Source organism: Simochromis diagramma, unplaced genomic scaffold (genome assembly GCF_900408965.1).
Source record: "Simochromis diagramma unplaced genomic scaffold, fSimDia1.1 OVJJ01000753.1, whole genome shotgun sequence".
Lineage (NCBI taxonomy): Eukaryota > Metazoa > Chordata > Actinopteri > Cichliformes > Cichlidae > Simochromis > Simochromis diagramma.
In genome coordinates this window covers 8236180-8380358 of record NW_024387523.1, presented here as the reverse complement: position 1 = coordinate 8380358, position 144179 = coordinate 8236180, and the positions used below count along the sequence as shown (strand labels likewise).

General features: G+C 40.5%; 4 protein-coding genes and 9 non-coding genes across 23 annotated transcripts; 9 read left to right on the top strand and 4 right to left on the bottom strand.

Annotated features, from left to right (window-relative positions):
- Positions 1–28497: 28497 nt before the first annotated feature.
- Positions 28498–28569, top strand: trnah-gug. Its single transcript has one exon. It is a non-coding gene; the product is annotated as a tRNA-His (tRNA).
- An 819-nt stretch (positions 28570–29388) lies between these two features.
- On the top strand, positions 29389–29460 carry trnah-gug. The gene has a single exon. It is a non-coding gene; the product is annotated as a tRNA-His (tRNA).
- Positions 29461–31286: 1826 nt separating this feature from the next.
- clptm1l (CLPTM1 like) lies at positions 31287–41069 on the top strand. Its single transcript, XM_040021452.1, has 18 exons — positions 31287–31567; positions 32530–32750; positions 32845–32939; positions 33153–33342; positions 33504–33694; positions 34115–34193; positions 34435–34552; positions 34801–34895; positions 35088–35172; positions 35749–35852; positions 35984–36049; positions 37605–37655; positions 37741–37823; positions 37922–37956; positions 38048–38103; positions 38285–38329; positions 39270–39385; positions 39470–41069. The coding sequence occupies exons 2-18, from the start codon at positions 32586–32588 to the stop codon at positions 39546–39548; spliced, it is 1653 nt and encodes a 550-aa protein (XP_039877386.1). The 5' UTR covers positions 31287–31567; positions 32530–32585; the 3' UTR covers positions 39549–41069.
- A 4347-nt stretch (positions 41070–45416) lies between these two features.
- Positions 45417–47508, top strand: rplp1 (ribosomal protein, large, P1). The gene is made up of 4 exons (XM_040021453.1): positions 45417–45634; positions 46461–46535; positions 47055–47169; positions 47376–47508. The coding sequence occupies exons 1-4, from the start codon at positions 45563–45565 to the stop codon at positions 47456–47458; spliced, it is 345 nt and encodes a 114-aa protein (XP_039877387.1). The 5' UTR covers positions 45417–45562; the 3' UTR covers positions 47459–47508.
- A 1098-nt stretch (positions 47509–48606) lies between these two features.
- Positions 48607–48679, top strand: trnav-cac. The gene has a single exon. It is a non-coding gene; the product is annotated as a tRNA-Val (tRNA).
- Positions 48680–49546: 867 nt separating this feature from the next.
- Positions 49547–112816, bottom strand: ptk2aa (protein tyrosine kinase 2aa). 11 transcript variants are annotated; one of them, XM_040021440.1, is made up of 36 exons: positions 112603–112816; positions 94676–94702; positions 87234–87478; positions 86178–86347; positions 84566–84653; positions 84244–84323; positions 83833–83895; positions 81002–81056; positions 76502–76642; positions 76091–76168; positions 75851–75958; positions 75225–75342; positions 74927–74957; positions 73449–73513; positions 69538–69555; positions 66583–66639; positions 65611–65631; positions 64102–64199; positions 63876–63960; positions 63683–63783; positions 63411–63526; positions 62805–62905; positions 62381–62470; positions 62082–62286; positions 61636–61738; positions 61429–61491; positions 59824–59934; positions 58566–58670; positions 54981–55043; positions 54316–54355; positions 53904–54007; positions 53404–53412; positions 52199–52354; positions 51962–52042; positions 51306–51391; positions 49547–51219 (listed from the first exon to the last, which is right to left on the bottom strand). In XM_040021440.1, the coding sequence occupies exons 1-36, from the start codon at positions 112808–112810 to the stop codon at positions 51093–51095; spliced, it is 3417 nt and encodes a 1138-aa protein (XP_039877374.1). In that variant the 5' UTR covers positions 112811–112816; the 3' UTR covers positions 49547–51092. The 11 variants fall into 11 exon arrangements, with proteins under 11 accessions (XP_039877374.1, XP_039877382.1, XP_039877378.1 ...); XM_040021448.1 differs by lacking the exon at positions 112603–112816 and adding an exon at positions 102001–112584; XM_040021444.1 differs by lacking the exon at positions 65611–65631.
- A 1704-nt stretch (positions 112817–114520) lies between these two features.
- Positions 114521–114592, bottom strand: trnah-gug. Its single transcript has one exon. It is a non-coding gene; the product is annotated as a tRNA-His (tRNA).
- A 318-nt stretch (positions 114593–114910) lies between these two features.
- trnah-gug lies at positions 114911–114982 on the bottom strand. The gene has a single exon. It is a non-coding gene; the product is annotated as a tRNA-His (tRNA).
- A 3920-nt stretch (positions 114983–118902) lies between these two features.
- trnah-gug lies at positions 118903–118974 on the top strand. Its single transcript has one exon. It is a non-coding gene; the product is annotated as a tRNA-His (tRNA).
- Positions 118975–119613: 639 nt separating this feature from the next.
- On the top strand, positions 119614–119685 carry trnah-gug. Its single transcript has one exon. It is a non-coding gene; the product is annotated as a tRNA-His (tRNA).
- Positions 119686–120157: 472 nt separating this feature from the next.
- trnah-gug lies at positions 120158–120229 on the top strand. The gene has a single exon. It is a non-coding gene; the product is annotated as a tRNA-His (tRNA).
- A 1239-nt stretch (positions 120230–121468) lies between these two features.
- trnah-gug lies at positions 121469–121540 on the top strand. Its single transcript has one exon. It is a non-coding gene; the product is annotated as a tRNA-His (tRNA).
- Positions 121541–132760: 11220 nt separating this feature from the next.
- Positions 132761–140622, bottom strand: LOC120726465. The gene is made up of 6 exons (XM_040020064.1): positions 139717–140622; positions 137811–139284; positions 135702–135857; positions 135362–135457; positions 134829–135110; positions 132761–132817 (listed from the first exon to the last, which is right to left on the bottom strand). Exons 2-6 carry the CDS (start codon positions 138837–138839, stop codon positions 132761–132763), a joined length of 1620 nt encoding a protein of 539 aa, XP_039875998.1. The 5' UTR covers positions 138840–139284; positions 139717–140622.
- Between the last annotated feature and the right edge of the window lie 3557 nt (positions 140623–144179).

Here is a 144179-nt window from a genome sequence, read left to right as displayed (position 1 = left end):
GGCATGTTTCTTGCTTTGCTCTCTTGACAAGGCAGACACCTGCTACAACTGTGTGTGGGCATATGCTCAAGTGTGTGTGTGTGTGTGTGTGTGTGTGTGTGTGTGTGTGTGTGTGTGTGTGTGTGTGTGTGTGTGTGTGTGTGCGTGTGTGTGTGCGTGTGTGTGTGTGTGCAAGTGTGTGTTAGCGTGAAAACCGTATAAATGATATTAGTGGGCCCGAGGTGACAACAATACACTCCTGGCTTGAGTACACGACACACATCATTGCACATTCACAAACACAAAATCGCAAACACTTAAGAAACACACAAAAGCATGAACACACAAATATGGGGAGCACACCTAAAAATAAGAACCCACATGGAGCGAACTCGAATAACATTTACACGCCTCTTTAGAGCTTGTCATTATCACTGCTTTTCCAGAGTGCAAATATGAATTTGTGTGACTGCCTCTGTGTGCGTCTCTGTCTGACTGTTCTTCATGCTGTGTGCCTACACGCGTGTGCGTGTGTGCATGTGAGTCTGTTTGCACGTGGGCTGTGACATATTAGACCTCTGTACATCTCTTAGGTTAGCTTTGATCAGCTATTTCCTGATCTAACACAAATGTTCTACCTTTAAAGGGGACCTATTTTGGGGGTTTTTTCTCATTTTTCATCAAATGTATTCTGACAATTATGGATGGTCATAATTAACTTTTTAAAAAGAATTATATATGAGCAGGTAATCCCTGTAAGAAGAATTCTTAGGCGTGAGATTGCCGTTCAATTTGTGGCTCGGACCGCGGGCACAAATAAACAGCCCAAAGCAATCACAGTAAACACTTTGCTTAAATGTTAAAATATACTGAAGTGCAAATGAAAAACCAAACTGCATAAAATAAATCATGTAATTAAGGTACTTGCACAAAAATCCCTGGGCCAAGTTATACATATGAGGCAAAACCAACATAAAAACCTACTAGCAAGTCAAGCTGAACAGCTAATGCTCCATCTTCCACTACTTTGCATGAATGAGTGCTCTGCTAACACACGGGAACTTACGTGGCAGATATTTCCAAATGAAGCAGGAAAAAACTCCTCACACTCTCATCAGACAGTACATTAACTCATAATCTCAATAAATTCGTTATCTACATAGTTTGACTGGACAATCGCCATTTTACAAAGTATAATACCTACTTTAAAAAAAACATGCAGCGGTGGTGCTCACCTTGCAAAGTAATCACAGTAAACACTAAGCCAGAGCTTCCCAAAGTGTGGGGCCCGCCGGTGGTGTGAAAAGGGAAAGAAAAAAAAAACGCTTGGACACTGCTAGCACGGGGCTCCCACACAAACGCAAAGCATGAGATGAAGCATCGCTGAATATGTTTCCAAACCAACTTCATTCTAAGCCAAAGACTAGAAAATATGGTGAAGCATAAATTCCCTTTGGCTTCACCTGCACAAGTGCCAAGGTAGGTCTCCCCTGCAGAATTGGTTTTCCCTGCATCAGGAGCAGCACTGGGCTGTTTAAATCACAGACAAACAGTGTCCCACATTCTTGATTTTTAGTTTACAAACACTTGTTGTAAAGACTAACTACTCCTGACATGTTGGAGATGTTAGCTCTTTATACAGTAAAGTTACAGTGGGATACAAATAACATCAGGCTGATCCTGCCACAGTTTGTTCCCTCGGTTCAAATCCCGGACAAACAGTATCCCACAGCTGTTTATGTTTTTGAACCCATTTTGCACAGAGAGGCATTTTTGAAGAATGTATTGATAGCAATGTTGACTATTATTACGCAGGAAAAAAACAACTACATGTAAAATAATCAAACCGTGACGCCTCTGCCTTTGTAAATGGAGGGACAGTAACTGCGTGTATATGTAAGCATGTAAAACCTGCAGATAGTCCGATTAACAGTATTTTGTCTCTGCAATTCTGCAATTCATCTCATGTAAACAATAACGTGCGCACAGCGTGACGTGAAAAAAGGCGCATACCTTTGACCTTGCGTGACGAACTCTGTATTCCTCGTCCACACATAAACGCAAAAAAGGAGTTTTTAAAAATCTCCGTTTTCGGTGATTCGAAACGCCGCTTACGTGTGAACGAAACAGCTGCGTTTTCAAAAATACCCGTGTAGGTGCAGACGTTGCATAAAAGAGTTAGTAGTTTACTTTCTTACTACCTGTAATTTATTGCAGATTACTTGTATTTACTTAATTGTTTACTAAATGTTTGAGGTGTGAAATAAACCGCAATGGAGCAAAATATGGGTGTGTGTGGTTGGAGGATGTTTGTGCGTGCGCCCAGGGGGGGGCGCGAACATTTTTCTTGTAAATCAAAGGGGGGCCTAGCAAAAAAAGTTTGGGAATCGCTGCACTAAGCCAAGATGGCGCCCGCGCAAACAAGAAACTGCTCCTTTTTTCCATGAATATATTAACAATGAAAGACTGAAACATCCAATTTGCATACCTATTCAGACCCCTCACTAACCTTTGGCAGAAATGAGAGCCTTGTGTTTTCTTGGGAATGATCCTACAAGCTTGGCACACCTTTCTTTTGGAAGTTTCCCCGTTCTTTTTGGCAGAATCATTCAAGCTCGACCTGGTTGTGTGTGGATTATTGGCGCAGAGCCTTTTTTGGGTATTTCCAGAGATATTGTTTGGGGTTCAGTTCGGACTGGGCTCCTCCAGAACCTTTCCTAAAGCCACTGTGTTTTCTCAACTCTTTGCTTCATACAGCGCACGGTGACCTTTGGCTTGCATAAATCCTCTCTACCATAAAGGCCTCATTGGTGGAGTGCTCCACTAATAATTGTCCCTCTGTAGGACTCTCTTGTTATGGTCTCCCCCTGTCCTCCAGCTGCAGACCTGCCATCTTTTTTTCCTGCCCATCGTACTCTATCTTTCTCTACCTGTCGTGAATGTTTGTGTGCATGGGTGTGCATGGACATTAACTCTGCTTTCCTTCTCCCAGATTAGGTGTGGCTTCCTCAGGCTCCAGCTGGTGCACCTGTGCCACATTAACACTTACCGGCAACATCACCAGATTGCTGCCATAGTCAGCGCTGTAGATTTGCTCAGGAAACTTTGAAACCACTTACTTTTAAACTTCTTCTCAACCTTTACTTACCTTGCCTGTCCTCCTCTGTAATAAGAATCTCACATTTCCTTGAAAATCCTTGCCCACATTCTGCAGAAAAAAAGACAAACTAGCCTGTATCAGCAACAGAGGGGTTCTGGGAAACTTTCCTGCCTGCAGGCCTGTGAAAAACCTGAATAAACTTAAGATATTAACGTAATTCTTTGGAAGTCTTGTCAAGTTGTACTCACCTGAAGTTGCTGAAGTTCTCAGTGCATCCTGCCAATGAGTCATTTCGGCCTAACCAGCCCTAATCTCCACAAAGAGACTCATCTCATACACAATAACCATTGGGTTCTTGACCAATGCCCTCAGCACCCAATTTGGCCTGGCAACCAGATCCATCATGGATGGATGATGGATGGATACCTGCTCACTTTCCATGGTGTATCCTTCCCCAGATCTGTCCCTTGAGACAATGACGTCTCAAAGTTCAACAGTCATTTTCCTCAACCTCCAGGCTTGGTTTCCTGGTGCTTTTGTGATCTTAAATAGGCAGATGGGTTCGTTTCTTAATAATATCAGATGAAATGGATTAGTCACTGTAATGAAATTGCTGGAGCATCTCAAGAAGCACTGACAAATGAGTCAAAAATCTGAATACTTTTGTAGGGAGAAATTGGATGTCTCAGTCCAGTTTGAATCAATGATGACTTTAACCTATTTTTGTCAGTGTTGAGTTTCGTGTGCAGATTGACGGGGAACAAAATGAACTAATTCACACTTTAACATGAGCCTAAACGTGTGGAAAACTTAAAGGGGTCTTAAAACTCTACTGATGTACCATACATACAATGTGCTATCTGCATCTCCATGACTCAAAGGCGCCCGACTCTGCCGGATGATCCATCTGTCAACCTACCACTGTGTGCGAACGCAGGAGGAAGTCTGAACGTGCGGGTTTGAAAATAGCTCAAAGTTTGAACAGAAATATCTTTAGGACTATATTCTATTAATATTTTGTATTCAAAAGAAGGAGTTGTTGTTTTTTGCTACAACATAATAAAGCGGTGCATTTATATCTTTTAATGTTCTAAAAGTTTGTTTTAGTTTAGCAGTAACAGAGGAGGCGATGAGGAGACAAGGTGAAGTGTTTTGTGCTTTCTGACTCACTCATGAAGATTGTTGATTTCAAATACGTCAAGGGACATTCTTTCCTATGGCGCGACTAAGAAAAATGACAAATTGTTTTTTCCGTAATTGTAAGTGGAACAAATTATGTTTAAAAGAAAATTATCCACTGATTCCTACCACCTCTTTTGTCACTCAGAAACGTTGCCAGTCACTCGGCGTTTGTCACTCTGTCAACCCCTCTGTCAGTCACTCTGTCAATGTCAACTAGCCAGCTAGCTCTGCATGAAGGGAAAACCGACATCAATCAGGCTCTGTCAGCAGTGGGACCCATTACTTTAGAGGGATTATGATATGGGAGATCGTGGGTCTGTGGGCTAACAGAGCAAGTGACAAATAAATGTTGAACTTCTGAAAAGTGCCTCCATTAACAGCTCATGCAGCTCATCTAACTGTGCAAATATTTGCAGTCATAAAGCCTGTTGTTTCTGAATCTAAAGTACTCGCACGCAACGAGAATATTAGAGACCTTGAAGGGTTTTTTTTTTCTCTCCACACACATACACAATCACGCACAGAGACAGGGCTGTGGCCTTCAGGAAGGCATTAAAGCAGTGTGAGTGTGCATTATGGATTCAAAGGTAAAAGAATTTTAAAATCAGGAAGGGCTTACCAACAGAACGCCACTTATTCAGCGTGGATGGGTTATTTAAAATCATGTCAGGGGCCAACATAATACAGGTTATGCAGCATAGCACAGGCACACTGGTACATATGTACGCACAAATACACATACATATGCATGCAATAACCTTGCTTCACACACAAATACATGAACACATATACCTCTACCTCTTCTTGCTCTTCACGGTGCCACAGTGACCCTGACTGGTGGAAAAGTAGAACTGCAGCGGCAAGCGGCATCACTGGCATAAACTCTGTGTGTGTGTGTGTGTGTGTGTGTGTGTGTGTACTGTAATTACTAGAGAAGATAAATCTTGTTAATGAAACAGACGGAAAGAAGAGCACTCTGGAGAGGAGAGAGCAAGAAGAGGAGAGATGAGGAGAGTAAGAGGAAACGGTGGGGGAACACGCAACATGAAAGCAAAAAGGAAAGAAAGAGAAAAAAAGAGGATGAAAGAGGAAGATATACGAAATGAAGGAAGGAAGGGAGACAGGTCTGAGGGGGAATAAAGTTAGAGGAAAAAGTTGACGCTCACGTTTTGTTTCATTGCATCATACATCAGTATTGAAGGAGTGACGCAGAGGAACGGAGTAGGAAGACAAGAATGGCAGGTAGGGAGAAAGATTGAGAGAGAATGAGCGCAGACACAGAGATGAGGAGGAGGAGGAGACAGATGAAGGAAGAAAAATACAACCCGGAGAACTCGCATTTTCTTTTCTTTTCTTTCTTTTTTTTTCAAAATGCGTGCGTGTGTGCCTGCCAAGTTTAAAGTGCTGAAGTGTAACTGGTCATGCATATTAACAGAAAGTGTTAGGCATCTATGGAGAGGACACTGAGCGAGTGTACAAAGCCTTTCCAGATGTATGAGGTATAACAACCTGTGAGGAGCAGACACGTGGATGTGCAAGTCTTTCGGGGTTTGGAGGATAAAGGGGTGTGAGGAGGCAAAAAATGTAAGATATAAAAGTCTAAAATAAGAAAAAAAATTGACTTCTTGATGTGAAAAACTTGAGGGAAACTAACAGGTCAGGCCAGGACAGTCTAAGACATAAAAGCAGCTTTGGAGTTTGAGAAAGAGGACCTTAATTCCACTGGCTTGCACATCCTTGCATCTTAGTGGTTGCAGTGGGTGCAATGCAATGTAAAGCATCACAGTTTTAAATTCAGCGATCACATTAGTAATAATACTAATAATCATTTCGTTACATGTGTTTTGTGACGTGTCAGGTTCATGGTTTCTCTGTGCTTGTCTTTTCTCTCTTGTCATTCCCTTCATGGCTAACTTTCATGGCACTTGGCTTCCCTTGCCTGAACCTGGTTCTGTTGGAGGGGCTTTTCCTGTTATAAGGGAGTTTTTCCTTCCCACTGTCACCATGTGCTCCTCAGAGAGTTTGTCTGACTGTTGGTGTTTTCTTCCCAGTGTTTACCTTATGATATAAATCACCTGAATTTGTGAATTAAAATGAAATGACCTGAAGTTTGTAGTATAGCATTAATATGCACGATTTCCAGGAAAAAATATCCTTTTTCTTGTGCACTTCTACTATATTCAGCTGATTTCAGTTGGTGTTGAGTGAGGAGAAAAACAACAGAGCATTCGGCAAGTTTTGAGGGCTAGAGACAGGAACAGTGCTTGCAGTTTAGTGCACAAAAGCACAAGAATGTGATGGCAAAGCATGAACTGCACTCCAAAAACAACCACTGCTACTGTAACATGTCATCAACTACTGCAAACTTCTGCAAAGACAACAAAAAGTTAGCAGAGTGATGGTAAAGTGGAGTGTATGCTATCCCCAGTCAAGCAGCCAAAGTTTGACTTTCACCAGGTGACAAAATCAGTGACAAGCAGTTGGGGCTGTAGCATTGGAGCCTCCATTTTTACCTACACCTGTTTCTCCAGCAGAATCCCCGTGGCCACAACAGTTTTCTGTGAAGTGCTGTTTGGTCACCTTCCAGCTTTGGTGTCAGTTTTGTGCTCACAGTTAAGCACTAACAGAAAGACTGTGCATGTGTCAGTGTGTTTATATTGGTAACTAGCAATTATGTGGCACTGCAAGTAAAGCAGCAAGTAATTAACTGTATACGTTCCTGAGTGAGTAAATAAGTTCTACATTTATGTTATAATGTAAACACTTTTCTACATTTCATTTTGTTTTTTTAAGAGTAACGAGTAATGTGCAGCTTTTTTTGAGTAACAAGCCTAACACTGCTAAGTTTCAGCAATACTTTAATTTTGCCCCACTACCTGTAAGTTGGCTCAGTGGTATAGTCCTTAGCACTGTCACCTCACAGTGAGAGGTTCCTGGGTTTAAATAAATTAGCTTGCTGGAGTTTCCATGTTTTTCCTCTCCCTGTTTGGATTCTGTTGCTCCCACAATCCAGAGACATGGATGTTAGACTAACTAGTGATTCTATTCCTATGAGTGTACATTACCTCATCCTTTGACGGCAGGGATAGGCTCTGGCGGTTAAGACACTGGAAGAGATGGATGGCACATATGCATGTAATTCACATTAAACATGCAAAAAAACATTCATAAAACAGAATCCTACCCAAAACTGTAACAACTGATGTGTACACAAGAGAGTGAGGAGAGGGACCTCTTATTACCTATTAGTGGGATGAATCTGTAGAGAATCCAGGGCAGACAGATCCACTAAGAAACAAAAGCCTGATCGGCAGCCAACTGTGACATTAATTCCTGTTGGTACTGCCTCACAAGCAAAGTTCACCTTTTAAGATTGAAAGCACTCTGTAACTCACACACACATACAGGTGACAGCATGACCATGTACTTCCATACCCAAGAATACTGATGAGATAGAAGTAAATATACTTATGTTTTATTAACTGTTCAGATGCATTGGCACTTTTATTTTTTTTATTATTTTTTTATCTGTGGTCTTAAGTGTAGCATTCTGCAAGAAAAAATTGAAATCGCCCCATTTCTGCACCTTCAGATAAGGTGATAAAATACAGAACATGACTAAGTGCAAATGCATCTCCTATCTACCATCGCAAGATAAGAACATTTTGTCTTTTACTGCTAATCTTCTCTATTAGTGGGTTTACAATACAGACCAGTAGTGAACAAAGAACACAAAACACTCAACAACTAATTAAGATTCACATCAAATCAGTGCATGTATTCCCTTATTTTGGGGACACAGCAGAGTGAGCAGGGAGAGGAAAAAAAGAGCTACAGCACTAGACCTGGGCACGCAACAAATCCCTGCTGGTCTGCTGCATGTGGCTAAGCGTGTGCAGGCGCAGCATGGCGTGCAGAAAAGCATCCAGATAAAAATGTCCATTACATTTTGCCATCAAGTAAGTTTAGCCATGGAGACAGCAGAGGTAGAAAAGGGGGTGTTTGGACTTTGGTAACATTATTTGAAAATGTGGATGTGCTAGTCTTCCTGGAAGAGTGTTCTACAGTCACGTTAAGTGATTTCCCACTGGACTCATTCTTCCAGTTCAGAGGACTCCACTGATATTTCAAATTGTCATTTCAATTTTCTTATGTCCATGTAATTGTATCAGAACTGAGACCTAGTTTCAGTGTGCTTACAGCCCTCCAAAGTGTTGACTTTCATTTAAAGAAGAACTAGGTGAAGTAAAAATCAAGCCTAGAAATCCACCATAGCTGATATTTATAATTGCTGTAATGTCATAATATTTCTTCTAAATCTAGAAGACTTGGTACTGAAGAGATTCACAAAAGTCACACACATTTTGTTTATACAACCTGTCAAATGTATTTATAGTTATATCCCAGGGATACTGGACATACGTGGTTTGGGGGACATAAGACAATACAAGGTTTCACCAATGTTGCATTGTTTTTCATGATTTTTCAGTTTTCCATTGTAAACCTTTGTGTGTATTATCAATTTAAAAGCTGCTTTAACTCCTCAGTGATTTATGTAACTGCCATAAATGTGGCTCAGGCAAACAGACTTAACCATAAATAAGGTTAAGTCTAGGTTTTATGCAAATTTGTGGATGAATCTTGGCTCACTCTTTACAACATTGCTTCAGTCCATTGAGGTTTGTAGGCATATACTTATGCACAGCTCTTTTGAGGTCCCACCACAGCATTTCAGTCAGGTTGAGATCTGGACTCTGACTGGGCCATTGCAACACCTTGATTTTCTTCTTTTTCGGGCATGCTGTTGTACATTTGCTGCCGTGCATGGGTCTAGAAATAATTAACCCCCCTCTACCATTATGCTTGAAGTTGCTACGAGGAGTTTGTGATGATGTGCTTTCCATCAAAATATGATGCTATGCATTATGCGTATTCAAAGGACATTTTTCAAGAAGTCTTGTAATTTATTCAGATGCATTTTTAGCTGTACTTTTCAGAGAGAAGAAGCTTACGCCTGGCAGCCTCAAACAAGCTGCACTTCAGTCTTTTTCTAATATTATTTTTACTGTACTGTTAACTGAGATTTGCAGAGCCCGAGATGTAACTCTTTGGGGGGGGGGTTGCAGTTATTCTGAGCTTGGGGTGAATTTGCTGAGACATCCATTCCTGGGAAGATTATGGTATTGTGTTAAGATACCTGTTCGATGCAGACCAGCAAACTGCCGAAACTTGCGCTCCAACAGAGATGATTGTACTTGCTGATGATCAGTTAATCACATCTATTTGATTATGAGCATCTGGCTGCTAATTATACTGCTTATGGGAGCTGTAAGGATATATGTATTTTTACAGTGGACATCATAGATCCCATAGTGAAAACATCCGGTTTCAGCTAATTCATAATCAATAATGTCTCACAAAAGGCTTCAGAATTGAAACTTAGCAGACAGCTGGCCCATGCTAAAATGTTTCTCACAACCATAATAGCATCATCATGGGGCTGGTTACAATGCCAAGTGAAAACATTTAAATTCTGTGAGGCTTTTATGCTCTGTCCCATGCTTTCAGACACAAACACACACTTTTCAATTGCTCTGCAGGTGATGATGGCCACATTCATTGTCCCAGTCAGTATTGACAGTCCGCCAGCAGGCACAAAAGCAAGACCTCCCCTAAGTGTGATGCAACCATCATGAATACACTTGTGTTTTCCCTCTTTGCAAACTTTATTTATACATCACCTTTCATGCAGGTTAGTGCAAGTGCTTTACAGATGGCGGACAAAATGATAAACAGACAGAATTCATGTAAAAATTTAAAAACACATAAAAACAAATCTAAAATAAATGTAAAAACTTCATATGAAAAATCAAGAAGACAGTAATACAAAACAAAATTAAAATGTAAAAAAGGATAATGAAACATTGTAAGCATACTCAATAAAAACCCAGGCTGAAAAGGTATCAGCAAGTCACACAGTTTCTATTTATTGCTGTCTAATGACTTTGTAAGTGGTGCCAACCTGGCTTCACAAAGGATGATCTAACTAGGATCAGATTTTTCACCAGCCTGACACTGACAGCAACAAATATGACACTAAATTGTATATAACAAAGAAGTCGGTGTCCATTAGCTGACTTTGTCAGCAAGGTTTTCATTTACTTTGGGGCTTAAAGGTAAATGGATTAGCTTGCTGATAAGCAGTAATTGCTAAAAGGCACAGAATGAAGTGTTATTCTGGTTTAATGCAACTTGTTTGATGCACCTTGAAGTGGATTACATGATTCAAGACAACCAATTAGGCTATAAAAGTTATGAAACTGGTTGTCATTAAACACTGCTTCACCAGCTATGCTGTTTCTACATTTTCTTGGCTGTCTGGGTTTTGCTGATTACCTGAGATTTGCTCCAGGTGAATAGTTTTTGACTCTAAGAATCCATTCATTGGTCAAAGTGTCAGGCCCATGCAAGCTACAGTAGCTTCTGAAAAAAGAGGATTAAGGCACCAACTTCGTGGTCATTTTATAAAGTTTTTACCGACATTTTGACTATGCAATTTTTTTTGAGGTAACAAAAGGTCAGAGTCAAAGTCTGCCTTTTATAGGAACAATCATAAGGGAAGGATTTGTAACTTGACTTATCCAACTTGTTCAAGCAGAAGCATACAAAATTGGCAAGTCTGTCATTTAGGCATGTATAGGTTGGCTAACCGCATGTACACCCTAAGAAAAGCGCTTCCAGGTGTGTGTGTGTGTGTGTGTGTGTGTGTGTGTGTGTGTGTGTGTGTGTGTGTGTGTGTGTGTGTGCGAGCGCGCACACATACCCTGGTAAAATTGAACTGTCATGGCCAGAATGGGCACTTTGATCATTTTATGTTCACAGAAGAGGAGAGCAGAAGAATGTAGACAAGGTGAGTTGGAAAGAAAAGGAAAGGAGATAAGAGAGGAGAGGAAATAGGAAATGAAGGGCAGAGACAGATAAACAAAAGAAAAAAGCAAAGATGAGACAAGATGAGACAAAATGACAAGACTTTTCAGGAAAAGAAAAAATTCAAAAGAGGGGAAAATGCGATCATTCAATGATAGATAACCAAAAGGGAAAGGAAAGGAAACAAGAGGCAGAAGAGCAATGAACTTTAAGGAAAGCAAAAGAGAAGGACTAAGGGAAAGGAAGAAAGGAAGATCAGAGCAAACCAAAAAAAGCAAAAGGAGCCAAAGTGGACAGAAACAAATCAAATAGGCATTCAAATAAGAGAAAATGGGGGGGGGGGGGGGGGGGGGGGGGAGAGAAGAGAAAAGAAAAGAAAAGAAAAAACACCAGAAGAAAAAAGAGCCAACTGAAGATGTGGGAGGGAAGAATTAAATGGGGACGAGCACGAGGAGGGTCGACAGAAAAAGGGGATACTGATAGAGAGAACTGATAAGGGATGAAAGCCTTCTCTCACTGGGTGATGAGGATGTACTCACATCACACACTAGTTACCCAGGATTCATAGCGTGAGATGAGTTCCCAGCATCCCTTTCATCTCTTCAACACCCAGTAGTGGTCTATCAGAAAGGAGCCTGGGGAAACAGCCACAGACAGCTACATGCGGACACACCAAAAACACCAACGTGTGCACACTCACACACTAACAGAAGATGGAATAAAGACACACTTGAGCACATGTCCTTTGCTCCTTCTTTCTACGCGCACACAAGGAAACACTTTAGTCACACACACTTAAACATTTTCCCCAGATTCCTCCTGCTAAATAAAACTGTGGACTATGATCATACTGACACATACATAAAGTACATGCAAGCGGGCACTACAAAGTGGTCAGCTGTCTAACCGTATCCGTGGTGATCACAGAAGCCACTCATTGGCATGGTGTTTGATCTCTCGGTTGGCATGGAAGTCTGAAAAGTCTGTCAGAGTTAGACAAGAGTGAGACAGAAAAGCTCATTTTTAAAAGTTCGAGAACTTGCAATTCCCCAAATGACCACTTGAGGCTGGTTCCAAAAAGTCAGTCAGTCTCCAATGACTCTCATATGAAAATGTCCAACATCTACTGCATATTCACTAATACATGCCGATGATACTGTATTGCTTGGTCTTTACTCCATCATTATGCAACATGATGATGTCATAATATATCATGCATAATGAAAGTCTGGAAATAAATAACATCTTATTGTCATGAAATAAAAATGATACAGTGTTTTTATATCGTGTTGTAGTTGCATAAATATTATTTTAGCCTGTTTATAGGTGGTTGCCAAGCATTTGAGATTAGGTGAGGGCATTTTAGGGGACTGTTAGAACAACCTGATAACAATGTATCAGAGCATCACTCCAAGATGTGTTTCTCATTTCAGAGATATTGTGCAGATGAAGGAGAGCGGTCCCACAGATATATTTTTTTAAACTAAAGGAAGTATCCTAATCAAAAATGACTCAGTTCCATCTGTCCTGGCCAAGTTAAAACATCCAAAGTAAGTATCTGGTTATACACCATATCTCTAAGATTTGAAGGCCAAATAAAGACAAAACCTCTGTTCTGTCTATATTTAGAAGAAGAAACTTACAGGACACCCAGATCTTCATGTCCTTAAGACATGTCTACAATTTAACTAATTGATGTGTGCCATCTAGGTTCACGGATAGATACAGCTGGGTGTCATCTGCATAATGAAAATGTATGCCATGTTTTCTAACAATATTGCCTAAGGGAAGCATGTATTTCTGATAATACTGCCTAAGAGAAGCATCTATTTCTAATAACACTGCCTAAGGGAAGCACACTGCTGGGATCTTGCGCCTAACTTTTGATCGTGAAAAAGATTCCACATTTAAATTGGAATCTATCAGAAAGATATGATTAAACTCTCCACGCTGTCCTAAAATGTTGTGACTATCAGTAACAAATGTTGCACTGAGGTCAAACAGAGATGAGCCCACTGCCACAGCACATATGAAGGTCATTTATAATCTTCACTGTTTCTGTGGTGAATTCTGAATCCTGACTGAAACTCTTCAAATAGAGCATTCGTCGCCAAATGACCAATTCGATTTTTACAACAACTATTTCAAGGACTTTTGAAAAAGGAAGAAACAGTGTCTTCCGGTCTTTGTTCTAAGCAAAGCTGCTGAAGACTAGAAAGCAAATAGGAGCACTTCCCAAACTGTGGGGATATTACTGTAAAAATTAAAGTTTCTCCGCTTGTTTCTCATTCTTTCATGTCTTGTTTATTCTCTATCTTAACCACCATCCCTTCATCTTTCTTTGTAGCTAACTATATTGCACATATCATTTATATAACATTTGTCATGGGATGATACACTGTCACATTTGCACGGAAAGCAGAAACCAATTTCCTGTTGTGTTAATTTTCTCTGTCTGAGAGGGTACAGATTTCCCCTGTGTTCATGTCCCAAGTGTGTGTGTGTGTGTGTGTGTGTGTGTGTGTGTTTTTACAGACTGTAACGACACTCATGGCTGCCCCAGCGAGAGAACATCAGATGTCGCTCCATCTCTTCTCTTCTATCTCTCTCTCCGTGCATCTGTCCCTTCAGCTCGCCATCGTGCCTCCTCTCCGTCATCCACCCTTGGTGGTATTGCCATGGCGACCAGTGCCATCGCCTCTAAAGTGCCACACTTGTTGAGATTAACAGTAGACGGAGAAGTAGGGTGAGGTGAGACGAAGACAAACAAGGTGATGAGAATAAGAGTAAAAATACGAAAGAAGGAGCTAGAGGATGAAAGAGGTGGAAATGAAGGTGGAAAAGAGGACGAGAAAAATAATCAAACAGCAGGCCAGCGTTCTGTGGTGTCACATCTGAGTGATTGATTAGTTGAGCTGAGCTTCTGAATCACTTAGAGCAGCATCACTGAAAAACAAAAAAAGAGACAGAGAGCTCAACAGAAAGAAAAAGAAGGAATCTGTTAGTTTATATCCACCTGTTTGTTGCCAGTGCACTTTTGCACTGTGCCATACACATGTATATTTTAAAACAGCTGCTTTTTGATGTAAAAGTGAACAGAAAGGATGACGTGTGTGATGGAAAGCTTTTCTGTGGAACCTGCCTGTGTTTCTTTTTCTTTTATTTCTGACAGGTGCACCATTGATGCTTCGCTGCCATATACTGTTTCATGCCCTCGCTCTACATTAAAGGAGACCTTTTATGCTTATTATAGAGATGAGCCACGGTGCTCATCGTATCAGCTCCATTAGGAACTAGAAAGAACTCGCACATCTTAAAGGAAACATATTATGCTCACTTCCAAAACCATACTTATGTATTCTTGGACTCCACAAGGTTAGCTTTGCATGAGTCACATTTCAAAATAATTCCTAATTTCTTTATACCCCTCTCTTCATCCACTGCACAAAGCAAAAAAAAATTGTTTCTCTTCCGCTGAAAGCATGCTCTCTTTTCTGATTGGGTGACTCTCACAAACAGAGGGTTTGATCTACATATTAGGTATGTCTAATAATGAGATTTATATATTCAAAAGCTTAAACATAATCAACATGGTTTAGGAAACATATTGCAGTAACAATGATAGATGTTCAAATTTCATCTGAAGATGCACAATAGAAAAATGAGCATGCAATTTACTGTTTTCTGTAATAATAGAGATACCAAATACAATCATAGTTTCTCTGATGACACTGCAGTAGTCGGCCAAATCACTGATGGGAACGACAAGGAGTACAGAGAACTAACCCGAGACTTTGTGGACTAGTGCCAGCAGAACTACCTCCAGATCAACACTAGTAAAACCAAGGAGCTAGTGGTAGACTTCTGCAGGCACAGACATCCTCCACTGCAACCACTAAACATCCAAGGCATGGACATTTAGGTAGATAGCTACAGGTACCTTGGTGTTCATCTGAACAATAAACTGCACTGGACTCACAATTCAAATGCTCTCTACAGAAGAGGGCAGAGCAGGCTGTACCTGCTGCAGAGGCTCAGGTCTTTTGGACTGAAGGGCCCACTCCTGAAAACCTTCTATGACTCTGTTGTGGCCTCAGCCATCTTTTACGGCAGCGGTCCCCAACCCCCGGGCCTCGGACCGGTACCGGTCCGTGAGTCGTTTGGTACCGGGCCGCAAGAGTAGAGGCTCAGGTGTGAAATGTTTGGTTTTCAGGGTTTTTATCGGTTTTCAGCGTTATTTTGTTATAGTTTTGATCGTTAACTCGGTTTTCCTGGGTCTTTTCACGTGTGTTATGAATAAATCTTCTTTTTTTCAGTACCGGTACTAGTTTTATTTTGTTGTATTTATCCGCGACACCTTAAAGGCTGGTCCGTGAAAATATTGTCGGGCATAAACCGCTCCGTGGTGCAAAAAAGGTTGGGGACTGCTGTTTTACGGTGTGGTCTGCTGGGACAGCAGCATCTCTCCTGGGGAAAGGAAGAGACTGAACAGGCTGATCCGGAGGGCCAGTGCTGTTCTAGGATGCCCTGTGGACCCAGTGGAGGTGGTGAGTGACAGGAGAATGGTGGCTAAGCTGTCATCCCTGTTGGACAACATTTCCCACCCCATGCAGGAGACTGAGCAGCTCCTTCAGTGGCATGCTGTGGCGCCCACATCGTGGGACAGAGAGATTTCGGAGGTCTTTCCTTCCAACTGCTGTCAGACTCCGCAACAAAGACTTTGCAGATGACCACACACGTGCGAAAAGACACACACGCGCACAACTAATACACCATGGTAGCCTTCGCCTAGTCTCCGTGATGTTCAATATTACCAAGTGCAATTCTGATGTAACATAGTATTTTATTCTATTGTGTAAAGTATGTTATTCTGTTTTATCTTATTCTATTCTATTGTTTTTTCTTAATTTTTGCTGCTTTTAACTTTGTACTGTCCACTTTCTGCCGTGACCAAACAAATTTCCCACGTATGGGACTAATAAAGGTTTATCTTATCTCTCTCTTATCTTACTTGGTCTACATTCTTGTGTATACAGTCATGTAAAAAGTACATCCTTATTACACAATTACATTTGGGGAAAACCACACAGCATATGCACACAAACCCCTCACACCAACTGCCAACCACAGTGGTGGAGGTAGGAGGTGATGGTTTGGGCTTGTTTTGCAGTCACGGGACCTGAGCACCTTGCAATCATTGAATTGACCATTTACTCCTCTAGAGTCAAATGTAAGGCCATCTGTCTGACAGATAAAGCTTGGCACAATTTAGGTCATGCAACAGGACAATGATCCCAAACACAGCAACAGATCTATTGCAGAATGGCTGAAAAAGAAAAGAATCAAGGTGCTGCACTAGCCTTAATTGCAAAGAAGGGTGAACCAAAATTGTGATGCAACAGTGAAGCAACAATGCTTGACAATGATTACTTCAAGTTACTGCTGCTAAAGGTGATTCTACAAGCTACTGAGTCATGACATGTAAATGGTCCCATGAAAACAGTTTCAGTCAACACCACTAGGTTTTGACTGCATATACAGGGAGTGCAGAATTATTAGGCAAATGAGTATTTTGTCCACATCATCCTCTTCATGCATGTTGTCTTACTCCAAGCTGTATAGGCTCGAAAGCCTAATTAAGCATATTAGGTGATGTGCATCTCTGTAATGAGAAGGGGTGTGGTCTAATGACGTCAACACCCTATATCAGGTGTGCATAATTATTAGGCAACGTCCTTTCCTTTGGCAAAATGGGTCAAAAGAAGGACTTGACAGGCTCAGAAAAGTCAAAAATAGTGAGATATCTTGCAGAGGGATGCAGCAGTCTCAAAATTGCAAAGCTTCTGAAGCGTGATCATCGAACAATCAAGTGTTTCATTCAAAATAGTCAACAGGGTCGCAAGAAGCGTGTGGAAAAACCAAGGCGCAAAATAACTGCCCATGAACTGAGAAAAGTCAAGCGTGCAGCTGCCAAGATGCCACTTGCCACCAGTTTGGCCATATTTCAGAGCTGCAACATCACTGGAGTGCCCAAAAGCACAAGGTGTGCAATACTCAGAGACATGGCCAAGGTAAGAAAGGCTGAAAGACGACCACCACTGAACAAGACACACAAGCTGAAACGTCAAGACTGGGCCAAGAAACATCTCAAGACTGGTTTTTCTAAGGTTTTATGGACTGATGAAATGAGAGTGAGTCTTGATGGGCCAGATGGATGGGCCCGTGGCTGGATTGGTAAAGGCAGAGAGTTCCAGTCCGACTCAGACGCCAGCAAGGTGGAGGTGGGGTACTGGTTTGGGCTGGTATCATCAAAGATGAGCTTGTGGGGCCTTTTCAGGTTGAGGATGGAGTCAAGCTCAACTCCCAGTCCTACTGCCAGTTTCTGGAAGACACCTTCTTCAAGCAGTGGTACAGGAAGAAGTCTGCATCCTTCAAGAAAAACATGATTGTCATGCAGGGCAATGCTCCATCACACGCGTCCAAGTACTCCACAGCGTGACTGGCAAGAAAGGGTATAAAAGAAGAAAAACTAATGACATGGCCTCCTTGTTCACCTGATCTGAACCCCATTGAGAACCTGTGGTCCATCATCAAATGTGAGATTTACAAGGAGGGAAAACAGTACACCTCTCTGAACAGTGTCTGGGAGGCTGTGGTTGCTGCTGCACGCAATGTTGATGGTGAACAGATCAAAACACTGACAGAATCCATGGATGGCAGGCTTTTGAGTGTCCTTGCAAAGAAAGGTGGCTATATTGGTCGCTGATTTGTTTTTGTTTTGTTTTTGAATGTCAGAAATGTATATTTGTGAATGTGGAGATGTTATATTGATGTCACTGGTAAAAATAAATAATTGAAATGGGTATATATTTGTTTTTTGTTAAGTTGCCTAATAATTATGCACAGTAATAGTCACCTGCACACACAGATATCCCCCTAAAATAGCTAAAACTAAAAACAAACTAAAAACTACTTCCAAAAACATTCAGCTTTGATATTAATGAGTTTTTTGGGTTCATTGAGAACATGGTTGTTGTTCAATAATAAAATTATTCCTCAAAAATACAACTTGCCTAATAATTCTGCACTCCCTGTACATGTTTAAGACAGAAACTAAAAGTACTGGATCAAGGCTTGCATATATTAATCTCATGTCAAGTGAATTGATTAGTTTAAAATATATTTATAAAACTTAACAGCCATATCTCTCTGCACTTCCAGAGAATATAAAACACTCTTCTTAACCTGGGACAACTTGTTGACAAAATAGAAGAAGAGTGTTAGAAAGACAGTTGACTGAGGCTCTGAAGAGCTCCTGCTGTTGCGCCTGAAGGTGACTTTGCTCCGTGTGTGTGTGTGTGTGTAGTTTATCTGCTTGGATCACTACTGGGATAGAAAGCTGACAAGTCAAATGAGGCTATGTCCATCTCTTCACTGGTCCTCTCTCTCTCTCTCTCTCTCTCTCTCTCTCTTTCACCCTCTCTCTCTCTCACTCGCTCGCTTGTTCTCTCAGCTGTGTGACAGTTAATTGACATATTATCAGCCAATGACCTTGTGTCGCATGCGAATCCCCACCAATTAAAAACTAGGCCATTTCCTTGTCAACTCTGCGTAATGGAAATTCATACGGTCTACAATCTAATTGAGCAGGCACACACACACACCCTTGTGTACATACATACACACACACACCACAAACTCATGCAAACATGCAAACACAGACCAGCACTCCCGCACACAAAAGGCAATTGTGTGAAAGTAGATGTTCACCATATATTAAGCCGAGCATGGCAAGCATGTATACATCATTTCATTGCCTCAAAGAGCCAAAGAAATCATATAGAGGTCAGTGCATGTGTGTGTGTGTGTGTGTGTGTGTGTGTGTGTGTGTGTGTGTGTGTGTGTGTGTGTGTGTGTGTGTGTGTGTGTGTATGTGTGATTAACCTTGGAGGACAGTAGAAGGGCATCCAACTAACTTTTCAAGTCACTCAATCACAAAGAGGTGGCTGCAGACCGACAAAAAGAATGAGAAGAATGGAGCGGGAGAGACTGGGAGTGACAGAGATAAAGGCTGATACAGAGAGACAGATTGAAAGAGGTTAAAGATTCAGACAGACGGCGAGGGAGCGGGGCAAAGAGGCAGAGATGGCAGAAATTAAAGAGAAAAAGTATGGGGGACTGTGGGTGAGTGGCAGGGTTAGAGAACAAAAGAGAAATTTTCGAAGAGCATCTGTGTGTTGCTTGGTTACTGGGACACAATACAGTAGCAAAAGAGAGAAGCAATGAAAAAGGGAGGAATAATAAAAGACAGGAAACTGGTCCAGAAAGAGAAGGATGGGATAAAAAGAAATGACTGAAATCAGGAGAAAATCAAACAAAAAAGAAGGTAGTATTTAAAGAGCGGAATTATCTGTCTTTGTTGTTTGTGTGTGTGCGTGTGTGTGGGGGGGGGGGTTCTAAAGTATCCATTTCTATCACTTTTTGAGGTCAAGTTGCAGTGGTGAGGTAGCTCTGATATCTCTGTCCACAGCAAGGTTTTCTTGCTCTTCCTGGGGGATCGGGAAGCAATCAAAGGCCAGATGAGATACATAATCTCTCCCGCGTGTTCCGGGTCAAGCTTGAGGTCTCCTGCCGGTTGCATGGGCCAAAAAAAACCACCTCAAATGCACAGTGCCCAGGAGACATCCCGATCAGATGACTGAGCCACCTCAACTGACAGTCTTATTTTTTCAGTCACTGCCCAAAGTACACGGGCATAGCTGAGGGCTGGAACGGAGATCGAGTGGTAAATTGAAAGCTTTCCCTTCCAGCTCAGCTCCTGCTTCGCCGTCACGGTTTGGTACAACGTCCGCATCACTGCTTACACGGTGCCAATCTGCCTGTCCATCTCGTGCTTCGTTTTACCGTCACCTATGAACAAGACCCCAAGATACTAAAACTTGTTTACCTGGGGCAGCAGCTCACTCTTAAACTGCAGGGAGCAATCTACCATTTCAGACGCACTAGGAGAGGTTCCTCAAGCTTAAAGGTGCTGACTCTCATCCCAGATGCCTTAAGACCTGACCACAAAACACCCCCAGGTATTCTCAAAGTTCAAGTCTGCAAAGAGCAAAAAAGGCAATCCACAAATCTTCCAATTGTTCATGAAGATGAGCTTACAAATCAAATTTGTGACAAGGGAGACTGGCACCAGCTAAAAATGACTTTTGTGCAAAGAATAAAGGTATTCACTCCATTTTTATAGGGACTGGATGGTGTGAATATAAATAGACAGTTTCTATGAATGAGTAAGAGGAGTGCTTTATTCGTCTGGGCATTTGAACAGGTCACTGTGCAGCTAAGTGGATCAATGTTCTCCCAAAAGCAGTTGCGGGCTTAATTTACTTTTTTTTTTTCAAACTGCTACAACCTGTGGTTTTAAGGCACCAATTGAAATCACAGCCAATGTAAATCTGGGCTTTTGCCAAAAAGTGCTGCTGAGGGTGTTAATGTATCACCATCCACCAGCAATACCACGTACAGAGTGGCAAACTTAGAAGAACAGAGCTGATTTATACTTTACAGACGCAGCTGCTGGTGTGTAGAGAGAGGTGGAACAGTGAACGATTAAGCCTACTGTAATTGGTAAACATCTGAGGATGGATAACAGCTGAATAAGTGAGGACAAAGTCATAGGATTTCCCTGTGTTTATGTTTTTCTTTTTTCTAAGCAAAAAAATAATATATATTTTTTATGTTTATGGCCATGGAGGTAAATTTAGGCCTGGCAGAAACCCTGAAAGTATCATACACAGGAGGCACACAACTTCAATTTCATGTTGGATGTTGGGGGGTCATAGAGGGTCAAATGTCTATAGCAGTGATGTCCTGAGGCAACAAACCACATTTTCATGCCTTACACTGGCCCTTTAAAAAAAAAAACTTTTTTTTTCAAATAATGCTACCAGGCACATCTCTTTCCAATAAAATGATGAGTTGAAGGTGGTGTGACTTTCATTTGGGGGGGGGGGGGGGGGGGGGCAGGACCCGTTTCTGCAAGCTGCACTACATGAGAGACATCTCCATTAGGAGGCAAGATAAAGATCACTATTTTACATGTTTATAGTGAAATAACTGTATATTAAAAAAAATACGTGTATGTGCATGAATATGTTAAGAAGCATATTTGATTGTTTGTTCTACTTTTTTAAATTTATTTATACAGTAAAACTGTTAATCTTCATTCGTTGCCTCAAGGCAACACTGCGCAGTTAGCCCAATTTTTTTCAGGCAATATAATGCATTTGCATATGTGTGTAGAGATGTGTTTGTGTGCATTTATATGATCTTAGTCAATGTTTTTTACTTTACAATCTACTCATAATTACAGGACATGGATGTAAAAACCTTTTATGTAAGGAAACCAAGGGAATGTGCACTTTCTGTCCTCAGAAAGTGAGGACAGTGAGCTTTCAGGGAGTGACATTGAAGTAGAGGAGTGGATCCCTGAATGAGGTTTGAGGGACAATTAGGAGCTCAGGGGTCAGTTGGTAAAGTAACTGTGTCTTTGTGTGTGTTAGTGCCCACATAGCAAGCAGGTCTGGCCAGGATCTGGTATCAAGTCGGCACTTTGAGTAATCTGGGAGAGTAGAAAAGCGCTATATAAAAATCAGTCCATTCACTGTCTGAACAGAGTTTCGGCATGTTACTTTTGCACTGTTTTGCATGTTCCGGCACATGTTGTTATTGCATGGCTTGATCAAGGTACACATTATGCTGACATCTGGGGCCAGAGCTGAAACTGTTCTGGGCCAGCACAGGGCCAGCACTGTGTCTACAACTGGCCCGTGGCTGCACACCACCTACAGATGGCCCACATACCACAATGAATAACGGCCCTTTGGTGGCCCAGATCAGGTTTGCCAGAGGTAATCCACACATGGGCCAGCACAGGACGACCAGGGTGTCTGAAACTGGCCTTGTGCTGGCCCATGTGTGGGCCACCACTGGCAAACCAGGTCTGGGCCACCAAAGGGCCGTCATTCATTGCGGTATGTGGGCCATGTGTAAGCACATTGTGTGGGCGCAATACACACGCAGCTGCTGGTGTGTAGAGAGAGGTGGAGCAGTGAACGATTAAGCCTACTGTAATTGGTAAACATCTGAGGATGGATAACAGCTGAATAAGTGAGGACAAATAGTGTTAAGTCATAGGATTTCCCTGTGTTTATGTTTTTCTTTTTTCATAGATGCTTTTCTAAGCAAAAAAATATTATTTTTTTTTATGTTTATGGCCATGGAGGTAAATTTAGGCCTGGCAGAAACCCTGAAAGTATCATACACAGGAGGCACACAACTTCAATTTCATGTTGGATGTTGGGGGGTCATAGAGGGTCAAATGTATATAGCAGTGATGTCAACTCATTTTACATCGCAGGTCACATACAGCCCATCTTGATCTTATATGTACAGACCAGTAAAACTGAAGTTTAACTACATTTTTACTATATGAGATATCTTAATATAAGCCAACAAAGCACAATTTCAACAGTTTGTCTCGGTTTTTCTGCACAATAAAGAAATACAGCTGTAGTAAATGAATGAAATCTGTCAACATGAGTCCTTAGGCTTAAATTGTAAGAAGAAAATATGTAAAATTACAGAAATCTATCATTTAATTATTTGGTGCATTGTGAATGACCATGAGGGGGATCTTTATTAGCAGGAAAAGCTATAAATCTCAAGAAAATATAGTTAAAAGTCCAAAATTTATATCCTCCTTCACATTTTCCAAAGCCATCCAGTGAGACAGATTGGAGTTTTCACCAGGACGATTCTGGGCCCTGGGGCCTTATGTTTGACACATCTGGTTTATAGGATGTGAGCACCAAACACAGGCTGTCAAACCCCTCACATGGCCAGACACAATCTGAAGTATACTCAAAGTTTTCCGCTTCCCAGAGTTTATGTTAAAGCATGTATGATTTGTTACAGTGCTGCCCACCAGCAGTAGCGAGGGGGAGGGGTGGGTCACTATTTCAAGAAGACTGTCACCACTGGCAGAGAGAATGTGATTGAGAACAGAAGCATCGCTAATGATTTTCAGTCACTGCAGCAGTGCGGATCACTGGTTCATGTGTATTTATGCAGCGCTGCTGAGCCACAAAAGATGCATGAAGAAATAAAAGATTTTAATGGGGGGAACGCGGTTGGAAAACTGTCTTTGTGTCTGATCTATGAGCACTCGCAAAATATTTCCCATATTCTGCCAACCTGTAGCCATTGTGCAGAATCTTCAGCTGAAGACAAATTAGCATTTAAATGAGGCAAGTTATTTTCCTTTTACGCCCGCTCTAAATTACTAACGCAATAGCTTTGATTGAGACGAGAGGAGGGAGACTGGTGGCTTTTTTAGTGTTATTGACCCAGAAAAGGTTGAGTGAGCATACTCGCTCATTTTCAGCAACACCACTGCATCAAAAAAAAACCTCACATGGCCACGCTCGCTCACAGCCGAGAGCTGCAGCTCAACGGCCTACGACCACAGCCACCAGTGTTTGGCACTGAACAGCTTGACTGATGCTCGCTGTCTTGCCTAAAGGAGCACTCCAATGATTTTCAACCTTATCTCTTACAATGTACGTGTCACAGGGAGATACGTTAATGCACCTGCGCACTCGGCAGGACCCACTGTGTCTTGTAGGAAGTGCTCTGTTCACCTCCCCAAATCGTGCACAGGATGATGCAGTTCTGGGCTAATAAGCAGCAAGAATACATCAATCTTCTCAAAGTTCAATGTGGACATGTTGAGAAGAGTGTATTTTTCAAGAAATACTCTATAATTAACTTCTCCTTTCAAAGCTGTTTATTGGGGAATTCTTTGAGGCTATTATTTGAGGTTTCAACACGAACAGAGGTTGTTGTTATTGTGTGTCAATAATGCAGGCTGTATGAGAAGATTCTGCAGCTATGACACGGCGCATACTTGAGAGTCCTATCATGTCTGAATGAAGCCATAGCAAACAAATATACACCGTAAGTCATGGACACCTATGTCAGAATGGCATAAAATCATCACAATAAGAGAGAAGAGTCCAGAAATCCAATACATTCAATTTCTTAGATCACAGATTAAATAAAAATGCATCAGTTTCTGAGCTTTCCTCTTAGCGGTACTCTGAATCCTTTAGAACAGGACATGCATTCAAATGCAGCTACACTTCCTAACATGCTTTGCACAATACAACAAGGCTATCTCTGTCATCATGTTAGACAGCAGTGATATTATCAATGCATACCTTCTTTTGCTTGTGCAGTGTTGCACTGCATATAAAGTCTTTGTTGCGCCGTGACACATACAGGTATGCTTAAAGCAGAGCGATGCTGAATCCCACTTGTCTCTGAAGCACCTAGATTGCTGTTCTCAGAGTCGGTACACACCTGCCTCTTCATGTATTTGGAGACAACGCGAAGTCCCTCTTTTGTGTTGAAATGACCAAATGTTTTGGTAATGCTTGGCTCAAGAAAAGAAAGGAAATTTGCTCTCTTTCTGGAGTTTTGCATTTGTTAAAAGTCAGTTTACTCAAATACCAGGGAGTCGGTCTGGGCAGGGGTGGGGGTGGGAGAGAAGCTCTCCTGACTGGAGAGCAAAAGGGATCTCGTTAATATCCCCCATGCCTGGCAATTGAAAACGTGTGGACAGGGACACATTCTTTCTATCTGGGAGGTCACTTGGAAATAGACTGCTGAGTAACCTTCTCTCTGCCCCTGACTGGAAGGCTGTCTTTTTCTCTCTTTAGATTTCTACTGCTCTGAGCCCCGACTGCGAAACTCCATAAAGAATGATGGATGCTGATGGAGACACATGGAGTGGTGATTATGGATCATAGCAGAGTATCGAGGAAGGACAGAGAGACAGACATAAGTACGGAAAGAAACCAAGAAAGAGGGGGGATTCAGAATGGTTAATGACACAACTGAATCCTTCTATTTTTTATTTATTTATTTATTTTTGTATGTGATGCAGTTGCGCCACTGAGTGGTGGAATATGAAACTACTACCACTGAGGTTGTTACAAACATGTATGACAATGTTCAAAGTAAATCTGAAAATCATACAAAAATTAGGTTCTTACCTTAAAAATAATGTTACAGTGCATTTTTTAAATAAATTGTCCACCCATTTGTCCATTTGTCAGATACTCAGAATGTGGAGTTTTGATACTATTTAAATGGTCTGACTTTAAACGCTTTTGCCTGTTGCTATAATGGAATAAACAATATAAAGTAATGAACAAAGTGCACAATCACTGTATTCAGGAAAATGAATTACACACAAGTGCTGAGGCAACGTGTGGAATTAACACAAGGCTTTATATTCATGAACGAAACTTAGAGGAAAAGTGATTTAAAAGCCTTGAAGCCTGTGGGTTTAAAACTTCCAGATGGAGTACTTCACAGTTTGGAGGCCCTGAGAGCAAAAAGTCTGTGTGACCGTTAGTCTCAAAGTGAGGCGCAGGAACAGTAAGAAGAACCTGCCACTGCCTGCTCTCTGACTTACAGCGGACAAGAAATTTAGCAATTTAGATAATGTAACTCAGACTTCCTGAGGGAAGAGAACAAGTAGATCACTGGTAGGGGATAGGCTGAAGCCTTTTAATCACATCTGACAAGTAAATGGGTGTGGAATGCATCAGGGGAAAAGTTCTGCCCTCGCGGTCATATATTTTAAATGGCGCCTGACATACTGTTCCACCCAGAGGCTCAGAAACACACACTAAGTATTTCATTACTCTGGGAAACTTGTTGTAATACAGATCGCTTCTGTTCAAGCACGCTTTTTTACAGAGCACCAGTCAGAAAATAAAATAGTGAGTCCCCAAAATAAAACTAAATGATGAAACACCAAATATTAGATTCCATCACAGGTGTAAGCATTTAGATACTTTATTTTATATTTTCTCTAAGACTGCAATAATACTCTGTCAAGTAGAAGACTTGTATTAAAGAGAAAAATTAAATAAAAGTGAAATATTATTTTGAGTGCCTCGCAATGAGGTGGCAACCTGTCTTTATGATGGGTATATGCTCCAGGAATGCCGTGATGCAGATAGGCAGTTAAGAAAAGTAGATTAAAGTATTATCAGTTAGATTATTAATAAAGGTGCACTGATGCAACATTTTACTGTTGTATCAGACTGAGGTAGAGTTTTGACCTCAGTCTCAGTTCAATTCTGGGACAATCCATTGCAACAAGCTTTGAAATTAAATGCTTAAATAAATACTTAATTTGCAGAAGGACTAAATTGTGGGCATTGATTTTTTAGACTGTTCATGTCACAGTGAATGTCAAATCTTGTGGAGAAGCATTACACATTTTATTGGGTCTAACAGCCCGTCCAACCACATGAAAGTAACAGATCTTTGGGGTCTAATTCCTGGCCACTAAACTCAAACTTAGCAATTCACCAAGTGCACAGATCATTAAGGGGAGAGCTTCTAGTAAAGGGTTGAACTAGTAACAATACCTGTTACTAATTCAACCAAAGTCTTGTGCAACGGAGTCTGTGATCTAACACGTCATCTTTTATAACTTCAAATGTAACCCAAGAGGCAAGCCGCAAGCAAGAGGCACAGTCATTGGTGTACAGAGAGTTCAGCTGAGGAGAGATGCACCGCAGATGAGGTGAGGGTCACACTGGATACAGGAAGTCTAATTATATCCAGCTGAAGATTTATGAAGTGATGTTCAGCTGGGAAATTTGCCCACAGAGCACTTCCAGAATTCATATATTCCACATACAATATCCTGATGAGGTTAGAGGGCCTCTCAGACAAATTGTAATCCTCTATTTACACAGCAGATACTTCAGGCTAACTGCAAAGGACCAAGGACTGAGACTGTAGTGCATGCAATGAAGGAAATTTCCAAGAGGGCCAAGGACTTCATAAGACCCTGATTTTATGAAGTTACATTCAGGAGAGCTTGATCATAAGGGAGCCTGACCCCATTTATTATTACAGTGTAGGGATCATGAACTCATTTAGAGACAAACAGGGTAGATGTCACAGCGGCCTTTGTAGAATTGGTCAAAGAAAAGGCAAAAAACAAATGGCTACATCAGAGCACTAAGACTATTTCAGAGGTACACCGAAGGCATGAAGGTAAAAAAATAAAATCAGTTATCGCTTTTGTATTTTGCCTGCCTGAGGTTATGTAAGATAAATTGGTGCTAGCTTTCGAATTGTTTCACCCTCAGGCAACCCTCCATGAGCCTGCACTGACAAGGGTACCATTCTCGCTCTGACTGTTTAGCACACAACCTCTGTGAAATTCTCACATGTGGAAAATGTAATTAAAGTAAATGGTGCATGCATGAACTCTGTTTTAATGAGCAGAAATCCAGGAAAAGATTTCCTAGCGTTTAGGGAGTTAATCAGTTAGTTCTGCATGATAATGAGAAGACAGTCTTACAATAAACAGGCCCTAGCTCAGTTTTATATCTGTTTTAATTGGGCCAGTTGGGTCAGGGATGCTTGGGATCCAGGTGGGCAACAACTGTGAGGAAAAATGTATGGTGCGTGTCCCTACATTGTTTGCCGAGATGAGGCAAAGTAGTGGCAGGGATATTTGACTAAAGCTAAATAAATTCTTTGTGTCCTAGCTCTGTTGTTTAAATCAGTCCCTTCATTGTCAGAAATATTACCACGCTCCGCATGCATAGATGTCAGTTTCACCAACACAAGCTGTAAAATAAATTCTATTGCTTTTACACAAAGATGCGAAATTGCTCACAGTTGTTCTTTTGGGGCCTTGAAACCAAAAGAAGCCTGCTCAGAGTGCAAAGGCAACACAGCTGAGTTGAAGTTCAATATCCAAACAATCCGAGTGGCACAGGAGGAAGAGTGCTGGTAAGATGCAGTGGATGAGGAGGAGGACAAGAAGTAATTTCATATGCAATTCAAGCAACTTTGATAAACCCGATCTTTTTTTGTAGAATGGTAACAATGGAAGCGGGAGAATGAGTACAGCCCAGTCACTGCAGACTCTCTATGGAAAAGGAAATTCATATCTTCTCTTAACAGCAAGAGGCTCACACAAAACAATGCCAGCAACTGAGAGATGCTGAAGATTGTGTCAATTTGAAGCCATTTCCCCACTGGACACGTCCTCTAACAGGGTGGACATGAAGCATCAGGTCAAAGACTGCACACAAAAAGTAATACAGGTGCAGAATTAATTTGTGTTTTTTAAAGTCTTATTTGGAGGGAAAAATTGTTTTCGGAGGACAAATATGTCATGCCGTTTTTTCTCCGTGACAGCCAAATAAGCCGTGATCGTATAGTGGTTAGTACTCTGCGTTGTGGCCGCAGCAACCCCGGTTCGAATCCGGGTCACGGCAGTTTTTCTCTCATTTCCCAAGAAAAGATAAAGAGTGCGCACTGCTGAAAGCAGGGGATGTTTGTATACTTTCTACTACTGCAGTGCACAATAAAAAATGTGATCCAAATGTTCGAAATGCACCCGTGAGCAGTGCAAAAGGGCGATCTTTGCTGACAGTAGCATTTCTTAATTGTAAATGCTTTTTTATACCCGCTCGGTTCTGCTTGGGTTAGAGAGATGTAAATTTCATCAGCAGGCAGGCAGTGAGGGCAAGAATCTCACTAGAATCTGATGTAAGAGATTTTATACCGAAATGCACCAACTACGCATGCGCCCCAGGCAGTGGAAAGGACTTCAAAGAACTAAAACAGGAATGACCTCTCTGCAGTGCCTGCGTCCGCAACAGACTATATAAAGGCTTGCGCGGTATCAAAAAAAATCTAGATTGGCCTTTTCTCTAGATTAAAAAAAATAGTGCGAGATTTAGACTTTAACTTACATTTTCTCGCTTATTCTTGTAGATGTAGAAACACTATATGGACACTCAAATAGTTGATAGTGTTTAGCGCTATATAAGGAGCTAAACGAGAGAAAGAGGTTTTATGAAAACAAGTTTTGGTTCAGTTGATTTTATTATTATGGAAATGGAAGGACGAGCAGACTGATGCAGACACAACGGCATCTTTTTTTTTTCTTGTAACTTTAATTATTGATGCACGTTAACATCCGTGAGCATTAATGAAAGATTGAAAGATTCTTATTAGTTTGTTGAAACCCATATATTGATTGCATTGTTAGTGGATGATAAGGTTCCCGAAAGCAGCTCGGACAGTGGCAAGCCGTGATCGTATAGTGGTTAGTACTCTGCGTTGTGGCCGCAGCAACCCCGGTTCGAATCCGGGTCACGGCAATTACTAATGTCTCCAATGTCTGTTTCAAGTTTTAGTTGCGTCCGCTATTACTGCTGCTTTATTGTCTGTGAGAAAGTTTTTTAGTTGTGTTAAAACTTTCATGGGAGTTAACTTTAGTACATCAAAAATAGTGTGAAATATTAATACTAGAAGATTTGGGGGGAAAAATACACCAACTTGGTGTTAAGAGACCTTTAAAACACATTACTAGACAACTTAAAAGAATAAAAGGTCGACACTGAGACAGTGATACCCTTGAGCCAATTTCACAAAAAAGTACACAGCTAGGGATAAATATTTAACTAATTTCAGTGGACTATGTACTCTACATGAACACTACTTGTGTTAAAATGCACATCAGTTAGTGTAACTGTGGCCCTCGAAGCAGATGCTTTTAAAACACATTCTACAGTAATAGTTTGCAAAGAATGATTCAACATAGCCAAGAACTGAGTGAAAAACTTAAATTATCACCAGTTACTTGTGCCACTGTATCATAGAAATGTTGTTCAGTAAATGATAATTTCACACCACTGTTCTCTAACATCCTTAACATCATCAGCAGGAGTATTTTGTCAATGCCACATTTCTTTGCATCTTGGTTATGAAACAAAGAAATGAGATGGATGTTCATCAATAAGGAATTCAGACTAGGTGGTAAATTCTGCAATGTAAAACAAAGACATCCAAACTTGTGAATGTCTTCTTTTTTTGTTTTGTTTACCCTAGTAGATTTGATGTTTGGAAGTCATTATAATAATTTTGAATTTGAAGTGCACTTTTAGATTTTGAGAATAATGGTTAACATTTGTAATATCTGCCTTCAGGAAAAAGCTTTATACACATTTCCGAGAGTAGCTGGTTTATTCATGGGATGTGAAACTTCTGCATCTTAGAGGAAAACTTTTCATTTTCAAATTAACTTTCATAAATGAAAGTGGGTGGGTATAACTCATGAAAAAAAATTAAGATGTTGGATTGATGCACAAGGTATATTGTGCAAGGATCTACAAATGTAACATCTGTACGAGTACGTGTCTTTCAGCTTGCTTTTAAGAATGCAATTCTTTACCATTGGACTCCCTGTTGTGGAACCAAAATTGCTGAGTGCAAGGATTCTTTAGCCATAAATAACTCATAACTGAAGACAAAACTACATAAGGTGCACCATGCAATGACCTCAAAGAACAGTAACACTGCATATTAACTTGGCAATAAGCTGCTGTTCATGGACTTTGCTCTTAGCTCTTTCTATAGCTTTGGGGCCACCAAAACTTAAAACAAAAACACATTGTTCTAACATTTAAACAAAAACAGTGATAACAGAAGTCAAAAAATAAAGGTAGTAGTCAGAAATTTCTCTTTTTGGGCTCCAAGTGAGTACAAGAAAGTGGGGTCGGAGATTCTTCAGATACCCGGATGTTCAAGGTTACTCTCTCAGGCGTTTAATAAAGACTTTAAGAATTTTAACTCTCATGAGTAAAACATATCAGTGCATGGAGCCAAAAATATTTTTCTTCCTTCAAAATATTTCTCAGACACCTGCAGTTTCCTATTTGACCATGGAGTAGTGAACTGTGGTTAGGGTTTTGTAACTAGAAAAGCACAATAAATAAATATCTGTAATAAAATGACAACTTTCCATGAAAGATCAAGATTCACTGAATACAAATTATGGAATTACATCAAATAAAATGATGATTTCTTGATTTTTTTTTTTTTCCCTTTAAATAAGTAGATAAATAATTTCAAACGAAATATTGATATTTATTCCCGCTCCAAGTGCGCCAGTGACGTCAAATCTCGCGGCATCACTTCCCCAAATCTCGCTGGAGAAACTAACAAGGAAGCGAATGGCGGAAATGTAGAGCCACCTCACGCTTTCAGTTAGTCATTTTTGGATATAGCTCTTTCTTTTCTTCTTAAAAGCAGAACCGAGCCCAGAGTCCAGCAGATGTCTTCAGGCGAAAGCACTACGCGGTTCTGAAGAAGCGATGCGGTCGCTTTGAGTCGCCTGACAGGGTTTGTAAAGTGGATGGACGGATGGGCAGTCAGTGAGCCAGCTGAGAGCGTCCTGTCACCGACAGCCTGCCAGTTTAAACACCGGTGATGTGTAACGTTAATATGGGGGGTTTACTTATTTTATGTGACTTAAAAGCAAAGTGAAACAGAATTCGTTCAGGATTAGCGTCACTAAAGCTGTGGGTTCAAGGTAGCACATCATCCCCACACAGAAAAAGCAAATGCAGATCCGACCATATGGGAAAAACTGACAGCAGGTGTATCATAGTTTGAGTTGGTTAAAGAGCTTCAGAGTGCCTGAGCAGCAGACAGTTTAATGCTTTTACCATCAGTAAAAAAAACAGGTGTGCCGGTGTTTACTGCAACTTGACGCAGAAGTAAACCAAACAATCTGTGGGAGACCTGAGTCTCCAGTGTGCTAACAATGATTCTGTTATTTAGATGTGTAGTACTATATATTTTTCCAGACAGTATCAGATCAGTTCACTACATCACCTGCCATTTAATCTCTCTAAATATGAGGGCCTCCTTTCATCCTGCTAATGACTTGTTTGTAGGGTTGCCAACTCCCTGAAAAATAAATAAGGGACACCTCATGGCCAGGGCTGGGCGACCCGATTGTCTGCACCCTTCCCAGTGTGAGGAATTTTTTTAGCTCTTTTTTTTTTTTTTTTTTTGGTGTGTGAAATTATTTTTTTAACCTTTTGACAAAGTGCTTCCCTTTTCAGCTCAATACTTTTGTTTCTAAATACAGAACGATTCTGTTTTTCAAGGGACGGTTGGCAACCCTACTTGTTTGTGTGGTACAACCGGGATAAAACTGGAAGAGCAAGTTTTGGCAACTGTTCCTGACCAGCTGTATCCCATATTCATTAAAACGATTGGCAAATAAACTCTTTATCTTAATTTATTTTTTCTTTCTAAGACTAATCTGAGACAAGTGACAAGTCAGGTGATTGAGACAATTGTCTGATCCCTAATTGGCGTTTAAAATTAGTTGAGTTTTGAGCTTCATACTTAAATCGAATGTAATGCCTCATTTGCAGACATATGGCCCTGCCGCTCAGTTAGCCGAGGGAGACGAGGAAACGACGCGAGCATCATGTTTCTGAAAACATCGTTCACCACCCTGATCGTGGGGGTGTTTGTGGTCTATGTGCTCCACACCTGCTGGGTGATGTACGGGATCGTGTACACCAAACCCTGCAACAACCCCAAAGGTGCCAACTGCATCACACCCTTCCTGGCTGGGAACCCCAAACTGCAGGTCAGTTGTGAGCAAGGATGGTCGCACCGGTCATGCATGAGTCTGGTTTCTCTCTTTGATGTGGATGCCTGACATGTTCGTCTTTGTTCGTTAGCTGAGCATCTACACCACACTGCGGTCGAACGCAGAAGGAGGCCATACTCTGATCCACAAAGAGGAGAACTTTGATGTCAACAGCAAGTTTGAAAGGTTGGTTGTTTGGGGAGGGGTTAAGAGATTCACGTTTATTATCTTAACAGAAGTAAAACCTATGAGATAAAAACAGACACTGAATTGAATGCGCAGCCTCTTGTGGTATGAAACTGTGTTACATGGAGATTTGATTGAAGCATTCTGAAAAACGGATTTCTTTTTTAAGTTCTGTTTTAAATTTCGTTTCTTTCTTTTCCATGTTTCCCACAGGACAATCAATGTCTCCCTACCTAAGAAAACCCGTAATAATGGAACTCTATACGCACTAATATTTGTCCATCAAGCTGCCCACGATCCGTGGCACGATCCACGACAAGTTCACTTGGTTGCTCAGCTCACCACGTACATGGTCCCTAAACCGCCTGAAATCTCTCTGATATCTGGGGAAGATAAAACAAAGGTACCATACTGTCTCTGCTACTGCTGAAAGTCAACACACAGAAAGTTAACAGCTATGTAGTTTTTCTTTAAAAAGATCCTCATATATGCAGAAGAATTGTGCCGTTTTATCAAGCTTTAATCAGATCACTAAACTCCTATCCTGTTTGTGCGCTCGCGCAGGGTCAGAAAGAAGGCCAGCAGAAGAAGCTGCATGATGCAGCGGCAGGGGGCGGAGCCAGAGCTGGAGCCACCTCTGTGTCAGACCATCCAGTTTCACACTGGCGCTCCCGCCTCACTGTCAACATTGTCGGCGACCACTTCCTCTTTGACAGAGAATACCTCCCAAATGATGTCCACAGATACCTCAGAGTGTAAGATGGCGGCTACACAAACACAAATGGCACTATGACAGGAAATAGATATCCAAGTTGTTGTTGTTTTTTTTTGTTGTTGTTGTTTTTAAAGAAGAGGTTTAAAAGAGGTCCACAGTTTGGGAGCTCTAACCTAAGGCCCAGCCACTTTAATTTATTAGCCAAGACCTAGAAATAGCCAAAAGGGGTGTGGCATGTAAAGGGTTAAAAGGTGACTATTCTAATCCAGGCAGTTGCTTTCTGATTCAGCCGCAACCGGTGAAGTGGGCCATGACCGATGCCGACATAAAGAGCATTTCAATAGTGGAGGCGAGAAAAAGAAAGGATGCTTTGAGCTGTACTAGCTGTACTTTTAACGGATTACAGGCTTGTCGTGACGATCAAAGAGTTCATAAAATGTTTTATCTGTATGTGTTCCAGGTTTCAGAATGGGAAGAAGGTGGTGTATCTACCTCTGCTGTTTGTTGATGAGCTCAGCAACCGGGTCAAGGACCTCGTGGTAAGTTTTCAATTTTAAATAAATATTATGCAACAGACTGCAACTCCCTGTCAGGTAGTCCCAGTGGCAGATTTTCAAATGCAATGCTTTTTTTCTATTCATCTTATTTGCTCACGGAACCTGATTAGAGGACAATGAGTTTATGAGGCCACAATAATGATGTGTTAGTGAATGCATGGCTGAGAAGCACGTTATAGGAAACGTTGAAAATATTTTTTTTTTCCCATGTTTTTGTGTGTAGGAGATCAACAGTACCACTACAGAACTTCCTCTGATCATCTCCTACGACTCAATCTCTCTGGGCAGACTTCGATTCTGGATCCACATGCAAGACGCCGTTTACTCTCTGCAGCAGTTCGGTATGCTAATCTTCCTGGTTGCTTAACTTCACACGTTCACTGCAGCCCTGAACTTTTCTAGACATTACCTGATCGAGCATCCTGTGCGAACGCAAAGTTTGAAGTTCACCTCCTACTATAAGTGATGTATGATTGCACAGTGTGGTGCATTTAGTCTATCTGCATCCTTCAGATCGAGCTTCAGCCAGGTTTCCTGATCATGTCTACACACCTAAATGCAGTGCGGTTTTCTGTATCTTTTTTTGCAGGGTTCACAGAGAAGGATGCTGATGAGATTAAAGGGATCTTCGTGGATACCAACCTGTATTTCCTGGCCCTGACTTTCTTTGTAGCGGCTTTCCACGTGAGTGTGGCTGCAGACTTTTAGAGTGTACTTTGAATCCTTAAGTGAGCTGTTCATTTCAGTTCACAGTAGGAAACGTTTTTATCATTACAAGATATCACATATAAGTAAAGCTTGGGGTAATAAGTCACCTAACTGGGTCATTTTAAGGTCAAATAAAGATGCCAGTCTTAACTCTGAATGCTCTTTCAGCTCCTCTTTGACTTCCTGGCCTTCAAAAATGACATCAGCTTCTGGAAGCAGAAGAAAAGTATGGTGGGAATGTCCAGCAAAGCAGGTTTGTTAGCTTCACGGCACTGTTTCACCTTCTCACCAAACCCCTTCAAAATCCAGTTTATACAGTTTATATGGGCATAAAGAATCACCATGAATACATTTGTGGTTAGTGGCTAAATAAACTGCTCCTAGTAGAGTGTGTGAATGTCACCCTGTAATAAGGCTTTGACAAATGTGCAGAACAGGTGAATCTACAATATTTTTTTTCATATTCTGAATCTGCTGGTTGGCCAGCAATTTTTCACCCACAAGGATTATAAGAGAGAGCGCTTGTACCTTAATAGTTTTTGAATCATTTTGGCTTTGCAGTGACAGATCCACAGAACCGGCACTGTGGGACCTCTGATTTATGGGTTTTTAGAGAAGTGGCAGCTGAGAAAAAACAACAAAAAACACAGTGTAACTGTATAACCCTACAAATGTTTCCCAGTGTTGTAAGATTACACAAAAGGCTTTTAAAACATGTGGGATAAAGTGTTATCAAGAGACTCGAGCTGAACCAAATGATCGGTCATCAGTGTCAGTTTGGGAGAGCCATTTACTATCTCACATTTTCTGTTGTTTGCTTCTATTTCAGTGCTGTGGCGCTGTTTCAGCACCATAGTGATTTTCCTCTATTTGCTTGACGAGCAGACCAGTCTGCTTGTCCTCATACCTGCAGGGATCGGCTCTATGATTGAAGTAAACACACACGCGCAATTAAAAATGAATTTAAACACACACAAAATGACCATTTATTCTCACTTCAGATTTGATTAAAAGGTGATTACGTGATCTGTAATAATGTGGGGGCTTTTTTTTTTTTTTTTAAGGTTTGGAAAGTGAAGAAAGCCTTTAAGATTCAAGTTTTCTGGAAAGGAGGCAAACCCACATTCCTGGTATGTGTGCATGTGTCTTTATCTGTAATCTTTTTTTTCTGTTATCAGCCACGTATCTACGTCTTTGTTGGTATAGACTGGGCCTTTGGGAGGTGGCTACACAATTATACACACGAAATTGAGCATGCCTGCTTTAAAATGCTGTGCAGTACACAGTGTTGTATAAAAGTCTTTAGCAACTCTTTAGCTGCACTTGGATTTTTTTTTTAAGGCTTGAGCAACAGTTCTCCAGGCTTTTTGGAGCTCTTTGAAAGTTTGGACATTGGCTACTTTTTCACTAATTTTCAGTCCAGCCCGAACCTGAACATTTCAGAAGGGGGAAAAAAACATTTTCAGATGAATCTTAATTTGTTTTTAACACTGAACTCAACGATCATTCAAGCATGCAAAAGACACCTCAGAGGATGAACCAGTTTTGTGGACGCATAACAGACAACTTGGCAAAGAAGCAATTTAAATTTTAATCTTTAGGCACTTTCTTAGTAGCAGCGTGTTGCAAAAACATGTCATTTGTTGTCATGTCTTTAGCCAAATATACAAAACACCAGAAGCACAGTTTAACATAAACTCAAATAAATTTGTATTTTTGCACCAACAAGGTGATTCCCAAAGTGCTATAAGCCAGAAGCTTGGCATATCTCAGCATGGTGTGCAGTGTGTCCTTTAAAAAACTTGAGGAAACTGACCAAATGAAAGGCAAAAGAAGGTGGAGCAGACCTAAAAATTATGTACCTACAGTTGCTGTCAAGAAGCCAGTTTTAAGGGAACTTGGGAGAAAAGGTCTTGAGGTGTGATGAATCCAAATCGCAAATTTCTGGTTATTTGCTGAGGATGTCAGGAGATGGGCACAACATTGAGTGTCAGTTAAGAGCTTTAAATGTCTTTCCAGAAGCCTGGATCTGAAAACTACTTAAAGAAATTATGAGAAATCTTGCCTAAGAGTTCAGGCTATGTTAAAGAATAAAGGTGGTCATACCTGTACATTCTGTTTTTTGCCTTATACACTGTAATTCCATATGTTTAAATAGATATTTAAATAAAAGTACAACATATACGCATCCAGTTATTTCCTATGCCAGGAAGGCTCTGGGTTAAGGAGTAGAGACCAGTCTTACACAGCCTGTGCTAGAACATCCGACTCGCTCTTAAATTATCTGACATGTTGACTCAAAGTACCATTTTTCTCTAACTGCTGCTTTTTTATCTGCTGGTTTTATTCTCTTATGGTGCTTTCTGCTATAATAATATTTGTATTCAATTAAATTACTGTCCTTTGACAAAGCACAGAGCAGATAATGGAACTTTAGCCATGTTAATAAATTAAAAAGATAAATGTTCATGCAGCATTGTAGGCAGGATAATACATGCTTAATAGAAAACATGACAATCCTTTCTTATAAATGTAAAACGCTACATCGAGGCGCTTGAGTTTATAATCGTCCTTGTCGGCATTTTTCCTTAATTTCTGCAGCACTGACCGCAGCAGTAGAGATTTTTAAAATGTGAGTGAAAACATGTGTCGAGTGTGCTAATGAGTGTTTCTGCTCTGTTACAGTTTGGAAAGTTAGATGAATCTGAGAGGAGAACGGAAGAATATGATACCCTGGTAGGGCACGAGACAATTAATTATCAGTTGTTTCTTTGCGATATGAGCACTTACGCTGATTGCCTCTTTCTTTATTTTTCTGTAGGCCATGAAGTATCTCTCATACCTCCTTTACCCACTGTGTATCGGAGGGGCAGTGTATGCACTAATATTTTTACGATATAAGAGGTAGGAGTCTGCGTATGTGTAAGTAACAATAACGGGATACTGATTGACTCAGTCTGACAGGTCATCACTCATTTTGATTGTGTATCTTTCTGTTGTAGTTGGTACTCGTGGCTGATTAACAGCTTGGTGAACGGTAAGGTGCTCTATACTCTTAGCACACGCACAAAATACTTCTGTCCATAACAGTCATAATCAATTCTCCTGTGTTTTTCTTCACTTTATAGGTGTTTATGCATTCGGGTTCCTCTTCATGCTTCCTCAGCTATTTGTCAACTATAAGGTCAGTTTTACTTTGAAGTTACTGATTCACAAAAATCAGTAACCCACGCAATCTGTGTAATAAATGCATACATTAAAACCTAACAATAAAATGCCACAGTGTGCAAACTGCAGTTTATTTACCATAACAAAACAGCGCAGTAGTCATGACTGATTATTCAGCTCTGTTCTTTATTTAACAGCTGAAGTCTGTTGCCCACTTGCCCTGGAAAGCCTTCATGTATAAGGTAAAAAATAAATTTCCTGTTGTTTTCTGAGTGGTTTAGCAAATGGATGGTAAGGCCTCAGTAACACAGGCTGAGAGACTGATTGGTAACCTAAGGAAAAATGCGTGTTCTGCGAGTGGTTGCTGGCAGTCACTAGATAAAATCGGCCACAAAGAGGGTGCTGCAAAAATCCCGTTTTAATGGTTTTGATCTCAAGGCGGATGGCACGGTCGCCTGTAGTTTGCACGGAAGACGTCCACTTGTCTGCACGCACTTGCCAACTTCTCTCCGAAGGGTAGCGAAACTGTGACGTAAATAGAAACCGAGGCAATTTGCCTAAAATAAATAAGTGAGCATTTGGAATGCTGTTGTTTGCAGCACTTTTATTTTGAAGGAGAATATTCTGCATTTCCAGTTTGCATCATGTTTTTTACTATCGTGCTCACTGAGTAGATTGCAATCAAGCAGTGTTTACAGACGAGTCGGCTTTCTCAATTCAAACTGGATGATCGTAGTATTATACCGGCAATCAGAAGGAGATTTTTTTTCTTTTTCTTTTTTTGGTGCAGCACCCTCTTTCACTTGTCAACCAGTCCGAGAATGCACATATTTCCCTAGCAACCAGAGATTGCCGGGGAGTGACTGACTGGTCTCTAAGCCGGTGTGACTGAGGCCTACATCTTTCATACTGTTTTTACAACTTTTAACTTTCCATATAATAATGTTGGACAGTGATTTAATTACTAAAGAACTCTCACTTCTAAATTTGAAAGAAAGTGTATCTATTATTTTTTAATGTTCAAGAGCCGATGTAATTTGTCAGAATAACTGATCACCCCTACAAACGATGACTACTTTTTTTTTTTTTTTTTTTTTTTTTTTTTTTTTTTTTTTTTTTTTTTTTTTTTTTTTTTTTTATCTATCTTTTGAGAATGTTCATGGGCTTCTTTCATGTTAACAGGCATTCAATACCTTCATCGATGACGTGTTTGCCTTCATCATCACCATGCCAACGTCTCACAGACTGGCCTGTTTCAGAGATGATGTGGTGTTTCTCATCTACCTTTACCAGAGATGGTACATGCGCACTACATTACACGTAGCACATTTGTTAAAAACGTGCACATTTTTTCAGAGTTAAAACTCCGTTTCTTTCACCAGGCTCTACCCTGTGGACAAAACAAGAGTAAACGAATATGGAGTGTCGTACGATGAAAAACCCAAAGGGAAGAGTCACTAGACTCGGAGGAATTTGCTTTTATGATCTGGAATCTGTGGATATTGTCTTGTTTCCACTGGCGTCCACTCATCTTTATCAACTGGAATGAGTTTAATGGTCAGGGGTACATTTTTGTTGTATATGTTCCAGGCACATAAATGTGCTTATGGTTCGGACTTTTTCCACCCTGTTAAAAATTGTTAAAAGGGCAACATCATCTTCTGCTTCGTCTGACAGTCTGACGAGGCCTTCTTGTTTTGTTTTGGGGTTTTTTTTGGTGGGGCGGGGGTTAGTTACAGTGTGTGTGATGGGACACAGTGACAGTGTGTTTTTATTTTTCCAGAGTTTTAAATGCACAAAGGAATCTTTATAATTCTTAACAATGCTACGCTCGTGTTTTGAACAAGTTGGATTCAGCCTGCTCTGACTTACAGCTGGCAGATGTAGTATATCTACGAGCTGCAGAGAAAGAGCTGCTTTGCTCATCTGAGAGCTTTATTCAGTAAGAAGACATAATCCAGTGGCTTGTTGTATACCTACCAGATAAGACGGCCTTCAAGTAAAATCAAGATAGCTGTGTGATGGCAGGGATAGAAAGACTGTGCTGTGACAAAAAAGGAGGTGAAGCATTCTGACTGATGTTTCAGGCAGCTCAATAATATTGTTCCAGACAGTCTCAGAAAAATCAGGCTGTAGTCATAATTGCAGCTTTTGTGCTTAAGTGGCCACTATTTCTAAATTGGTAGCTGGTGTTTATGGTAATTGGAATAAAATATGAAAGCTGCAATAAGCAAAGGTAAGCCATACAGAAACTAAAAATGATATATTGTTAGCTCTGTTGAATATGTAAATTATCAGAAATTATGTTCATTATTTTTAAGCATTTCTCAATAACTTGGCAATCTGGCTCTTAAAAAAAAAAAAAAAAAAAAAACTGTACAAAATTATATCCAAAATGATCACGTGCATACAGTTGGCATTTGTTAGTTCTGTGACAAAGAACGGTCATGTTTAATGCTACAGTCACACTAGGGAAAACAGTAGTTGGAGGCCACGGCACGACCAAAACCATTCTGCCGGTGTTCTGTAAACTTGTAAGTCAAAGTGACTTTAGTGCAAGACGGCGACGAAATGTCAGTAAGGCCAATAAGACAGTCTGCTATCAGTTTGCAACTGAATAGGATCCAGTTGGCAATTACATGCAATCTGCTTATGAAGAGATCTGTTGATATCTGTTGCAAATTCACATTAAACCCTAGCATTCAGAGTCCGGCAAGTGTAAAACGGGAGTTCCTCCATGAATAGTGATGTAGTTGATGTAAAGTATTCACATTTTTGTTGTCTTTTTTTTTTCTTCTCCTAGTTACAAGAAAGTCGCTGTCCTGCTTTTACTCTAGTGTGACTGAGCTGTAAAGAGGACCTGTTATACTCGTTTTCTATTACACACACTGTTATGATGTAAATGTTCATAGTAAGAGATAATTAGATAAACACATTTGAACGTAATCTCTGAATGGGAGAAATGAAACACCAAAAGCATAACAAAACGGTTTACGGGACTTTTTATCTACTTCCTTATTAATATGATGATATCAGCTTATCAAGAAGATATGCAGACCTGTATACATAAATTGACGGTGATTAAGTTTGCTTCCAGTAGCTTACTTTTGCTTCCGCAAAGCAAACAAAGTTGCCAAAATAATAAAATACAACGGTATGCATGACAGAGAGGGCAGCCTTAAAGAGAGAGCAGCTTAAATAGCTTATTTCACACAATGTAAAATTTCAAATCGACATAAGTATGCTTTTAAAATGAGAATAAACTGTAACATTTGAGGGCAAAATCAAAGAAAATGGGATTTAAAACGTAAACGTTTAGAAATCCAAATTGGAAAAGTGATGCATTTGAATGCATCACTTTTCAGTTCTGCTGAAGAAGCGCGGATTGTTACACAATTCTGTTTATTTGCCAGTAGATGGCAGGAGGATTTCACTAGAGGCAGAGGAGAAAGTTGTGATCTGTTGACATGGAGAGAAGATTAATTGCCCAAGACATTCCAGACACTTAAGCTTGAAAGTTCCACAATCTGTGAAGTTGAGTTCTGTATGTTTTGTGTCTCTGTAAATGGTACTGACCGTTTCATGACATTGTACCACTGACAGTCCTACTGTCTTTTCCATCCATCTTCTTTTTTTTTCTTTTTTCTTTTTACATAACTGGGCCAAGAAAATCTGCTAGTGCCAAATGTGAGAATGAATAATGTTACCATTGTACGTTCACAATGGATGGTACATCGGATCTTTTGAATAAACACTGACATTGTGAGAGAGATGATGATGGAAATGTTTAAACAAAGTATTATTACACTGAGTTTATGCAGTCAAAATTTGATTTATTTGCCCTAGTTTGGGTGTTTGTTATTTTTTTTGTTTGTTTTTTTTTTGTTGTTGTTTTTTTTAAGACTTTAATTGAAATAATGTACTTAACATTCAGATATCATGATATATTAGGTCTGTATATAAAGGTTCTGCACAGGATTTATGTTTCTTAAAAATAGAGTTGGCAGAGATTTGCCTTTAAATTGTTTTACTTATTGTAATGTTTGTGTTTTTGATTGAGATGAAATTAAAAAATAACTGACAAAATGTTACGTGTAGTTGGTATGTTACTATTGCTGGGGTAAACTGTTCAGTGGAAATGTTGCTCAGAGATAACCTGAGTAATGCAGAGATAATTTCATTCGTTAAGGGAAAAATCTAGCAAAACCTACCTGGCGTGATGTAAAAAAAGTAATCCCCCACCCTCTCGCTCTCTCGCGCGCACACACACACACACACACACACACACACACACACACACACACACACACACACACACACACACACACACACACAAAATCGTGCAATGACTTTGGTTAGATAATCGAGGCCTAATTACTACCAGATCTGTTGGCTCAAGAAATTACTCTAACAGAATCTGTCTGACAGTGAAGTAGACATCAAATCATGTCACGATCTAAAGAAACTCAAGAGCGGCAGAGAACAAAAGTTGGGCCTCTATCAGTCTTACTAAGCCATTTCTAAAGCTTTGGGACTCCAGTGTACCACACTGAGAGCCTTTATCCACAAATGGAGAAATCTTGGAACAGTGGTGAACCCTCCCAGGAGTGGCCGCCCTACCAAAATGACTTAAAGATCACATCAAGAGAGGAAGAAAGACTAATGAACTGCCAGCCAGGGTTGATCTGATATCCTCGTGTTGGTGTTGTTCCCAGATCATCGTACTAAATGTTGTTCCAGGATCAACATTGCAAGTGACCAATCAGAATGTTGTGACGTCATACGTTTGCGACTTCGGGAAAAACCGGCGTAAAACAAAAAACTGTACTAAAGCTGCGTGAAACCGCCTCTGTCCGCCGATCAACGGACCCTAACCCTAACCGTAACCCTTTAATAAACAGTAAGCAGAATTGATATTGTCCTTGCAACATTGGAATTTCATAAATGCACGAATGGCTTGGCGCGCAAAAGAATAACGTCACAACAATGTGATTGGTCACTTGCAATGTTGAACCTGAAACAACATTTTCATGATGGTCTGGGAACAACACCAACACGAGGATATCAGATCATCCGCCAGCCTCACTTGCACAATTAAGGTCAGAGTTCATAATTTAACAGTAACAAAAGAGACTTGGCAAAAATGGCATCCATGAGGAAGTTCCAAGGTAAAAACCACTGTTGACCAAAAAGAACAGAGTATCAGTCACATTTGGCAAAAAAGAAAACAACTTGATGATTCTAAGACCTTAGGGAAAATATTCTGTAGACTGATGAGGTTTTTTGGAAGCTTTCAGAACCACTACACCTGTCATAAAACTAACACAACTTTTCTGAAAAATGGCATACCAGTAGTAAAACATGGTGGTGGTAGTATGATGTTCTGGAGCTGCTTTGTTGCTTCAGGACCAGGACAACTTGCTGTAATTGATGGAATATGTCCAGCCATCGATTCATGGCCTAAAGCTCAATCACACAACCACCACAATCAAAAAGAGTGCACAAACCTTGCAGGAGAGGAAAAGACAGTACAGCTCTCTGCAATGTGGTACACTGCTGCTGTAAGGTCTCTGAGTGTAGTTAAGTGTTTCTATAAATACAGTACTCCTGCATTCCTCCGCAATTTACACATACACCAAGATGGTCTTGATGCATTCTCAATCATCCAGGAAAGTAAATCTCCAAAAAGTTGATTCTGTTCATCTGGACGTAGCGTTTTGTGGGAGAAACGTTTCGTCACTCATCCAAGTGACTTCTTCAGTCTCAGCTGCCTGCAGGTTTCCCCAATCTTATAAACAGTACATTTGCATAATGACTGAAACCAGCCCACTGAAGGAACAATGGGCCGGGAGGTCAGTTCCTTAATCTTAATTATGCAAATTCTCATGACCACTGATCAAAGACCACTGATCAATGGCCATGAGTACCATTCACAGAGAGTTGGGGAATGGCTGCAATCACAGCATTGTAAGATGGCGAAAGATGTACCCTTAGGCCCCCTCCTCGATTTAGAGATGGTCTTTCCCTTTTCATGTAAATGGCCTCCTTGACTCCACGCTCAAACCAGCATTCCCCCCTATCCAGGATGTGTACATCCTCATCCTTGAAAGAGTGTCCACTGGCCTGTAGGTGTGAATAGACTGCAGAGTCCTAATTTTTCATGTTTTATTGGGGTCCAGGGTGTAATTTGCCACAGGGCAAGGGTAAAAATTCTACTGAAACTAAAATGAGAGAACAATCAGGTGTGGCAATAAGATGCCCCACAAATTATTTGTGCCAGTGTAAAAAATAGTTTTTTCCAGCCACAACACAAGACACTACAGGGATAGACCCTGCAGGCCTGACAGCAGGAGATGTATCACTCCTCCTGTTTTCCACCTGGATAGAGTGTTTACACTGTAGTCTGCCTTTGGTGGCTTTTTGGCAGCTACTGTGATATTCACTAGTACCCTCACTGACACACAAAACAAAACAACGACTACACTCCACACTAACTACACTCCAAACACACTGAACGTCACAAATTCACTATTGATATCGCTCTCTCTGTGTCTTTCTCTCTCTGCCATCACTCCCAAAAACGTTCCTCTCTTCCACTTGATGCCATATAATAATTTTATTAGTAAATGTGGTACATTTCTTTCCTTTTTTGGATGCTGTCCTTAAAAAATGCCCCTTTCTACTGTTTTTTCCACACTAAACATGATGGTAGTATTCAGGAAAGAGCATGTTAAAAAAAACAACTCTGGTTTTAGTGGCCTATCAATCAAATAAAAAACTGGTGTACAGTTTGAAGTCCGAACTTTCAACACAAGTTAAAGCAGAGACTTAGCGTGGCTGCAGCTTGTATCTATGTCATCTTAAGTCAGACATATGATTTGGAGGTGCGGCGACCCCAGAGGCTGAACCATTGGCACATGTCACCCCATGCCTCCCCCCCTCCGTCACCTTCATTCGGTGTTGATTCAAAATGTGCTCTGGCACAACCATAGGGTGGCGTTAGAGGTAGAGAGGTGGTAGGAGATCATTTTAGGGTGGCACATGCCACCCCATGCCACCCATGATCTGAAATATGTACGTGTGACAAATATTCAAAAAAACTAAATAACTCATACACTGATGTTTCATTATATGTAGACTGGTAGGAATATAATACCGGGACTAGATACAAGATATTTTTGAACTGTTTTATGTATAATATTTACCAGCGACGTATTACTATTCTAAAAATAAAATAAAGTCTTCTGAACATAAAGCTATCGTACGTCGTTTTGTGCGTCGTGACGTCAGAATCACGCTCCCTGACGCACAGTACATCTACTGAGCTCCCCCCTTCGGCCCTCCCTTTTCTGCTGTAGGAATTCAACGTGCTTGAGGTGTTCGGTTCTTCACCAGAAGCTAAGGCCCGCAATCCGGCGACTAGCACCGTCAATTTCAGGCATCTGACCCTACGAACATTAAATCTAACATCTACGATGGCCTCCGTATCCGAGCTCGCCTGCATTTACTCCGCTCTGATCCTCCACGACGATGAAGTTACCGTCACCGTAAGTGTCCTAGGTTACCCGGGATATTTCAGCCAATATGTCTGAATTGGTCGTTCTTGAACATTTTTTTCTGGGGATAAATATCCCGAAATACAAAAAATGAGACATTAAAGTTTACAGATAAACCAGTATATTAATATATCGGACAAACGCCAGTTATGTCCGCGAACTGGCTAAAATGGCGTCATGCTAGTTGCTATTCATAGGCCGCGTTTTTCTAGCTGGACAGCTCAGTCTTGTGTTCTTACTCTGAATGCTGATATTTAACCGTCAGTTAAGCCTTAAACATCTCGGCTGACAGGTCTGGATGTGGTGTTCACTGACAAGCTGTGTGGTCAGACTCATCAAGAGTACAACATTTATTTTTATAGTGTTGGCATCACCGTTCAAAGTTGTTATTGTTAGAGCTTGTTGCATGAGCGGGTCACCTAATCCCCGGAAGGTCTGTGGTTCGATCCCAGGCTACATGCCAAATATCCTTGGGCAAGATACTAACCCCATGTGTGCCTACTGGTGGTGGTCGTCAGAGGGCTCGGTGGCGCCAGTGTCAGGCAGCCTGGCTTCTGAAGGCTGTGGCTTGCCACCACCAGTGTATGATTTCACGCACATTATGTTTACCTGAGAAAGTGGAATGAGGACATGTTTCAGTTATGTTTTCTTAAATTATATTTGTAATCACTGAAAGTGTTAGCTTCAACACATTATAGAACACCAGTTTATATGTCATCGCTCATATTTTAGCAAAAGGGGTTCCCAAAAGTGGTTCAACATGTGAAGTAGAGTTTAATAATGATGGCTGTTATGCTATTTATTTGTCTGTCCACAGGAGGACAAGCTGAATGCCCTGATCAAGGCTGCTGGAGTCACTGTGGAGCCTTTCTGGCCAAGTCTGTTCGCCAAGGTGAGAGAACACACTTCTGAAATCATATCACTGAATAGATCTGAAGATCTGCCAGTTTTTATGTATCCCAATACTCTTATAACCAATACAAATTTAAGTGGCTGTAAAGGAGACTTACTGATTGCACGTGCCATAGTGAAACAGACCTGTTCATTGCTTTCTGTGTGTTTTAATGGTCTGTATTTACATTTAAATTTCTTTTTTTTTTAAAGTTATGTCAGGCTGAAAGCATTAATATTGTTCCTGTTGTTGCCAGTATGAGTAAACACATGAATATGGAATAAATGTCTTGATGCAACAGTGCTGCCACTTAAAGAAAGTTCAATGAATGAGTAGGACACAAATTATGAACATGCTAAAATTTTAAAAAATGAAAACATACTACACTTGCTGTAAAGAGTCTTTAGGCATGGTAGGTAGGAGTTATGCTTGATGCCCTGCCTTTTAAATACACTGATCTCTATAACAAGCGCTGGACATGTGAATAAAGTGACGTAACCTGTGAATTTTCTTTGGTAGGCTCTGTCCAGCATCGACATCGGCAGTCTGATCTGCAATGTTGGAGCTGGCGGCGGAGCCCCCGCTGGAGTCGCTGCTGCTGCAGGTGGTACTGCCACTGCTGGTGACGCCCCAGGTAACTAAACAAAGCATTTCCCAGCGCTACATTTGCAGTTACATAACAATAATGTGAATGCAGTCTTGGGCTTGTACCACTTTTGAGTTTCTCCTTCAAGTTCAGATTTCATGTACCTCAGAAATCAAATTGACTTTTTTCTTTTCTTCTGAATTTAGTTTGTGTAGTCATCTTTGACTTAACTACATCTTGTTTTCCCTCTACAGCCAAGGAGGAGGAGAAGAAGGAGGAGAAGAAGGAAGAGTCCGAGGAGTCAGACGACGACATGGGCTTTGGTCTCTTTGACTAAAACAGATGTTTTTTTTTATACAAAAAACACAATAAAAGTATAAAAAATGACTCCTTGTCTCTTGTTTTTGTTTGTTTTTTATGTACAGAAATTCTGCACATACAATTTAAATCTGCAGCATTTGTCAGCACATTAACCTAAAGTGACATTTAAGGCTGTAGATTTGTAGTGACTTCACTTCCCTGGACATGAGAGAAATTATATTTCAGCACATTCAATTTAGGCACTGAACCTAATGCCATGGCAAGCTGTGTGCTGATAATTCACAAAACTGCAACTACTGAACTGTTGGTCAGTTTTGTAAAAGCTGAATACAATGATCATCCAAATTATACTCAAGATTTTACTTTTCATTCTCAGTTACTTTCAATTCTCATTAGTTTGACCAGCCAATTGATAAAATATGTTTCTGCATAGTGCAAAACTGGTAGAAGACTTCATGATCTGGAGTAAACTTAGGAGATCGGCAACAGCTTGTCTTGGAAATACAGTTTGATACGTTGGGTAAATGGATTTATTACTGATCAATGGTCATCTTAAGTTAGACTGTGGAGATGACTTTTAATACAATTTAGAAGATGATGACAGTACCCTGAATAAATAATGACCTCTAAGCTTTCAGATCATTGGCTTTCAGTTCGGCATATACATTTAATTCAAAAGATTTTACTTCAAGTCAAAAGTAGTGATAGCATGAAGCCCAGTGAATGTGTCATCTCCAAATGCTCCCTAAATGCTAATATTTTTCGCCTTTTTGGTGGCTCCATAATCTGCTTACAATTTTGCAAGCTGGTGATACCTCAAAATCACCTCAGATCCAACGCACGCAACAAAAAAACCCCATAATTTCACAGTCTTATGAACTGCTCGAGTCACATAACCAGGCAGTCCACGGCTCTGCTGGCCTGGACAAAGGCTTTAAGCTTTACTTGACACTCGGGGTTTCAGCGTCAGATGTAACATCAGTAGTCAAAATTATTCTCTGTGCCTGTCCTGCTAACAGAGTCACACAACCGGGAGTTAACCAGGTGGTGGGGAAATCCACAAATGTATCGAACTAAACTTGTGTATCAAAATAAAACATCGTATTCCTGATTGCATATATTGCAATATTTGTATACAAGGTAGTGCACGGATTACTAACAGCAGTTTCCGTAGTGTAGTGGTTATCACGTTCGCCTCACACGCGAAAGGTCCCCGGTTCGAAACCGGGCGGAAACAAGTTTTATAAATTTTTCTTTTCCACTCACAGCGACAGCCAAACTAAGAACAACTGAACGTCACAAAACACGTTCAGTTGTTCTTAGTTTAGGTTTTGCAATAAGACTTATGATCCAAGAGCACTGACAACTTTTCTAAGATCATCAAAACCATGCCATCAGCATGAACTTTAGCATTGTCTGCACATTAACTCATTTAATCCCCAAATAACCTCATGCATTTTACTCCTTAGACTTCCCCTACACACAATATGTTTAATTTTGTCAATGTAAGGGGGTTAAAACGGAACCCATTGTTGCTGGTGGGTTAACTATTAACCTGCCAAAGGTTAAGCTCACTTACAGTTATGTTCATTTATGATCCATGCTGAGCTCATTTACTTATTTTACTTACAAAAGTCTTATTTTATTACTAAAGTAAGACTTAATAACTCAAAATTTCAAGTTATATTCTCAAATCTGAGTATGAGTTAGTAAATTGAAATTATGAGATAACTTAAAATTCAACTTTTCCTTTTTGATAAAAATAATACTTATGGTTGGATTAGGGGACCCTGAACTATACCTCAATTATGCTGCAATACCCTTAAACTACTCGGGGTTTCCCATGATGTACTGCTGTTATGACTGAAGTGGACTGAAATTTTGCCTTATGGATGGCAAAAAAAAAAAAAAAAAATCCTAAATAGCCTTAATTCAGGAGCTCTACTTGAATTATTGAGTCTTTCGATGCTTTACAAACCAAAAAGCCCAACATGAGTTTCCCACATAGATCTACAGTATGTAATTAAGCATGCATAAAATATGTATTGCTATCTTACAGACAGTGAAACAAATAACAGACGAAACAACAAGACAACAACCTGAATTGCTTCAATAATAACAGTGTTTTATTTGCTCGGTTTAGCAACTGTACAACTGTCTCCTTCCTGAGAATATTGCTCACCTCAGGGGAGAGGGAACAGCGAGAGGATGAGAGGGAGGAGAGAAGGAACACAAAGGTGAGGGGAAGAATAGATAGACCAGAAGTAGAGAAGGATTAAAAAGGTATAAATAACTGCAGTGGAGGGAGGTAGAAAGGTGGGGGAGGAAAACAGGATAACAATTTCATATTTTAAAATCATGACCAAACCCTTGCGAATGAGGTCGACACCCTTAATTTAAAACAGCTCTTGGTGCGTTACAGATACAACTAGAGTGCAACAAAGACTAAATATTCTACTAATCACCTGAAAGTTTGACAAAGAGGAAACAACCCGACTGATGGCATGGTACAGAGAGCTTTAATATACAAACCAATCAAAATTTTAGAGGATAAGCAGAGAAACAACAGTTAAGCTGTTGCTAAACTTGTTCTTGTATTCCACAGTTAAGCAATGTTTTGAGTGAAATGTTCATTTGGCACAGGGCAAGCAGCTGTATAGTATTATTAGCACCTGCACTATAACTTAAAAACTACCCTCCCTCCATTTGTCCCTTCCACTCCTCCCTCCTGTTCTCCCCTCTCCAATATTTATTATTTACTAACAATTCATGCCTCAGAAATGTGTTAAAAATAGAGCTTCTTTGTATATTTACTTATGCAAGTTAACTTTAAAGTTGCATGTAGCAGTTTTTATATTTAAAAAGACCTATAGCTGTTGCATTTTTTTTAATACTCAAATGTTTATGCTGTATCTTGATGCCTGAGATAAAGAAGTCTAGAGTGGGGTGAAAAGAAGAGAAAAGAGATGAAATTATGAGCAACCGTGGTGTAAATCGATCACTTTTGTTCATACAAAGTTTAAGAAAACAGAGGCATACTGCAGGGATGAACATAGCAACAACAACCACAATAATAATAATAATATAAAAGCATGTTTAAAGAACTTTATGAAATCATCTTCATCATCCTCCTCATGCAGGCTCTTCAGTTCCAGTTGCTTCCTCCTGCGTTTGTGGAGTGTCAGTCATGTGTTCTCGTGGCAAAGATTGGTGGGTCCATTCACCAAAAATACCTGTCCAGTCCTTCAAGTGAGCTTCCCAGACATTTTATTTGAATCTTCAAAGATTTAAATGAGTAATGAGTCATTCTGGAAAAAAAGGGTTTCTTTTTGAGGATATGTGATGAGACAGAAGAGGGTTTCTCTGGATACAAAAAGGCAATAATACAACTGAAGTACAAAACAACACAACATTGGCCAAAACATGACTTTTTTCCAGAGAGAACGAGGGGGGGAGGGGCTGATTGTTTCAGTTTGTCGTGTCTGCTGTTCATCGGTTTTCCACGTCAGACCTTCATCACTCTGTCCACCTGCCGATTCTTCTCAGTCTCTTATTAAATTCCCGAGAACTACCAAACTCCCGGGCCCTCTTTTCCTGTCCTGCATTTGGATTCACTGCATCAAAAACCGCCAAGTTGGTTAGATCCCGGGCTAATGTGGGCGGGTCTGGTTGATCATCTTGAGCCGTGATTGGTCGATGACGTCCAGCAGGTTCTTGGCGTCAACTGCGAGGGCGTGAGCTGCCATTAGCATCTGTTTCTTGTAGTCCTTTTGTAAACTGTCGAAACAGACACAGCTTTTACTACATGAGCCCCGACGTAAAAATAAATCAAGAAAACGCGCCGTTAACGTGTTAATCCTCACCTTGTCATGACATACTGCTGCGCCAACTTCATCTTCGCTATCAACTCGGCCAGATCTGAATTCAGCAGCTTCTGGGCCATTTCAATCTATGAAAAGACAAAGAAAATGTCAGGATCAGATGATAAATGATAACTTCCAAAGGAAGAAGATCAAAGAAATGTATTTACTTCAATACCAAAAGTGGCTTTAAAATGACAACACAGGTGCTTTGCCTGTTAGGGTACATTTCTCACATCTATGTGGACCTCAGTTGCATCGGCTTCAGTGGGACAGGAGACACATCTTTACGGGTTATTTTTTAAGCACTCTGTCTCTATGGACACCTTAGCTACAACGTTACCTTTTACACTACGGTGTCGTTAGCAAATATGCCTTGTAGTAGTACTACATAAGGAAACCCTTACTCAAGCTGTCGTAGCAGACAAAGAACAGACATTCCTTTTGTTGGTTTTTTAAGAAGGAAGATTCAGTGTACAAGACTGGATAAACAATGTTTCGCCAATGAGTAGTTGCTGTGACAAGAAATTAAGAAACTCTCATGAAAAAGATCAAAAATAACTCCAAAAACAAACGAAAGACAGTTTATCTACCGTAGTTTTCAACCTATCACTGAACCCTTTTAGTGGTTTTCTCTTATCACAGGAGTTTCTTTGTACCTCTCTGTGTGTGCTGGCTGGCAGCACAGGAATCGTCTCATCCACTGTGGCCAGCAGAGTCCTCAGAGCCAAACCCACTTCCTATGACAATAAACACATACAATCATAAGTTTGTAGTATTAAACTGGCTCTTCCACACCCTAATATTTTCTCAATTTTCACACTCTGCCAGTGTAACACAAAGTGTAAATAACAGTGAAGGTTGTCTGAAGATCTTAACCGTGACGTTCACCCTACCTTGACCATGGGGACGTACTCCTCCGGGGCAGCGGGCTGGATCCTGTTCGACATCTCGATCACAGCTTTAACCAGTCCCGTCACATTCTCATACACTTTGTCGTTGGAACGATCCAAGTTGGCAGTGGGAGGTGGGCTGATCTCTTGAGGCTGCAACTGTACCAGCAGACCGGAGTAAGACTTACTCATAAAGATTTAAGTTTCCAATTCATTGCTATTTTTTCTTAGTTTATTTCTTTTAAATATACAAATTTAAACAACGACTAACATCACTCAAACTGCCCACAGCTCTTTCTTCTGCCATGGTCAGGCAAGTGATGGTAGTTTCACACATTTAGCTGTAGGTGGCAGTATATGCAAAGATAAACTGGAGACAATCTATTTCTAGCCACAAGCATTTCTAGCTAATGATGAGAAACTGACTTTTCTACAGTGAGCAGCAGGCATGTTAGTACAGAATGGTTGTTAAGTGACAAACTCAAAGCTCAACTCTTTGTTAAGTGACTTTAATACAGATGTTAACACTAAGCAGACACTGCACATCTGCTGTGTGTAAGGTGGGCATTTATACAAAAAAGCCCTTTTAATTTGAACCATTTGAAAACGTTTTATGGCGTTTTCCAATTAAAACTCTGTACCTTGTTTTACAGATTTAAGGTACCAACGTAACTGTGTTTAAGCTACGAGACATTTTTAAATGTCGTGGTGAAGCAATTACTATTGAGACGTTAAAGCAAGGCTTAAGCAATTTGAAAGCCACAGTTTTCATTAACAAAATAAGGCAAAACCAAAACAATAAAAATAATAAAAGTTTTTCCAAATGATGGTGGACAATAACTCAGATTTGGAGGTAGATGTTTTTGATGCATCAAACTTTTGAGAAGTTCGTCATTTTAACTTCGATCATTAGACACAGTGTTAGACTTTTGCTACAAATCTACTGACATGTGCTATAATATCTACATCAATTTTTTCTTCACCAGGAGTATTGCTTGCACATTTTTAAAAAAAGGTTTTATATATGCAATCTATCTCTAACCAGCAGTTCATAACCACGGTTCCATTAATAACAACTGTTTTCTATTTTTTCCCCGTTTTTTTCTCTGGTGAAGAAAATGACTGAACGACTCTGAGAACATGAAAGTGACTGTAACTAGCAGCTGGCTAACTCTATAATGAGGACAGACACACAAAGATTAGCTTACCCTCCACGGCTTGGGGGAGGAAGAGGGCAGGGGAAGGAGTGGTGGTGGTCGGGTGGATGCGGTTTGAAAGGGGAGTGGTTGAAGGGGAACGCAGTACGCAGGTTGTGAAAAAAGGGAATGTGTCGGAGAGATGGATTGGTGGGTGTGTGGATGCGGTGCCGCGGGTCAGAAAATAAGGAATAAGAACAGAATGGAAGCAGGTTAAAGGAGTAGTGGATGGAAGTTAGTAACAGGGGGGAGAGAAGGAGTAAAAAGGGAGGGAGAGAAGAGGGACAGCACATTAGGCCAAAGCCAACCACAGGCAAGGCATGACATGGACCGGCATGCAACCCATCAGCACAATACCAAAGAACCAAATCAAAAGCTATGTGTAGGCAAGAGCGTGCAAATTACCACAGTAAAACACAGACTTCTATGAAACAGAGAAATGAAAGCCCGTTCCTAATCTTAATCATCTTTAAACCTCACGTTCTTGCTGGAATTTGTGTGTTCATATGCACCTTGACCCCGTCATTGTAGCTTTCTACGGGGCAGAGACTGGGCAGGTTGGTTAAGTTAGCTGGAGCTCCTGGGCGGGGTGGCTTTTTGGGAGGTGCCACAGGTTCTGGGGGAAAAAACAAAATTGTGGGTTAGCATCTTTGCCATGAAGCAACATAGCATGTACATTTTTATACAGATAACTAGACTATAATATGAGTTACATTTAAGAAACAGAATACAAAGTAGTTTAAAGTAGTTTACCACTGAAATGCTATAGCGACCGACATGTTCATGCGTCAACAATGCCAACTAATAATGTACCAGTTCTAATATTTTTCTTCCACCACAAATGTTGGGATGAAAATACTTATTATTTTCAATACTTGTCACCGTCTGTTTCTACTAAACATGTCAGTGTGTTTGCTCTCTCACCTGGTTTCCCAACAGGCTGGTAGATATGTTGACTTCCACCCTGTGCAGACAGACAGACACACTTAAATTTGTCCAGTAATCTCAGACTTTTATAAGTCTAGTATCAATAAATTCTCATCCACATTGACCAACCTTTTATTTAGGGGAATAAATCTCACAGAAACAATAAATGTAACATTCACAAATATAAACAAGCTAAATATAAGACAAAGTTGGAAGCTGCCATCGCATACCGAGAAGAATCACCAGCAATGTCCTCATTTTTGCCTAAGCTACAGGCTATTATAACCCTTGTGTACAGTTAACGTCCAGTTCTTCTGCCTTTAAAGTTCTCATGTGTCCTCTGTGGTCAAGTGGTCGGTATGTAGGCAGTGCCCTTCATGGCTCACAGACTGAAATACTTTCTCTTCTCCCGCCGTCTGCATTTCCTCTCCGTTTGTCTGAACGCGTTCCCCTCTGCCTCACTCTGGTTCTCTTTCTTTGAGCTTTTCTCTGCTTTTTCCCCTTTTTTTTTATAATCATCTCTCTGCTACCTCTCTATTACGTTTTTCTTAGCACCACAAGCATTTGTCCAACCATGCTCCACAGCTCAACGAAACCACAAGTGAATCCAATTTTAAAATGTCAAAGCACACACACACATACACACGCACACATAGACTGACCGGTGCTTGTAGTGTGCCGTCCTCCCTGTCGACGCTCCCTCTGCTGTTTCTGGACTCCGCCTTCTGCAGGGAGACACAGACATACAATGGATTAGAAAGGATTAAATATAAAAGCCATAAATATATATATTTTATACAGAAATATATGCACATTGTACCAGGCATTGCAGCAAAAGAATAAAATATGTAACATTTTATTTGTAATTCATAAAAACTGCTGCAAAATCATTTCATTTCCTAACCAAGCATCACAATTTAAAAGCAAAACTGATTTTGCAAAATTAAAATATTAGCAGCGACAATCAAAAAAAAAAAAACAGCCCTGCTCACAAAGAGATCACTACACGACTGAATAGTTCCAGCATCCCCTCGCTTTCTGTTCCAGTACCGTTTTGGTGAAGCACGCCTTGAAGAGATGCATCCTGGGAGAATATAGGTTGATGAAGTCAGGCGGAGGAATGCAGAGAGTGGAGGCCATCGAAAGAAGGGCGGGGATAAGGATCGAAAGTTTAATAGAAGGGGCGATAAAAGATGGAGCAGCTCAAGTCATAGAGAAACTGACGGTAGACGGCACAAAGAAATGCAGAAGTTTGCAAAAGACAGAGAAAACCTGAGTCAGAGGCGACTGGATGAGAAGGAAAAGGCAGGAGAAAAAGTTTTTCCAGAGGAAGAAAAGCTCCGCTGGGCACAGAGACTAAATCCTAAAGAGAAAAAGATCCAACTGCCTCACTGTCCTCTCTTTTTCTCCCTCCCACTCTTTCCATCTCTCTGGATCTCCTCCTGTTTCTCTCGCTCCTTCTTTCTGACGGGCGACTCCTCGTTCATTCCTCCCTCTCCCTCGCTCTTGCCAATCCCACTTCCTTTCTCCCTCCCTCTGTCCTCCTCTCTTTGCTTTTCTCTTTCCCTTCTTCCACTCTCCTGATGAGCCTGAACTCACACATCAAATTTACTTGCCTGTTTTGCCTTAAGCTCTTTTATTACTTCTGTAATTTTCCAGCACATATTCTACATTAACTTAGCCTGCATATCCCGAATCCAGCGCTCGTTTTCCCTCACAGCAAAAATTCCACTTGCTTCTTTCAAACGTACGACAGCAGCTTTCACTTGACTTCTCCAGCTGAACATGGTTCAAGAATGATTTTAGGCAGGAGTAACGGCCACAACAGCTGCCACTGGAGATTAAGGTTCACTCAGACTTTAGACCAGAAGTCAACACACCACTGATCACATGCGCTCTGTGCGGGAATGCGTTGCTAATTAGAGGCAAGCATTTAAACTACACCTGCAAAAGACTAGGTTTAAAAATGGATTTCAATCTGCACCAGCAAATATTATGAAGGTCAGCTGCCAAGAAAGAAAAACAGATAGCACGAGGCACTTCTAAAGAGCTCAAACACACATTTGGTTTTAATGTGACATTTATAACAGTTTCACTACTATTAATCTGCTGAGAATATCATGTGAACGTTTTTTATCGCATTCCTGGCAGGGTCACAGCGGCATACACGTCAGAATATTAATTTAACTAGACTTCAAATAGGCTTTGTAATACTACCTGCTCACTGACTGACCCTGCAGCTGACACAAATCCTGTGGACAGTGGGTTTTAATCTACAGCACTATTGATTTTAAAGCACACTACCTTGCGATTAAATCTATGTCTGTTGTTACATTTTCAGCTGCTGGAACCAAGATACTATCAGATTAGCTTCAGCTCAGCAGAGAATCTGTAGGGAGCAATTTTGGTTTTTACATCCATGCCCTGGGTAGTGAGTGCCAGTCAGTCCCTCTTTATGAGATTTCGAAAACGTGGCTGTTAAAGCTTTTATTGAAAAAATGTTTGAGGTGGCTGTGATTCAGGTGGTACATCCAAACCTGTCCACTAATTACATGAGTGAGAAACAAGTCATAAAGTGCAAAGGTTAAAAGGTGCCCCTCAGGTCCGCCCCCTTTGCCATTAATCTGGGTGTTAATTTCCCCAGGGGTCCAAGGTCCTCAAGGTTTGTGCAGCGAGGTATATAAAGTATCCAGAAAAAAAGAAAAAAAAAACCACCCCTGGTGTCAGCTAACAAACAAGATATCAGTCATTCAGCCCGTCATATCTGCCCTGACAGATTTCCTGGTCTATGAAGCAGTAGAACAGGAAATCATGTTAAACATGACAGGCCGACCCAGCAACTCCCCAGCGCTCATTACTCATGCTTGATTTTTTTCACTGCCTTTCAGCTCTCCAACATTTGGCTTAAAATTGAAAAACAGGCCATCGAGACAAGCAGAGAAACAATCTGACCTGAGCAGAGGAGAAAAACAGACTTGTTTTGCAAAAGCAGTATTTTGGCTCCTTTTTGGGGATTTCTCAGTGTCTGATGAGATAAATCAAGCATGCACGCACAACTGAGCCAGTTCAAAGATCTGAAAAAGACATTCTGCAGCTCGTCTGGCAACAACAGTGGACATGAAGAGGGTTTACCAAGTGGGAAAAAATCTCTCACTAATTTTATATTTACATCTTCATAAAGTATTTATTTGGATTTTTGTTCCATTTCGCAATCAAAATGATTTGCTGTTGTAAAAGATATCTCCTATGCTGGCATCTCTTCATTGGCTCCCTGTTAAATCAGAATTAAATTTAAAATCCTGCTCCTCACATGCTCTTCACAAGGTCTTAAATAATCAGGTGAATACTCAGGTCCCATCTTATCTTAATGACCTTATAGTACCGTATCTGCCCATTAGAGCTCTCCACTCTCTGACTGCAGGCTTACTTGTGATTCCTAGAGGATTTAAAAGTAGAATGGGAGGCAGAGTCTTCAGCTGTCAGGCCCCTCTTCTGTGGAACCAGCTTCCAGTTTGGATTCAGGAGACAGATACTATTGCTACTTTTAAGATAAGGCTTAAAACTTTCCTTTTTGATAAACCATATAGTCAGGGTTGAATCAGGTGACCTTGATTTCTTCCTTAGTTTAGAGATTCCCATGATGCATTGAGTGTTTCTTCTTCAGTTACCTTTTTCACTCTGTGTTTATACACCGCTCTGCATTTAATTATTAGTTATTATTCATCTCTGGCTCTCTTCCACAGCATGTTTTTGTCCTCTCTTCAGTCGCTCACCCCCAACTGGTCATGGGAGCTGGCCGCCCCTCCTTGTCCCTGATGCTGCTGCAGGTTTTTCCTTCCCACTGTCACCAAAGCACTTGCTAATAGCGGCTTGTTGGGGATTTCTCTGTTTTCTTTGTATGATTGTAGGGCTCATACCTTACAATATAAAGCGCCCTGAGGCAACTGTTGTTGTGATTAGGTGCTATATAAATAAAATGGAATTGAATTTATTTGTGTCTTTTGTTTGCTTTTTAAAGTATAAATAAGCCACATGTGTTAATACTGAAAAGAGACAAATAATGCTGGTTTGGTTAGCTGACTTAAGGGGCAACTGAAGCCCTGCTTACCCCAGTTTATTTTGCTTTGGATTCATAATCTTCACTATGGATGTGACAAAGAAAAAAAAAACACTAGTGGCAATGTAGAAAGCTAAAATAGGAGGGAATATTTAAATGCAGCCACTATGAGTCTGTATAATTTAATTACCATGAAGCTCTCCTCCTGCTCCAACCACCGCTGGTCATCCTCCATCTGTTGCTGCTGCATCATCAGCCTTTCCTCCATCAGAGCCTGACCTACACACCCAATGTCCTGTAGAAAGAGAGAGAGAGAGAGAGGGAAAAAAAGGTCCTTAGGTGCGCCTTGTTATCAAGACGTAGCAGTGAAGGAATAAATCTTGCTTATCGTGATTTAATGATTATAATTAGTCAGTCCTGTGGAAAAACTAAGCACACCCCATTATTCAGTAGCTTGTAGAACCTGCTTTAGCTGCAATAACTTATAATAAGCATTTTCTGTACGACTTTCCTCAGTTCATTGGGCTTTACGGGAATTCGTTTATTCACAGCTCTCTTAAGGTCCCACCACAGCATTTCAAATTTCAAAGTCTGGACATTGACTTGGGCATTGGAACTTTTGTTTTTCGTCCTTTCTTACAAAGATTTGCTGTTGTGCTTGGGATTATTGTCCGGTTTAATGACGGACAGGTAGCCTCACAGAATACTTTGTTTTACAGAGGAGTTCGGCAAGTTGCCCAGATCCTGTAACTGCTAAAAAAAAAAAAAAAGAAATGTTCGATGAATTATGGCCCAAACATAACTTTGAAACATAACATCCACTTTAGGCTGTCTAAAGGACATTGTTCCATAAGTATGGACTGTTCAGATGCAAGTCATACTGCTATCTTCTTTTTAAAGAGAATAGGCTTTTTCCTGGAAATCCTTCCAAATAATCCTTTTTTTCCTAATTGTACTGTCATGAACTTTAACATTTTACATCAAGAGTCCTGTCAAAACCTCTTATTTCCCCCATACATGACTGTTCATAGTTTGATAAAAATGCTTGAAAGACAGTAGTTCAACATTTCTTAAATGCCGTTACACGATTCCTTAGCACGAAGCACTTTGTTTGGTCTGCTTGGAAAAGAAACTGCAGAAAAATTCAAGTGCATGTCCCGCACTACTGTGCTGTAACCAGCTCAGGTTGCCTAAAATGAAAAGTAAATTACACACACACAAACACACAGATACAAATCTTGAGATTTAATTTTAGCTTCGCCTGGCAACCAAACAAAACACATATGCAGGTCATAACTGCTTTAACCACTATGTGTTTTCTGTGTTTGATATGAGGCAAAAATTCAACAAACAGTTACGACAGTGGGTTCAGTGAGTGGCTGAGATGTTACACAAATTCATGTTTGACTGGTGAAAGTTCTGTGTCAAATGCATTTGTGGGCGCACACCTCCATATTCGGGCTCCATGGTGCAGTATGTTCAGGTCTGTGCGGATTCCAGGAATCAGTAGGAGGATAGCTGCCTCCAACTCCTCCACCTACACCACCATGTGCTGATTGCTGGAGGAGGACAGATTGAAAGTGGAAAAGAAAATCAGACAAAGAAAACAATCAAAAATATTTATGAACAAACAAGCAGTGTAAAGTTCTTCCTCTTTTGCAACATCTGGCTCTATGTTACTAGAAGATTTAAGAGTTTTATCTCTAAAGCAGTGTTGGTAGGAAAGAGAATGACGTCAATAGAAAGAAATAATGAGAAAATGGGGACTCAAAGACATAAAAGACGAAGGATTCACAGATAATAAAATAGCAGAAGAGAAAACTTTGATTATCATTCAACTTTCCACGTCTACGTTTTCACAAAAAGTCTGCTTTTAAAGACGCTCTAAACCAGTCAGATGATGGCAAAACAAACAGAAATCTACCGACATAAGAAGAACACTAGGAAATCAATGAATACTTATGAAAAACCACTACCAAAGCCAGTACCGGTAACTATTTCACTGACGGGCATGCAAATGGATTCAGAAAGTGTTAAAATCTCTTCAAATGCACTTTAAACCTCAGTCTAGTGTGCAATGCATGCAGAAATATACAGATGCTAATCTAAAGTCCGATGTTATCAAGTTAGGCTTAAATGGCAGTTTGAATTACGCACTCCTTATAAGGACCAAAGAAAAGCTTGCTGCCAGGAGCTGAAGAGTGGCTTTGATTTGTTAGTGTGTGTTTGTGTGTGCGCGCCCGTGTGTGTTTGTCCACGAGTAAGCGGCTTTTAGCACTACAGGAAATGCCTGCTGTCTGCCTGGTTTATGAGGAGAAGAATAACTGCACTCAAACTCTTTCTGTCCTTGCATGTCTCTCTTTGACTCAGACACATGCAGCAGTGTGTGCCTGACAGTCAGAGCTACTCCAGACTTAACACAGACTTTATTGGGTTGGCCTTATTGTGATGACAGCATTCACGCTTAGAGCTGATTTGTACAACCTTACAGATCTTTTTGTTTTGTTTTAGTATTACAGAATATCATTTACAGGTTTGTTTTTGAAACTGCTGACTGAATTGTTTTCCTTTTGCATTTTTTGCTCAGTCGTGACCAAAGATTTGTCTTGGCAGCAACTTTCATTTTTGTTTTGCTTTTTGTAAATATCTAACACAAATTGGGGGGGACAGTTTTGAAACAACAGAATTGTGTAACTGCTTACGGCATGTACAGCTGTGTGCAGATGCTTGGAAAAAGCCATTTTTTCAACCATCTTTTCACAGATGATGTAAAATGTCATGTGGGTCAAAGTGACCTTCGTCAGGTGCAATGAAACTATGCTCACCACAGTTTAAGATAATGGCAGAGTATATCAGACTACATAGATGTCAGTCATTAACAAGGAGTGGTTTATATATTAATGGACTGTCATTGTCCACATTAGGCCTTACAGCATCTAGCTCACTATCTATCTCTGTAGTGCTTCACAGGACAGCTGAATCTGAATAAGGCAGAACAGGAACGCACAGGTTCCTCACTGATGAAGATCTGTGTGCTTCTGTGTGCTGTTTACCGGAAAGTGGTTGTGCGGGGAGTTGCTGACGAAGCCTTCACTGGGGTAACCTGGTCTGCTAGGCTACAAACACAGAGAAAACAATTTGTGTTAATCAGCCACAACAAAGACTCGCACAGACATACAAGAAATAACAAGGACATGGGAGGATGGGAAACAAATGATTTCAAAAAGGCAGATCGAGCACAAACAGTCATTGAGTCTTACTTTAGGTGGTGCTTCATCTGGGTCCCATGAAACGGTGACTTGTCTCCTCATTTCCATTCGGAGTCTCTCTTCTTGCTGGAGCTTCTCTTCCTCCAGTATCGTGCTTCAGAAATTAAAACATTGCCAGAGAGGAAATTGAATCGAGCGGTCATGCACTCTTTTGGTTTAGTGCACTATTTCATCTTGACCAATGTACTGAAAGTCAAAGATTTTTAGAGAAATTAAAACAAACAATGTCATGTTTTTAGTACCAATTAAACTTAATGAAAAGGAAGAAGAAGAAAAACTCAAGGCAAAATTACTCCATGGGGTCAGATTGAGACAGAGGCCATCTCTATTATGGCAACAACATCAAAGTTTTACACCTAAAGCAAATTATTAAAAACTACCTTTAAACTACCTAAATACTAAATATTTTTAATACTTTTTTTATGTTTATTTTTTACCTGAGTTGTGTTTTGAGTTCAGTGAATCGCGGACGCTTGCTGGGGTCATATGACCAACATTTGGTCATCAAACTGTAGAGGGTGGGCGGACACTGGGGAGGCATCGCCAGGCGCTCCCCGTTTTCTATCCTGCCAATCACGTCATTGTTTTTCACCCCCTGGAAGGGCTTGATGCCGTACATCAAGATCTCCCACATGCATACACCTATGGGGGAGACGCAGACACGCAAAAGTCACCTACAGTGATGAATCACATCATCACACAGTGGCGCTGGATTAGAAAAAAAAAAAAAACTCACCGAACATCCAGACGTCACTTGCAGACGTGAATCTCCTAAAATTGATAGATTCAGGAGCCATCCACTTAATGGGAAGTTTACCTTTAGAAGCTGAGACACAAACACAGACACAGAGATAAGCACTAAGGCAGAGAATAGAAAAATTTATCACCAGTTAGTGTTTCAACAAAAAGGCTGCAATGAGTTGGTAACGCAGAGAACAGCTGATATAACGTGATGTCACCAGTAGATGGTGGTAACGCACTGGCAGCTAAATGTTATTTAAACGAAGACTACTGGCTGGTTTCAGGTCAGCATTGCACTTTCTTTGTTTCCCCATTTTATAGAATTCACAGGAGCCTTTTTACACACCTGTTAATGTGGAAATTACACAGAAACTCTAAGGATACTTAAAATCCGACTGAATGTTTTGTTGTTTCATTACCTTTGTAGTAAGAGCTGTCCTCCATGTATCGTGATAGACCAAAGTCTCCAAGCATCACACAGTCCACCGCAGAGACCAACACGTTGCGAGCTGCTATATCCCTATTTTTTATTTTTTTTTAAAAAGCAGGAAAAAAGAAAACCTAAAACCTACTGCTGTGATCCGTGTGTAGTCTCAACTGTAACATTATATTTATGAAACATAATATATTATCCTTACACACGCACACTCACAGACTCACAATGCAATGCTTCATTTGTCACATATGTGCATCCGATTGTGTAACATCCCAACTGTCATTTGTGATGCGAAATGATGATTCATGAGTCTGAAATCTCACTGTTGGGTAAACTGGTAAAATTGTAACAAGGCAGGGTGAATGTGGGAAGATCTTCAGAGAATGTTGTCATTAAAGGAAATATAATTTTGCACTTTTATATGTTTTGAGATTATATAAGAAACTGAAAGTCCTGCAGGTGTTCGTGTAGTTGAAAATGCCTTTTTAATTCAATTTCAGTATAATCTGTGGTGTTGGCACTAATAGTCTGAGCCCTCCACTCCCCCCCACCTCAATCAGGCTACAGAAGCATATGTGTGTGTGTTTACCTGTGTACAAAGCGTTTGCTCTCCAGGTAGGCCAGAGCTGTGCTGAGCTGGTAGGCATACAGGATGAGCGTGGCCAGGTCAAGGCTGTACTTCCTCACCTGAAGGAACGAGCGCAACTGTTGACAGAGAGAGAAAACAAAGGGAGGAAATGACAGAGGCACTGTTAAAAGATGAACCACGCTGACATACCAAGACTGAGCTTTTTATGGCTCTTGCCATCTCAAGAGAACTCGAATACCAAGATTATCCCACACACACAGTATGAGGGTTACCTCTCCAAGAGTACAGAGCTCCATGATGATCCACACCGGGTTCTCTGTGATCACGCCGATCAGCTTAACAATGTGAGGATGGTCAAACTGACGCATTGTCACTGCAAGGAAAAAAGACAGTAATAGCATCATCATGCATTTAATGCTAATGTGATGTGAGACACACTGACAAACACACAAAATTGCATCTTACGTGCTTCTTGCAGGAACTTTTCTCTGACGCTGTCAGAGGTACAGTTCTTACAGGTCTTAATGGCGACAGCTAGAGATGCTTTGTCCTGCAAACAAACAGCACACGAGACAGGAGTTAACAGATGATACACTGTAAAGCTCGCCGAAATAACACAGCAAGACTGTACAAGCCTTTTGGCCCACACGCATTAACAGAGAGGTGCGCATGTTGGTGTGTTTTCACATACTGGACAGTTGTAGACTCCTTGGTGTACATCGCCAAACTGACCCTCTCCAATGCAGCGGCCCAACTCTATCCTGTCCCTCTGGATCTCATAGTCCCGCGCTGAGAGGCAGAGTAAGAAGAGGAAAGGAAAAAGAATAGGGAAGGAAGTAAGGGCATTTTCAGTGGATGAAAAAAAGCAAGAACCTGTCACATTTGGCATTTATTTCAACACCATGGATGAGGTTTAAGCAAGAAAAATATATATATTTAGATAGTTTATTGTGGAAAAGTTTCCACGATATGCTTCTAAGTTAGTTTTAAATTATTTCTATCATTCTGGCAGTCTTACGCTGCCCTTTTAGGCAAACCCCATCCATTGGCACTAGTTTCACTTTACAACAAACCTAAAACAGTAGGACCTGGATCAAGCCTCTTCCTCTCTAACTAGATCAATGGTAAAACATGCACGCTGCAACACAGATCTGCAAACACACCAACAACATACAACATGAACATGCACACGAGTGTCCCAGTATAATGCACTTGTTCCTCTAATGATGTCTGTAGTGATGTTGCAGAGAAACTGCGGGGGGAAATACGATCAAGTAGTTGTGAAAAAGAATTTCAATTTGGGATCCAGAAGGATTGGAGAGAAACTGCTTGTTTTTTTGACATTAAAGCGTTATTAATATTTCCGCCTTGCTGAAAAAGCCCGGAAGCATTTCTGCGGCGGTGTATTAATGTCAGTTGCCAACTAACCGCAGGAAGCTCAAGTTGAAAAGGTTTATTGGGGTCGTTCACCATCGGGAACTTATTCTTTACAAGTTTAATTGTCTGTCAGGCTAAACAGAGCTCTGTTGTTTGGATTCAACCAACCCAAGCAAAACCAGTTCAGCAGTAACCAAACACACATTCCATTATGAAAGATTTACTGTAATTAAAACCACACTGATATTCACTTTCAGGAAATTAATAATTTCTTCAAACATAAAAGAAGTTGTGAAAGAACCATAACCACAAAACACAATTTAAAAAGAAACAAATTTAAAAAAAGTAGTAAAGACACGATAACAGCAGGATGGTGCAAGGAGAGCCAAGCCAAAACACAACAAATGCTGTTAGGTTGTTCCAGAGGTCTGCCTTTACTTCATGTTCCCAAGTTCTGATTGACTTATTAGTGTACTTCAGTACAAAGTGTTATATGTACTGAAGCATAATGATTTGTTTATGGATTGGCTCTCGCTCAGTTCCGACGCCCGAGTTCACCTTTACGAGCTGCGATCTACAAGATAAAAAATACCACTGAGTAAGAAAAGAAAAGAAAAAGCCCAAACAAAACTCAACAACAATTTAAGTCTTTTTTTTTCTTTTCCAGGTGTTAAAGATCAAATAAACAGCTAATGCTTATTCATTACTGGCTTTTCAATGCGCTTACTGGAGGTCATGGTCAAAAACACTACGATGTAAAAAACTACGATTCCTGGAAAAGAAAAATAACGAGAGAGAATGAAAGAGAGAGAGGGAGTTTTACCTTCAACTACTCCATAGCTCACTGTGTTGGCGATGGGGGGGAAAGAGGAAGAGAGAAAGAGATGGAGATGAAGAGACGGGGGGAGAGCCAGGCAGCAGCTTTAAGATTGAAACTAGCTCAGAAAACACAAACACACAAACGTGCGCAGACAACAATAACTGGCCGACTTTGCTCATTATCTGATAATTGTCGATACCGCCACAGAATAATTCAAAGATCTAAGCTTGCTCTCCAGCTGTTACCGTTTTACAGATTTTATTTTATACATTCAGCAGCCGGTATGACATGGACACACATACAAAGTCAGACACAGGATAGGAAAATATGTCTGCAGTGAGTCTGATTAGAGGAAGTCTCCTAAAGGAGACCAAAAAAAGCAAAGCAAAAAAAAAAAAAAAAAAAGGACAAAGAAAGAAAGAAAGAGCCAAGACAGAGACAGATAGAAAAAGACCTTGGGGGGGAAAGAGAACAGTCCATTTTCAAAGTTGGCCGCACAATCAAACACATAAGTACTCTGAACTGGCCAAAACATCCACATTAAAAATAATGGAGCTAAAGCCACGACTACTTACAGAACTACAGCCAAACAAACCAGCACATTCAGGCTTTTGACAAACGCATGAATGAATCCGACAGATGTGATGCGTCTCCATGACCACACGTACATGGCACAAGCTGCGGCCTCTAGCGTCTCTGCTGTTTAGAAAGGATGAAGGAAAACCAGCCAGAATTTGATAGCTGCTGCCTAACCAAACGCGGTTTAATGCAACTCCTCGGGTTCGTTGTGCGAGTGTGTTTCTTGGAAGCGATTCACACCACAACCTCGCTTATTAGGGAGCAGAATGAAATTAACGTTTGTTTGAGTACGAGAAATTTATAGCCGCCGTGTGCCAGTGCAACAGAAGCTGAGTTCTTAAGAGTCCTTAAGTACAAATGAGTTTAGAAAGAGAGCAAACTGAATAAGTGACTTACTTGAGGGCATGGTGTAGGTGTCCTCTTCATCAACTATCTCTGCATAGTCATCGGTTTCTGAAACATGACACACACACACACGCACAATAGCAAGACATTAAAACACACTTGGTACAAATGATGACACAAAAACTGGTTTACCGTTAAGAAGGGTCCATGACACAAACACCCGAGAAGAAACCCACCCTAAACTTAAAGCATGAAGCTAACTCAGAGTTTAAACAACTCCCGAGCAGAGAAACACCCACGTAGCTTCTTGCTCTGCCTTTCTCTCGCCTTCTTTCACACACAGACACACACACACCCACACACACACAAAAACACTTGGCGGATAGCGTCAGCTGAGCATGTGTTGTGAATATCTGTCTGTGTGAGAGCAGCTGGTTTGCAGGGAGGGACTTACTGTGGTGGCGGTAGAGGAGAAGGAGGAGGAGGAGGTAAAGAAAAGTAAAAGAGATGAGATGAAGACACAAAGCAGGGACAAACAGAAAATGAAAGGCAAAACAGTAAGGAGACTAGTTGAAAACTCAGTGAAGAGGAAGAAGCACTGAGGGAGAAATGCACAGAAGAGGAAGGAGCAATGTTGGGTCTAGCTGTCATGGGAGCAGATGGTAGTATTTAGGGTGAAATCTGTGCAGAATCAGACAGATAGCCAGAGAGAGAAGAGAGCCAGGAGGAAGAAGAAGAAGAAGAAGAAAAAAAAAAGACGGGGAAACATGGACCGAGTCGATCCTAACCAGATGGCGGCGTTTAAAATAAAATCAGTGTGCAGACTCAGCTGTTGGAAACAAGAGTCAAACATCTGCTGTCCTGCTCCCCTCGCAGCTCTGCTCGGGATTTATCAGGGACTGTGGGAAATGTGTTCCTAAATTTAATCAAAAATCCTTTTCTAAAGCCTGTGGCTGCTTTTCTCAAGAAAAGTCTCTGAAGCCAGACTTGTAGAGGAACTACGGGCTAGCTGCATAGTCATTTTAAATAAGGCGGGCCAAACAATACACCGGATGGTTGACAACATAAACTGCACTTATTTTGTTCTATTAGTGAGCAAAGTTATATTTGGATATTGTGGAACGTGTATATTTGCTCAGAGTCGCATAATGTGATTGATAAAAACTCTGATATTTGTGTGGTTAGCTGTTAGCTTTACATAAAACACAGAATCTAGGGGGGGAAAAAACACCTATCCTGACTCTGTCCAAGAACTTAAAACGTCCACGACAGATTGGAGAAGGTTTCCAAATGATTGCTGTCTAATTTATAAACACAGATTGCTAGCATACTGCAATCAATCAGAGTCAGTATGTGTTCAATATGTGGAATATGTCCCTTGTCTTTGCAACTGGGGCCTCCACTGGCTCTAGTTATAATCCTATATAAAAACAAGCTTGCTGAGCGCTCGTGTTACTTTACAGTTAAATTGCTCTCCTGCAACAACTAGAACACTCTTTGTGGAGAAATTTCTGTTTCAATCTTGAATCTTGCGGTTCTTGCTGTGCTGTGAATGTAAGTAGCACATTCACAGTCTACATTAATACTGTGGAATGTAAGTGTGAATTAATAACAGTTAAATCTGAATAAATTTCTGTGTGTGTGTGTGTCAACACCAACAGATTTTTAACTTTCACCAGTTTATCACCATGTTGTTACTAATAACCTACCAGCTTCACCACATTCAATCTCAAACTGACAGCAAATGCGCCAAAATCTCTTGGAAAGCAGCAGCCGACTACAAGTGGCTGCAGACTTGATCCGCATCTTTGAAGCACCCATTTCAAAGGCAATGAGATTGCTTGCTCATTGGACACAATTGCAATCATTTTGGGCATGCCGCGGTTTTCAACCACTGTTTTCCCTTGTGTGACTGTAGTACAAATGTCATTGTTACTGCTATTATAGAACACATTTCCCTATTTTTGCAAGATGCTAAAAAAAACCTTTTAATTAAACAGGCATCCATTTATTTAACCATTGCTACGCATGACTTATATTTCACAAGAGGGGAACGAAACAACATTTAGAAGCTTATTAAAAGCATGAACAGAATATCTGTTCATTTTGCATTTTACTTTTTTTCTTCACGTTTTTACATGTACAAAAATCCAATAAAATCCAGCTGGGGATAGAAGCTACACTCTAGCTTTTTGAGTATTTTGTGTAGCTTGCATAAATGCTCTCAGTCTATGAAAGAAATGGTTTTAGTTTTTACTAAGAGGTCACTCTGTATCACTCTGCATATTAAACCCCAGTGTGGTTTGGGATGTGTTCCACAGAAACAACCCTTTCTAAGCTTGAGAGGCCTAACTCTGCATTTCAGCTTTCGGTAGAGAGGGAATTTGTGTGTATGTGTGCGATCTAGCTGGCCCATTATAGCCAGGAATGCACCCGCTCTCGAATCCAGCAAGCCTCTCCCAACTCCTCTCCGTGAGTGTGCAAGTGTGTGCATGAACGCACAAGAGTACACGTGTGCACGATTTTGCATATGTGTAGCCAATTGTGTGTGTGTGTGTGTGTGTGTGTGTGTGTGTGTGTGTGTGTGTGTGTGTGTGTGGAGAACGACAGAGAGAAGCAGCTGCAGACGTTCCCGTAAAGAGAAAACACCACTGAATACACAAATTCTGTTTTTGGTGTCCCTTCCGGATGAAAGCAGACATTCGGCTTTGAAGACAATAATAGGAGATAATCACACAAACACTCAACTTAAACATGCAATAATAAAATCGCATGCTACTCTTGCTTACAGGTTATTTATCCATATATCCAATCATTTTGTATTAAAATTACATTACACAATATTTACACAACAAAGCACATATACCGCACTCACACACACACTTTCTCTCTCACACCACCACAACGCGCACTCCCCTTTCCCAGGAGAGTGCAGTGTTTTGGTGGAGGAGGACTAGGAAGAAGGAACATAAGAACAAAAGATTATAAACAACAGTATAACTTTACCATCCCCACTAAGATCTTCTGCAGGGTCCAGGAGAGCATGCAGGAAACGGGACAGCAGAGAAGGAGGACGACAAACAGCAGCGAGAGAGAGAGAGAAGCAGGAGGCAGAGCAGAGAGGAGAGAGAGAGAGAGAAGAGAGGTTAGAGCATGACATGCCATGAAACAACACGGTGATGTTGCAGGATCTGCAAAGCCAAACCATCAGCGGGCAGTTAGTTAAAATCCAAAATCTAATGAAGGGGGGAAAAATGCAACGTTAACATCTCCTTCAATTAATGCTGTGCAGGCTCATGTACAGTTAAAATACACATGTGTAGAAAACAGTGACAATAAGTCCAATGTGGTGTCAATAAAGTATGTTCTGTGTGTCAAGCTGTAAGCATGTGAGCTGGGGAGTTAATTACAGTGAGCAGACAGGGGATGCAGCTGTGTTTAATATGCGAGTTTCGTTGGAAGAACGGATACAGTGAGCAGGCAGTTACAACTGATCAAGGTTTCTCACATACCTCATTTTCTCACTCAATTCTTAGAACAAGAGAACGCCCCCAGTGACAACTTTTCGCTTTATTATTTTTGGCTTTTTTCACATTTTTTCCTTCTTAAATGGGAAATGTGGAAAAGTTTTGAATGCATATAAGAGAGTAAAAGTTTACAAGCTGTTTTTGCGAGTTTTACTAAAACACGCCGAGCTTGAAATTCCAAGCGTTGCATTTATCAGGTCTGTTTATCACATTTGGAAAAGTTTGGATGATTTTTAAAGGTTTCGGCTATGAAGCAGCTGCTGTCCAGACTCTCACACTCGTTTCTCCGAGCCGTCTTTTTAGTTACTGATGACAGCTGCCAACGCGACACTTGGAGACATGAGGTCAGCATTATGACCCATCCAGGATATCACGCAACTGACACGTACACAGAATAGAGCGATGGGATTCTGGTAGATGTGTAACATCCAATAAAATCCATGAATCCTTCTAGTATAGCAACTTCCCCATGTTGCTAAAAGCATTAGCATTAAAGGAAAATGAGGGATGAGTGTTTAGTAACTTTCTAGCATTGAACAAACAGTTAGCAGCTTGACTTGTTGACACTGCTCTGCTATACGCTACTCTGCTACATCTGCTGCAGACAGTGCTAAGAGTACTGGAAACAACCATGTGGGAGGGTGCTGTGCTGGTTTAAAGATGAGATGACAGTGTTTCTAAATGGTTCCAAGAACCAGGCAACATCTCTCATGTACACTCGCTAACCACTTTATTTAGGTACAGCTGTTAAACTTCTCGTTAATGATCATTTGTGATCAGCCAATCACATGTGAGCATCTCAGTGCATTTAGACATGCATATATGATCGAGACGATGCATCAGAATGTGGTAGAAAAGTGATTTATCTTAACAGACGCTGAATGTGTCATGGTTGTTGTATTTTGCTAACTGCTGATCTACTGAGATTTCCCTAAACAACTAACTCTGGGCTTTACAGAGAATGATCTGAACATGAGAAATAATCCTGTGAGTGACGGTTCACTGACTGAGAATCCCTGGTGGATGCCAGAGATCAGAGGAGAATGGTTAGTCTACTTCAAGCTGATAAGAAGGCAACAGTGACTCAAATAATCACTGGTTACAACCAAGGTATGCAGAAGAGCATCTCTGAATGCACAACATGTCAAACCTTGAAGCAGCATGAGAACTCACCAGTTGCCACTCCTGTCAGCTAAGAACAGGAAACTGACACTACAGTTCACACAACTTCACCAGCATTGGCCAACATAAGACAGGAAACTCACCTTTTCTGCTGAGTCTCAATTTCTGCTGACATTAAGACAGTTGGGTCAAAATTTGGTGTAAACAACATAAAAGCATGGATTCATTTTGTCTTGTATAGCACTGTATGGCACAGTGTGGTCCTTTTAGTACCAAACCCCACAGCTTAACTAAATATTGTCGCTGACCATGTCTGTTCCCTTATGACCACAGTATAACCATTCTCTGATGGCTGCTTCCAGCGGGATAAACCATCATGTCACAGAGCTCAAATCATCTCAAACGTGTTTCTTGAACATAACAGCAATTTCATTGTACAGCGGTCCCTCACTATAACGAGGTTCACCTTTTTTTTGTGCAATTTTTCCTTTTTTTTTTCTTTTTTTTTTAACAGCGCATTGTGTTCTGCATCCTGATTGGCTGTAGACCATTGTCAATCAATCTCGTGTTTTACAGCTTTAAAACACCTATAATAATTGTAAAGAATAAAGTTGGCTACTTTGCAGATTTCACCTATCGCGGGTTATTTTTAGAATGTAACTAATGCGATAAACGAGGGACAACTGTACACAAATATCCTCCACAGTCACAAAAGCAAGCAAACAGAGCACCTTTGTGCTTTGGAGTGTGGCAGAATGGGAGATTCTCCTCATGGATGCGCAGCTCACAAATCTGCAGCAAGTGTTTGACATGATCACATTAATATGAACTCAGAGGAATGTGTCCAGCACCTTGCTGAATCTATCCCGTGAAGAATTAAAGCAGCTCTTAAGAGGCCCAGTCTGGAACCAACCTGCTGTACCTAACAAAGTGGTCAGTGAGTGTACATTTGTGATTTGTCCATATCAGATGATAAATCTTTTGGGCCGCAACATTCATGAAAAACAACACAGTTGTGACCTCACCAGCAAGATGTGCTTACTGGAGTCCTGAAATAACAATTCACTCTGTGTGTCATCACATGCTACTGCTACTCACAACAATACAATAGGGGGAAAAAACATGATGGAAAGTAACAGAATAGATCCATCTTCATTAGACTTGTAAGGGGTAAAGACTGGTTACTAATGGCTACGAAATAAAATCCTAATGCATCAAAAACATACACAAACCTCAGGCAGAGATATTTGTCCAATCGTTTTTTAATTTGTATTACAGTCTTTTATTTTTAGTGAGCATTGGTGTGGTTACGAAGCATCACATAACCTGTTATTGTGGTTAAAGTGTGTGTGTGTGTGTGTGTGTGTGTGTTTGTGTGTGTGTGTGTGTGTGTGTGTGTGTGTGTGTGTGTGTGTGTGTGTGTGTTTGTGTAAGACTGGATGAGTCAAAGCAACAAGGCAACGAAGTCAAAGACAGTTTAGCAGAAGGGGACAGATTGTGATGGAGCAGAAAGTGTTTTAGCCATAAAATCACTTTTTACTTTAGATCTAAAATGTAGAAAAACTCTCCCCACAAAAAACGAACCAAGAGCGAGTCAAATATTTGGACCCGTCCTGCACTAAATGAGTACCATAAATCACTTAAACAACCCACATATTATTACTGTAACATTTTAATTAACATTCCTCAGTACTGTGGGTTTTGTAAAGACTGTCTGTGTGTCCTTATGTGAAGTTATTCAGTAAGCGCGGTCATCAAATCAGGAATTTCACTCTGCCACATCACAATTTTGTGGATATGCTCCTCTGCTAACTGTCCAATGAGAGCCGAGGATACCGTTGGGCGGCGAATCTGAACAGAAGACAAAGGGGAGGAGGAAACGCCGCGCCTTGGTTGGCTTAGGAGGCATCGATGTCACAAGATCTTCAGCCAATAGGGCGGGGGAGAGGATGAGAGTGTGAGAGAGAAAACAAGAGTGAATGGATGTGAGAGAGTGAAGAAAGATGAGGGGAGAAGATGTAAACAAAAGAAAGCAGGAACAAAGTGGATGACGGAGAGAGAGGGAGAGGCTGTCCCAACAGAGGAGAAAACAATGAGATTATGATGGGGAAAATGAGTAAGAGGGGAAAAAAAACAAAAAGCTGAATTATGAAACAACGGGAAGACAGCTGGAGCCGAGGAAGTTTCGATGAAGATGAGCAGACTCTTGCTCATCTTCCTCCTAAACCTGCCTCTTTGTGAGTGAGTGTGCTTGATTTTGTATCTTACCTGAGACAGAGATCGCTCTTACTCCACTCCGGACTGCTTCTAACTTTTTTTCACTGTTAGAAAGTCTAGAGAAAAGGAGCCAAGAGCAAATCAGACAACAGTTACACAGACACACACACAAAAATACACTAACTACATTTATGCCTCCATAACATCAATATCAACGATTTTTAAAGTTAACGGTAAAAAAAAGGAAAAGGAGAAACGATGGAAGCTGTTCTCCACATGCATTGCACACATGCAACTCTTCAAAGGTAAACTAATCCTTACTGTCTCTCTCCTTTTGCCGTGGTTTCTTTTTCCTATATCAGCTGAGCTCTACTACTATCTTTTTACATCACAGACAGCAACAGACAGAAGGGAAAAGAGAGGGTGGGTGAGCAAAGGGAGTGAGCGAATGAAAGCAAGAGGAGGAGACTTCGAGAGTGTTTAAAAACCCTAAGTGGAAAATATTTGGCTCCTAAACTTATATCCTTATTTGACCAGAGCCACAGAGTGGGAGAAAGATAAAAGAGAGAGCGGGACAGATTTGAGCTGAAATGACCAAAACAAAGATAAACTGCTGGAGGCTGAATTTAAACAGCTGATAGATAAATATAATCATGCTAATCTACCCGGCTGCAACAGCTACAGATAAACAAATAAAACGCTGTGGGCATTAGGAAAGTTGTGCATCAAAAAACCCAAACGGCTCATTTATTGGGGGGAAAAAAAATACATTTGAGGGTTTTTGTTCAGTTTTTTTCTGTTCACAAACTTTTTAAAGGTCCCCATATCCCCTCTAATTCTCCACAACTTGCCATTAGTTATATAATTTTAGATTAAATGGAAGAAAGGAAGTGCATTAGAAAAAAAAAGCAACAACAAAGCCCAAGAAAACAATAGTTCACTGTTGTCATTTCAAAGCGTACGAAAGCTTTCACGCATTTAATTTGAATTAATTCAAAATCTCTATTTGCAGTGAAAATGTAAATTACAAGGTTCTTTCCCGGAAGCTTTTCGGAAAATAAAACTGCAAAACAAAAAATGCTGCCCAAACCAAAACCGGGCATAAAAGTAAAAGAATGAATTCGCTGCAGCTTCTGTATTCCTCCTCTGAACTTTACTATCAGCAGTCACTTTCTTCTGAATTTTAACTGAGCAGAACTTTGACAAAGCATTGCTGAAAGACTTTACAATAGAAATGCTCTTGTCTGTGTTTACTTACATAATACTCAATTCTCAAAACCACAATTCCCTGGAAATTAATTTGATGTAAATATAGTATTGTGGTTTATTCTGATATCAAGTTGCAAGTCTCTACATGCACATTATTTAGTGCTATGGGCCTTTTATTTTCAGTAAAACTCTGTCATCAGGGCTCCAAACCACACATGGTCAGTTTGACAGAAAAAAAGAAAAATACAGTTACTGATCTTGGAACATGGCAACTCTTTCCTTTTATATATAACTATACCACGGATGAGGTCTGTACTTACTTTGGGATGGAAGGAAGCGCTCTCTCTCCCTCTAGAGGACAGAAATATGAATTTCCAATGAATAATGTGTCCTCACTCACATAACACATGGCTGTATGCACAGCACAAAGAAAACCAAATGTCATGAGAACAGAAATTGTTGAAATACATCCAGCAGTGTAAGGACAAGTATTTTCTATTTTTACCGTTCTATCCCTACAAACCCAAGAAAATACATTTTTGCCCAGAAGAAAAGTTTCATACCATCAATTTAAAAACAAACAAAACTAACTGACATATAGGAGCGATCAAACTTTACCTTTCTGAACTCTGATAATGAAGGAGTGAGTTTCCATGGATACGAGTCGACAGTAACCATCAATCAAGTCAGCCAAGTTCTCCGCCGTGGTGAGAGATGCTGTCGTAACTGTGAGAGGCTACACAAACACAGACAGACAGCATAGTAGGCCTGTTACAGATAGCTATTATTTCAAACACATACATAAACACAAACAAAGCAAATCACTAGAAATTTTCAGCTGGCCCTTATGTTCAAGAAAAACTCATCATACATGCGTGTCTTACATGAGAGTACATCAAATCATATAGGTAACAGTAAACCAAACCACTCTTGTAGACAAACTAAGCAACACAGTGAGAATAGCTTTTGATCTTTAGAGGTCAGAATGACGCTGCCAAGTGAAACAATAGTAAAATATCACCTACAAAGAAAAAAAGGTACCTTAAAACCTTCTACTTACCTCACAAGACTCAAGCAAACATTTTTCTTCATAAAAAGCTCATAAAGAGTTCTTTGATGGATGATTATGTAACAAAATGTGATCTTTTTTAACTACATGTATGTAAAATAAGATGGAAAAATTGTTATTTGCCAACAGTCAAGTTTTCCATAGTTTATCACAGTAACAGAGAGGGTAGTGATACCTCAGCAGCTCCGGCTACGTTCAGTTGTAGCATGCCTTTCCTGTCCTTTTCCTCCATAGCTGAGTACTGGATGGACTGGACTTGATTAAAATTTGCTAGATGGGTGGGCTGAGGACAGAGCAACACACACAAGAAATTAAAGTAAGATATGTGAACTACACTCGTTAGTTTTCTTTGATCATGAACTAGAGTGCAATAAACCTGGATGAGTTTTACTTTATGTTCTTGGTAGAAACTCACCGTGGACCCCTTGTCAGTGAGGTAGCTGATTCCTTCCTCTGGCCCGATGGCTAATTCTACCTGGATCACCCAGCTGGACTGTTAAAGAGAGGATGAGATGCAAGTTAAAAGAGACAGACCGGGAGGAGGGAGAAGGGCAGGCCAGGAAAAAATTACAGAAAATAAAACATGAGCAAGGAAAGGGAGTAGGGACAGCATCAAAGCCCTTCTAGAAGGGAGTCTCAATACTTGTCATCCCTCCAGATGCTTGACTTGTGTAAGAACCATGTTTCTGCCTTACATGTCTGCAGGTATTGTTCGCTGGATACATGCAAAGCCTGACGCCACCAAAAGGGGTCGACCTAACACGGAAAAGCAGCGCTCCCTGAGGGCAGCGTGGCAGAGTGAAACTGAGCAGCAGACTCAACCTACCCCAAGGGCACATTTGAAGAACTCCTTGTCATAGCGGTAAATTGGTGCAAGTATCTCCAAGAACTTCAGGATGCACTGCTCATCATTAAGGTTGGCTACTTGCTTAAATGTCTGCTGAATCAATTTTCGAAGCGTTTTAGCCTGCACAAAAAATGGAAAAAATATACTCAGTTAAACAGCAAACAGTCTGCCCATTCATCTACAGTGTACATTGTATCTTACACAGATTTACAGAGTGGATTTTGCTGAAGGACGTGTGGGTCTGCTGGCATTACAATCACAGCCTCACATGTGAATTTTTTGATCTCTTATGTCACCAACACAAAGCAGACAGATGGTAGAGAGAAATACATCAAGGAGGATCATTCTGCTATTTAATCCTCTATTCTTTGACACTCTTGGCACAAAATTGGACAACATATTGTCCTGCGCGCACACACTGAATGCATAATTAGGAAAATAAATAAATTAACACACATACAGTATTCAGACAATCCTATGAACTGCTTTTTATATATATCAATGGAAGAAAGATGAGTATTTAGCAGGCTTGCAAGAGGAACATACATAGGTTTAAAACAGAATAGCAATTAGGGGCATTCTGCACATTATAAGTTTAATGACTAAGAATTTATTAGATTAACCGACTGCAAACTTGACTTGGACAAAAACACCCAACGGACTGATCTCAGGCAGCCTGAATGACTTGGTATTACACATTTGTCTGCACTAAACATTTACTATAAAACAGATATAAATATTCAGGACAGAAATATTCATATAACAATTTAATATTTAACTCATTTTAGTGCTACTTTAATATTATTGATTTGTCAATAAAAACTGTATTATATAAACTTCACTGCAGCAACACAGAGCCCTGATGCCAGGTGTTTACTTAAGCCTGAAGGAAACAGTAAACCCACAAATACTCTGTCTCACACACACACACACACACACACACACACACACACACACACACACACACACACACACACACACACACACACACACACACACACACACACACACACACACACACTCCCTGTGTTCATGTGTCCTTTCAGCAGATGTCATTACAAAATCTATTATGTGTTCCTCATGCTCCAGATAGGATCACTGTTTTAATTCCTAGAATTCCACCACACAAATGCGCATAAACACACAGATATCGTCCGTCCAAAGTGTCCACCCTTCCTGAGAGGAAGTACCGCGAGTGGCTATCAGCTCCTTCATCAACACACTGACTGTCGCTGTAGCAACTGGCTGACCAATTAGGACACTAGTACCTGCATCTAAACACCCCACTTACACACGCACAAAACAATCAATTCACTGACACTAGTTCACTTCATTAGCAGTCACTGGGAGCAGTTTAGTGTTATTTTAGTCTATTTGGTTTTTCCACAGCAAAGCATCACAACAGTCTGGCCATACGCACGATTTGTGATACAAAGTTCTTCTTTTCGTCCCTGCGAAGCACAACTGATTCACCAACAAGAAGTTGCTTTATTGCTCCTAAAATAACAGTTATCATGCGTGAGCAACTGATGGCAGCTTCCAGCAGGATAACATGCCATGTCACAAACCTCAAATCATCTCAAACCTGTGTTTTTAAAATGACTGTACAGAGGTGGCCTCCACAGTACCCACATCTCAATGCAATACAGCACCTTGGGGATATACGGCCGACAAATCTGCAGCAACTGTGTGATATTATCATCTCAATAAGGAACAAAACCTCTGAGGACTTTCCAGCACCTTGTTGAATCTATGTAATGACCAATTGAGGTAGTTCGCAGGGCATAAGGGGGGTCCAACCCAGTACTAACAAGGGGTAACCAACACAGCTGTGGGAGTACATATTTTGTTGGAACTTTAAATCTTAATATCAAAGTCACATTTTTACCATACACCATATACTCATGACTACATTGTCATGTATTATAGTATACAGATCAGTGAATTAAAAGTAATAACGTGTTTTTAGGGACACGCTAAGAAGTCAAAGAATTTTCCAACTAAAGTTCTTTATTTCTTCTACTAAACATATTGCAACTATGACCACAGGTTTTGTTATATTATCCTGAAACCTTATCATACCAATCCTTAATAAAGTGTGCGGCAGTGTTTCAATCGTTCAGCCCGGGTCAACTTTGATCTTCAAATCTCCCAGAGGTCAGCTTTGCTAAACCTGCTGCCCGGCCAGTCAATGTGAATCAACAGAATCTGCTCTTTATAACATCAGTCACTGTTTACTATCACGGCCATCTGCTCTGGGTTTAGTGTGTCTGTGTGTGTGTGTGTGTGTGTGTGTGTGTGTGTGTGTGTGTGTCTGTCTGTCTGTGTGTGTGTGTGTGAGTGAGTAGAGTCCATTCAGGGAGAATAATCTCATTAAATGACTACCATTCTCTTTCACCAGAGTGAACAACACAAACCTAAATGGCAGCTGTGCTCGCGCCCTCTGTGTTTCACGCAAACACTAACACAAATGTGCAGCATGTGAGCGTGCCACAGCTCCTCTTGCATTTAACTGGCAGTACATATTATATAAATGATTAAACACAGAACTGCAACATTAGTCAAAAATATGATTAATCTGCAAGAAACAAAATGGTATTTAAAAGACCAATCGTGGCAGCCACTTACCAAGCTTACATATATTTTATGTTTTTTTGTGTGTTTTGATGTTTTTTTGTATTTTTTAAGATCTCCCCAGTTTCCCCCCTCTACTAAGTGACTGATTTATTCAACAGAAAGTAGTCCCCCCCCCAAGATTTAGTGAAACATTCTTACAGTGAGGATAAGACTGAAAACATTTACCAGGTATTAAATTAGCCAGAGATTCATTTTCTGTTGATTAGTTTGTTTTTGTTCAGCTCTCTCCGTCTCTCTGAAGTAAACAGTCCTTTCTTTCAGCTATGCATCAATTCAGATCAGGTGGTCACACAAATTATAAACACTGCAATAAAATATTCTGTGGAGACGTTTATAATCGAGTCAATTTACTGATGTTTGACTGCACATGTGTGTCACTACGCGCCTCTTCGCGGCTTATAAAACAGACCTCTTGGGAGTGAGTGTTGTGACGTCTGCCAAAGGAGCAGAAAAAGAGACGAGAGGAGTCAACAAGGCTTGACAGACCTCTTTTCTTTTTTTTGGGTGGGGTGGGGGGGTGAAGGAGATGTATATTGACACCTCCCCCTCCCTTTTCATTGTTGGAGAGAGAAAGTGGGTTTAAACATGACCCGAGGGTCACGCATACCCATCACAGACATACACCAGAATGAACACACGGTCTCTCTCTCTCCTGCAGAGCATCTGTCTTCCCCGCCTGCTGACAACAAGACCTTTTCGGGTCACCGGGCCTTTCACCCTCTCACACACACACACACCAAGACCATTCTCATAAACACGTGCCGTAAATTTATCACTGACGCAGACGCTGCTCAATATGCAAGAAGCACCACCACCACATACGACCAGCCAACCAAAAGGTCTTCTCAAAAAAACAGGAATCCGTAACTATAATACACAATATGCCATACTTTCCTGTTACTTCGGTAAGTTGACCTCATTGAATCATTGAGTAGCACATCAGTACGCAGTAGTAGTTTCAATAACTGCTGACTACTTGGTTAACTGTATACTGGGATATATACGATAGTTGAGCAAGTGTAAACCTAGCAGAAATTATTCTTTGTGGTAAAAACAACATTCATCACATTACTTGATAATTTATGAAGGTTTTTCTAATGTTTCTCTATTTTCTTAGATTGCTTCACATTTAATCTGCTGGACCTCACAATGTCTGATAACATCAAATAACACATTAGAAAAATCTAAGACGAAGCTACTAGAAATCTGCTAATAAAACTACACACCGATACTCCAATACCAGTGGAAATACACAATATTTCACATCCAGACTTGCAGTGTAACGGATATCCACACCAAACACACTGGGCTTGTGCAGAAAATTTGTCCTCAAAAAAAAAAAAAAAAAAAAAACGTGTCAAAAATGGGAATGACATTAAGGTCCTGATGTTTCTAAACAAGAAAATTTTGGGTTCATCCAATTCTCACGAGAAGGAACCTGCAGGGAGATTTAGATCCAGGAGTTGAAGCTGTATCACAACCATTTCATACATATTTGGGACCATGTGTGAGGAGGCAGAGAAATATAATTTCAGAGAGCTAACTGCCCTGGAGCAGTGTATAGCTGGGTGTCTGACGTATATCAGTAATAGTTTACACTTTTAATGTCAATGTATATTCAGTACCATTGCACGTTTTGAGCCACTTTTTGCCAGATGCAGCGGTCTGATTGGTCAGATCTGTTTATTTGGATCTGAAAAACCGAGTTTGGTTCGGAAAAATAATTCTGAAAAATATTTGCACAAATTTGTGACCTTCAGTGTGTAAAGCCCCCAAGTTTGCAAGATCAATATTTTGACCTTGTTTTTGAACTCAAGCTCTCCACACGAACATGAAACCCACCTTAACTGAATCCAGCAGGTCTTTTGGGAAAAACCGCCTCAAACCAACGTCTTTCCTGAAAAAAGAAAGACAGGAGGAAAACATCAGAATGTTTATCGTGGTGTAATTACAAAGAAGAATGCTAATTGGCAAGCACTTCTGTCTTTATCTGATCTCAGATGCGTGTTTCATCCTCTCCTGGGGTATTGCCAAAAGCAGACACAGACAGATACAGTTAAACGGGCAGGCAAGAGAAGACAAGAAACCGAAAGCGATGACTAAGTGCTGACTACAGCACACTACTCATCTTTTCCTTTAAAGATGGGGTTGGAGAAAACCAATGAAGGCAGAAAGGGAGAGAGAGTTGCAGGAAGAATTGCACAGAGGGTGACCACAGAGACAAAGAAAGATGAGCAGAGCTTTAACAGGAAGTTGGCTAATGACTCATACCCCTCAGGAGAAAAGACAAGTGAAGAGAGTGGGAGAAAGGCTGGAAGCTTGCATCCCCCTTTTCCTATTCCTGTTTCCCCAATAAAGGTCAAATGTCAAACTAGAATTAAAATAAAAAAGTCTGAAACAGGGATTAAAAATATAAAAATGTAGTTTTCAGAAATTCTCCCAGATTGTCAAACTTTCTTTTAGAAAATGACCATGAAAGAAACTCCTCTCTAAAACGGTTCTCTCAAAATCAAAGGCATGTCATCACAGGAGCAACGAGAAATACACACAGACAGAAATTATATAATCAAGCTGACCTCAGAGAACGAGCCCTGACAAAGGCCCACTGATTAAACAGCACTGCTCGGGCTCCACAAAGATGACAGCCAACTGCAACCAGCTGACCGTTTACATGAACATTACTGTATGTTCTGTGGCCCCAATGAGAGAAAACGCTTACAGTGCAGACCTGCTCGATTTTTCACATTTGTGTAATGTGTTAGAGCAATCTCAAAAGTAATATCGAGTTAAAGCACCTCTGGCTACAATGACTGCATGAGGCTTTGATGGATAATGACTTCCAACTTTTCTTCCCTCCCCAGAGAGCCAAACTGACTTAGATTAAATAAGCAGAAGGCCACATATTTGATGACTGATGACTAAAAATAAAACCAACACAAAAGAAAACTCCATGTAAAAACGACACCAGCCCACCTAGATTAGCCTACATCTTGTGTCGCAGTTGTCTCATATGGCCACACACAGAGGCCACCGATCAAATACACTAATTTGAAATTGAATCAAACCGCACTGAAGACCCACATCTGTCATTTCCCCTAAATTTCCTGAGCATAAGGCAGCCTCTTATTTATTTTGGGGGATTATTTTGCTTCCCTAGCAGACCATGCTAAGAGGGTTTGGGTGCCATTTCAGCCCCTGCCGGATTCTGCCCTTGTGTGATCTAGGACGGCCCTCGGTGGTCCAAACATCTTTCATTTGGGAATGATGATGACTTTCATGCTCTTGGGCATTCTTATGTTTTTCACCAGATCTTCACCAATTTTATCTCCACATCCTTCCTTGGTTTTCTGACATCTGACACCAACTGTTAGAACCTAAAGACAGATGTGTGTCTTTTCCAACTACATCCAATGCATTCAAATTACACATGTGGATTTGAATCAAGATGTAGAAGAATTTCAAAGACCACTGATAGATGTAAGATCTCTCAGATCTCAACTGTATATGTAAGAAAAAAAAATCAATATAGAGACCTTTTACAGGTCAAGCCATAGAATACTCGGCACCATTTATAGGGAAAATATGTACAAAAGGAAACACATAAAGGGTAAAGTTTCTAAAAATATGTGAATTTCTGATTGGGCATAAATGGTGTCAAATAAGAAATCTCTTCAAAGAAACCTGATAATTATACTTGTTATAATGTTGCTAATGGAAGACGAAAAAGAAGCAGCAGAGGTGAAAAACTCTAATTAAAAGATGAACAGAAGTCTCTGCCTTTTCTGCCAGCAATCCAAAACGGTGGCCAACATGGGCCAACTACAGCCAACAGCGCCATACATTACCCAAAGCGCATTATACATTTTTGGCGCTTAATGCTCATAAAGGGCCCAGCAGGCCCTGATGGCCAACTGTCAGCTTCCTGTATCAAAGCCCTAGTAGCTCTTTCCATCTCGCTCTCTTGTTGGTTTAAAATATGCATGAGACAACATCTTTTTCCAATCAACTGAGAGAGGCAGCGAGGGAACGATGGAGACAAAACAAAGAGAGGAAGAGCACAGAAGGAAAACCAGATAAAAATAGGGGAAGTGAACATGGTGCAGAGAGACAGAGAATGAGAAGAAGAGACAAAGAAAAGACAGAAAACATTCCTCTGGATTAATTGGAGAGCTCGTTAGGCTGACGGGCAGAAAGAAAGAAAGACATGAGTGAAAGAGGACAGCTCATTAGAGTCACACCAAGTTAGAGCCAAGCCTCATTTAGAGTTCACTTTGTAAATTCTTCAACCATCTTTCAGAGAATCCACAGTGGGACAACGCATTGAGATAGCATGAGTGAAAAACATAGAACGGTTTCCTCTTTAATACCTGTAAATGTAACAACAAGGACTGCAAATATACTCAGCTTCAATTTGAAATTGCTGACATTCCCGCTTCCTAAAATCTATTCAATTTCTTTTGCACTAATCCAGATTTCAAGTCAAGTCAAGAGAAACTTCCTCTGCCAAAAAGTGATACACTGTGCTACTTTTTCTGATCTGTAGCTCTGAAAGCGGTGTTTCAAAACATGTTTCCAGGAAGAGAAATGATGAGATTAGGATGGACTGATGCACCAGAGAGGTTGGGAGCCGAACTGTGCTCCTGGAACTCTTTGCTTATGAAGATAATACTTACTCCAGTAGTTCATAGTTAGATTTCTTGTCCAGGGCATTTCCTCTCATCTCTTTAAAAAACCTCCTAGAAATGAATCCAGTGGGAAAGAGAAAGAGAGAAAGAGTGAGGTCATTTTTTTTTCATTTTCTTTTTCAATAAAATGCAAAAACTGCTGTTGCTTTGCACAATGAATAATAAACTGACTAATGTTGGCAAGAATTATCAGTGTAGCTGACGGGCAGACAGACTGTGCATTCTGCAATGGTGAAGAAAACAACTCAAACTGTACTTTAAATTGTTCGTCCAGCAACAACAAAGAAAACAGAGCGCTTAATACTTGGACTGAACCTTTTATTCTTTGATATTAAAAGAAAAAACAGCAATCTGCATGTGAAGAAATGGAAACAAAAGCAGTGGACTACATTGTGTTACCTAATTTCGAGACAGCCCAGTTTGAGAGCTACATCTTGTTCCACTTGATCTCCGTTTTCTGTCATGTAGTCGTTCTTCACCTGGAACATGCAAATACGCAAAGGTGTTTATTAAGACATTTACTTCTCAACAAATGGAGGGTCATCTCGCTCACACACACATACAGGCAATCCTGCTGACCTAGATTATCCAAAGAAAAACACACTTGCAGGGTGTCTTCTAGTAGTTCCATATGCGTTAGTGCTAGCTGCTGGCAGGGAATGAAATATGTTTGTGTGTCTGGGTGTCTCTTGTGTGCTTGTGCATCTGTTTGTGTTTGTACCTGGTGGTAGAAGTAGTTGAGAGTAGGTTTGTCTTCTGTAAACTGCTGCACAAAGCCCTTTGGTAGATATCGGATTCTTAACTCATACCTACGGAGGAGAGAAAGAAGACAGAGACATCGCTACGTTACACTAATGTAAGGATTATTTGTGATGTGAATATAAAGATGTGCGGGTGAACAGAAGGAGGAGAATCAGCAAGGGACGGAGGGAGATTACAAAAGCGCAAGATGCAAGAATGCAAATGAGAGGAGTGCTTGTAAAAATCAGTGTAGCAGAAACAGACAGAGAGATAGTTGTTGACTTAGTCACACAAAGCAGGCATCTGTTTCTGTCTCCCTCTTTATGTCCACCGAGCAAAAGGTCTCCACCTCACAATAGAATCAGCACTAAGACTGCCACAATAAAGGTAATGTATACCAGAGCATTAACATCCAAACTACTCAGCCTTTACAGCCACACAGCAGCGTGCGCACAAGGGCTCTCATCACAATTCGACAGACGGGTCACGCAATTTTTCATGATGCCGGTTGCAATAAATCACTTCTGCTTCGAAATACAATACGGCAGACTGCTGAAGCTAGCCGTTTTTGAAACTACTGACTTTACAAGGCCAAATAACTCATGTCTAACCCAAGCAGGAAACTGTTTATAAAGCATAACCTACAAGTTCAACATCCTCCAGGAAGGGGCTTGTTTAAGAGATGCAAGCATCTAAAACTCATCTACCTCATGAGGTCCTGGTTATAAACTTTATAAACTTTAAATTAGATTACCTAATGTTTAGTTTAAGTTTTGTTGCACATAAACAGGGACAATTGACACAACAAGTCAAACACATGATGGCAAACAATATGTCAAAACACGTTAGAAGCCTGTTTAGACATAACTTTGTATTAACATATTTATTCATAAACTATCGAAAATATTTTCACCGTCCTGAAGACAGTCCCACAAATCCTTCATCCATTTCTGCTGTGTAGCCATGTCAAGGAGAAATAGTCTACCCAGAGATGCCCAGTCCTCCCTGGTCCCAGCTTCCTGCTCTACATCTTTCCAGAGGCAAGTGTTCCCAAGCCAGCCAACAGAGCATCCAGTATCCAGTGCATCCTGGTTCTAATCCAGGCTTTCCTCTGAGTAGGACATTAACAAAACACCTCATATAGATGGCAGCCTACTCTACCAACTCTACTCTGAGTCCAGTGCTGACTGAGCACCTCACCCATTCTTCAAGGGAGAGGCCAGATAGATATTTGTGCTGTTTGTGTCTTCATTTTATTGTCTTACTCACTACCCAGACCTCATGGTCATAGGTTAGGGTAGGAATATAGACTGACTGGTGAGGTGAAAATGCCACTTTCACACTGAGCATCTGCATCACTTTCAAAGATGCAATAATCTGTCTCAGGCTCCTGCTCTACTTTCCCCTCACTTGTGAGTAAGACCCTGGGATGCTAAAACTCCTCCACCTGAGTTTATCCCCCAGTAATTAAAAAAAATGTGACCCATCCAAAATAGGAGGATCCTGTCTGGTCCCTTATAACAGCAGTCTAGCTTGCAATTTGATGTAGTGGCTCTTATCACAACATTACAAATACAGGCTTCATCTTGCACCTCCACTCTTCATTTGGCCGTGCTTGTTCATATTTCTCTCTGACGTGGGATACGCCCAAATCTGGGTGGAGCCAGTGCACTTGGTCTTTGGATTGACCGTTACTGAGCCGCAGGCCAAAACATGAAGTCCAGCGCACTTTGTTGATGTCTAAAATCTTCTGGATGATTCCCTGTAGACAAAGAGGAAAAGAAGAGAAATAAAATGACTGATGACTGTGCAAATAATACTTCATATCTATGAAGGTAAAATACGCATAATTACTTTCTAATGTATCTGTGCTGTCCCTGGGTGCCGAAAACACCTGTATAAGTTTGAGATGTTTTAAATAAAACAAAACTTTTTTTTGTGTCTTTTTGGTAAAAAAAAAAAAAAAAAAAAAAAAAATGCCTAGCTTTACTTTATTAACTCAGCCAATGTTTCCCTGACATTTTGGATGAGACCATCGATTTTTTTAGTTTATGTCTGCGTGAGTTTGTGTCGGAGACTTCAAGAGATTTAACGTGACATTCCCACCCAAACAACTTGACAGACATCAAACACACGCGCACAATAATGCTCACAGAGCCATGTGTGCTCCCATGTAAAACGCTGGGGGGTCTGACCTAGATACTGAAGTAGAGAGGGATGAAAGGAGAGCAGAGGAGATCGGCAGTGATGTATGACCACTAAAATCTGAGCAGAGCTAGGTAGTTTCTACGTCACAGCGGTGGATCTAAAAGCATCCTGCTAAGTAAACCTACACTAGCACGCACACACATAAATGGTGCCCTGAGGTGACATGCATTAGCAAGCAAAATATTGACAGTGCGTTTGGGCCCGTTTTAACAGTGCCGACAGCTAGGACGTTGACATGAGGACAAATGGCACAAAAAAAAAAAAAAAAGTAATTTAACAGTACTCCTGGGTGACAACTGTCACATTTTGACCTGAGAGAGTTATGAGCACTGAGTATTATTGCTGTGAAGGCTACTTCTTACTCTAAATAAATATTGTGTGTCTCAGTTAATGGTAAAGTGTCCCTAATATTGTGACACTATACAAAAAAAGCATCTTACCCTGACATCGGTTGCATCACCGTATCTTATATTGGAAGACCAGCAGCTATTTTCTGTGTTGCTCTCAAAGTGATGGCAGACTTTCAGAACCCTGTCCACGGAGCCGGCCATGGTTCGGTCCGATCCCCCCGCACTCAGTCGGGACTTGGCCCCTTCGAGGAGGGTGTGATTCAGGTTGGGGTCCAGGTAGGCTGACGCCATGGTTTTCCCTGCAGACACTGCCGCTGCTAGGTGTCTGTCATATTCTGAGAGACAGAGGAGAGAAAAACAGACTTTAATTAAATAAGGAGTAATCTAATTATTAAACTTAACAAATCCTGTGATAGTTGAATATTTTAAAAATATCTTTACAATCAATTCCCATTAAAAAAAACAAAAACAAAGTTTTTTTTCTGTAACAGAATAATGATAATTCTCTGGGTCTAACATTTAGTCTAATTTCATACGTCCAACCAAGGGCACTTGCATGACAGTAGATTTGTGTGGAGTAATTAGCCTAATATGTACAAGAACACAAATGTGTGTGAGCCTGATTTTAAGTAGACTAATCAAACCACTTTGTTAAGCACAGCGGTTCAACTGCTTATTAATTCAAATTTCTAATCAGCCAGTCACTTGCAGCAACCCCATGAACTTAGGCATGTAGACATGGTCAAAGCAAGCCGCTGAAGTTCAAAATGAGCCTCAGAATGAGGAAGAAAGATTATTTAAGTGACTTTGAATCTGACAAGGTTGCTGGTCCTGGACAGGCTGCTTCAAATATCTCTGAAACTCCTGATTTGCTGACTTTCCCACACAAGAAACAGAGAAAAAGAGACAATATCCAGTGAGCAGCAGTTCTCTAGGCTCCTTCAAAAATGCCTGGTTGATTTCAGAGGTCAGAAGAGAATGGTCAGACTCCTACAAGGTGGATGAACCACATGTTGAAGCCTGAAGCAGATGAGCTACAGCGACACACCTGGTGCCACCCTGCTGTATAAGAACAGGAAACTGAGGATCTAATTCACACAGTGTCACCAAAATTGTACAAGAGAAGATTTTTTTTTTTAAAGCATTTCCTGTTCTGATGAGTTCTGATTTCAACTGCTGAGTCAGAATTTGCCTTAAACACGAAAGCATGGATCCATACTGCCTTGTATCAATGTTTAGGTCTGGTGATGGTGTCATGGTGTGAGGGATGTTTCAAAGTACCGGTTAGACAACACATGTCCATCCCTTTATGACCACAGTGCCCCCACCTTCTGATGGCTACTTCCAGCAGGTTAAAACACCACCCCACAAAGCTCAAATAAGCTCAAACAGTGAGTTCACTGCACTCAAACGGCCTCCACAGTCACCAGATCTAAATCCAAAAGAGCACCTTTGGGATGTGGTGGAACAAGAGCCAATAAATGTGAAGCAACTGTGAAGCAACAATTTTAAAACACATTTGAATTTGTGCCACGAAGAATTTAAGCTGTTTAAAGGGGGTCAAACCAAGTAACCCAGTAATAGTAAGGTCTACCTGTACTCACTCCAGTCAGTTCAAGATAACAATACTAACTTCAGAACTAGTCAAGACACATAGACGGTAACTTTTAATTTAATCCACTTTGAGTCAAAGCAGGGCTACAAATAACTATTTTATCAATAAAATGTAACAGTGTCAAAAATTTGCACACATAACCAAGTGACAGTGATGTGTAATTTTTAGTTTGTATAGTCAATGGAGTCACTACCGTTTCACTGCTACATTTGTTGCATGTTTGTTCTCACATACTCCTTAGACCGTTGCGTTGTTCCAAACTGTGTGCTGCAAGTATCTATTCTTCATGTGTTGTTTTTCACTGAGATACAATACAATGAACAATAAGATACCAGAGAGAGAAATAAAGAGAGAGGTGCAGTCAAGGTCAAGGCTCATTATGTAAGCACCCGTGCCTATAACACAGAGAAGACAATGGATCGCAGGACACCATTTTTCCTGAATAAAAAGTTCAGACATAGACGCACTTCCTGGAATTTCATTGCAACTCCATCTGGAAATGCCTGAGAAGAACTAATTTCTCTACATAAGAGCGTGTGTGCGCGCACGCTGTTGTCAACATGGAAGCGAGAAAAGACAGCAAGATCTCTTTCATGCTCCATTTTTCTACTTCCCTTTCTTCCTGTGTGTCTCCTCTCCCCATCCATTAAAAAGGAAAATGGATATGTGCTAGCAGGTAATTACACCTGAGAGAGCGTGCACACACAGGCACGCGCGCACACTCGCACTGAGGTAGCTCAAAACAGAGAGACTGGAAAGAGTTGAGTGATAGATTACAGTAAGAAAATGTGATCCCAACTTAATCTGCCAGTCCCAAATGATGATGACTTCCACATCAACAAATTAAAACTCTCTTAAGATCTCTCTCTTTCTCACACACTCACACACACACACACAGCTTTGGCTGTACACTAGTGCAGTTCCCATGGAGTCAGATGTCACACCGTGAGCGTGAGGAGTCTATGCAGAAAGAAGATTTCATTCATACCTCTCTCCCAACACATGGGGAAGGGGCTACAGCCACTTGTCGCCATGGAAACGCATGTCTCTCCCTCCCTGTGCCTGTCCGCGTCGAGGACAGACAGGCAACCTGCAGCTTCACAACCACGCATCACATGCAGTGAAGTTCTCGTCCGCAGGAGTTAAACAAACACACTAAGCTCCTGACACAGCTGCAAGAAAACCCTCTCATAATCCAAACACTAATTTACACAAGCACGGCGTCTCCGACGAAGAAGAAACAAAACGTCTCTCATTACAAAGTTTGCTTCTCCTTGGCAAAAGCTGCAGTAATAGAGAGGTAAAAGAAGCAATCCTGAAAAATGAATACTTTGTAGTTTGCTGACAATTTGTCTGCAGTTTGAAAATCCAAGAGAAAAACAAAATCAGGGAAAGTTTCTTCTTGTTTATGCGTCTTCTCTTAATCTTTTCCTGTTATCCAAAAGCTCCACAACACAAAAAAACCTCTCCAGAGACAGAAAGTTACTTTCATCCACAAACTTCACTCCTCCTTTTTTGTTTTCCTGTCCACTCCTCAGCGGCCCCTCTCTGATGACAACACACTGTTTGCTTTTTGCCCGATTTCTGCCCCATGCCTGCACTCCATAGTTACACAGTTGCCTTGGAAGTGTCAGGAGGCTTTCGAATTCGGCTTATTTCATTCAGCGAAGTTCCCCGAGTTGTTGAGAGGGAGCAAAAAGTTTAAAGCCAAAAATCCAACTGAATAGTGCGCATCCAGAGGACCTTCAGTTAGCTAGTGGTCAGACACCAAGAGGCAATTACTGTGCTCAGTCAGAAAAAAAAAAAAAAAGATCTTCTCTTGGAAACAAAAGTAAGAGAAAAAAGTTGACCAAGAAAAAATAAAGCCAAGAGAGAGAGAAAGAGAGAAAAATGCAACAATTGTTTTAAGGTGAATGAGAAGTAAAAGAGAACAGAGCAACGCAACAGAAAGAAAGTTGAGTGGGGAATGAGAGCGCTCCAGAGAGGGCTGCTGGAGGGGTGGGAGGAGCCAGAAACTATTAATATGCTAATCCTGTCCTCTCTATGCAATAAACCCTCCCACTTTAGCTCAAGCTGACCTCAGAACAGTTCTCATCTTGAACTAATATTAAACACTGCTCAAAAGAGCAGTCCCTTAGAACAACTCTGGAAGTCCTCCTTGCAAGCATAATGCATGTGTTACTGAAGAGAGGAGATAAATATTACTTAAATTCAATAAAAAAGAAAACTATATCTTTATTAACAGAATTTAAAGTCCTTTTCATATTGTCGTTTCATAATGGCATACATGACCTCACTCATGCAGGGTCTTGCAAGCTCAATCAACCACAACACCACCCTGAACTCTATTTCTTATAAACCACCGTTACAGCCAAACAACAAAAAACACAAATATGTTATTTATTTTATAAAGAGAAAAAAAACCTTCTTCCACCACCGACACTGTTCCCAGTTTGTAAACTAGCAGCTGCACCCAATATGGCAAATCAACCCACTTCAATCACAAGGTTTTCAGAAGATCACACTCCACACTGCACAAAAAGCCCCTCAGCCAGAAAACACACAGAGCTCCCCTGCCAACTATCCCTAATAAAGTGTCCCCATACCCAGCTCTATCAGGCTGCTTGTTAAGTACTGCTTTGAATTTCTATGTTCAGCCAAGCGGCAACCTTGGCTGAAAAACTAAGTCAGCATCGAGGTGCCAAAAACAGCCACTTGAGGCTGGCTCTAAAAGCGATTCGGACCCCGCAGATCTCCCTCCGTAAAGTCAAACTACATGAGAACAAAAAATGTTTATAACCAGGTATAAAACACCATTTTGGTCTGGTCCTCACCTTAAGTAATTCAAGTCACTGAACTGGACCTCTCAACTGGTTTTGGAGCATTTGTAATTAAATGATCCATTAAATACAATGGCCTGATGTGAGTTACAGCACATTCAAAAAGTATTGGTGAGTGAAATTCAAGCATTTCATTAGTCTCTAGGTAAACAGCACTAATTACCAGGTATCCATGTTTGTACTGCATCTGTATACCTTAGGGATACAGCTGGTTAACAAAGGCTGTGCTCAACTAAACGTGGTCACTTATGTGGCACTAAGCCAGTGCCCAAAATATTACTTTGGCTTTGAAAATATTTGTATTATTTGAATTAAATGAGCAATGAATTAAAAGGAGCAATCTCACAGACTATGCTGCATGAATATTGTGTTACAGAACAGCCAGCAAGTTGGAAAACATACCCAGCTGGCAAAGTCTGGGTGAATGTACTAACACTGGAGAAAATGTTTAGCTGCACAAAAACATCCAAATTATGGACTTTTTTAAAATGTTTAATTATGTGTGAACACATCTCACCTGAAGAACAAAAACAGGCCTGAATACTAAAAACAAAATCACAAAATCTTAAATTAGCTTAAAACTTAAGATTTCGCCACTAAGTCCTAAAGCTGCTTAACTGAGCAGCCATTTGAGTGTGCATATGTGTGTGCACGTGTGAGTTTCCTATAATTTGCGGCCCATCTCAGGCATAGGCCATTGTTATGAAAATGGGAAAGGGGGTTAGAGTGTGGATGTGGGTGTGTGGACTATTGAAAGCCTTTTGTCAGGGGGCCGGATGTTGCCGTGAATGGGAAGAGCTTTTTGGGCCTGAGCCAAAGTGTCTGTTCATATTGTGCTGTGTGCTTATGGACATGTTTTTTAAGCACAGGAGGGAAGCACAGCACCCACTACCTACTTAATGTAAATAACATTTGAAAGCAGCAGGTAAACCTCAGATCTGCACTATCCACTTTGATGTGGTGATGTTTTATTAGCGAACAATCAGCGTGTTTGTGTCGATGCCTTGAAGGTGAAGAGCTTTGAATTTCAAACATGTTAGATTTTTACCTCATGAATTAAACACAAATTATTTTCTGCTTGCAATTTCCACAGAATCTTTTACTTTGTCACAGCTCATTAACTCGTTTAAGCTCCCCCTGTTCATCTGTAGAGCAGTTATTAGGCAGTACTACAGACGTCTGTCTGTCAAACACAAAATAAAGTGACTTAATGATTAGACTAATTAGATGATTACACCGAAATTAGAGCATGAATAAAATGTCCAAAAAATATACTTTGGAAATATGTTAAAATAAAACACAAGACACTGGTGTCATTCTAAAAACATCCGGTCCAACCAACTCTTCTTCCTTTTCATTTTTCTTACTTCCTCACACCTGGCCATGAGCATTGTTAAGCTATGCTCCAGAGGGAAGCTCTGAACATGTTACAAAAACGTCGGTGCTTTGAGAAATAAAAAGTAACATCATCTGATAAATTAATTTGTCTAGATGATAAGTGGAGGGGATTAAAGCCAGACAAAGAGCTAATTGTGTAGCTTGTGGACACGCAGCACTAATCTGCAGTAAGTCCTCAGGTAGGCCCGAACAATTAATTTGATTTTTAATCTTGTTTGTGATTTTGGCCTCCCAGAATTAAACGAACATAATCGACAAAAGCAAACCAAGGAAAAGTAAATAAAGCGCTCCCTAAATCTTTGCCTGACGACATGCCTGCATCTGCCAATCGCAGCTGTTCCCTGCACAGCGCAGCTTTTATTTTTCTGGAATAACAAATAGCAGACTGTCAAAATTAAACAAATATCTAGCACTGCAGAAGGTGAAGAGTTTGTCCGTGGAAGCGGATTATTGCCTTTAGATTTAGCACAAGTCATGTTAACTAGGATCAAATCATGTGCAAAGAGCCTACACCATAAAGCATGACACCTTAACTTGTTCAACAAAATCAAAACACAGCACTAGCTCCAGTACACCAAATGGATGAAGGCCAAGAAAAACATGCAGTGGTTGCCAACATGAATCTTCCAATGTCAACTCAGATATTCATAAAAATCTGTACAGCGCAGCAGTGCATCCATCCAGCTCACAAAGACGCACCGAAATCATGAACACAGTTGCATCTGCACAAAGATGTCTCTAACAAACACGCTGAGCAATTGAGACTTCAGGAAAATGTAAACATAGGAGATGTAATTAGATCCATTAAATAAATACTTTATTAAAAACTTATAAGATGTTTCGATTATCAAAAATATCAACAAATATAAAAACGGGAGCAGAGAGTTGTTGATTTCATTTTGTTTTTTAAATTATTTATCTTTTTCTTTCTACACGATACATTACATTTAGGTGAATAAGGAGGACTAATTTTATGTTGACAGTGCAATGAAAATGTTTTAGTCGCTATAAATCAACAAAAACTCATAAACTCATGAATAATTGGGGTACTAATACTGAGCAAAATGATCTTGATAATCATTTTGGCCACAGTCGTGCAGCCCGACCCTCGGGTTGTTGTTTCAAGTTTTCTGTCTGCAGTGTGAATATTCTAATTAGACACACAGCCTCTCACTCTCTTTCTCACTCCTGCTCACTAACGAGGCCAACATGTCGACACAAACGCACAGATAAATAGTCCCCCTCTGTTTTCTGTCTTCTTTAATTGTCTTACACAATCACAAACATGACTCAAATAAGCACTTGCTACTAGTTCAGCTGTTCATTAGCAGAAGCACAGAGTCTGACGATGTATATTTGTGCACTTCCTTCAAGGATGCCTATAATAGGATGCCATGTTTCTGTTTTCTGAATAAATAACTGTGTAGACCACAAATAGGATTATACAAATAAGATATGATGATATAAGATATATTTTATGGTCATATCATACAATAATACATTGCTACATTCCCACTGCCATTACCTTTTGGGAATAAAATAATACAGATAACACATGTGAAATGTTATCTTTGAGTAAATAATAATAAAAACCGAGAGGCAACTTAAAAGCAATATCTTAGGTTAAATTGATGTTATCCAATTGCTATTTCTATGGCAACTGTGGGTCAGCTACTTACCTGTGTAGTAGGCAATCCTGGAAATATCTGAAAGACAAATGGAGAAATAATAGAGTTAGCCAGTTTGTTAAATTATATGAGATTTGGACAAAGAAAAGATCAAGTCTGTTCAAAACTTAAACAGAACTGTATTGAGTTAATTCCCACAGCAGGTGTCCGCAACTCGATTACTTACAGGCTGTGAATTGCAGAGCGGACGTATTGCTCCACAATGTGTCAAGTTAAGTAGATTAGAAATCAATCAGTCCCCTGTTTTGTAGCACACACACACACACACTTACTTTTCACTGAGACATTGACAGATTGTTTTTACCAATCGATACCCCCTTTGTGACAAGATTTACCCTCGCTCCTTATAGGCTGAAGCTTCATTGTTTAAGCATGTGAAAGACCAAAAGTGGGGAAACGCCACAGAGCGGGGTTATTGTTCACAGAGATCGGGCAGCTGTGAAACCAGGATGTTACAGGCCGTGATTGAACCTTTTTTGCTTTTGATTGGAGGCTCCAATAAAACATACAATGGTGCTGAAGGCTGCAGAGTTTAGCTGCTTCTATTTAGCTTCTTCTCTGAAACTGCCAGTTTCCCATAACCCCTCTCACATAGACATTTATGTGTACATTCAGAAAACCATAATACTAGCTTCTAAGAGCTAAAGCTCAGACTAATGTTTTGCTTTTGTTTTGTTTTAATTGTGCAGGAGGAAATTTAAGTCCTGGCTGGATTCAGACTGTGGTTAGGAGGAGACACAGTTGGTCAGACTAATCAAGCAAAACAAAGCTTCTCAGGTAAATGTTTTTTTGGAGGTTTTTTTTTTTAAAACTTGGCAAGCATAATAAAGCCACCTTATTTTTCATGCATTACAACAAACAAGGTATGTGACTAACACATTTAGCAATGGTAAATGGTAAATCCTGCCGAGCAGGCTGAAAGCAAAAGTATCATTCCCACTCTTATTACTGTACTCTATAGGTCCCCACACACCCACAGGAAGTCTAGGAGAAGCCTTTTGGGAACATGACACCGAGTCACAGCAATGATAGGGCTGCATGTAGTGGAGGGCAAAAGGATAAGTGCCTAAGTGCTTTGGAAACCCTGATCTACAGAAAAATACTGGGTAAACACGCACCCACAGACCGACTGCAGGGGCTGTCAACATAGATGATGTAAGTAACGGCTGAAAGAAAATCTACACAAAGAAAGAAATGGCATCAAGGTGATTCGTGGTGGGTGTGCTATTGAAATGCTGTGTAACATGAAACCCTCACAGTACTGTTTATGAATGCGTGCATCTATAGTGGTGATGGTAATAAACAGATTCACATACCTCACCGGTGACCACCTGCAATATGACTCGAATTGCAAAATTGTCAGCGTATTACCTTCAGCAGAGGCAACATTAATCATCAGTTTTCCATTATTAATATTTGCAATAAACTGAGGTCTGTATGTGATTCTATAGCACTGCACAACAAAACAAACATGACGTTATCATGGGAAGATCCAGACATATCAAATTGCACCATGACATATTAGATAACATCGTGGCAGTGCTTTCACTGATAATGTAATTCTAGGAAACCTCATTCCTCTCCAATTTAATTAAGTTTCATTTATATAGCGCCAAATCAGAACAGCAGTTGCCTCAAGGCGCTTTATATTGTAAGGTGAACACCCTACAATACTATGTCCTCTTGACCCAATCAGCGGGGAAGCCAGAACAGAGCCCACCTTAAGCTGCAGGCATGTATATTTCTTCTAATCACCTCATCTGCAAAGTATCACCCTTTGAAAATCAAAGACAACCATTATTATATCACACCATGATAAATGGGTTAACTTAATCCTGGGTATCTAATACAGACCAGAGTAAACTGATATAGACCAGTTCATGACGGTAGACTCTGTTTTATAGTCCCTATAATGACCTCTAGATAGACCTGAAACCTATAAGCACCATCTGTCCCCTGGATGCTATCAGCGCTCCACGCCGTCTCCATTTGCTTCTCAATGTCTCTCTGTTAAGAGCGCAGGGAAGGTTAAGTGCTATGTAGTCTGAGATCCACAACAATGCTGGCATTGCTGCAGTCTGCATTTGACTCCATAGGAGACAGTGGTCTTTTCAGGGCTTAGAAACAAGATGAGACAGCACCTGAAATGCTGGAACAAAAAAATGTAATCGTGAGACTCCCTTTTCATCCGTCGTGCTTTTTTGGCTTAGAAAGAAGAGGCTTTTTTGTAATCCATGGCATACAATTTAATACAGTTTAAAGAATTTAAATCGCACCCAAATAACAACACAACTGTCTTCCCCCGCACATTGGCAGACTGATGTGTATGCTCCTTGCCAGTTGGTATTACACTAGAAGCCCAAAAACCCAAACATGAAATGTGCAGTCAAAAACTACCAGCTCACACCTTTACAGACGGGCATTTCTAAGCACAGACACACAAGCACCATCTCCATGTCTTCAAACAGCGGATAATTGCATGTTAACCACAGGTTTTTAAGGAGCTGCAATTAGACTGAACAATCATGAGAGAGTCTGCTGTGCAACGTCTGTCTGACTACTGGTCTCAGATCAGTGGTTAAAGTTAAAATTCATAGTTTAAGAGGTCAGAGAGCGAGAGAGGAGGGTTTTGCTTTTGTTTCTTTGCTTAAGCATTAGACAAACTGCTAAAAAAAAAAAGGAAACTGTAACCCGCTTCTGGTCAAAAGCCATTTACTGTCATGTTTATGAAATAGCATTTAGCACAAAATATTGAGATTTACCATTACTGTTAAAGCTACAGCAGGTCTGCTGTGTTTCATTGTGTGGGTGTGTGGTGCTGCCCTCTCTCCCTCCCGTTTCAGGTACCACCTCTATTTCTGTGGAGGCAGCGTTTTGTGCACAGCTGACTCCACTCAGCAATGAGCCTCAAGAGTAAATGTGAGGGACGAAGAGGAGGAAGCCACAATGTCTTTCTTGAAGCAGTGTTTGGGCTGTGTGATTATTGATGTTTACCACTCTGGTTGAAGGAGTGTGTGCTTTGTGTTCCTTTTTTTATTTTATTGTTTTTTTTTTTTATTTGGATTGACTAGTTAACTTATCCTCTCTCTCAGGTCTCAAGCTTTTTTTGTTCCTTTTATTGGTAACAGCAGCTTAGCAGCTTCTCTAAGCTAAGCTATTAATAAAAACCTACAGTCTTCCTGTATTTTATTTCCTGTTTTTATTTGAGGCCATTCAATTTAAAAGTTTGACCAAATCAAGGTATCACTCATCCAGCTGGACTCACACTGTGCTATCTTGGAGTATAACGCAATCCAACATGGAAGTGCTAACCAGAAATATCTGGGCTTTTACTTTGAAGGATTTAGCATTTCTCCCTCAGCAGGCGCTCTTAAGCACTGTGGAAAACTAACAGCACCAGTGTCTTGGAGTGTCTTGGAGTTAAACTCCATCCATAGAGGAAGAAATTCGCTTACTGCACATCACTGTCACTGATGGCTAGTTGCCTTGGTAATCCTCTAGTCTACTTATTAGTCTTTCATAGGTCAAGCACTGTTATCCTGCACTGTAACTGGAAGTCGCCTCAATCAATCACCTTGAAGTTAAAAAAATATCATCTCACTTCACATCATCAGCAGTTCTTTTCACCTAATGATGACATTTTGACCTCTCAGGTATATTTAACATTAAAATTTGTATTGTTACATATGCCTATTGAGCTTATAGTGAGATGATGTTTGAATATGTACAATAAAATCTGACATATATCATTACTGAGCTAATGAATGGATTCAAGGAAAGTTACACCAAATTTCATTGTGATTTATGTGAATTTAAGAATGTTTACGCTCTTATGCTAAAACTTTATTAGATTATTCAAATTCACATTTATTTCTTGAATACAACTGTGTTAAGAACTGTTCTGCATTGTTTTTACACAAAAGCAGGAAGAATAAAAAGCAGCTAGGCCTTTTGCTTATCACCACTGAACTGGACAGTCACCACAATATCTTCCGTTTGTCACATCTTGACCTGACAGCTGTTGTCTTATTTGCTTAAGCCATAGATTTTCCCCTAGAGCACTCTTATTTTCCTAACATCCCCTGAACTTTTGGGAGAATGTAACAATCATAACTATAATTTTCTTTCTTAATTCTTGTGCTGACAATCTCTCAGTGTACGTGCAAATTTGTGTGAAAACATGCGTCTGTAGGTCTAGAAAGCACAGCGGAATAAGGAAAGTCTCCTTAAACTCCAAAGAGTGGGGGCAGCAGGGAGGTGCAGTTTAAACACCGTCACCTAACAACGAGGAGGTTCTTGGTTCAGACCTGCTGGCTGGTTTGATCCTTTATGTGTGGAGGTGGCATGTGCTCCCTGTGCCTACGTGAGTATTCTTGTGTGCTCCGGTTTCCTCCCACAGTCCACAGTCATGCATGTTAAGTTAATTAGTGCCTCTAAATTGGCTCGCTCAATGTTAGCTGGAATAGGCTCCAGACCCCAGTGACCCTAGATGGAAAAGCAGATAAAATAAAACATGCAGAGATGGATAAAAAGGTCGAAGAGACAATCCTGCAGAACTCACAGAAGAGCAAAAAAAAAAAAAAAAAAAACACTCCTGCAGAAATTAAGTGTACTAAACCTGAGGAGAACAGCCAGCTGTTCTGCCTCATTGCTTGGTGCCTAATGGTTAACCTTCAAGCTGTGCTGGCAGGTGTCTCAGACGCAGTGTGTGTATATATGTTGTGTGTGTGAGTGTGTATGCTTGAAACTCTCCGGACAATGGGGTGTTACTGGAGCATGCAGTCTTACGATGCAACAACAACGCCTGAGGCACCAATCACACCTGCCACTCAGACACACATATACAAATGCACAGCAACACATAAACACACACATATATATTTTTTTTTAAAAAACACAGCTTTTGGCCTTTAAAATGCCTCGTGGTAGGATCTAAGCACAGTTTTGGCTCTGATGAAGCGCTACAGTGTGTTTTACATAATGGAGACATCTTTATATGCGCTAGACACCCAGTCGATGTCTTTCATGAATCAATTTAGTTACAGTTCTAGTTGAAATACATGAATAAATATATAGACATGAAGAATATCAGTAAAAGGTTTCTGTGTTCTATCAGAAACACACATATTTTCTTATTATCATTATTCACATTTAGATAAACATCAGACAATTATTCAAAGTCAAATCCATTGCACACACACACACACACACACGCTCAGATGAGGCAAACTCAAGATAAGCCCCACACGCATGAAACATAATAAGGCCACGTTAACGCATCACTGCTCGCACACATTTATCTGCAAAAGCGCACACATTCACTCGAGTGTGTATCGTTCAGGTGCACTGATAAAGCTAACTGGCTTACTGGAGCGGCATGTTAAATGTATCACGCTCAGAGCAGATACGCTATGCGTAATTCAAATCAACAGATTTAGGGCGTGTGAACTGGTGAGATAGCGAGAGCTTCAAAATAATCTTTAAATGACGCCAGGGTTGTATGTGTTATTTAATAAACATCCAAACAAATGTGACAAAAATACCCAGTTTATAGTGCAGTCCCAGCTGTGGGTGAAACATATCTACACTTGCTTAACCAGAGACAAGCATGTTTCTGATTAAGGCAAAAATCACACTTTCCATTAAATATTGAATGTGCCTTTTATCTTGTCTGGGAGGAAGGCTAAAAATGAATTCTCATTTCTGATTGGCCACTGAGTTCAAGCGCTTTAGTGGCTCTACTTAATGATCGTTAGATGGTACAATTTGTACCAGACCGCGCACCAGCGTCCTAACATGTATAATTAACTACATATCCATTATTAACACAGTTTCAATCCAACATTTCACCTTTTTGATTGAAGTTTTTCGTTATCCAAAGGATGCCAGATTAGACGACATGGGTCAAACTGTTGTTTCTGGATGTACTCTACAAATTAAACACACTAATTTGTGACTCTACCGGAAATCAGAGGTAATTGATCGCCAGCTCAGCTTCTTTAATGTTAACGCAGATAAAGGAGCAGCACCTTGCTTGCATGCATTTTTCATGAACGTGTGAAGGAGGAAAGTTGTTAAGAGATACCTCTTTAGAAGAATTTCCATCCACTATAAGCACAGATCGACATGTTTAATACACACTAAAATATAGATGATCTAACCCAGAAACAAAACGCTGCAGGGGACTTGTTAGTTCATGCCAACATGTGCACACAGAATACACAAACAGGGAGAGAACACTTACACAAATACACACCAACACCTACACGAAGCCACGTGGCCTGCAGTGGGAACTATGTTGGGATGCACACGTGTATTCAAACACAAACACGTACTGCCTTCCTCCCACACACACACACACACACACACACACACACACACACACACACACACACTTGAAGTTGAAGCCTCCTACATACAAAAAACCACACACTTAGGTGGATAAGAGAGAAGATTATTTAATGAATAGGGTTTCAAATAGGACTGCACAAAGATAGCAATTATCATCAATCTTCCATTTAGTGCTCAAAAATAATACCTTGAAATATTTTGTTTTGTTCAAATCTCTGTGTGTGTGTGTGTGTGTGTGTGTGTGTGTGTGTGTGTGTGTGTGTGTGTGTATCTGAAACCCAACAAATGCTCATGATTTTGTTGAACAATTTGAGCAATTAATCTGATTAATTGAACTAATTGCCTCAGCTCGACTGTAAATAAGTAAGCATGTGTATTCACAGGTTTTCTGCCCTCTTCCTCCTGCTCATCGTCATTTAGTAGTGCACTAGTACTTATATAACACTTTTCAAACCAGTTTCCATGCCACATTCACACAGCACTTTATTCTGAACACTGTGTATATCTATTACAAACACACCAGCGTATGCATTGGGGAGCATGTCTACATGCAGACCAGGGGACCAGGGATTGAACCACTAACCTTCACATTAGTAGAACCTGCTCCAGACCTAAAACCAAAACCAATATGAACCACTAAAGCGTTCTTTACAGCCCCTCCTCTGCTCGTCTTTATAATCATATTTATTATAACCAGCAGAAAACCGCACTTACCAACAATAATTTTTAGTTTATAATAGTTATTCAAAGTAATGACAGCAAGAAGCCAAAAGAACTAAACCACTCTGACACTGTGTGTTTGAATGCGAGAGTGACCACACACATACACAAATCCACAACTACTTCAACTTTTTAGGCAGTCAATGCCTAAAAAGTTCTTAGATATGGATAAACATGCATGCATATAATGGTTTAACACAGAAAGAAAAAAGAATTTGCATACAACAGCATGTTAAAAGCCTTACCATGGTATAGTCCTTCCATTTAATATCGAGAAGAGAAGAGAAGAGAAGAGAAGAGAAGAGAAGAGAAGAGAAGAGAAGAGAAGAGAAGAGAAGAGAAGAGAAGAGAAGAGAAGAGATCCAATCTTCCTCTAAAGGACAGCTAAATTGGGAAAAGCCCCAGCTTCTGTGGTCTTTGGGCTAGCGCTGTGCTAGCCAGCTAACTCTGTAATGATGGATAATGCCGACTTAAGCTCACAGCCTCCGCCTCCCCCCTCTACTACAAACCTCTACTACACTGACACACACAGATACACAGCAAGCAGCACGAGGAGTGGGACTCGAGTGGAGGGAAGAACCAAAGGAGGGAGGGAAAGCGGAGAAGTAGGCAGCCTATGGATGTGAAAGGGGGGAGGGAGACGGAAGAGAGAAAAGAAGGAAGGAGGAGGAGACGTGGGTGTCTTTGTCCCCAGGAGAGTGAAGGAGGGGGGAGAGAGGGAGCCAGATGTACAGGAGATAGAGGCAAAACAAGTGAGGAGGGAAAGACATAAGAAATGATGTAATAACTGCAAGACGACATGAACAAAAAAAAAAGGGAGTAAAATGAGAGAAAACCGTGCAGAAATATCAATAAGAACAAACTGAAAAAAGATAACTGCAAAAAGACACAGCTGAGAATGACATAAGAGAGAAATGAATATGAATGTGTGTGCATTGCTTTCCCTTTGGCTATTCTGCCTGTCACACACATGCCATCCCCTGTGGTGTTACTCAATTAGTCATAATGTAGTGTTTTCAACTCGACACCGTCCCGCAGAAATCATCCATCTTTGGAGCAGAAAAAAAAAGAGACACGGGGACTTGCAGTCAGTTGTTCCACCGACTTTACACATTTAATCCAATTATACTGTAATAAACTTCCACGCAGCGACATAGAGGAGCATGAAGCGACCTCCTCATCCAAATGGGCTTAAACCAACTGATTACTTCATAAATCAAACTGGCATAATAGCAAAGGAGAACAAACACCAATATGTTAAATGGGATATTAAAGTTTTGCGATTATAAGTTGAAAAGATGCGCTTATTTTTTTGGTAGTTCTTTGAGATTTTCTATCAGGTTATTTGTATCCCGACATCACTGATCCTACGTCGCCCTTACGCCCAAAAACATGGACAAGAGACATGCGGGATTGTGTTTAAACTTTGATATAGTACGTGTCTGCAAAAACCTGCGCTCACATATTTGTTGGCACTCGCAAACCCTCACAGATCTTGGCAGACGATAAAATTTTAATCATGTGGAGCAGAAAGTGTAATTGAGGCTTTAGGCTTTACAACTAATAATCATGGAAATCTGCCTTAATTTTAAGATTTTACGCATTTGCACTTGATTTCCTGCCAGATACGCAGCGTGATGAAGCACCCCAAAACATCTGAATCAATAATAATAATGTCAAGTGCTATAATCAAACAGTCACGCTTGCAATACTCTGCTGTCTCAGGATATGCCATTTATTTCCAGACTCAAAGACAGATTGCTTGAAGTTAAACTACTCAGGGCTATAAAAGATGTCAAGCTTAGTAAGTTTGTGCAAGCATGAACATCAGAAGTGAAGCAGAAATCTGGTCCCTGGAACTTCTCTATATATGGCTGTTTTCCAAGTGCCATGAAATCAAAAGAGATTATCACTGATCCTTAATATTAAATCCACTATGTCACAGTATATTGTCACACTGGACACTCAGCAAAGTCTATGAACCGTGGCAGAGTCAAGCTCTCACACACGCACGCACACAAAATCAAGCAAACAGGCGGGCAGACAACACGAGAGTTGCTCAGGAGTAAAGCAGATTAATGGGCCACTGGATTAGTGGGCCAAGATGTCACACAAAGACACACACACACAGCCCTGCTCTGACTCTCATTTAGAAGGTGGCTCTAAGATCGGTCCTTACATCTTTCTGGCTTGCTCAGTGCAGGCATCCATTCTTTGAGAGGAGGTGTGCTAACATCACCCTCTAGTGGCAATGCATTTTCAAATAACCTGTAATACAAACAGATACACGCCTCGACATTAAAACCACCTGACCGTGATAGGTGTCAAAGTAACAACCATAAAAATGTCAGGACCTGATATTTCCACCCAATATATTGGCCAAGGGATCGTCTTTTCTTTGCCGTGCTCTCTCTCACAAAGGCGACCAACATTTTCGCAGCCATCCACGTAAAAATAAAACACGGGTTCTAACAGCAGGCCACCTTTTTCCACTGCCACTGTGGTTCCACTTTTCCAAAATAACAAACAACAAAGGAAGCTCAATCTTTAATAGAAAGATAAGCAACAGACAACAAAACGGCCTCTCACAGTTTGGATAAATGTTAGTGTGACTGATGTGTTACAGATTTTATCTTGCAGGCGTAACACATAACTGCAAGATACCAGAGTTTTAAAAAGCCCAGAGCGTTATCTTTCCAGTTATATAGTTTCAAACTATAATATGGAGGCTACTTGTTGTAGGCTGTTTTTACTCTAGTTCGGCTCATAACTAGCTAGCCTTTATGGTGTGGTCTACCTAAACTGCTGACACAACGCATTAATTTGTCCTGTGTGTAAAAGTTCAGGCAATTAAAATGTTTTCATTAAATCGCAAGTTGTTATTTGATGAAGTGAGTAGACTGTAGATGTTATCCAATACATAATGCTATTCAGCTAACTGTGGCAGTACTCACATGTTGGCATTTCAGGCTTCAACTTTCTCACCTCTCATGTATTTTATATTTTTATATTATGAATTATTTCATTTACTGAATTAATGGGTTTGCATCATGTGTTTGGAACTATATTTTAGATTTGTTGCTTTGCTTGTAGTCCATGTGCCGAAATGTTACGAGAACTTTTTAAGATCCAATGCAACTGTCAGCCACTCGAAACATGTTTAATGCTACAACGTTACTGTTAGATAATCAAATCACATTATGATTTGATTGGCAACCTTTAAAATTATATATTCACACCAATTTTAATTTTTTAAAATGTAAAAAAATTTCAGTAGAATTATTTCTTTTGAAATCTATTAATTATAAATGACCAGTCATAGCCCACCTGCAGTACCTTCATGTCCCACTAGGGGCATGAAGCTCACAATTTGAGAATCACTACTTGTGTTTTTTCCCTGCTTATTTTACCCTCTGGGTTTATAAGTGATGAAATGACCCCCTATTTAATGTCAACAGTCAAAACCCGTCAAATACATGTATCACCTCCAAATTTTTCCATATGATGACATAAAAGGAGCAGCTTTAGTGGTCTAATAAAGCGTGTTTTGTAGCCATTAAATGTCTATGATGCTGGATTTTATTCAGCAAAATGATCCCATCTGCTACAAGAAGAAAAAAAGGCTTTCCAAGTATTTTGTGCAATGCTACTGCTGATATAATGACAAAAACATTTTTCCAGACAAAGAAAGAGGGAGAGGCAGACAGCCTCCAAACAAGTCTTCAATGAACCTTTGTTACCGGAGTGCGCCTGCTGGTGACTAATCTCACAGACAGACACATATACATTGACCTACAAGCAGACATTGTGGGATCACACCCACATCTGACCTCAGCCACACTAATTTATGGTAGCATACCAGCCTCTGAGTGTGATGTCATACCTATGGCTTTCATCCAGGTGTTTCTTTGCTCATCATTGTGTGTTTCCCCTTATAATCCACCATGACTGTGTTTTTTTTTTATGTTTGTGTGTGGCTGTGCACGGATCTAGTGAACAAATGAGATCATATGATTGGCCAAACAGACACTGAAGACTGCTTTGGTCCTGTTCTCAGTGCATGTGTGGCTTTCACTGTAAAGGAAACTGAAGTTCTTGAGCTTACTTGAGCTTTAGGGATGTTGTTATGCATGTGTCAATATGAAGAGGAAAGCAAAGGGAGAATCATTTAAAAATAATAACCACACTACAGCAAACGTGTCTTGTAACACACACGATGAAGACATTATTTAATTGTTTAGCCATCTCATGCACATGCATTCTCTTAGCCAAAAATCAGACATAAAAAAGTTTAAAAATATTCATTACATCTGGATCTGTTAGTATTTAGGGCTTTTCCTGGATAGAAAACAATTGTTTTAGCCTGGGACCCAAAGAAAACCTCCAGCACTGTGATACAGATACAGCACTGTGCAAAAGTCTAGAGCCACCCCTCATTTCTTTATATTTTTATGTCTAAGCAGACATCTAGTAGGCTTTCTTAGAGTTTTGTTGTTGTTGTTGTTTTTTAAGGTGGATTTGAAGAATAGCTCTCCGGGATTTCTGAAATTATTTCAATTTTTTTCCTTTGGACATTGGATGCTGATTTTTTAGTCCAGTCCGTGTACCTGATCATTTTCAGAGGAATGCTTTTTTGTTTGTTTTTTTGTTATGCCACCAACAATTCAAGATTAACAAAGGTTACTGGCTCAAAGGATAAACTATTTTTGGGCACTTTGTTACTAACTCCCCCAAAACACATCATTTGTTCCCATTTCTTTAGCTGATTCTATGAAAAATGCCAATTATTCCACAGTTTGTCAGACATGAAAATTGTATTTTTGCACAAATGAAGGGCTAAAAATTGCCTAAGAGAGTTGAAGAATAAAGGTGGCCATCTGAAGATTACCATTTACAGTGAGTGCACTGCTCATCAGGAAACAACACACTTGTTTGGGACCTTCACGTTCGCTTTCTAGAGAATTTTGAGACACTCTGCATGCCAGTATACTTAAAGACGGTTTCTGATGTTTAAACCAAACAGGTTTTTGTTTCCTTCCTGTAGACATAGCCACATTAGCTGTTCTCCCTGTTTCCAGTCAATCTGGTAATCCAAACCGCTTGCCAGAAACCCCATTTGTATTTAAAACGGCAGAGATGAGTATTATTAGTATTGATTTTCTCATGTAACTATCGACAACATTTGCTTGAACGAAGAGGAAGTGGCGTCTGAAACATATCCCGAGATACCAGAGCAACGAACAACTGGACAAATAAACCCACACAGCAGGAGGTAAGAGGAACCCACCAATGTGAAGATAAACATCCTGCATATGAAGGTAAAAGAAGATATTTTGGTTGATGTTTAGTAGAAAAAAGGTCACGTTTTCTGCATTTATGCACAAACACAGAAAATGTTCTGTCTTCTCCACCCAGCTTTCTCCTCCTCCCACATCTTTTCTCTCCATCTATATGACAAAGCCCAACAATTACTTCTTTCTCTCTCCCCCCTCTGACTCACTGCAGTGTAATTACACTGTTCGCTCAAACACCACACATACGCACACCAAGTGGGAGAGGGGCAACTGATTCACAATATCTGTGGTTTTAATTGTTATTTTCAACACTTCGGTTACAGCTCAGAGGAAAATTAACGGAATGTGAGAACAGTTATTAGTTTTTCTCGAGTCGTTTTGGTTCAACTGTGCACACGCAGGCACACAAATACACACACATACACTCGCATCTCTACGCCAGAGGGAATCACTGCATTTCAGTTCCATTCATCACTAGCTGACATGCTGCACCAGTGACCTGCATGACCGAAGGTACCTCACTCCAAGTGTGTATGTATGTGTGTGTGTGAGACTGTCCTTGTGTGTGCATGCCCCAAGGAGGGACAAGTCATTAACTATGATGTCATTTCCTGCCATTGTAGTAAGTTTCAGCTGCAGCAAGCAAACTACACTTGGAGTGCAGTGCAAACGTAGACATACTAAAGCAAACATACTGAGATTCAGCTCTGTCAATAAACCGGTTCACTTGTACTGTGTAACATACACAATGTTTTTTTATAATGGAGCATCCACACAAGAAATGACTAGTAGCAAACAGACAACATTTGATGTCAATGACATTCAGTTATGTGTAGTAGCCAGCAGCAAAGCAAAGGGGAAGGATCCCGCATTAAACTTCTCTAAACTTTTAGAAGAGCCATTTTAAGCAATTACAAATGGCAGTGACGCTGACAGACACAGGAGCAGTCGTTAGCTACATTAGGATATCCACTAGTCACCAACTACTATAAAGTGACGCACAGCGAGAACATTTTTTAGATGTGGACAGTGCTAAACATTTCTAAAACTCAGTCCAGATGACGATAAAACTGTCCACGGTCTTATGTTGTGGCTCCCTGTTTAAGTGTTGCCATGTCACGATCTGTTCACAGGATGCTTTGCTGAAGAATATGTGACAGGAGTCGTTTTCACACATGACTCCTGGAAAATGTCAAGGCAGGACATTGTTTGAAGTGCTCCTCTCTCACATGTAACACACAGCAGAAGACAGTCCAGTTCTCACTACTGAAAATATGCATGTTCTTATTGGGGGCAAAGCTGATTTGATAGAGCACGCAGATAGCAGGGCACTGGACGCCCAATCAGTACCTTGAATGACTATTATGCTTAATTTATGCCACTGCGGTTGTGTACATTGTGTACAAAGATTTAAAAAAAAAATAAAAAATACAGAATGCCAAGCACAGACTGTGGCTACAGTTGACACTTCATTGTTTTTAACACTCGCCATCATGTGACAATAAACACTCTCTGTAGGTAGACAGGGAGTTCGAGGCTGCCCATGGATGCTTCCACCGCTGCACCCTAATTTCCCCCGATTACCTGCACTACCAAAGAAAACAGCCACATTCAGACACCAGAGAGATGCTATGTTTGGGAGCAGGTAGGTTAAATACTATTTAATGATACCTTTGGCTGTTTCGGACGTTGGCATTCTCATATCAACCTCTGTCAGAGAATTTGTAGAAAGGTTCAGGGCCACAGTATCTGTTAACTGTTGGGGCTGATATTCATAAGAAAATACCCACAGTCTTAAACAGATGGAATAATCAAGGCACTATTCTAACATCTGCTTCCTTAAGATCAGTATTCACAAATTTATAAAAAAAAAATCCTCAACTTCACAGTATTGTGTTTTAATAACTAAAGAAATCCAGAACAATAGGGGAAATAATTAATCTTAAAAGCAGACTGATGAGGAAAACATGACCAGAAATCAGTCACATCATAGCCACTAGCCAATAGTTGTTAACAGTGATTATATGAGTGTGTAAATCTGCGCAGGCAGAGATTTACACACTCACACTCTGCTAAGACAATACACAAACCCATCCACATGCCTTCACATGTAGGTGGAAGAAGGTGTCATCTGGGCATTATAAGCTTAGCAAACATACATTTTTAACCATGAGAATGTCCACACACTTTTCTCAAACCCAACTTTTTAAGGGACTACAGAGACATTTCTAACTGACAAACCCAAGACAATTATCTGCATTTTCTTGAGCACTCTCAATCACGATCAAAGCAAAAAGCAACCCACAAACAAGGACGCACAACGACACACACATCAACACCAGCTGGAGTCTGAGTGGTGCTCCTGCTTCTGAGAGGAAGAGGGCGTTTTCCTTTGAGCTCCTGAGGGACACAGCATGCTTTAGGATGTACAGTAAATGCTCTTAGTGTGTGTGTGGAGGGGTGTGGGGTCTGCTTCCTGAATGCAGCCAATCCACAAGTAAAGGGAATGACTGTTCTTTTCGTCTCCTGTGCAAACACTCCACACACACACACACACACACACACACTTATTTTCCTTCACAGCTAAAACCACATGCAGGATGCAAGGGAATAAGTTCAGCGAGAAGACAGAAGCTGAATTTACAGATTTGGGACACTTAAACACACACTTTTTCTTGTTTTTTTCTTTCCTGAGGTGAGCTTGCAAATAGGAATCGTTGATTTGCGCAGGTTGTGTGGAAAAGGAGTTTAGACCTGCCACAGCTGCATATATTTACACAGCAGGTACAATGCAGCCAATCATTGGGAGGAAAACAAGAAAAAAAAGAGGGCCACCCTGTCTGCTAGGAAAACAGTACAACTTATTCAAAAAGGACCAAACCAAGCAATGAAACAAGCACAGTTGCCAACGCCCCCCTTCTGCTCAGATTACTTCATTAAGTCTTACTGATTCCTCGTGACACACGCACACTCTCATTCAGGAACTCTGCATACCTCAACATGCACAATGTGTGTCTGCAATGACTGCTATCGCTTATGAGTCGCACCACGTACTGCAATTTAAAAGACGCGAGACCGACAGCTTTGTTACCGTCTTGTCTGCCTGTTTTTGCAGTCGGCCTAGACTAAAACAGATTTTAGTGCAACACAAAGACGGTATGAAGAACCTTTTCAAAACTCAGTACACACACCACCACAACTAAAAAGAGTGCACAAACCTTGCAGGAGAGGAAAAGACAGTACAGCTCTCTGCAATGTGGTACACTGCTGCTGTAAGGTCTCTGAGTGTAGTCAAGTGTTTCTATAAATACAGGCCTCCTGCACTGCGCCGCAATTTACACACACAGAAACACACACACACCACTGCCACGCCTGTATTAGCCTGCTGTAGACCAGGCTGTAGAAGGTTCAGACCAGAAAAGGTGCAGCCATTTATTGGACTCTGTAAAAGTAAATTTGTTCATTTCAATAAAAACAAGAAAAAAACTGAAAGCAGTAACTTTTTAACAGCAGTCAAAGGTATAAATGCTGAGAGCCAACCTAAAGTGCCATATCAAGGAATTTCCCAGAGCCAGAGGAGGTTCAACATGTCAGATATTTTGAGAAAAACAACGTTGTTTTCCACTCGTTTCACATACTGAGTGTAATGACATGTTTCTACTTGAGATAATGGATTTGGTCTTATGATGCCAAATTAGTAGACAGCAGCTACACTCTATCGCCGCATGGCTCAAGCAAGCATGACTGGAAAGAATTTTAATGTAATCAAATCGGACCGATTTCACATCTGACCCACTCGCGTGTTATCTGCCTCCCAAATATCCACAAAAACTGATTGTGGTAGATACCGATTTCCAGCTTAAGACCACTATTCAAGTGGTTAAGCACTTAGGTCATGGTGAGGGAGCTGAATGAATGCAGCTGGAGTCTAAGTGAATACAAGCCCACTGGGTGGATAAGCTGCTTGGCAAAGAGGTCTCATTCACAATCAAACCTGAGGAAAATTTATTTAACAGCCAATTGCGGATGATATTATGAACTAAATGTGCATCTGACAAGCTTTAAAACTATGCTGTTGCGGTGTAGGAGGTAGTGCCTGAAGGATGTCGTCCCGGCAACGACTTTTATCCCATCAGAAGAGCCATTATTCAAATACCAGGAATGCACAATGTGAATAAGTAAATCAGTTTGTCAGTAAAAGAGGACAGAAATGAATTTAAAGAATCAAAATATTCAATAATTAAGAAATAAAACAAAAGTATTTGTAATGTAACTGCAATTTAGAGCCCTGGATCTTATTAGTACACAATTCAGAGCTTCAGATTGAAAAATATTCATATGCAGGACTGCACGCTTATTAGTATACTGTTGGTTTAAAGCTTGAGTGGCCTCAGGATACTTTAATTCATTAGCATTTTCTTGCATGTGAAATATAAAGGATTGGCAAGCTCAGCACTGCAGCTCTTTCACACTTGGGAACATAAAGAACGGAGTATGCTGTTTTTGAGGTGATTCACTTGCATTTGACAGTTTGTCCAACTTTACACTGACTGCTTATGCCCCTATTATATATACACATAGCGTCCATATATAATGACTGTTCATAACATAGGGACAAAATTAATCTTCGTGAATTTTTCATGGATTTAACTGGTTATTTCTTCATGAACTCTCTGAGAAGTCCCCAGAAGCCCAAAAAAGGTTACAAGTCAATACAATGCTCTCAAATATCTTATTTTCTCTGATTAACAACCATCAAAACGATCACTTTTCCATTTAAAGCTACATAAAGTTAAAAGAAAACGAGGAAATCCCATATGTAAGATAAAAATAAGACAACTTGGCACTTAGATTGAGGGGAAAGCCTGAAACTGTTTATCAAAAAAAAAAGTCATTCAGTAAAGTAATCAATGAATGGCTGTATATTCCTGCATAGCTCTTGGCCTTCTGCCCCTGTTATGCTGCATTAGCTTATTGGTTAAAAGGGGGAAAACGAATTGCAGTCGTGTCACATCAGATCTTAAATCTTATAAAATAAGACTCGTGTGGCCAATAAACACTGAGAAAAACTTACTATTATGAATTTCTCCACTATTACAGGAGGAAACGAAACATAAGTGTTCTTTTAAGGTGGAAAGTATGTGAGTTCAGTTAAGTTCGGTCAATCAAGGTAAAGCAGCAGCTGAATCCGGGAGAATGAGGACAAACAAATGCGTAAAGTAATTCTGGAGATAAATGTAGGTTAATCCGGTTCAACTATTTACCGTAACTTACACTCTACATTCACTCCATGTGACCGAGGCGACGAGTTTGGTGGCAGTAGGTCACATTTATTTTCCAACTTAGCGAAAGGTAAACTATGTCCTAGTTACGGTGCCCTAAAGCTAAGCTAACTTATCCGGTACTTCCCAAATAATAAGTGAGTAAATTAGTCCAAATACTTGGGGCAGGGAAACAGCTAGCGCCAGCCAGGACTGAACAGTAACCCAACTGCATCTCCCGTAATATCTTTTAGCTGTTGAAATAATCCCCCCAAAACACAACATCACTCACGCTGACTTGTTCCAGGTGACGTCCGAGAGGTTTGAGTTGATTTTACCGGCGACAGAAGCTGTGAAGGGTCGGTAAATATTCCGTTATTTTCACTTGTAGAGCTGGAAGGACTTTCAGATAGCGTTTTTTTTTTTCGCTCCTGCCCGTTTCCCCCTTCTCGCTCTCCCTCTCGTCGCCTGTTCCTGCTTCCCCTCTCCACATCCAGCATTCCAATATGGCTGCTTCTGGGAGAGAAAAAGAGAAAGAGGGGGGAGAGTGAGAGGAGGAAAAGCCTGCCCGCAGGCACACAAAACACAAACCAGCAACTCATGAATGAATGAATGTGTAGATACTTAAAATCTTACAAATGTAGCCGCTTTGTTGTATCCAGGATTAGAACATTTAGCGCGTCCTTTAACTTAATTGCGTAGTAACTCGTAGTAACAATGTAACAAATTCCACTTTGGATGTCCTACACTTAAAAAACTGTACTAATGACAAAAACATCAGAATGTAAATGTAAATGTTAATAAGCCCCTATGAAAGCAGAAGTTTTGGCAGTTTGTTGGTCTGTGTGTATAAACTATCAGCATTGATATTATAGAAGCGACTATTGGCGCTCATCAGTCTGGGAAGGGTTATAATGCCATTTGAAGTCAACAACTTTCTGTCACAGACAGATGATGACCTGATCCAAGATCAGTATAAGATAAATAAAATCAATATTGAGTTGTGAGTTTAGCGCAGGTACTCTTCTAAAGTCCATGAAAATAATGCAGTTGAAAATTAGTACAGCACAACCCCTTTAAGGTAGCAAATGACATTATCATTATAAAGAATGGGCCCTTCTACATGTACATGTATTTTTGCTAATGTAGATAGCCAGTAGATAAGGTTCCCTAAACAGCACCCACTTTACATAATAATGCAGTATTTCCACAGACACCTCAAAACCAACAACTAACTCCTGTGAAAGAATGCCAAGCAGGGTATTTGAGACCATTTGTTTGAGAAAGACAAACAACAACAACAAAAAAAAAACCCTTGGTGCAGGAATACAAGAACAATATAAACCAGACTAGTCAGCCCCTCTTTAAACTCAGAGACTAGAGACTTTTGTAAACTGTGACTTACAGTGAAATCTACAGCTGATGTGGAGGAATCTGGAGCCTTTTTTTCCTCGGAGATCTGGGCTTTAATCCCGGTGCCCACCTTGCCTCTGCAATAGGTGTTGGCTGTTGACTGTATACGCATGTGTCTGTTTGGCAAATAATAGAGTGTCAGGGCCTGCTGATTCATTAATCAAACCTAACAAGGTTTGGCCCATTAGTCTTTCTTATCATACCAGTACTTCACTAATGAATTTACAGTGTGCGTCTTGCTTTTATACACAGGGTCACACACGACATCTGTTGGTCAGTGATTGTTATTACACTTTATTTGGGATTTTATATAGGTTTTGAATTTCAGTACAGTATATTTAGCTTTAATTGATATTTCATGTCTGGATATCAAATGCATTATTATTATATGTTTTATGTTCTCTCGCTTGTGGTTTACAGTGACTTCTGGATCTGATAGGGGAAAAAATTGTTGTTTCTATGGCCATAAAAGGTGGTCCAATACGGACGATTCACGCAAAATAAACCACGGAGCTCTAAAGTGGAATGAATAGAGGTTCTGGTAATTCCATATAATAGTAAGCGCTCTTTATGTATGCAAGTAATTCAGAAAGCTTCTTGTTATGTGAAATGAACGACCGACGAGGTGGCACATTGAGAAAAAATACGCAAGGTATTTACACACAAACACGTACATAGTAAGAGCCTTGTTTCATTTTTGCTTTGCTAAATGTAGAATTTGTACTTTGCTCATATGAAAGCCGTCTCTCCGCCGTTACTGATTTACAGTTTGTGATAATATTTGCTTCAAAAGTGTGTGCCGTGACCCGGATTCGAACCGGGGTTGCTGCGGCCACAACGCAGAGTACTAACCACTATACGATCACGGCTGGCCACCCAAGACGGTTGACTGTAGGAATGGTGTGACATATAGTGAGGCATCGTCACCCCGACATTTAAAAAGAAGTTTAGGAGTCGTTTTACACCCTTCAAACTGAAGTGTGCGGTTTCGGGTCCAGATGAACAGAATCAACTTTTGAAGAGTTTCGGGTGGAAGTTCATTAGTGTGTAACTTGCTTTCATGGTCCAATGGATTGTAAACGTGTTTTGGTTTGTGATTTATCTTTTCTTTCTTTATTTCTATTATGAATTTAACAAAGATGTTCCTTAAATTTCCTCAAGAAAACGCCTATTGATTATGGATAAAATGCCGTGACCCGGATTCGAACCGGGGTTGCTGCGGCCACAACGCAGAGTACTAACCACTATACGATCACGGCGCGCCACCTCTTAAGGTAAAGAGTGACTGTCACCGCAGTGTTCAGAACCTGAAACTTTATTTCTGGAACGCATCTTGACGTATCTCACTGCTTTGTCATCTCGAATTTCTACAAGTTTGGCTCAACACTTTGTTGCCATGTGTCATTGCTACAGAAAGTTCTGTAGCTGTAAAGATAAATTCACGTTTGTAAGTTCAGTGGTAAAACAAACAAACAAACAAAACCCAACAATAAATATTTTTTTGACAAGCAGGTGATTGCATGGCATACAACGATGCAGGTCTGTTGCTCTGTCTCGAGTTTGGGGTGTGTTAGCATACGTGCGTCATGGATAACAACCACAAGACTGTTTCCAATAATTACCTTTATCTCTCCGGTGGGCTCACTGGTCAGACTCACAGGCCCTTTCGCCGTTTTAAGTTCTGCTTTCATTTTCAGTTTCTGTTTTTTACAGATAAATAGCGACTCTTTGACACGAAGGAAAAGCATCGTCAATGAGCAAGTGAGAAAGTTGGGACTTCACTGTCAAGGTTTACATTCACATATATCTAACACAATTGCCTACACGCTTAGATAAATGGTGGATTTAATTTTTAAAATAGCATTCAAAATGCCACGTGGCCTCACAATTTGAGTCAAGTACTGGTCTAAGATACGTGATGAAGAGGCCTCTTCTACATGAAAATGGGGAGGAGATCAGTGAAGCCCAGTTCCTCTGTTAGATGGTCATGTCTATACTTAGGTCATAGTGAATGCACTTGCCTGGAAAGCACTTTGTGTGGACTTCTGTGGTTTTAAATGTGCTTTAAAAAATTGGACCTTTCAGCACTACCTACTTATGCCACCAGAGTGCTCCAGACACGCATTATGGAAATCACTATTCCTACACTGTAAGAAAAATTCATAAAAGTACAGTAATCTACTGTATAAATGTGAAGGAATTTTCCGTATTAGTCATTTACAGGTATTTTTCTGTATTTCTCAACTATTCCAATGCACTGTGGGAAAAAGAACCCCAAAAGGAGGGAAAATTAAGAGCAAGAGCAACAATTAGACTTGTTTCAGGCTTCATCTAGATTTTGGACTCTGGAGTTGGAGAAACTGCCTTTAAATTTCTGTGGTAAGTATTAAAACTCATGTTTTCTTTTATTAAAATAATGTTTTTCAAAATACTCTGCGTTTTTATTTAGAAAGAATTTTTAATTTATTTGTTAGCTGGTTTCTGCTGTCTCCAGACAAGTCAAGAATAATTTGCTGACTCATTTTTAAAAAAATTATTATTTAGGTTTAACATGACTCAAGCTTTCCATTTTAGTTAATGTTAAAATAATTTTTACTGTGACACCACCTTTTTTGCCCTTCAGTGGCTGGACCAGTTTTCATAAATATTATAGTTAGCTGTCTGCGTCTCTCTGGGTATCCGATTGTTAAGTGATGACGTGAGGAATCCTACTTCCGGGCCTAAAGTAGTCTGTGTTTAATATGGCTTTTGTGTTGTTAACATGTTTAATGTTTTGTATTTTCTTCTATTTAATCTCAAAAAGCTCCTAAAACAGTCAGTGATCACTGTTGACCTCCCTCGGCTTTTATTACCGCTAATCATTTATTTAAGCTCAGTTTTTAAAACCTTAGGATGTAACTACAGCCCAGTCCATGCAGCAGTATATAAATGACTAACCTCGTATTGTGGATGGATTATCTCAGTTGTTCTCCTGGCTGAAGTTTGGTCCTTTTACAGCATCCTGCCATGCGATTACATTTGTTCCTGACCAACGAGAACACTCACGTTAACTTTTATCGAGTGGAAAAAAAGTTAGCTTGTTTATATTATGCTAACATAGCTGTGTCGCTAGCGGTCACGTAGTACATCATTATATACCAGCTAGCCCAACTTCAGTAACCCTACAAACATCACTGCTGTTTAGTTTCCTGTCTTCATTTATGCTGGAAGTGATAACAGAGCTGTACGTTTTAATTTGTTTCCAAAACCCTGCAGTCAGGACATGCTATATTGTATTTAGATAGAAGCTAGCGAGCTAACTTCCTGCTAACTTCTAACTCCGTTAAATGTCATAAATTCCGTTTTTATGGATGCCTGGATGTTAAACTCAATTGTTACACCTGGTAGAGCAGAACGCTGATCATTTTATTAAAGATGAAAGACTTTAGACAGTTTTTCAACTCTCAGTAATGCCATAGTGATCGTTTGATATATGGACCTGCAGCGGAGTTTAGGCCCAGACACGGCTAGTGACGTCAGACTGAACAACCGGATTGCACAGCTGTGACTGCTAACTAGCTAATTAGCAAAAGTCATTGATGTTGATAACTGGGAAAAGTGAGAACTTCATGGTTCTACTAATGTATAGAGGGGAAGAAATTATTTTAGGAATTTAATAAGTAATATATCAATACCTATGTGTCACGGTTCTGGGTCGGTTCGACCCAGCATTTTGAGTTTATTATGTTTTAGTTTATCTCTTGAATGATCGTCGTGTTACCTTTGTGATTTGTTGGTTACTATTTAAGTTCCATGTTTCTGTTTACTCGTGGTTAAGGATTTTTGTCCTTATGTTTTGTGTGAGTTTAGTTCTGTGTCCTGTCTGCGTCCTCGTGTAGTGATCTCTTGTTTCCTGTTTTATTGTGGTCTGTCTCATGTGAATGTGTTCAGCTGTGTATCCACCGTGCTCCTTCTGTGTGTTCTCCTTGCTGTCCGTCGTCATTCTCCGCTGCTCATCCTCCTTCATGTTCATGTCCTGGTTTGTATTCACTAGCTTAGTTGTTCTCAGTTTAGATAGCCTTCTGTTCCGTTTGCTGTTTGTCTATTTTTATTTTGTGTTCAATAAACCACCTCACCTTCATGAGTGCCTGCGACTGGATCCTCCTTTAATATTTCCACACGGCACACACTACTCGCCGTGACACTATGTTTTACAGTTGGCTCCATTGTACACTTTAAAGGGTTTCAGGCAAAGTTACACTAACCCTAGTTTAAGTCTCAGACCTTCCTTGCTGACGCTAACAAATGCTAATGTTAGCCTCGGTTGATTACAGCTGCTAGTAAAGACTTTTAGCTAGCTGACCAACATAGATTTGGTGGTTAACAGACTATAGTGGTAATATTATTAAAAGTTTAGTTTCACCTCAGCACATTTATCATTATGTCCATTTTGTAGCACATAGAAATGTTTAGTTAATATTTGCAGACACACATTTTCCCAGTAACTGTTTTTACTCCAACATTTGTTGAAAATGTAATTTATGAAATGCTGAGCAGCATTTCTAGTATGTGGAATATTTCTATCACCCCGTTGTGCTAATGTGATTAAATACTAATAATTATAACTAAAAAAATAAATAATAAATCAGTAATAACTATATTTTGATTGAAGTATAATGTAAGCGCAGTGCTGGTGGGCAGGGGTTTTATATGCCTTGTGGGGGATACTGACATAATATAAACTGTTATGTCTATATCAAGCTTTTAGCCAAATATAAGCAGAGATATTTGTATCTTTCTTGAAAATTTTTATCCTTAGAGATTATTTGAGAAATGGATCAACAGCTATCACTACTTGAAGCACTCTAAATCCTGCAGTGGAAAAATATCACTTATTTTACCTGTGATCATACAGTTTGGTTTTCCAGTGCAGAGCAATGGCCAAGAAAAGGAAATACTTCACAGAGTACTTTTTTACTTCCGTAAAAAACAGAAAATGTACTGGCAGAAAATTACCAGGACATTTTCCGTTTTTCTATGGATTTTTTTTTACACTGTATTTTTACAGTGACATTGGTCTGACGGTAAATAATGTCTGCTGTTCTTTTGCGCATCGTACAGGTCACTGTTCAAGTATTTAAGGTGGAGTGAGACAACTGCAAGATACAGACTGCAACTGACAGCATAATGTAGTGCGCCAGCCGTGATCGTATAGTGGTTAGTACTCTGCGTTGTGGCCGCAGCAACCCCGGTTCGAATCCGGGTCACGGCAGCGTGGTTGTGATTGCAGAGCAAGTAATTATAGCAGGTCAGCGTGAATGATTACATGCATGTTTTTTCATTGTTGGTACTGGATTGCCCAATCAAATTTCTTAACATAACCAGCTTTTCCTTACCTTACCTGTGAACTCATCAACCAGTTTTTTTTTTCATTTTTACAACAGAGTTTAAACTTCCATTGTTTTGATTCAAATTCTGTTCTGTTATTCTAATTCCGTTGTTTTCCGTTGTTTTCATTCAAACTCTGTTCTGTACATTCTAATTCCGTTGTTTTCATTCAAATTCCGTTGTTTTCATTCAATTTCCATTGTTTTGATTCAAATTCTGTTGTTTGTTTTAATGTGGAAAAAGTGGTTGGGACAGATGTTCAAACAGAAGCGACACGCGGCTGCAGTTACAGTCTGTATTATGCGTTTGTTCTTCATATGAATCTGATGTGTGAACGATGCGCACATTTATGCACGTGGCACAGTAAAAGCATCTGCATTAACACAGAGACATCTGGCGTTCTGACGGTAAATAATGTCTGCTGTTCTTTTGCGCATCGTACAGGTCACTGTTCAAGTATATATAGTGGAGTGAGACAACTGCAAGATACAGACTGCAACTGACAGCATAATACAGCGCGCCAGCCGTGATCGTATAGTGGTTAGTACTCTGCGTTGTGGCCGCAGCAACCCCGGTTCGAATCCGGGTCACGGCAGCGTGGTTGTGATTGCAGAGCAAGCAATTGGAGTCTCAAAGGCTGCAGGTCAGCTTGAATGGTTACAGTCATGTTATTTCATTATTGGCACTGGATTGCCCAATCAAATTTCTTAACGTAACCAGCTTTTCCTTACCTTACCTGTGCGCTCATCAACCAGTTTTTTCATTTCTACAACAGAGTTTAGTGTGGAAAAAGTGGTTGGGACAGATGTTCAAATCAAAGCGACACGGGACTGCAGTTACAGTCTGTATTATGCGTTTGTTCTTCATATGAATCTGATGTGTGAACGATGCGCACATTTATGCACGTGGCACAGTAAAAGCATCTGCAATTACACAGAGACATCTGGTGTTCTGACGGTAAATAATATCTGCTGTTCGCATCGTACAGGTTACTGTTCAAGTATATATAGTGGAGTGAGACAACTGCAAGATACAGACTGCAACTGACAGCATGACCTAGCGTGCCAGCCGTGATCGTATAGTGGTTAGTACTCTGCGTTGTGGCCGCAGCAACCCCGGTTCGAATCCGGGTCACGGCAGCGTGGTTGTGATTGCAGAGCAAGTAATTATAGCAGGTCAGCGTGAATCATTACAGGCATGTTTTTTCATTGTTGGTACTGGATTGCCCAATCAAATTTCTTAACATAACCAGCTTTTCCTTACCTTACCTGTGAACTCATCAACCAGTTTTTTTCATTTTTACAACAGAGTTTAAACTTCCATTGTTTTCATTCAAATTCTGTTTTGTACATTCTAATTCCGTTGTTTTCATTGAAATTCCGTTGTTTTCATTCAAATGCTTTTGTTTTCATTCTAATTCTACTCTTTTTATTCCAATTCCATTGTTTGTTCTCAAATTCTGTTGTTTTCATTCAAATTCCATTGTTTTCATTCAAATTCTGTTGTTTTCATTCAAATTCCGTTGTTTTCATTCAAATTCTGTTCTTTTCATTCTATTTCCATTGTTTTCATTCAAATTCCATTGTTTTGATTCAAATTCTGTTCTGTTCATTCAAATTCCGTTGTTTTCATTCTAATTCTGTTTTTTTCATTCAAATGCTTTTGTTTTCATTCTAGTTCTACTCTTTTTATTCCAATTCCATTGTTTGTTCTCAAATTCTGTTGTTTTCATTCAAATTCCGTTGTTTTCATTCAAATTCTGTTATTTTCATTCTATTTCCATTGTTTTGATTCAAATTCCATTGTTTGTTCTCAAATTCTGTTGTTTTCATTAAAATTCCATCGTTTTCATGTTAATTCCATTGTTTTCATTCAAATCCTGTTGTTTGTTTTAAACTTCCATTGTTTTCATTCAAATTCTGTTGTTTTCATTCAAATTCCATTGTTTTGATTCAAATTCTGTTCTGTTATTCTAATTCCGTTGTTTTCCGTTGTTTTCATTCAAACTCTGTTCTGTACATTCTAATTCCGTTGTTTTCATTCAAATTCCGTTGTTTTCATTCAATTTCCATTGTTTTGATTCAAATTCTGTTGTTTGTTTTAATGTGGAAAAAGTGGTTGGGACAGATGTTCAAACAGAAGCGACACGCGGCTGCAGTTACAGTCTGTATTATGAATCTGATGTGTGAACGATGCGCACATTTATGCGCGTGGCACAGTAAAAGCATCTGCATTAACACAGAGACATCTGGCGTTCTGACGGTAAATAATGTCTGCTGTTCTTTTGCGCATCGTACAGGTCACTGTTCAAGTATATATAGTGGAGTGAGACAACTGCAAGATACAGACTGCAACTGACAGCATAATCCAGCGCGCCAGCCGTGATCGTATAGTGGTTAGTACTCTGCGTTGTGGCCGCAGCAACCCCGGTTCGAATCCGGGTCACGGCAGTGTGGTTGTGATTGCAGAGCAAGCAATTGGAGTCTCAAAGGCTGAACAGAGTTAAAACAAAGTTAAAAACAAAAAGAGAAAGAAAATGCCAAAAATGCCAATAAACACCTGCTGCAGGTCGCCACAAGAGCAGCGCCCGTCTCACACCTCCTCTGGAAAGTGAGTGGCTCTCCACTTCCCCTTCTGTTCCTTCCTGTAATCAGCCCTGATGTATTAACAGACCTCTCTGCATTGAATCATATCTGTTATTAACCTCTGTCTCTCTTCCACAGCATGTCTTTTATCCTGTCTTCCTTCTCTCAGCCCAACCGGTCGCAGCAGATGGCCGCCCCTCCCTGAGCCTGGTTTTGCCGGAGGTTTCTTCCTGTTAAAAGGGAGTTTTTCCTTCATACTGTCGCCAAAGTGCTTGCTCATAGGGGGTCATGTGATTGTTGGGTTTTTCTCTGTATCTATGAAGCGCCTTGAGGCGACTTTTGTTGTGATTTGGCGCTATATAAATAAAATTGAATTGAATTGAATTAATCACTAGGAAGCTTCTAACAAAGACTGTATGAATGTGTACATTGAGGCAAAGTCAGCTTTCCTACATACAACTAATCACAACCCCTGTGTTTGTTTTGTCTCTCTTTAGAGGACTTAGAAGAAAAATACGAAGAGCAGGGTAAGCTGGGTGAAGGAGGCTTTGGGACTGTCTTCTTTGGAAAACGCAGAGAAGACAATTTCCCAGTATGGCTTTGTTAAGTCTAATTGTTGAATGTTGCCATTGTGTTTCTTAAATTTGTACAGTCTTAGTTCAAGCAGTAGGATCAAAGCCATTCCTTTGATCCTGACCACCTCTCCAACCACTCTGTGCTGGGGAAGGTTTTATTGTAGATACATCCTATCTGAAAGATCTGTTTCTTTTGATGTAAGCTTCCTGCGTTTACGACCCTTTGGTCAGCAGGAGGTCTGACACACACACACACACACACACACACACACACACAACACACACACACACACACACACACACATACATTCTCACATAACACACACACACACACACACACACACACACACACAAAAAAAATGCTTTGTCTTAGAACCATGTGGGCGTGGCTTTGTTCTGACGTGTTTTGTGTGAACTGTCTCCCAATAAAAGGTAGCAGGAGGAGGTCAGATCTGGGGGTCATTTTCGTGGTGGACACAGACGAGGCCTCCCTTGTGCAAATAATCGATCGATCGACTGTCTTGTTTTCTTCATGATGAATAAGTCTCTAGAATTAGTGGGGTTTGTGGAAACACAAACCCAACAGGCTTCTTATGTGTGCACTTTACAATTCTTCTAGTTCCTCCTGTTCTCTTTTTCTATAACACATTTTCTCTGTAATGCAGGTGGTGATTAAGCATGTTGCTCAGTTTTTAGTCAGCTACCTACCAGTGGTAAGAAATGTTTGTCTTTTTCTGTTGTTTTCCCCCAACGTGTACCTCAAAAGGCCTAATGTTTGAACACTGACCTTGATGTTCTGTTTCTCAAGCTTCTTAATGGTAAAATGACTGAGATTCCAAGGAGGTGGCATTGCTAATAAAAGTGGGGGCAGGACCAGAGGGTACGAGCAGCAATGTGACGCCCATTTTAAAACGACTGGTATGACTTGGAAGACGAACTCATTATGCTCTTTTAAAGGCCAAAAAAAACATAGACTTGGAAGCCTACCTGGCAAACAGAAGAATCTTTGTGCACGAGAGGGAGGTTAAGGTCAAGATAACATATATGGCAAACTTTAATGGCTAATGTAAATCTGATTATTTGAACATGTTTTCATTTGTCTGTCTGGTCATAATGAGACAGCTGGTACATGCAGCCGCTGAAATGCAATCCAAGGGTGTATACCATCGAGACATTAAGCCAGAACAATATTGTGTTTGACACATCGCCTTGATCACCCAGCATTTCTATGTGTCAAATTCATCGATTTTGGTGTTGGAGTCCTTTTAGACCACAAGCAGTCACATGAAGAAATGGTAGGTTGTCAGCCTCACTGTTTAAATGTCCTTGCCTGCCCACACGCTTAGTGTCCACATGAATTCCTTACCATGAATAATTACTCTCTGGATTTTAGGGACCAAATCAGCCGCTGTAAACTGGCAGGACTTTAATGCCACCACAGCAGATTGCGTCACAGTTTTGCAGCTGGGTGCGGTGATGGATTGGCTGGTACGTCACATCATCCCTGATGACAACAACACATCTGAGATGCACACTGACATTTCAGAGGGTAAGCTGAATGTTAATTCTTTAACCTGTCGCATTACAAGGCTTGAGAATTCTGTTTTCGGTGTTATCTGTCTTTATCTGTATCACTAATGCACACGCAGACTTATATACACACCAACATATAAACTCAAACCACTCTATTGTATTTCTGAACAGATTACAAGTTTAATTCATCCATCCATCCATTCATTCATTCACGTCCGCTTATCCTTCTCAGGGGTCGCGGGGGGCGCTGGAACCTATCCCAGCTGTCATAGGGCGAGAGGCGGGGTACACCCTGGACAGGTCGCCAGTCTGTCGCAGGGCCAACACACCAGAGACAGACAACCATTTGCACTCACATTCACTCGCACATTCACACCTATGGGCAATTTGGATTAACCAATTAACCTATCCCCACTAATTGCATGTCTTTGGACAGTGGGAGGAAGCCGGAGTACCCGGAGAGAACCCACGTAAACATGTGGAGAACATGCAAACTCCACACAGAAAGACCCTGGCCTGATGGTGGAATTGAACTCAGGACCTTCTTGCTGTGCGGCAACAGTGCTAACCACCGTGCTTAATTCAATTCACTTTTATTTATATAGCGCCAAATCACAACAAAAGTCACCTCAAGGCGCTTTATATTGTACAGTAGATACAGAGAAAAGCCCAACAATCATATGACCCCCTATGAGCAAGCACTTTGGCGACAGTGGGAAGGAAAAACTCCCTTTTAACAAGAAGAAACCTCGGCAGAACCAGGCTCAGGGAGGGGCGGGGCCATCTGTTGTGATGGGTTGGGGTGAGAGAAAGAAGACAGGATAAAGACTTTTTGTTTGTTTTTTTATTAGTCTTTTATTTATCCAGGTAAAAAATCTCATTGAGATTAAAAATCTCATTTCCAAGAGAGACCTGGCATCATGGCAACAAAAGTCACATACCACATAGGTATATAACATTTAAAACAAATACAATATGCCATACCAACATGTTTAAAATATACAATAACAGATCAAATTAAGAGTACATTAAAAACAATCACACTGAGTAAAAGAGCTGTTTTTCTCGTTCCTTTAAGACAGACTTTAACTCTCCCAAGGTAACCAATTCTGATAATTTCAGTTCCTTCTGCAGATTATTCCAGGAAGCAGGGGCAGCGTATTTAAAAGCCTTTTTCCCCAATTCTGTTCTGATTTTCGGGACAATCAATTGTATGATATTGTGCGAACGAAGGCTGTATTGGTTGTGGTTTTTACACATATAAACACATAAATAAGATGGAACCAGCCCAAGGAGAGATTTATAGATAAAGATCAACCAATGGGAGAGTCTGCGAATATGCAAAGATGGACATTTAGCAGCAGCATACAAAGAACAATGATGTACACGATTTCCATAGCCAGTAATAAAACCTAAAGCACAATGGTACACAGTATCCAACCTCTTTAGGTAGTGGGCAGGTGCATTCATAAAAAGCAGGTCACCATAATCCAATAAAGGTAAAAAGGTTGCACGAATCAAATGTTTTCTCACTTGGAGGGAGAAACAGGATTGGTTCCTAAAAAAGTAACCTAGTTTTAGTTTTAACTTCGACACAAGCCTTTGAATGTGAGTCTTAAATGACAAATTCTGATCTATGTTGATCCCTAGATACTTGTAAGATGTGACCATTTCAATTTCAGATCCTTGAATTGTTTTAATCTTAGGAGACGTAGCTAACAACTCTTTGCCATTTGAGAATAACATGAACTTGGATTTCTCTGGATTTAACACCAACTTAAGTTGAGTTAAATGGGACTGAACGACATCAAAGGCAGACTGCAGAAATTGCAGGGTTTGTGCTACTGAAGGGGATGAACAATAAATAATTGTATCATCTGCATAAAGATGAAATGCTGCATTTGACAAATTATCACAAAGGTTGTTTATGTAAAGAGAAAATAGCAATGGTCCTAATATGGAACCCTGCGGAACTCCTTTGGATACTGGGAGAAAAGAGGAAGAAGAAGACCCAGCAGCACGGACACACTGTTTTCTTGCTGACAAGTAATTTGAAAACCAACTTACAGCATTTACAGATAGACCAATATTGTTTAGTCTATTTAATAAAATAGCATGGTCAACTGTATCAAAAGCTTTTGACAAATCAAGAAAAAGAGCAGCACAGTATTTTTTGCAGTCCATTGAATCAACAATGTCATTAACCACTTTAATAGCAGCAGTTATTGTGCTGTGTTGTTTTCTGAATCCTGACTGATGTTGGGAAAGAACTGAATTAAAGAAGTCTTTCAGTTGTTCACTAATGAACTTTTCTAGAACTTTTGCTAGAACACACAATTTAGATATGGGCCTGTAGTTATTAACATCTGAAGGATCACCTCCTTTGAGCAAAGGGAGAACATAGGCAGATTTCCATATTACAGGGATCTCACTGTTCGAGAGGCTAAGATTAAAAATGTAAGTTATCGGTTCTGCTATAAAATCTGCAGCCAACTTAAGAAAATAGGGATCAAGTTGATCTGGTCCTGCAGATTTATTTAGAGCCAACAGATTTAAAGCCCTGTGGACCTCAAAAACATTTAGCGGAGAAAAACTGAAGGGTTGGACCACAGACTCAGTTTGAGCGGTTGCAGAGAGAGCCTCTTGTTGATTAAGCTGTTTTAAATCCGGATATAAAGATTCAAATAGAGATCCTGAAGAAACAAAATGCTCATTAAAGCAGTTTAGAATGTCGCATTTCTCTGTTAAAGTGTAAAAGAGTCTTTTACAACAAAAGTTGGCGTCTCATTTGTAGTTATGTCCCCATAAGAAGATTTTATTATTTTCCAGACTTTTTTAGGATCGTTCAAATGTTTAGTAGTTTTTGAAAGATAGAATTCTGATTTGGCCTTTTTAATTAAGGGAGTTGAACGGTTTCTGAGCTGTCTAAAAATCAGCCAGTCCGCTTCGGATTTAGATTTTCTGGCCTTAGTGTCATGAATCGCTGTGCGGCAGGCAGGAGTTGGACCCAAAATGCAGGACTCAGACTCAGGGGATGAACTCAAAATCACAGCTTTATTGGCTGGTCACAGAAAAACGAGCATACAAAGTAAACTAAGCTAAACTGGGAAACAATGGACTAAAACTCACAGGGAGATCCACACAGCATGAGGGACGACGCGACACTGACTCAGAGAAACACAGGGTTTAATACACTGGGGAGTAACGAGGGGAATGAGACACAGAAGGAGGGCACAGCTGGGAGAAATCAGGACTGACGAGACAAGCAAAGCAGGACGCATTCACATAAGACACGGACCTTCAAAGTAAAACAGGAAGTTTCACACAGAGACGCGAACTTGACACAGTGGAGACAGCAACTAAGAAACACAGAGACATAAACCATAAGGCAGAGGACTCTAAGAACCGAAAGACACAGAGGGGAACTCAAACATGCAGACACAGACTTACACAGAACAGAGGGGACACAGAGAAACATGAAGGGCAAGGGATCAAAACTAGAAACCATAGAATAACTCACAAGTACAATAATACAAACATCACAAAGAACTAAAAACGCTGGGTCAGGAGACCCAGGACCGTGACACTTAGCCCAGGCAGCATCCCTTTTTTTTAGTAGACTGGAGAGCTGAGGAGAAAACCAAGGGTTGTTTCTGCATTTTACTCTAAATTTGCGCATGGGGGCATGTTTATTTATAATTTTGATAAAAGCGTCATAAAAATAATTCCATGCCAGCTCAAGATCAGTTATCAGGTAGATTCTACTCCAATTATAGTCCCATAAATCATGAATGAAAGCTTGCTCACAGAAATGCTTAAAATCTTGTTTAAAAGCTATTTGTGGCCTTGATTTTGGGAGCTTCAATTGTCTGACTACAGCTACCACACAGTGGTCACTGATATCATTTGCGAAAACCCCAGTGTGAGAATATTTATACGGCATATTAGTTAAAAATAAATCAATAAGTGATGACTTTTCTGGGCATTTAAGATTTGGACGAGATGTGCTGTAAATTAGTTGTGTGAGATTATATGAATCACACATGGATTTAAAACTGTCTGAGGCAGAGGACAACCAGTCCCAGTTGAAATCTCCGGCCAGCACAATTTCATTAAAATCTAAAGTAGATAGTTTTTCACTAAGTGAAACTAAAGCCTCACTACTAGCTGAGGGGGGTCTATAACAGCCCACAATGGTAATAAAATAGCCCTTGAAAAGTTGGAGCTTGAGGGCAAGAAGTTCAAACTGTTTACGAACAGGTACCGATGAATCGACAGTAACATGGAATTTGCTTTTTACATAAATTGCAACACCGCCACCCTTTCTGGGGCGGTCGCAACGGAAAAGATTATAGCCCATTATTGCAATGTCTTTGTCAATAATTGATTTAGTAAGCCAGGTTTCTGATAACATAAGAATATCAGTATCTAACTCTTTCATCCAAATTTTCACAAAATCAAGTTTGGGAAGAAGACTTCTGACATTTAAATGAGTGATACCAAGACCTGTTCGAGTTTTAAAATCACAAGGAGTACTTAAGAATTTGCAATCTGGACCAGGATTAGGTTGCACATTTCCAGATAAAAGAAGCAGAAGAACAATAAAACATTTTCTTTTCACAGATTTTTTTTGTAGGATTACAGACTGATTTCTCTTAGTTCCCAATCTCTTTGGAGGGGGGGGATTGGGAAATAAAGCAGTAATATGGAATGAATAAATCAATGGAAATGAGATCTCTGCTGATGATCACGTTTGAGAAGCTTCTAAAAGATGTAAAATCCCACCTTGTTCCCTTTGAGAGGAGTAAGAAGTATGGTGTCTCTTGCTCCACAGACTGTTCCTGCACCTCATGTAGACAAAAAGCGGTCTTCATTACAGGGTGGTTCTGGGAATACAGGGAGTGCAGAATTATTAGGCAAATGAGTATTTTGTCCACATCATCCTCTTCATGCACGTTGTCTTACTCCAAGCTGTATAGGCTCGAAAGCCTACTACCAATTAAGCATATTAGGTGATGTGCATCTCTGTAATGAGAAGGGGTGTGGTCTAATGACATCAACACCCTATATCAGGTGTGCATAATTATTAGGCAACGTCCTTTCCTTTGGCAAAATGGGTCAAAAGAAGGACTTGACAGGCTCAGAAAAGTCAAAATAGTGAGATATCTTGCAGAGGGATGCAGCAGTCTCAAAATTGCAAAGCTTCTGAAGCGTGATCATCGAACAATCAAGCATTTCATTCAAAATAGTCAACAGGGTCCCAAGAAGCGTGTGGAAAAACCAAGGCGCAAAATAACTGCTCATGAACTGAGAAAGTCAAGCGTGCAGCTGCCAAGATGCCACTTGCCACCAGTTTGGCCATATTTCAGAGCTGCAACATCACTGGAGTGCCCAAAAGCACAAGGTGTGCAATACTCAGAGACATGGCCAAGGTAAGAAAGGCTGAAAGACGACCACCACTGAACAAGACACACAAGCTGAAACGTCAAGACTGGGCCAAGAAATATCTCAAGACTGGTTTTTCTAAGGTTTTATGGACTGATGAAATGAGAGTGAGTCTTGATGGGCCAGATGGATGGGCCCGTGGCTGGATTGGTAAAGGGCAGAGAGCTCCAGTCCGACTCAGACGCCAGCAAGGTGGAGGTGGAGTACTGGTTTGGGCTGGTATCATCAAAGATGAGCTTGTGGGGCCTTTTCGGGTTGAGGATGGAGTCAAGCTCAACTCCCAGTCCTACTGCCAGTTTCTGGAAGACACCTTCTTCAAGCAGTGGTACAGGAAGAAGTCTGCATCCTTCAAGAAAAACATGATTTTCATGCAGGACAATGCTCCATCACACGCGTCCAAGTACTCCACAGCGTGGCTGGCAAGAAAGGGTATAAAAGAAGAAAAACTAATGACATGGCCTCCTTGTTCACCTGATCTGAACCCCATTGAGAACCTGTGGTCCATCATCAAATGTGAGGTTTACAAGGAGGGAAAACAGTACACCTCTCTGAACAGTGTCTGGGAGGCTGTGGTTGCTGCTGCACGCAATGTTGATGGTGAACAGATCAAAACACTGACAGAATCCATGGATGGCAGGCTTTTGAGTGTCCTTGCAAAGAAAGGTGGCTATACTGGTCGCTGATTTGTTTTTGTTTTGTTTTTAAATGTCAGAAATGTATTTATTTTTTTTTTTTTTTTTTTTTGTGTCCCGTTTGGATCTTTAGCCATCAGAATTGTTGTCTTAAGGCCAAGAAAGATGCCAAGCGGATTTATTTTACCAAGTGGATCATCATGGCCTTGCCATATTGGTCCATTTGATTGACCTTTATTATAATTATGAATTTTTTTTTTTTTTCAGTTGCTACAAACGGGACAGACATGACTGGGGGATAGGACAGGGAGAAAGAATGAAAGAAAGAGAGGGAGAGAAAGAAACCAAAGGGGAGAAGAGATGGTGAGAAGGGGGGGAAGAAAGAAAAGAAAAAAACAACAAAAAAAAACAACAAAACAAAACACCTGGGTCACCTGTATGGAGAAAAAAAAAACAGAAGAGAAAGCAAACAACAAAGAGCAACATAATAATTAAAAAAAAAACACCATCACAATAAACTAGCTAGCAGTAGATATCAGTAGATACTAAATAATAAACGATATTGTGCAGCACGCAAGATAGACAGCGCACAATGTGCTTTGAGGCAGCAGCCAAGAAAGCTGTAGTCTGCGTCTGTGAATACCCGGGTGTACACCTGTGTGCATACCTGTGTGGATCAGCATGCTTGCATTCCAAAGGTTTCTCCATGTAATGATCTGCTAGGGAGTGTGGGGAGCCATAGCCCCGTCCTCCAGGGCATGAAGCAGGTATGGAGGAGATCAAAACTCCAGACATCCAGAGGCCCCCAGAACACAAGAGACCAAGGAAGACTAACAGAGGGGCAGCCGCGCCACTGTCCCAGTAAGAGCTGAGGAGAGTCCCAGATGAGGGCTCACTCAGCAGCCGCGGAGCAGAAGCCAGGGGGAGTTGCAGTGACGCGCTCGTGAGCTCCGCTGGCAGCCAGCTGTGCCTGAGTGACCGAGCCCCAGGCCGAGAGGCCGGGGGCACCCCACCTCCGAAGTGGCCCGAGCGAGCCCCAGGCTCCAGGCCCCGATAAGCGGCCGCCAAGGAGTGAGCCGGTGTGTACCTGGTCGCCCATCCCCAGACACAAAGAACCACCAACGCACCGACACCTGAGGGAGTCCGCCACTGGCAGGGGAAGTGGTGGTGGGTGGAGATAGGCCTCCAAACCTTGGAGGGCCTGAGATGTCCCCAGAGAGGTGGCGTCTGATACCCAACCTGACATATAGACACAGACATACAGGCACACACAGACACAAACATCCATTCCCACCCTCATGCTCTCATATGCACTTACTCCACACTCAACCAACGTGGAGACAGACATAAAGAGACGCTGTACACATGATCACACTCCCCAAGCGTACTCTACGAACCGGGTCTAGGTACCCTTGCCCCTGGAGGGGGGGAACTGCACCCAGACCCAGGTGGTGTTACCCTTTTCCCTGCAGTGGGGAGAGGCAGACCGCCCCGACTCCGCAGCAGCAGGGAGGCCCCACACTCCAGACCGCAGTCGGACGGCCAACTCCTCCTCCTAGCCCCCCCGCTCCAGCAGGCCGCAGAGAATGGGGGTGAGAGAAGACTCCAAACCTCCCTCCACCCGCTCATTGTAGTGTTGATGCATGTGTGTTCTAAGGTGCAATTAAAAATGTATATTGGTGAATGTGGAGATGTTATATTGGTTTCACTGGTAAAAATAAATAATTGAAATGGGTATATATTGTTTTTTGTTAAGTTGCCTAATAATTATGCACAGTAATAGTCACCTGCACACACAGATATCCCCCTAAAATAGCTAAAACTAAAAACAAACTAAAAACTACTTCCAAAACATTCAGCTTTGATAGTAATGAGTTTTTTGGGTTCATTGAGAACATGTTTTGTTGTTCAATAGTAAAATTCTTCAAAAATACAACTTGCCTAATAATTCTGCACTCCCTGTATACCAGGGCCAGTTGGCGAAACAGACCATCGTCTGCCGACGGGCTGTAGTGACCTTCTTGCTCATGGGAGGCTGAGTCATCAAAAGGGTAACTGGCAACCACAGTGCCACCATGCAGGCCCCCGACAGCACAAATCCCATCTCCTGGATCCATCTCATCACCTCGGGGATATCAGCTGGATCCACGTTAGACTTGCTTTTTATGCTTTTTGTTTTTGTTTCTAATGTCTCTGTAAAGCACTTTGAACCACCTTGTTGTTGAATTGTGCTATACAAATAAACTTGCCTTGCCTTGCCTTGCCTAGACTTGTCGAACTGGTCAGGAAAGCCTCCGCTTAGGTCCTTATTTTTGGCGTTATTTCGACCGCTGTGATCACCACTGCAGTCCCCCTCTGTGGACCTCTCAAAGCCGTCGGGACTCATGCCGGGCACGATGCAAACATCCGTGCCGTTAACCAGTTCAGTGATGCGCTCTTCCTCCCCGTATCTGGCCAGCAGGCAAACCAGCACCTGTCTGGACACGGCCTCGTTGCCGTGCATGTTCCCAACGTATCCAAATTTAGGTTTCCCCAGTGACTTTCTGTCGGGGTCCCTGGCGATCCGCATCACCCACAGCTGCCTGCCCTCCACGGACTGCCCCACAGTCGACAGGCCAGTCACGTGAGGGTATTTCTGGGCTAACGACTGCAAACGTTTAGCTAGTTCATAATAGTTGTAGTATATGTCGCAAGCCTCCACCGCTTCCTCCGTAGAGGCTCGGGCGCTTTGTGTGCCGAGCAGTCCCATCTTTGCCAAGAGAGACAACAAAAAGGAAAAGAAAGGCGAAAAGTGACACCCGTAGTTTCAGCGTCATCGAGACACGTTCCCAGTCAGCCACCATGTTGACCTGTCTTCTGAGCCAGTGTTGTGTCCCCTCCTTGTGGGACAGTTTGAGGTTTCATCTGCCTTCTTGGCTGGGTGTTATATTGACAATCCGAATTGTGATCTCGAGATGCTGTGGAAGAAAGACGGAGATTAATAACAGATATGATTCAATGCAGAGAGGTCTATTAATACATAGTGAGTGAGAAAGGTGACTGGAAAGGAAAAACTCAAAGCATCATGGGAATCCCCGGCAGCCTACGTCTATTGCAGCATAACTAAGGGAGGATTCAGGGTCACCTGGTCCAGCACTAACTATATGCTTTAGCAAAAAGGAAAGTTTTAAGCCTAATCTTGAAAGTAGAGATAGTGTCTGTCTCCCGAATCCAAACTGGAAGCTGGTTCCACAGAAGAGGGGCCTGAAAACTGAAGGCTCTCCCTCCCATTCTACTTTTAAATACTCTAGGAACAACAAGTAGGCCTGCAGAGCGAGAGCGAAGTGCTCTAATAGGGTGATATGGTACTACAAGGTCATTAAGATAAGATGGGCCTGATTATTTAAGACCTTGTATGTGAGGAGCACGATTTTGAATTCTGGATTTAACAGGAAGCCAATGAAGGGAAGCCAACACAGGAGAAATATGCTCTCTCTTTCTAGTCCCTGTCAGGACTCTTGCTGCAGCATTTTGGATTAACTGAAGGCTTTTCATCAAGTTTTTTGGACATCCTGATAATAATGAATTACAGTCGTCCAGCCTGGAAGTAATAAATGCATGAACTAGTTTTTCAGCGTCACTCTGAGACAGGATATTTCTAATTTTAGAGATGTTGCGCAAATGGAAGAACCCAGTCTTACATATTTGTTTAATATGTGCATTGAAGGACATGTCCTGGTCAAAAATGACTCCAAGGTTCCTCACGGCGTTACCGGAGGCCAAGGTAATGCCATCCAGAGTAAGAATCTGGTTAGATACACTCTAAGAACTAAAACTGATAATTACTTAAATATTTTGGTGCAACACTTTTACACTCAAAAATAATGAGTAAATGCAAAAACAATCACATCTCTTAAATACACCTTATTGAGTAAATCCAACTAAAATGGAATAAGTTGTTATGAACAATTAAAGATGTTACAGTAACATACAAAATTGAGTAAATACAATTGAAAATGTAAGTTAAAACAACAGTAACCAAAGTTCAAACTACATAAAATATTAATTAGGAAATGCTGAAATGCTTGGCACATTTAAACCTACACCATTACAATTATTTGTTTTTAAATAATGGTTCAATTTACTTAATATTTTAAGTTAACTTAAGCAAAAACGTTAATTACAATTAAGTGTTTATTTTATATATATATATATATATATAGACACACCACACACACAGGAAAAAAGAACCACGTCAGTTCAACATTGTTCACAATGATTTATTTTAAACAGCTTTTTTGTGAATCACACATTTAGCAGATTCCTTCTCTGAACACAGTGAGCTGAAATCTGTTCTACATTCAGTGGATAAAACTTGGATAAAATTTCAGTCAACAACAGCCTTATATAATAAAATTGCATCCAAATTGGCATGCTTGATAAAACTCTGTAAAACTGGCATATTGATGCTAACAACAAGAAAAATGTACCTGCCATACAAAGAATAAAAGTGGCTCAAGTGAACGCAGTGCTTTACCTTTTCAGAAAAGGTCAAATGACAAAAATAAAATTAAGATCCCAAAAAAATATAAATCCTGAAAAATAAAAAAAAACTTTTGCACTGTGACATAGTTTTTGAACATCTTATTTTGATTCCAAAAAAATTGGGAAGATTATAACTAAAGAGTGACCAAAAAACATCCATAATTTAAATAAAAAGGTTTCAAAAAGGATTGCGCTAAAAAAAAAAAAAAGAAACCATACAGAAGATACTCTCCCATTTACACCTTAATGTGAATCTGGAAAGTTAATACAAAAACACAGTTTAAGGTACAAACATTATTTATGAACAGGAATGTCAACACAATGTAATCCCGCAACTGAACCTTTTGATGAGCATTACATGTCACTTAACAAGTCTAGCACTTTAAGAACAGCCCTGTGAAATTTTGTCTACAATGAACAGAGGTCATTTTTCAGTCTTTGAACCTTGACAGAAAGGTTTCCTGGATCCAGCTCCATGAACACTTTTTGAAATGCTTCAAATGTGCATTTGAAATTCTTGGGGTATTTCAGATCCAGAGCATAGCACAGTCCCAAAAGATAGCAACAGGCTTTGCTCAGATTCCCAAGTTTGCCCAGAACAGTAAAGCCTTCAATAACAATACCCACATCAGTAGGTTCGCCTGACCTGTCTTGATTCTGCAGCAGGTAAATCTTCATCACCTCCTCAGCCAAAGCCTCTTCAACAAAGACAGCATCAGCACCGTCCTTTAAAAAGAGAAACAACTGTTTTAAGCTCACATATTTCCAAACATTGAAACAAAAAGTTTCATTTGTATGACATCACCGGTACTCATAATATGTGGACACTGTGCTCCAAAATCTTTGAGCAAATGCTATTCTTTTGTATGCTTTGAAGTGTTTTTTTTTTTCTTTAGAACAGTATCTTAAAACTTTTCTATGATCTCACAAGCTAAAATAAACTACTAATATTCCTAAAACAGATTTATTGCACCAACCTCAAAGGTTTTGATTAAGGCACTTGGATCCTCTCCCAGATGGTCAATGAGACATCTGATGACGACTTCTCGTTTTTTCTCGATGGAATTTCCACTCTGTAAAACAGGAAGTCTCAACTGAGGCAAAATTTGCACATTTAAAACATGACTTACTATTTCTAGCTTAAACATAACTATTTTTTTTCTGTTGTTGACCTGTTTTCACACCCACCATCAAGGTAAGAACACCTGTGGAGCTAAAATATTGAACAGAAACCTAAGAAAAGCCGTTTTTAGTGGAAGGGCCTCTTCAATGCTGTGTTGGAACGTTTTTGTGGTTAGAAAATGCAATCTTCCTTACCTGAAGCAGAAGGTTTAACTGTGCCCTGTGGCGTTGTCCAGCAGCACCTTTCTTGGCTTGAAACAAGGACAGGAGTTTGGATGAATACAAGTCCAACGATGACATGAACTTTGGTTCAAGGTTCAGGGTCGTGATCCTATGAAACTCTGCACTGACCTGGATGGGAGAGGACAAAAAACCAAGGACAAAAAAATCTGAAGGCCAAAATTCTGATTCAATCAAAAAAAAAAAAAATCTTTAAGTGGAACTACCATTTTTTGCAACCTGGACCTTATTTTCTAACATGCAAAAGATTAATTTACTCATCCAGACATAAATCCATATAAGTGGAGTTGTTCAGTATGCAGACTAAAGCCTTAACATAAAGTATTATCATCCACTAAGCTTCTAAATTTTATGTTATGAATTGCTTGCACTATTTCCCTGTGAGATTGTATAATCTTGGAGGGAAGAGGCGGAGCCAGGTTGCCCTCTGAACCATCGTCTGCCAGGCAGCGATGCGAGAGGAACACACCGCTGAAGTGGCGCAAATATTCAGAATCGCGTCAGTAGCTTTACAGAGAAAGCCTTTCAGCTCCTCTGGCAGCTCTGCTTCCTCCACCTTCCTGGAGATGACAAACGCTAGCAAGGCAGTGTTGTTAGTCACTGCAGCTGACTGAATAGTGCATTGATGTGCGTGATCAGTGAACCTTGCTATCAGCTGGTCAAGTTTGGCGGGATGGGCCAGTCGCTGTCCAACGACCTTGGTCATTTTGGTGCCAAAAACTGAAGCGAGGCTTGGCTCTAGAGGGGGAACAGGCGGAAAACTCCGGTCTGTGAAGCCCTCTGTGAAGCCCTAGGTAGAGACCGGCGCTCTAATCTTCGCTGGCTCTGCTGCTGCCTCAGAGAGGTAGGTCATCACCGCCGGGAACTGAGGCCAGATGGGATCTGGGCAACGAGAGTGAGCGGAGTCATACCTTCCCTCCAGATCATCCGATGGGGGTGGAGCAGGCTGAGGGACGGGAAGTCCCTTCTCACCAGCTGCTTCCTGGATGATGCCAGGCAGATCCAGGAGCAGCGCACCAACAACTGGGAGCGGCATCCTCGCCGACATGTGAAGGCCAGGGGTGGATGAGCGTCCGCTCATCTGCCTCCCTTCTGTCGCCAGGCTGCCCAGCTGGGAGGCAGTGGAGCTGCCACCACTGCCGTTTTCCTCACGGTGGGTGGAATCATCCAATTCCGGCCCACCATCGAAGAACTCGATGGCTTTTTCCAGCGAGTACCTCTCTCTTAGCGGGAACGCCTCCTCAGCATCAGCCTTGAAAAAGGCTGACCTCCGCTGCTTTTCCTCTGGCGGGAGGAGCTAACAGGAGCGGCAATAGGATTAAGGTGTGAGGGCGAGGTCCGCATGGTGAGGACCGAGGCAGCCCACGCAGACGGCATGTCGGTCATACGACATGATGTAGCCGGTCTGGCAGGATGGACACAGACGGATGGTCTCGCTGGACATCTTCTGGCTGGCTGAAGAAAAACGGCAGAGCCGATTTCCTGGTCTCACCGTAACTTATACTAGACCAGGGTGAGGCCCACACAGCAGGTGGGCGTGGACTAAAATACTTCAGTGCTGCGCGCACAAGGGGAATACCCACTTAAAGGGCTGCGCCTATACTCATAGAATCTGGGGTTACAATACGTAACCAACGTTTCATAAAAATATTAAATTACTCTTCACTCTTTACTCTTCAGTAAAATCTAGTCTGTCGTTATGTGCTCCAGAGTTAGATAAGTGAGACAAAGGCACTTTGCAATCAGCCCAGTCATTCTTCAGTCAGGTTACATTAGCTTAGCCTAAAACAAGTTAAGTGAACGGAAATTACTAGCATTTATTGTTCCCTAGGCTTGGGAATGGTTTCGATTAGAACCATTCTGGTTTTGATTCAGATTCCTCATTTTGATTCAAACTCCTAGCGATTCTAGAGTCTTATGACAAATTAAAGCAACCTGGCTGCTGCAAGATCATCAAAATCACTAGGATGGTAGCAACATGTTTTTCCTCATTTATCTTATGATGGGGGATCTAACAGACCAAATTTTATTTACAAGTGGATATCCCTTTAAATGTTCACTTACTTGGGAGATGTCAAACAACGCCGGCCATCTGTCCTTGATGTCGCTGACACTCAGCTGTTGGCTGATAATATCATGTCTTCTATGTGCAAAGGTTTTGCACATTAAATCCTTGATGGCTGTGCTGTTTTTCTTCTTATACTCCTCAATCAGTTGTTGTCGCTCCAGCTCTTGCTGTTCTTTACTATCTTGTCCTGGATAGTGTGGCAGAAACAGCACTTCTCCTTTCCGCGCCTTCTTTATGTTCTTCGCTGGAGCCTTGTCATCAGGGTGCTTGTTCTTCAGTGAGTTGCAAGTAACCTCTGGAACTCCAAGACTTCGTAACTTTGACCTGTAATTTCCCATCTTGTATTTAAGACTATACATCCATCCCATCCAGCCATTACGACTGCCTGGCTCTGTCAGACATGGGTGCTTTTTGACCAGAGCCTCTGCCACTTCTCCAAACTGAAGGCCAGTAGGGTAGGCTGTGTAGCTGTACATATAATCAGCTAATTTTTCCATTATATCTGACTTGACTGAAGTATTGTTCAGCACAGTGCCATTTTGAACAAAGACTTCATTGGCATTTTTCAGTACAGTCTCTGTTGCCACAGAGAAAAGTGGAATGACAATTTCATCTGGCCATGTAGTCTTCAGAGGACTTTGAAGAGGGGAGAGTATGACAGTGTTGTCTGAAGACAGAGATGATCCATCTGTTTGGTCCTCTGTGGTTTTATAGATTGAAGAGCTTGAACTTTCATTCAGTGAACTTACATCTGAGGGATTTTCACACTGAGGAATCAATGTAAGCACTACTGATGGAATGACCACAGCTTTGACTGTACCCCTATCTTTGATTTGGTTGGGAGAATGAAGTGTAAAGAAATCTCCAAATGAGTCATCATAATAGTGCAATGTGAAATCCTCAACTAGCCCAAATGTCTCTCTCACTGTCTCATGCAACTCCTCAACAGTCCTGGGTATTCCAGAAGAGAGCACAAGCTTCTCACTCTGTTGTCCAAAAATTACTTTCAAGGCAACGGAGTCCATCTGCAGAATAAAAACCACAAGAAAAAAGAAAAAGAAAGGGGGTGTCTGAGTCTTTCCCCTTACACTAACAAACAATGTGACGTTTTATTGACACCATTTGCTTGCCTTCAACACGATATGGTGTTAAGGGGTAAGTGTCACCAAGTACTCTGGGATGTATTAGGTCATTTTCCCAGAAGGATCCAGGTAAAAAGAGTCACAGATTTTACATCTAATAGTTGGAAGGACCTCACACTCTTCCGTTTCATGCGAACTGTGAGACCTAGACAAGTGTGAGCCTAAGGCACCCCATGTCTTAAAAGAGCAAGGACAATTCAAATGAAGACAGGGTATGGAATAGCCATGACCAAATGTACCATGTTTCACTTGATAATGTTTGAGTAGTGACACTTTTGATGACTCCTCATGTTTGCAGAGTTTACACTGCCATCTCATCACCTGTGACCTAAAAAATTGTGAGAAAATATGTCTCACAGTATGAAGATGACAGAATGGTGTATAACCATATTTACACAGTTTTTGTATGATTAACTGATTGAATAACCAATACTCACTACCAATTCAGGTGGAGGATACAACTTACAAATAAGTCAACATGGAACAAAGTACAATACTTAACCACATTGAAATAATCTGAATCACATCACCACGCTGTATAAATAAAAAGATAGTATGGTGACACTAGATGACAGACCATGAACTCATCAATATATTTACCGAACTGAAAAATTCTCAAAATTTAGATTTGGCATTTGTATGACCCACCACAAAACCAGTATAAATATTTAGGTGGTATCACCATCCACTACTCAGCTTGTATAAAACAATATCATATCATTCCAAAATTTAACACATCAAGTCCTCTGAGTAAAATTACCTGCTTTACTTTGTAGTTGATGCAGATTTTTTTCTCCTGGTGGTGAAGATGGTGCTGAAAAAATACAAATCAAAACTTTATCATTACAAAACATGTCACTGAGTAATCTGCCATAACATCAATCTCTTATAAGAAATTTTAACTTTGATTGAAATAAACATTTATTTATGTAAATTGGGAGTAACTATACTGGAAATGATGGTACTTTTGGCTTGACCCAAAGGACCAAAGCTTTTTTTTTTTTTCATTATTTTCTGGGATCTGAAAGGAAGTAGGGCCCCGAGTCTAAATTTACTTAAGGCCCCATAGTACTTTGGACCGGCCCTGGATGAGGTAATCTGCTGACCCAGGCGGTCCTCTCAGCTTTCTCTCAAAAACTGGCCCTGTTCGGGACAAAGCTGAAAGCAGCATCTTATATGCTCTGAAAGACCCCACATAGAACAAGAAAGCTAAGCAGCATGGTTGCTGCTATGAACTGTTCCGCGGGCAGATCTTCTTAGTTACCAAAGCCATTGATGACGTCTGTTCATCTCCTGAACAACCTGACAGAGTGAGTCAGGCCGCGTGACTACCGCAGCTCCCGCACCGCGACTCAACAGGGCCATTTTCTAGAAATGTCTGAGCACACCTGCTTTCACGTGGTTCCTAAAATGCCCCCAATTAAACGGTCAGGTCGCTGGTACCGGGACATTCCGGTCAAATTACCCGGAACGCAGATAGCGACTCAGAACGTAAAAGGATAAAAGGGCGCGGTTTCCCGCCGCCTTGACTGGAAGACGGGTTGAAAACTTAAATTAACGTGCACAAACACGCTGCGAAAAGTGAGCCACCATGACAAACGCTTTCTTCAGAACATGTTATAAAAGAACGGTGTGGATAAAGACAGCTAATGTAAGAATTGGTCACTTACCTGAAAAGGTTACCAAGTCTGCAGTGGATGTGTGTCTGTCTCTTTCAACGTGCAGAAAATCTCCCATGAGGCCATACTCCTCGCGCGCGGTACATGCCAAAGGTCATTAGTCTTACTCAAAGTTTTAAGTTAGTATTGGGGGACAAAATTATATTGATTTTGAACCATTAATAATTAAAGTTAAAGACAATGATAAGTATGAATACCAGTGTCTCAGTTATTTTGAGTACTTTCTATGAGATATATTGAGTAGATTTAAATAATGCACCCTGTTTCAAATACAGAATTTTTTCTTTTAAATAAACTTGAACAAAAGAGCTCAGTTCAACTCAAAAACTGGTGTTGAAAATTTAAGCATTCTTTTCAGTATTTTCAACTCAAGATAACACTTTTGTGATTTTCAAAGATTTAATCAAGGTCATCTAACTTCGAATTATAATGATATTTACTAAGCCCCTGAATAATTTTTTAGGGTGAGGAGGCCCCGGGGCAGACCCAGGACACGCTGGAGAGATTATATCTCTCGGCTGGCCTGGGAACGCCTTGGTCTTCCCCCCGGATAAGCTGGAGGAGGTGGCTGGGGAGAGGGAGGTCTGGGCTTCTCTGCTTGGGCTGCTGCCCCCGCGACCCGGCCCTGGATAAGCAGAAGAAAATGGATGGATGGATGGTAAGAGTCATTATTGGGGTGGGGGTCAGAATCCAGGGCCATCACGTGTGGTTCATGTAGATAATTATTATTCAAAAAAATCCATTAAGCAGAAATAGTTTTTTTTATATCACAGTGAAGTGTTTGTAGTTATACCATCGTATATAAATTCATAAGCAAAAAGATTAGTATTAACAGTATTAGCAATTCTTACTTTCATTGACATTTTTAAGCTTGTATTACCACAGTCAGAGCATGCTGCTACTGTTGTTCATTAGTTTTTTAACATACAATGTATTCTAACAACAGCCACAGCTTTTTAAATGCATCAGTATTTGATGAAATGGAATAAATAGTTCAAAATTAATTACTTTCAAGTTTTTCATTTTTCTGTATTATTGAGGGGCCTTTTCTTACAAACACAAAGTTGATAATTAAAATTAATTATTGACTCTGACCTGAATTCAGGATTCCCAGGAAACCTGAAATATTCAAATTCAAAACAGAAATATTGTCTTTTTTTTCCTGACAGACAGGAGCTGCTCTGTCCTGCATAAAACTCTATTAACTTGTGAATACATTTACAGGTTTCAAGTTGTATTAAAAGGCATTACTGTGCATTGTGTCACCACACATGTTTTTAAATGGGCATTTTAAGACACGTTAGTGATATTAAATAAAATGTTTAACAAATTTCTGCTTTTTTAAATACAAACACATTTGATTTATTTGTATTTTTACCATGCAATAATTAAGTACAATTAATTAATTATGTAAATCTCTAATAAAGCAGGAGAAATTAATAGCATGTCCAGAGTTTGTGTGTCCTTTCCCTGCCGTTATCCTTGTATACAGTCTCCACTGTTGTGTGCTCTGGTGCATAGGGATGCTCCACTAGCTCAGAGATAAGCGTATACACGTACAGTTATCCCACTGACACCAAGAGGAAAAAAAACAATTAATTTAGGAAGAACAGCCCAAGCTATGGATTGAACAACAGCAACAACAACAAATACATAAATGAATTCTATTCAAGGGCTCCTTGAACACTCAACTACCCCCCCTCCCTCCCTCCTTGTTCTAACAAAGACTAGACCATATAGAAGGATGTTGCTGGGTAGAGATTGAGAAACTTGGAGTAAGGTAAAGACCTTACTATAATACATTTAAGATCAAACTAAAGGTGCTGTATCCCTGCATGGAATCTGCCAGCTGATCACCTTGGTGATTCCTGTGCTGAGAGAGAAAAAGACAGAAAACACGTCTGGATAGGCTTGAAGAGGTAAATGCATTAGAAGACAAGGTTTGGTTTTCATTACCCAAATTAAATTATTGAACTTCCTGTACCTGTTGATGTAGAACAAAGTGTGACAGTCATCACTATGACTTTGTGTAATCATTATACAGTATACCAGTACTGTAATGCAATATTAGTTTGATAACATACAGTTTATGTTTACAGTGGAATAAAACTAATATAATACAGATGGTAACAGTCAATAGGACTACAAGTTGAAACATGTACTCTGACCTTTTATTTATAAGTACAAAAATAGCTGTTTTCATGATTATTGTACAATTATTTTATCATACTAATGTCATACTAATTTGTTTAAACATACCAGAAAACTAAGCTATAATGTTATATTTCACTCATATCAAATAAAGTTTCATGACGCCAACAGCAGCTAACAGCACGTAAAACAGCAACACTTACAGACAGAAAAGTTCAGCAGGTCACCTCACTATTGCTATCATTCTACAAAAGTGAGCTTCAGAGACTCATCAACTGTCAATCTCCTTTCACAAAGTTTTATAGCCTCCTACACACAGTGAATAGATGAGGAAACCCCAAGTTAACAGCTGAGGTAAACAGTGGACTGACAGCCTACACTCACATACGATGAATAGTGACCACCATACCTAGGATTGTGCGCTTGAATTGGGAGGAGTGCAAAAAACAGACCTCAGTTGTCTGCAATCTACTAACATCTAGTGGTGAGTTTTTATATACTGTTCCTTTAAATGTCTTACATTTTTAAAAATGTATCTCAAACTGTTGTTAAAAACAGGATGCATCTCTTACCATTCAAGGACTGTGAATAGTACTACAGTGTGCTTCAGAAATTACAATATAAAGTGGTTAAAGATGCATCACAGTAGGAATTAAGATAAAGCGGACTTCAATTACTTGCAAATGGATAAGCAAAACATTCTTACTCTGCACAAAGAGCAAGTGGATATCCAAAAATACTGTCAGATTTGTGAAATGTGAGCACTGGCCTTCTGTTCTTATCACTGTGTCTTAGTGAATCAGAATCAGTCTAAACTAACAGGCTTGTGTAATTTGCATATAATCATGCTCCCATTTCTCTATATAAAGAAACACATTTACCTCCTGGTGAAATGGAGAAAGTAGTTATGATGAAAATTTCCTTTCATGCCCCGTGTTAGTTTAACTTCCTGTTTCTCTGATTTCCTGATTGTTCCCACCTATGTTAATTCAGCTGTGCCTCATTCCCCACCTGTCACCTGTTCTCTAATCAGCCTTCCCTGTATAAACTGTATTGTCAAAGCATCTGTTATATTTTGCTGTGTTGTCATCTGCTGTGAGCTCCTGTGGGTTTTTGGATTTATCTTGGATTCTGGGTTTATGTTTGGTCTGGTATAAAAAAATAAGAAAAGAAAAAGGCCTGTTGCAAGTCTGGCTTCTGTGTTTTGCAGTTGGATTCAACCTTCTGCACATCACCATCTGACAATGTGCATGCCATGATTGTAGCAGCCTCCTACCATTGCTGAATATATGATCAGGCAAATATACTTGTAGTCTGCCCATTTGGCTAGGAGTCTAAATGACTAGTGAATTCTTTTTGAGATGGTTAGGCGTAAAATATGTCCTTCGATATT

Bases quoted from the DNA above. Each gene is read 5' to 3' on its own strand.
- rplp1 (XM_040021453.1), top strand. From the start codon at position 45,563: ATGGCCTCCGTATCCGAGCTCGCCTGCATTTACTCCGCTCTGATCCTC. The intron at 46,536-47,054 runs GTGAGAGAACAC...TTTCTTTGGTAG, and splicing joins GGCCAAGTCTGTTCGCCAAG to GCTCTGTCCAGCATCGACAT. The intron at 47,170-47,375 runs GTAACTAAACAA...TTCCCTCTACAG, and splicing joins CACTGCTGGTGACGCCCCAG to CCAAGGAGGAGGAGAAGAAG.
- clptm1l (XM_040021452.1), top strand. From the start codon at position 32,586: ATGTTTCTGAAAACATCGTTCACCACCCTGATCGTGGGGGTGTTTGTG. The intron at 32,940-33,152 runs GTTGGTTGTTTG...TGTTTCCCACAG, and splicing joins GTCAACAGCAAGTTTGAAAG to GACAATCAATGTCTCCCTAC. The intron at 34,553-34,800 runs GTATGCTAATCT...CTTTTTTTGCAG, and splicing joins TTACTCTCTGCAGCAGTTCG to GGTTCACAGAGAAGGATGCT.
- LOC120726465 (XM_040020064.1), bottom strand. From the start codon at position 138,839: ATGGACTCCGTTGCCTTGAAAGTAATTTTTGGACAACAGAGTGAGAAG. The intron at 135,111-135,361 runs GTTGGTGCAATA...CTCTTTTTAAAG, and splicing joins CCTTAATCAAAACCTTTGAG to GACGGTGCTGATGCTGTCTT. The intron at 132,818-134,828 runs GTTCAAAGACTG...TTTCTTCCACAG, and splicing joins CAGGAAACCTTTCTGTCAAG to CATCTCGAGATCACAATTCG.
- ptk2aa (XM_040021440.1), bottom strand. From the start codon at position 112,810: ATGCTGGATGTGGAGAGGGGAAGCAGGAACAGGCGACGAGAGGGAGAG. The intron at 62,471-62,804 runs GTAATGAAACAA...TTTGTGTCTCAG, and splicing joins GGACAGCTCTTACTACAAAG to CTTCTAAAGGTAAACTTCCC. The intron at 52,043-52,198 runs GTAGGGTGAACG...TTATTGTCATAG, and splicing joins AGTACGTCCCCATGGTCAAG to GAAGTGGGTTTGGCTCTGAG.